The 144,179-nt window shown below is 41.9% G+C and overlaps 6 protein-coding genes across 7 annotated transcripts in view; 4 read left to right on the top strand and 2 right to left on the bottom strand.

Moving 5' to 3' along the window:
- Positions 1-12,723, bottom strand: part of LOC308294776 (semaphorin-7A) — a gene marked incomplete at both ends in the record, with an annotated part of 38,928 nt that extends 26,205 nt beyond the window's left edge. Inside the window, 3 exons of the mRNA XM_080737622.1 lie at positions 25-87; positions 4,028-4,167; positions 12,642-12,723. Coding sequence (XP_080593748.1) covers positions 25-87; positions 4,028-4,167; positions 12,642-12,723 — 285 coding nt within the window. The remainder of the gene's footprint in view (positions 1-24; positions 88-4,027; positions 4,168-12,641) is intronic.
- Positions 12,724-29,757: 17,034 nt separating this feature from the next.
- tspan13a (tetraspanin 13a) lies at positions 29,758-33,488 on the bottom strand. The gene is made up of 6 exons (XM_080720500.1): positions 33,392-33,488; positions 32,385-32,552; positions 31,169-31,249; positions 30,413-30,526; positions 30,187-30,303; positions 29,758-29,988 (listed from the first exon to the last, which is right to left on the bottom strand). Exons 1-6 carry the CDS (start codon positions 33,452-33,454, stop codon positions 29,914-29,916), a joined length of 618 nt encoding a protein of 205 aa, XP_080576626.1. The 5' UTR covers positions 33,455-33,488; the 3' UTR covers positions 29,758-29,913.
- Positions 33,489-34,543: 1,055 nt separating this feature from the next.
- ankmy2a (ankyrin repeat and MYND domain containing 2a) lies at positions 34,544-46,284 on the top strand. Its single transcript, XM_080745816.1, has 10 exons — positions 34,544-34,715; positions 35,483-35,547; positions 36,825-36,963; positions 37,698-37,796; positions 38,992-39,152; positions 41,974-42,188; positions 42,744-42,879; positions 43,038-43,166; positions 43,512-43,641; positions 44,927-46,284. Exons 1-10 carry the CDS (start codon positions 34,649-34,651, stop codon positions 45,064-45,066), a joined length of 1,281 nt encoding a protein of 426 aa, XP_080601942.1. The 5' UTR covers positions 34,544-34,648; the 3' UTR covers positions 45,067-46,284.
- Positions 46,285-50,821: 4,537 nt separating this feature from the next.
- On the top strand, positions 50,822-53,381 carry sostdc1a (sclerostin domain containing 1a; the record flags this gene model as incomplete). The annotated part of the gene is made up of 2 exons (XM_080751932.1): positions 50,822-51,029; positions 52,926-53,381. The coding sequence occupies 2 exons, from the start codon at positions 50,822-50,824 to the stop codon at positions 53,369-53,371; spliced, it is 654 nt and encodes a 217-aa protein (XP_080608058.1). The 3' UTR covers positions 53,372-53,381.
- A 7,064-nt stretch (positions 53,382-60,445) lies between these two features.
- On the top strand, positions 60,446-62,660 carry LOC308304389 (uncharacterized protein). Of its 2 annotated transcripts, XM_080748976.1 has the most exons (9): positions 60,446-60,665; positions 60,852-60,923; positions 61,176-61,232; positions 61,381-61,451; positions 61,575-61,652; positions 61,766-61,845; positions 61,997-62,083; positions 62,191-62,268; positions 62,500-62,660. In XM_080748976.1, the coding sequence occupies exons 6-9, from the start codon at positions 61,807-61,809 to the stop codon at positions 62,602-62,604; spliced, it is 309 nt and encodes a 102-aa protein (XP_080605102.1). In that variant the 5' UTR covers positions 60,446-60,665; positions 60,852-60,923; positions 61,176-61,232; positions 61,381-61,451; positions 61,575-61,652; positions 61,766-61,806; the 3' UTR covers positions 62,605-62,660. The 2 variants fall into 2 exon arrangements, with proteins under 2 accessions (XP_080605102.1, XP_080605103.1); XM_080748977.1 differs by lacking the exon at positions 60,446-60,665 and having other exon boundaries at positions 60,703-60,923.
- Positions 62,661-68,917: 6,257 nt separating this feature from the next.
- crppa (CDP-L-ribitol pyrophosphorylase A) lies at positions 68,918-120,373 on the top strand. The gene is made up of 10 exons (XM_080746338.1): positions 68,918-69,157; positions 70,124-70,400; positions 73,283-73,432; positions 75,589-75,693; positions 75,963-76,008; positions 77,529-77,626; positions 82,518-82,595; positions 82,753-82,845; positions 87,347-87,478; positions 119,228-120,373. Exons 1-10 carry the CDS (start codon positions 68,925-68,927, stop codon positions 119,330-119,332), a joined length of 1,317 nt encoding a protein of 438 aa, XP_080602464.1. The 5' UTR covers positions 68,918-68,924; the 3' UTR covers positions 119,333-120,373.
- Positions 120,374-144,179: the final 23,806 nt, after the last annotated feature.

Genomic DNA, 144,179 nt, shown 5'->3' with positions numbered 1-144,179 from the left:
CAGTCTGAAAAGTGGATCATCTACCTTAGGCGGTGCAGCCTTGGCCATGCAAGTCGCCTTTGCAGTCTCATCAGCTACCACAGGGATCTGTGGGTGGAATGACACATTTGTTATTGTGTACTGTTCAGTCAAAGACTTTCATCGAGTTTCAACATTTGCTCCTCGGAGCACAGGTCTCCACTAAGACAGCTTATTGTGGGCCAGCAAAATTGAAAGAATTCAAGGAAATCATTTTGATTGTATGACCTGAACTATGGTTCAAGAGCTATTATGCAAAAGAGTTAGGGTTAAGAGCCTCACACACTAAACGCGATGTTGGGTAGGATCAGATGTCGTGCCCGGGGGTTTATCGGTGTTCATTTCAAACGACAGCGATCCTCTGTCTTGCGATCGGGCCCGGTATATCCCGCTGTGCCAAGTGAAATATCTCAGACCATTACAAATGAGACCGACGTCTCGCGATTCTAGCCACCCACGATCTCGGGGGGGGGTGGTGCCATGAGAGACGCGACTAGATGAAAATTCCGCCCCCTCAAGAGGGATAAAATCAAGAGTGTTTTTCTCTCTCTCTCTTTCTTCACTCACTTTTATTTTTTCTGGCAGTTGATTGAATAAAGAAACAAGGCTCCAGCCTCCACGGATTGAGAAAGTGGCAGCGGTTCTCAAACTATGTGTCCCGACCCAACGTGGGGTCGCGGATGGTGCCATGGGCTCGCACATTGCCGACCAATAGAATAAAAAATAAAGAATGAATAGGTCTATAACCAAGAAACGCTAAAAGTGAAGTCGTTGCGACCAGCGTGAAGCCAACGGACACGTTACCAGCCTACATATAGACCTACTGTGTAGGCTATAACGTGTATTTGCCCCTTTGCTTTTTTTTCCTTTTCTTTGTTTGCGCAGCCTCTTAAAGAGTTTTTTTTTTATATTTAATGGGCCCAACCACCCTATTCTACCACCCTATTCTATCACCTCTCAAAAAAGCCTTTCCCCACACGTGGGGATATATAATATCGTTATTATATTTATATAAGATAGGCTAATATATTTGGCTTGGTCGGAGTCACAACGGTGAGGTTTGGTCTGACATTTAATTACCTTGAGTGCTGCATCTGTGATGTGATGTAGTCCACATTTTGAAGAATTAATCCGGTTTTAGGTGATATACAATACCCTGACAGTGTAATGGAACTAAATGAACCATACATGTCCATTTTCCTTTTTGGACAGTTGGTTGAAGGCTTGGATGAGGCGGTGGACCGACAGAGTTCAAGTTTATTAATCTCTCTCTCTTTTTTTTACTTGGCCTTTGAGCACGGAGAAAGGCTCACCTGAAAGCATTCTCAATGATTTATTTGAAACAGGCGTTTCAAATGGTGATTAATATTATCTTTTATAAATATAAAAAATATATTATATATAGCCTATATGGGGAAAGGCTTTCGTGAGGCGATAGAATGCACTGCCTTGTCGCCAAATGACTGCGCAGAAGAAGAAAAAAGAACGCTATAGGCTATAACGTTTTTGAACAAGTGATTACAACATTTTAGGGAGAGAGTAGGCTAAAGTAAAAAGTAAGTAGGCTAATAATAATAATAAAAGTGTAGGCTGTGACAGAATAGCCTACACTCTGCGCAGCCTAAAAAGGGAGGAGCTGGCATGATATAATCTGAAGCAATCCCGTGAGCTCATTCGGACGACAATAACTGTAAAGGATTCCTACCCGATGACCCGACAATATCAAGCTTTTTTGATATTATCGTGAGTGCTCCCGACGAGTCCCGAGGTCATAAAAAATCTAATTAACATAATCCGATCGTGTCGGGGTACTGTTCAAGCCCAAAACCGATTCCGGGGCCGACCAAACGATTTTCCCGGGGGGTCCTCCCGAAATCTTGTCGGGGATCCTCGGCCCCGGGTTCGGCTCATTGTGAACGGGCCCTTAGGGCTCCTCCTTGGCCTCCAGGGAGTATGCGGCCGGAAATTAGCTGTTCACAGGCAGACGGACGGATGGATGGACACACGGACGGAGAGGGGTGAAAACATCTCTCCAGCCTTCGGCCACCCAGTCTGGCATAGACAATGAACCACTAGATTGAGGGCATATGTGGTAGCTTGTTAGCTAAAGAGATTGGAGGTTGACTGGGTTTGGGGTACAGCCTGACTGCTGTGCCCGACTGAACTACTGACACCTGAGGAAAACCTGTTAGGTTTAAACACGTCTGTTGCTCCTTTGCTCCATGGAGAGGTAAAAACAGAACTATGTGAAACGTAGCCTGTGTGCTGGCTGTTTTCTCAGTTTTATGATATTGTTGAGCCTTGCACCTTGAGACTGTTGTTTAATCCGGAGTGTTGCGGGCATTCTGCATTGCAGTGCTTTCTCTCTGGCTGAACTATCACAATGATTTCTTTTTGACAATAGAAAATAACATTGTAATGCTTAAATATTAAATATGTCACTGAATCACTAATAATATAAAGGTAGTGGCTTTGGCAGCATCATACCCACAGCTAGTGTTGGTGAGTGGAGCAAACCTGTTTTTATCAAAGGCCCCTTACAGGACTGTCTGTGCAATTGATTTTAGCATGGGTATCCTGTCCTTTATGGGAATCACACACCTAAAAAAACAAATACCCTGCTGTAACAGTGGCTTCTTCTACCCTGCACTACACTGCCACAACTGCTTGCCAATTACTTGCAACACAATAGTGAATGTTAATCCTGCGGCAATTACAGAAAATAGAACACAGTAAGATGGAATACCATATTTACAATAGATTTACAATCTGTTTGGCTAGTCGAGGTTGACACTGGGCCACACACTATTCTAACAGTATTATCTTGAGACCATATTGACATTATTAGCTTGGGTTATTATCTTCTACCTCTCCATGGACAGAGCTGCGCGTGGCTTCATTCAATTATGTAAGCATTGTCCTAATATCTTCCACAGTGCCCCCTCCTCCCTGTCAGCCGCTGACTTACAGTAGATCAACACCGGGCGAGACATTTCACCTCTGGCCCACTCCCCTAACCAACAACTACCCTGGCCCTATGTTTGGTTACTTTGTCATCCTTGTCTCCGAGGCAGGATACAAACTTTTCTTTGCTGCAGTGTCTGGTAATTCCTCAGGCACTGCATGGGGCGGCACTGCATGGGGCGACAGTGGCAGTGTTACTGTCGAGGTTGGTGCCTTGCACACATTACCCCTGTTCTTGCCTCACTGCACTGGCTGCCAGTGACGTTCAGAATGTATTCACTGAACGGACTTGCACCTGTTTACATTTCTGACCTCATTTCTGACCTCTTGACTCCTTAGCCCCCCCCCCCCCTCCCCCCCCCCCGTAATCTTAGATCAGCGGACAAACGTTTACTCCAGCCTCCCAGGACTTGCAACGAAAAGGTATAGAGCATTCCCTGCCATTCCACTGAGAAATTAGACAGAATACTTCAGTGTCCAAGTCTTTTAATAACAAATTATTACACTATGGCTTTTGGCTAGAAGGAATGGACAGATATAGTGTTTGCTTTCACTCTTAATTTGTCTTAATATTTTTGCATTGTCCCTTTGTTTTTAATTCCTTTATTGAATTGCCTTTTTTGCGTTTTTTTGAGTTTTGGGTTTTCACCAGACAGAAACTATATTTACTGTTCCCCCAAATCGTTCAGCCACTTTGAGAATTTCACCAGTCCATTACACTTTTGGAATAGAACAGGACCCCCAAACGATGTTACATGATTACCTGCCATATGGGTCAACAGAGTGGACATACTGACGCCAGACAGAGCCAGACAGTTGGAACCTCTCCTCTCCCTCCTTGTTATTCTTAGTGGTGAGGTGGCCTGACTGGTTAGAGTAATTGTCTCGTAACCAGAAGGTCATGTGGTTGGATGGTCTCCATAACAACCGTGTGACCCGTCACTGTGTCCTTGACCAACATACCGGCTCCCCTCCTAGCCGTTCGCTCGCTGCCTGCTTAGATAGAAGAGAGACTACATACACGTGTAGACAGATGTAAGTGTACCTGCTGGTCGCGGACCCTTCTGTCGGTGAACGTCAACACGTAGATCACTGCCTGCCCCCCCACGTAGATGGTGTTGGTACCCTCCGGGTGGTACATGCTTATGTAGTTCTCAGGTTTCAGGAAGTGGAACCTGGGTGGCTCTGTGGGTCACACCAAAAATGCTGTATTAACATACCAGTATACAACAGCATGAAACTTTTTTTTTTCAAGATTTGTTTTTTGGGCTTTTTTATGATTTATTTGATAGGATATCCACGAGTTTCCTACGCCCCATAGTGCATTGCGCAAACGTCTGCATCGATCTTCCGCCGCCGATTTACAAGCTCACAACGGGTTGGATCTGCGACGCGACGTGAGCTTGTATGTCTGCTGTTAAACCCGGAAGTTTGGTCCTGATAGTCTCCAGTAAACTCCCGCGGAAACTTGTGGATAGTAGACTGACAGGAAATGAGGAGAGAGATGGGGAGTGGCAAAGGTCATCCGTATCGAGAATCGAACCGGCGACGCCAACAGGCATCATAGCCTAGTATGTGGTATGCGCCAGGACCACTAGGCCAGTGGGTGCCCCAGCATGAAACATTTTTAATCAATTTAATTTAGTTGAATTGGATTGGATTGAATTGAATTAAAAGAATTGTGAAAATAAAATAACAAATATCCCTGTGAGCTAATACAATAACAGTTGGGTGTGATTTCCATTCCAGGATGGGCAGGGTCATTGGGACATCATGCAATGACGTCAAACATTTGAAGTCTGGTCACATCTGGTCCCCTGACGTCACTATAGGACCTATGGCGGTTAGAGAGGCGAGTACTCAGGGACGTGCAGAGAATGCTAGAGAGGCAGGGGCTGACATTTCTAAAAGAGCCTTTTGGTGGAAATATCGAAAATACCTGAACTCCAAGCTCACAACGCGCCGCAGCGCAACGCGTTGTGAGCTTGGAGGTCGGATATTTTCGGTGCTTGATACACACTGAACTAAGCATAATCAATTTAATAGTGGAGAGTACAGCATGAATTTCTACACAGAGAGGGCAATTCTTTCAATATAAGATGCTTCATTCAAGTTCAGGAGAGTTTGGACAAGGCAATTCTCTTGAATGCTGCCTTCAGGTATGGCATGGAAAGAGGGCATTTGCATTTCTTTCACCATAGTAAAAACTGCATTTATGGTCTGGACTGAGAGGGCACTTTTTACAGATGGATAAATTAAAGGGCAGGGGCTCAAGCCCCGTTTGATGTCTATGTGTGCACGTGCCTGCGAGTACTTACTTTACACATACTTTGTTTTGCTTAGGGGACAGGTGGAAACATCAGTAAAATAAATCATTTGGTTAAGGGTTGGGTAGTGAAATGACTGAATTAGCTTGAACTGAACTGAACTGTAAGCATTAGATTTCTTCAAATCATCAGTCTATTCGTCTTTATGCCGTCATGTTAAATTTAGAAAGGGTTCAAAGTATTCTAAGATGAAAGGTGTATGTAGGTGTGCAGGTCTACACAGTAAAACTGCCAGTGTTAATTTAAGTCTGATTTAACTCTAAATCAGACTTAAATGAAAACTAAATGGTCCCATACAGGTCCATTTGTTTCCACTACACTGCTGAGTTCAACTAACGCTCAAGGATTTTAATGTGTATAATGAGTTATTTTAGGTAAGAGGGGTTATTTATAGTATTCTTGTTGTTGTATTATAATCATAATGTCACAAATTGGACAGCCTGCAGTGGCTGATGTGTCCAATTCAAAGTGTTACTGAGTAATTAAAACACTGAACCCCTGTTTGCTGTTGCACCACTTGTGCATAGTAAAATCCTCAGTGTTAATTTAAGTCAGAGTGTAAATTTAACCTGGAGGCCAGGGGTCCATACATGGACAAATATTTCATAAAGGAAAAGCTGTGTAGTGAAAGAGAAAACGACCCGACTCCGGATAAGCGGTTGAAGATGGATGGATGGACATGCTTGCAATGCGCCGCAAAGCAACTAGATCTGCTATTTTCTCTAGTTTGGGTCCCGGCAAACGTTACATTTCTGAGGTGGTTCACCAGACCTACCATCAGCTCCCAGTAATTACTACACGTCTTAAAGGGCCACTTTTCCGCTTTTGCACCCAAACCCTATTTTCATTAAGTTGAGGACATAATAAACATGTTGGAGTGTGTTTTGTGTTCATTCTGTGTTTTGATATTTCGAACATGATTTTGGCGACGGTGACATCAACATACAAAATGTCAGTTCTTTTTGGACTACACAGCCATGTTTCCTGTAGTTCCAGTCAGACCTTCTCCTTCCTTAAATTGTGTCAACCAATACCTCCACACTGACTTTAGAACCATAACCTTAGAAGATATTTAAACACCATCTAACAACATTAATATTTGCAGACACAATACAAATGACCATTTACCTAATCCAGGTTAAAACGAAAGAAATTCAAAACAAAAGCCAAACTAACATTAACCAAACAAAAACTCCAGCCACACCCCTCTCTCTTTCCTGATCAGTCTCACTAGGTGTTTGACAGACTTAGCAAGGTGATTGACATCAGCTGGAGGGGAAGGTCTGACTGCAACTACAGGAGGAAACATTTGTAGACCATTTTAGTCCAGGAAGAATTGACATTCTGTACAATGAAAGATATCACAGTCGCTAAAATCATGTTCGAAATATCAAACAAAACACAAAACACACTCCTCCATCATGTTTATTATGTCTCAACCATGCCTAGAATTTCGTTGTTTTAGGGGCACGGCCAATTGGCCTATGTTGTTGTCAATTTTGGGAGGGCACAAAGGCCAAATGCTAAGGCAGGAAGGCCATCAAATAAAACAAGGTTTAGTCCATTGAAATAATTCATTGAATTTAAGCGTTAAGGATGATTTTGAAATGTAGACTATCTGCAGTGAAATCTCAGCCCTGCACAAATCAAACATACTGCATTGGTCATGGGTCATCAACCCCTGGGCTTGTGATGGACATTTTCCTCAAAATATATTTTTGCCACGGACATACAAAAGGAGTGGTCAACAATATTACCATGAATAAAATACTAAATGTATACCAGTCCAGTAGACATGATGGAGAACACATGCTGTGTTTTTAAAGAGGGAGAGTGGTTAGTCATCCCATTGAACTTTAATTAATTTTCTTCAGTAGGAAAGCTGAGACGGAAGGTATAGATGGAGCAATTTATAATCCATTTTCAAAAATTGCTTTAAAAGTCAAATGTATTATTGTTATTATTTCCATGGCCATCTCTGAACCTTTTACTACTTTCTTACCTTCTTCACTTTCAAATTTTTCCAAAGTGATGGCTTTGAACTTTTCAAATCACTATAAAGGCAATTAGAGAAGAATTGTCATATTGACATCATCCATATTCATTTGCTTAAAAATCCTGTGCTCTTTATTAGAGTGTTGATGTCAAAGGGCATTTGAGAAACGCAGCGACGATCATTTCCGGCTGCCGTTGTCATCTGCCGTAGCCATACAAAGCTTAAATTGGCTATTGACAAGAAAGGAACAGAGGAGAAAGTGGTACAGTCAGCTGGGGCATTAAGGCCACTGTGGCCTCAGGTCATGCCATTTTTTGGAGGGGCACAAGGCCAAACTGAGGGGCAACAACGGCCATGGCCTTCATGGCCTCCCTGAAATTCCTGCCCTGGTCTCAACGGTACAAAATCATCAACGTTGCCCTCTTCAACCCCCTGTGCCACTTAAACACTGAAATGGCTTGATGCCGGAGATCAAACCCAAAACCTTGTGGCTCATATGTGAGTCTTCTACTGACTGAGCTACTCAGACACATGAATAATTGTACTTTATTGTAATATATACTGTAATGTGTATATATCTACAGTACATACTGTATGTATATATAACTACAGTATACACCTATAGCCTATACAGTACTTACTATTATGTAAAATACTGTACTCAGAACTATTTGCCCACTCATGTGCTATGAAATAAGTAAAACGTTCCTGAAAGCCACTGGGCTTGTTTTTCAGTTGTTTTTTTTTCCAGTCGAACATAAATGTAAAGTTAAACCTTCCTATCTAAAAGCAAGTCAAATACTATTTTCATCTGCATCAAATCTTTCCCTTGAAAGTCACTTTTAATGATCATGAGTTCAAGGTCCTCCAATAAATATTTGCCAAGAAATTCTGTCTAAGTCATGTTTTCAAAAGAGCTTTTTCACTGATGTTCTCACAGGCAAGGGTTTGATCTGTACTCCCCCCTATAACTTTCAAAACCACACGTGCACACACACACAAACACACACACATACTGGTTTTTATGATTTGTGGGGACCACAATGATGAAAAGGGTGGTCCCCACATGTGATGATTTTAATCATCTCATGTGGGGACCACCCTTTCTAAATGTTATACAGCTATGAAAAAACATCAGGTATAACAACTATGGCTGTGTTAGCTTATACACGACTTCAAATATCAGAATTGATGAAGTTATTCCCCATGACGTGACTGTGTATACAGATTTTGGTCCCCACAAAACATATAAAGCTACTGAGCACACACACGCACACACACACACACACACACACACCATGACCAAAAAACGTGACTTATGGGCCAATGCTAAAAACTTCACAGGCACATCAGAGCAGCTCCTGTGTTGGTTTTTAACTCATTGAGTGCCTATCCCGAATATGTTCGGGATATATTATCGCATACCAGAGTGCCTATCCCGAACATGTTCGGGATATAAAAAAAAAAAAAAAAAGAAATTGAAAAAAAAAAATTTTTAAATTTTTTTTTTGGACCCCATCAAATCTAGTGAACATGATTTCAATCGCGATTTTGCATGTTCCACCCCCATACAACCCCATCTAACATACAGGGCAGCCATGTTTGTTTACATAACATGTAAAACATAATGGCGATTATCTCAAGAATGCCTGAACGGATTTCCAATCGGATTTTTTTGTTTGAAAGCTGTGAACAAACTGCACAAATCCACTTCAATGCAATCCAGGATTGCATTGGATTTTTTAGAGCTCATTCTTCTCTGTTTTTTTCCCATGCATGAGGTGTGCAAGGTTTAATCATGGCTAAGTTGACGAAAATAAGGCTTCTAAAATGCTTGGTAACCAATAGCTAACTTCAAGCTAACTTCATCCTCTTCCTGTACATGCACAAAGGAAAGTGTTCAGGCAAGTCATGGCTGCAGGGCTTCTGCATATACCAGCATATCTCTATGGGATTTTCTATGGCCACTGGGCGCCCTCTAGTGGTGAACGGGGTGGCACTCAAAGAGTTAACAGTTTCCCTCATGGGGACCTGATTTTTGGTCCCCATACCGTACCTGGTCCCCATGACGTGACTGTGTATACAGATTTTGGTCCCCACAAACATACAAAAACCAGTGCACACACACACACACACACACACACACACACACACACACACACACACAGTGTCACGCAGTGTCACGCACGCACGTACGCACAGTGCGAATGTTTTCCTCTCTGCCTTGTCCACCAGCAAACACATACAGAGGGAAAATAGTTTGCCAAGTTGCAATGTAACAGTAACAGGCACAGCTCTGAGAACACATCATTTCTATTCCCTTTCAACTTTTGCTTTGGCAATATTTTAAGTATGCTTTCTTATGCCAATACAACCCTTTGAACTGAATTGAGATTGTTTGTGTGTGTGTGTGTGTGTGTGTGTGTGTGTGTGTGTGTGTGTGTGTGTGTGTGTGTGTGTGTGTGTGTGTGTGTGTGTGTGTGTGTGTGTGTGTGTGTGTGTGTGAGAGAGAGAGAGAGAGAGAGAGAGAGAGAGAGAGAGAGAGAGAGTGCTGTCCATGGTGCTGAAACAGGCTCCTCTGACGCTTGACTAAATTATGCTTCAGCCTAAACCGAGGAGCCGTTTTATCGATTTTCTTTCTCCTTTTACTGTATCCTTTGAAGCACTGAGGGTCTTAATATTGTGGTGACATCGCCTTTACACATTGTCTGTGGCCATTGCTTAACATCGGGTTTAATAAGACGGGCACGTAATAAGGCCATCTGGACCATTTTGTGTTGCTCATCTTTTGCCAGGAGAACGAGTGTTGCGTCGCCTCATATTAACTGGATCTACATGCCTGGCTCTATGGATTGTGAATACATTATAGAGCAGTGTGTGTGTGCGACGTAGTGCTGGCGTGAGGGGAATAGTTAATTGCGAGTCATCTTGGTAGACTACTGCCTGGAATTTTCCATTCATTGGATGTGTTTGCAGTAAAACCCTCTACCAGACTTACTAAACTAGACCTCAATCTGTCTACATCAAATCTCTCTGATTGATTGATTGATTAATTGATTGATTGATTGCTTGATTGAATAGTTTATTAGAAGTTTGCATATAGAAAAAGGGACAGGACAGTAGGCCTAGCCTACAGTTCACTGATACAAGGTCAACTAAAAGGATAAACACCGCAAGAAAGCTTTTGGGCTTGTTTAAATTAGGGTCCCTTTTTTCAACTCATACACTCATACAACATTAAATGACACAAACAAAATGTCATCATAAGACAGCCGGAAAACAGAATAAAAAATAAATGGTATTTACAGTAAAAGGTTCAGGGGGAGTTAAGGATAGGCTTTGTCCTATTTAACAGTTTTGAGTTGAAGCCACCTGTAAGTAGCTTCGGAAACCCAGCCTTTATTTGGCGATCGGTAGAAAAATAAAGCCTGGGCGATTGCGTTAAAATCACTGTTGTAGGAAGTGTAGATTTTCCCTAACCAATCAGAGTGGAGGCGTCGCACCGAATATGTTGACGTCATGACGCAGCAGCGTTCTCTGAGCTGAGCAGAGGGGGGTGGGGGGAGGAGAACACATGCTATTGGCCGGAGACTACCGGTGAGAATCGCCGGGTTGTGTATCCCCGCCCATCTGCCAGCATAGACTGTCCGCGTTACGCGAGACTACCTGTAAGTGACTTTTCAGTGATTTTAAAGGAGGGTAGGGGTTTACACTCCATTAAGGCCTTCGGTAGGGCATTCCACATTTTTGCAGCATAGCAGGAGAACGAACTTAACCACTTGTTTGTGCCAAATTTGGGTTGGATGTGATTTGTGGAGCTGCCTCTGGTGTTGTAATTGTGTAGCCTACTGCCAAAACAAAGTAGGCATATATGCTAGCCAATCTACAAGCTGTGAGCTTATAGATCTGCTATTTCTGGCTAAAGCCTCAGAGCCCTCAGACAGACTCTAGCTACAATTCAATTAGGCATTTCGCCTCTCTCTCTCTCTCTCTCTCTCTCTCTCTCTCTCTCTCTGTGTGTGTGTGTGTGTGTGTGTGTGTGTGTGTGTGTGTGTGTGTGTGTGTGTGTGTGTGTGTGTGTGTGTGTGTGTGTGTGTGTGTGTGTGTGTGTGTGTCAGTGTTTGTGTCATTATGTGTGTGTGTGTGTGTGTGTGTGTGTGTGTGTGTGTGTGTGTGTGTGTAGCGCGCGCGTGCGCGCGTGTAAATGGTCGCTGGCTGCTGCAGCTACCATTATCAACCCCCGCACCTGCATTGCACTGCAGCGCTGCAGCACGGAGCTACAGTAATGTCGACCTCTAAAAAGACATTTTTCACCACATGATACTTGTCATAGTGGCGGTGGACTCAGTGATGATGCCTCATGCACCCGATGGCTGCGTTTTTTACAACCAACCGACGAACGGGAGTCAGATGACAGATGTGAACATTTTAAGGCGTCCTAATTGGTAAACAGCCAGTGCAGTCTCAATGACGTAACCCGCGAATGTTGCTACGCAATATTATGCGTATGAGCGAGCGATTCATGAGTTATGAAAGTAAATCACGATTATATATAGACCACAACATTTTGCTAAATGTTCTGATGACGAGTTGCTGTATGTATGGCTAAGTAGGAGATCAAAATTAAATAGCCAGTTTATTGCTTGCATATAAAGTGGCAGTCAATAACCGTCCGTACAAAGCTGTTTCTTAATCAATCATCATGCAAAAGACTGGACATGTGTACCGGGCCTAGATGGAGGAAGGGGGGGGGGGGGGGGGGGGGGGGTAATTTACTACTTATCTTGGTCGGCGGGGGAGGGGTTAAGGTCTATCAATCGAATGGAAGCATCATGGTTTTAGCCTCGCAATTTGCCATTCCAAAGAAAATGTGCCCTTAAACGCAAGGATATTGTCGTCTGGCTGTGCATTTTGATGCAATTCTTTCAATATTAGGCTACTGGCCAATAATTGGGTGCATCACTTCAAGATTAAACTAGGCTACCAATCATTCATTCATTCATTCATTCATTCATTCATTCAATCATTCAATTCAATTACATTCAAATGAGATTTATTGTCATGAGAAAACATACGTTTACTTTACATTGCCAAAGCAAGTGTCAAAATTGAATAAAGGGGAACAGTTGTTCATTCATTCATCCATCCATGAATTCGTTAATTCACTCATCCATCCGTCAATCACATCACCGATCACACTCACACCATTTTGCCTTCAACAATAAAACGTGCAGACGCGGCTCGAGTCGTGATGACACACGCACACAAACACACAGCATAACATAATTGTTCCGACTAATATTGAAACCAGATTGAAAACACATAGGTCTGCCTACCGTGCACGACAAATTTCAGCCGAGGTGACTTTACAGCGCAAACAGCCACAGCAAAAAGCGACACCAGGATGAAATGTTTCATCTTTGAGGGGTAGAGACAGTCCACCTAAAATGATAATAACCTAACTAACAACAATAATAGGTTCTCCAAAAAGCCTTCCTTCTCTAGTTGACTTGCCACCTATTATTTGGTCCCAGTCAGTGGAGTGGAAGCAGAATGTTGTCCGTGTGCCTTCCTTCAGACCGCTTTGGTTTGGAGGAGAAGTCGGGGTATCAAGCAGAGACAGGCAGTGGTGGAAAGTAATTAAGTAGATTTACTCAAGTACTGTACTTAAGTACAATTATGAGGTATTTGTACTTGTCTTGAGCATTTCCAATTTCCAATTTTACTTCTAGGCGACTCCACTACTACATCTCGGATCCAAATATTGTTTACTCCACTACATTTATTAATTTTAGTAGTTTGTAGATTTTATTATTACAAAACCTACATAAACACCTCAGCCCTATTTATTTTTGGCCATTTGAAAACGAATTGTGAGCTTGTAGATCTGCTATTTTCAAAAGATTTTTATACACTTGAAAACATGTGAAATGGGACATCTGCAGAATGAGTAGGTTACATTTACTTTTGGTAATTTGAGTACATTTTTAATACAGATACTTTTGTACTTTTATATTTTGAATTACAGACTTTTACTTGTAACAGAGTATTTCTACATTTCAGTAGGGCCTACTGATATTTTTACTTATGTAAAAAAATGAAGTATAGGTACTTTTTCCACCACTGCAAGCAGAGACAGCCAGGCAAGCTCCACCTCAAAAACAAAGGGAACTGGGAGCAGAGAAATATAATAGGATGGAAGAGGGAGACAAGCCAAAACAGAGAAAATACTTTTTGGATGGAACCAGAACGTGCTGCTGGAAGTGGAACATGTACGCACAGTAATATTGTGCGTCAGTAGACAGTATAGGCTACTGTACCTGTTGCAGATCAGAACAGAGGAGGAATCATCACCCATTTATTTTCATGAATGGCTGCATGCTTTCTTTTTTAATTTAATTCTCTTTATTATGTTCCAAATAATCAACCAAATTGTTATGTTCAAGCTCTAGTTTGGTGATTAAAACCCTGCTGAAAATACACCAATAGACCATTTAAATGACCTATTTACTGTAAATATTTTTTATTTTTTTTTCTGATCTATGATGTTTTTTTCTTGCATATCTGATAGCTCTGTGTATATTTTATCTGTCATTTAATATCTCTGTGAATTGAGTATACAAAAGAACCCCAATGTAAAAGTAATTTCACCAAACAGCTATCCCAATCAACTTGTATTCCTGTAGTAAATCAATAACTAACCAGTCAATAACCACTCCAGTGAGATGAGTCAGCAATGTGTTTCTGCTGTATAATGAATCTGGTGTAGTTAAAATGCCTCATTTTAAATGATAGCCATACTTTTGTAAACACGAACTCTAGATAGGCCTACATAAATTAGATACACAAATGACTGAAGAGCAAATTGTACAAATCCATGTTGGTTCATGAGGTTTCAATTATAGGTTCCCAGGGGCAAGAGGATTCCTACAGTATATAACATTAAATAGAGAGGTCTAGTTTAGGGCTCTCTGCAAGGGCAGTACAGTGGGCAATATACAGTCAAAGTTACAATGTATAATGCACATATAAACTGAGTTTATATTTGAACTCAGTTTATATGTGCATTATACATTGTATAATGCACTACTATTTATATCGTTTTGAGGAAAATGCTGCTTTTTGTCCCAAAGCTACAGCAAAAGATTGCTGCTATTTGTTTCAAAATGCTCTATATGCCCTGCATGTAACGATGAAATGTGACTGTTTACACAATGCTGTAGCTGTACCCCCTCCAACTGTATATACGTTCCTCCTTTTCAACTGTTTTTATTATATCTTCACACTTTGGCAATGTAAATGTATGTTTTCTCATGCCAATAAAGATCCTTTGAATTGAATTGAATTTGCGACCGTAGGTTGTTTACTATTAGAACCGTCACAGCTTGTCCGTGTCTGCCCGGACGGGTAACGCCTGACACATCACAGTGACATCACAGGTGACATCACAGTGATGTCAGATACTCAGAACAGGGATCTCCATATATGGGCATAAACTGATGACATCACAGTGATGTCAGATACTCAGAGCAGAGATCTCCATATATCGCCATAAAAGGGATTCTGTTAGGGATCTCCATATATGGGCATAAAAGGGATTCTGTTAGGGATCTCCATATATGGGAATAAAAGGGATTGTATCCCAGATGATGCCCTGTTAGGAGAACCACACTAACAGAATCCATATGGCCAAGACAGATGGGGCGACCTCGCCATGCTTTTCGCCCTTAGGCGTCTTACTGCTGGTAGGTTATGTGAAACGGCACATCATGTCTCCGTCTGGACGTGTACGCTTTTTTATGGTCTATGGGTTTGCTGCTCTGACATCACGCTGACATCACTGTGATGTCAGGGGAACCACAATCCCAGAATCCGTTTTATGCCCACATATGGAGATCCCTGATGAATGGAGATCCCTGTTTGTAGAACCAGCCACAAAGATATGGGCTGTCTTGGCCATCTGTGTTGACCATATAGGCCTATGGATTCTGTTAGTGTGGTATGTGGCCGATGTGGAGGTCAGATGGCCATTTGTCGCCCTTAGGCGTCTACTGGTTATTAATCAATCCACCTGACTGTCAAATGTAGATTGTATGTTTCTGCAGACCAGCAGGCAGGCCTATAACCTACAGTGTGCATGGACAACAGCTAAGGGCTGCCAACCCTCCAGTGTCTACTGGAGTGAAGGAGATGAGGTCGAACCTCATCTCCTTCACTCCTGGATTGTAATTTTTCCTGGATTTCTCCTGGATTTGGTATCAAACTAGCCACATTCACCAGAACACATGAATGACATATGTTCAAAGATTTGGACGACCCCCGGACCCCCCACTTGGGGGTGTGGACAGATAAGTATTGATAAGATGGGTCTTAAATTGCTTCAGTCATCATCAAATCAATTTCTGTACAACTTTTTGCGTTTTAATAGCTTAACTTGTACCCATCATTTTTCAATGCTAGTAAAGCATAGTAAAATCAAGCCTGAAAAGTATCAAACAAACACACACATTTCAACATCAGAACACAGGAAATTACATCTACTCTGTCTGTTGTATAATATTGGATTTCCTGGATAATATCCAGGAAATCCAATTTCCTGGATTCTGACAGGCAGCCCTAAATATTGCCGAATGTCAACATTTTGTCCAAGCCAATCCAGTAAAATCGGCGCAAAAGATGATTGCATGTGATATAGCAACTATGTAGGTATAGCCTACTTTCAGATACTTAGTGCAAATTAGAATATGCTTTCTAATGATGATGATGATTGAGAAAGAAGACCTCTTTTAGGTCTTCTTTCTAAAAGGTTTTAGCACCCCTTGGTGGTCAATACTAGAATTGACACCCATGAGAACACTGGAAATAAGCCTTAAACTAGAAGCAGTGCTCTTCCAAGCACAGGTCTCCGCCAGGTCAGGTAGGTTTATTGTGACCTCCTGGTGGCGCTATAATAGGTCAATGTGAAAAGGGTGCCGTGTCTTCTTCTGCCTTTCACGGCAATCGGACGCTGCATGCATGTGTTTTGCAAAAATCAACCAAATGGTGGCGCTATATCGGGCCAATGTGAAAAGGGTGGCTTGACCTAGTGGAAATGTGCATGCAAAATTTCACGGAAATCGATTCGCAAGCTGCTTGAGGCATTTTGTTCAAAATGGAACAATGCTGCAAACTTTGGAAGCCAATGTTAGCCAATTAAGATTGAATATCGGACAGAGTCACATGACTAGAGATACTGTGTACCGATTTGCGTGATTTTTGAGTAATATCAAAACATTTGTTGTACATAGGTCTGGTCTGCCTCCTGGTGGCGCTATAAAATGTAGATGTGAATAATGCAGGGAAGGTTCTTCCTTGGCCTCTAGGGAGTGTGACAGGGGCGAAATCATGGTCTCGGCCATGCCTTTCAGCCTGGCGGAGACAATGATGACATCAAATGTATTTATTTGAACATTTTAGGCTTTTTTTTCATGTTACCTGACCTCAATTACACAAAAGAAAACCTTTCAACTGTTATGATTTGTAAAAACACCATGTCTAATTGCTTTAATCTTAATTTACGAATGTTTGTAAGGAATTCCTGTTTTGTTTGGGGAGGGTTCTGTCAGCATCCTTGTGTTAGCTGGGTTTGTAGGGGTCGATCAGGCTTTGGAGGTATGGAGATGCCATACCTTTGACTGCTTTGAAGGCCAGCATCACTAGGTTTTTGTATTCTGTGCGGGCAGCAACCGGGAGACAGTGGATGGAGAGGAGAAGGGGGGAGACGTGAGAATTTCTCTCACATTTTTGGAGAAAATGTGAGAATCTCCTCACTGGCCGGGATATGACTGATGTCTGGATGAGAAGCTGGGCTGACTCCTGGGTCTGATTCTAATTTCTACAGATGTTATAGTGTGTGAACCTACAGGACCGTCTGATGCAATGTGTGCCTTGAATGAGAGCTGGCTGTCCAGGACCACACCAAGGTTCTTAGCAGTTGGAACCAAAGTTACCAATGCGTTGTCTATGGAAATAGTGAGACATGGGGCAAGACTTAGCTGGGAAGAAGAGAAGCTCCGTCTTGTCTGGGTTCAGCTTGAGGTGGTAGGCTGTCATCCACTGTGAGATGTCAGCCAGACATGCAGCAATGCTTTCTTCCACCTGGGTAGCAGAGGGGGGGGGGGCATAGCAGTGATAGGATAGATCGTGAGCGATAGCATGACATTACATGACAGCACCAAGGGATTTCATGTACAGGGAGAAAAGGAGGGGACTAAGTACAGATCCCTGGGGGACTCTGGTTAGGAGGGTGCCAACAGACGTCAATGAAAAATGCTGGCTGGAAACAACTACTGTATTATTGACTGTTGGGTAAATAACAGGTAATAATGAAGCACTTAAAATCACTGCATGACGTCAACCACAGGACATTAAAGAGAGATACCAGTTTAATCAATGATAAAGTCATTCTCTTTCAGGGACAACAAAGTCAAAGCACCTGCAAATTCACGTCACAGAATGACGCCTAGAGTTTGGACAGCTGATGATATCAAATCATGCATAAATAAATCATACAATGAAAGTCCAGCCATAATTGCAACATCACTATGTGCTATGGCTCTGCATGTGCACAACTGTAGTTCCAGTTTTCTGAAGGTGGTAACCATTACCTTATCAAATAGTTTGATTATCAGTAGGCCTACAGCAGTTCTCTCATTTTCTTTTCTTTACATATCTACTGCATAGTACTGTGTTCTATTTGTCTGTCATTCAATGTTATATGAGATACTTTAATGGTTTCCTGTGGAAATAAGCTCATGCCTCATTCACACTACAGATATATAGTTGAACGTTTTGCTTGGTAATTCAATGTAATCTCAATGGAAACCATGGCTTTAAAGGCTGGATTCCAAGGACAGCCGACACGCCCAGCCTTTAAAGCTGGTTTCCATTGAGATTACATTGAATTACCAAGCAAAACGTTCAACTATATATCTGTAGTGTGAATGAGGCATTAGTCTTTTCATGGATCTCCTTTTAGTAGACCGTGTACCAGTGAACTGTACCGTCATGAAACTGTACCTTTTCCTATGCAAACTTCTAATAAAGTCTTCAATCAATCAAAGTCAAAAAGCTATGCCAAACGGATAACACAAAAACACCAGGGGGCTTGTTTCCGTTGTGGTCCATTGTACTCAATTCAGAAACATGACATCATATGACATATAATACATACAATATATTACATATCAATAGCAACCCCAATAGCAGCAAAATACTGTAGGCTATATATTTAGGCCTATAGAAAAAAGAGGAATGGGTGAAGTCCAATTAATTTGAGGATATCCATGTTTTTAGGTCAGTTTTACAAGTGGATGGGGAATCGGTTTAATGGCTGTTGTTTGGAGGTTTTTTTTGGAGGCAATACAGAATGCATTTTTTCCCCATTCATGAACTTCAAAACTCAAGAATGGACAGGATTCGATTTTTAGAGATTACTTACTTTTGCAATGTTTCTGAACTTCAAAAGTTGTTTTTATTTCCCATATTCTCCCCAATTAAGTCATTGGCAATTCTTCATTCTTCAATGTAGTCCCCACCATTACCAACTGGTGTAGACCACCACGTGTCCCTATACAAACTGGTGGAGTTTCATCAGAGCCTAACGCACATGCTCTCTTAACCTGATACCCTCCCTGCTGAACAAGTGCCTCAATCAACCAGCAGGAGTCGCTACTATACTAGTGTATAAGATAATCCAAAAGATCTTCCAGATCTTACCCAAATCTGCTGTAGGCCTACATAGCCAACTATTCTACCTACAGTACCTACCCTATATCTATCTAGTATGTCCATTTTAAACATTTGCTTGAACTTATTCCATGTCGCACTTTGTTTCAATTCATCTCTGCATTTGTTTCATAGAATAACCCCTTTAACAGAAATACAGTGCTATTTTGCATAACGGCTGATCAAACATATACAGACCCCTCTCAAATAATGACTCTCTCTCGCTTGGAACATTTTTTGGATGTTGTGCGGTAATATTTTAAGTTTTCTGCTTTTTACATTATTTGAGCTGTTTTAAGGTCAACCCGATCTTTGAATGTTAGTGTTTTTAGTTTAAAAAAGAGTTGGTTAGTTGGTGTTGGTAATAGTTAGTTTAATTTAGGCCTAATTCAGGCCTAAATCCCATGTAAGTCTGGCTCGGAGGCAGACTTATATTTGAATATTTTGACCTGATTCTTCTAAATCCTTGTTTTTTGAAAAACCTATTCTATGTCAGTGGTTCTCAAACTTTTTCATGTCAAGGACCCCTAAAATGATATGTATTTGGCCACGGACCCCCCATCTCAAAATATTTCGTTCCAGGCACCCCCAGAAGCAGAATTCTATTTACAAATGCTCGCTTTAAAAATACATATATTCAAAGATTTGCACACATTTTCACAACTTTTCAAAAATAGCAGATCCACAAGCTTGCAGCACGGCACTCTGTGGCATGCAGTGAGCTTGTATATCTGCTATTTTGTAATAGTTTAAAGCATAAAATAATGGTTTATTTAAATATGTTTTTGCCTGAAACACTGATTGTGCTTTGAATTAAGGGATTCCCATAGCACCACAGCAAAGTAAGAAGACAGACCTTCTGGAGTTCTTGGACACTCTGCACAACAGAGGGAAATTTGAGAAATTCATTGCATAATAAATGCTGTTTTAGTTGATTACATTTCAAATAAAGAAATTCTGACAGCCATCCTGTCGCTGTGATTCAAATGAACCACACCCAGATGGCTTGCATGTCAAATTCTACCAACACCAACTCCTTGACTATCTTCAAATATTTTTCAACAAGCTCCTCAATACCAAGGCAGTCACTTCCAATTTCAGTGAATCATTCATTATTGATTCTTCTGCATCTGTTGAGCACAGTTACTGCAAAGGTCTGCTACAGCAAGAACAGGTGTTACTGTGACTATGAGATTTTGACATGGATTCTTGCTGAGAGATTGAACAGTGTTATAGATTATCTTCAAAACCCAGGCCAACTGCACATCATCATATTCAAGCTTGCATTGAAGCTTTTGAGAAAGAAAAAGTCAGCAAAAGTCCTACTCTAGCAATTAGACTGAAATTAAATCCAGGGACACTGAATTGGGCATATTTGTTACAGAGGCTGTAGTCTGGTAGGATTCACCTTGAAACATGGGCTGCATATTGTTGTAGTGTTTTTGGTTGGTTTCTTTTCTGAATGTTTTGAAGGTTTGCACAGGGCTCTAGGTCCGGGTACTAACGTATAATTTGTTTTTCTCTTCAAAATAAAACTCGAAAAAGGCCAAATTCCCATGTTTTACTTTTAAACCTAAAATGAAAAACAGAAAACAGGACCATAGACCGTTTTTCTAAATGTCTGTAAACATTGGAAATCAGGTGGAACAAAGTTGAAAAACGCTCTGTTTTCCTTTAATGCCATTTGTGTTTTCTTAATTTCCCTTCAAAAACAGAAAACAGAAAACAGAACACTGACCCCCGTGTTCCGTTGTTCTATTATCCATCTGCACTCAAAGTCAAGTGCAACTGTTGCGAACTATGGAGCAACTGTTACGAACTATGGAACAACTGCAACAGACGGCTTGTTCCATAGTTCGCTTTGATTCACCGTCATTGTCAATGAAACCAACCAAAAGGACGTGGCGGAGGACCTTCAAAATAAAAGTCCCGGGGCGCCAGCTGAGCTACCAGTCCAAGCGCCAACGATCTTTGCTGCGTGTCTCTCTCCCATTTTCTGTCAGTCTACTCTCCTATCAATAAAGCTATAAAAGCCCCCAAATAAAATAAAAATAAAAGTCACGTGTTTGAGGATTTTACTGTCAGGATACTTTGCCAATTAATTGGTTGCCTGTAGCTTCAGATGAAGCAAAAGTGTTTGATATTAATTAATAATTAGGTGGGGAATTGTAGGCTTAACCTATTGCATTATGCCAGTGGTTCTCAACCTGTGGGTCGGGACCCCCCAAATTATTTTGGGGGGTCCCCAGATGATTAACCTAATGTGCAACATTGTTTTTCTCTCTCAACAAACCAACATAAAGTTTAAGTGTAAAGCGGGTTTATAAAGTGACAAATTAAGGACTTTCTAATACCTCTAAAATGACAAATTAAACATTGGCCAAACTGTGAAATATAAAAAAAATAGAAATTGTGAATATAGCCGATTTACATGCTCACTGAGCATGTAGATCTGCTATTTTCACAATAGAACTGTGTTATACAAAATGTAATGCTTCAACTCTTAGTGCTCGTCAGGGTGGGGGGGTCCCCAGTTAAAATATGATTATTTTGGGGGTCGCGGCCTGAAAAGGTTGACTGAGAACCACTGCATTATGCAATATACTTATAGGCTTACCACTCCCCTTTTAATTACTCTCCTTTTTGGGTAGGTAGGTCATTATGCAATTTCAATTTACTTTGACATACCTACCCAAAGACATCTATTAAAAGTCAGCAGCAAAGGCCCCCATAACCCACCTTAAAGGTCATCTTTGGCATCTTTATATATAGGCTATAAGACGCCCTAAGGGCGAAAAGCGCCCTGGCCCTAAAGGGTGAGCTCACACAGGACGGAATTTGCACAGCACAGAATTCATTTGCAAGTGTTATTCGAGTTGCGGTTCGTTGTTCAAGTTGGACAAAATGTGGACAAAATATTTTCCCGAATATGGATATGACTGACGTCCATATGGGCCAAGCTATGGGGTCGCAGTTACTTGCACTCCTATACTATCCAAACCTCCACCGGCTGTCAGTCCGTCAGTCACACGTCACACTTTTGCCCTGCTCATATCTCCGCAACCGTTGCCCCGATCCATGCCAAATTTTGCACACACACTCCTTACCTGCCAAACTACAACCTCCAAGGACCCCCGGAGCTCCAGGGACCCCCAGGTCCCTCGGGGACCCCCAGGTGTAAAAAATGACCAAATGTGCAAAAATGACCAAATGACCACCCCAACGGGGCTGCTCACGGGGAATTCCCGGGGACCACCGACTCCTGGTGCTCCAGAACGGATGCAAAAGTGGTGACGCCCCCAGTGGAGGACCCCCTCCACTGCAGCTCCATCAAATGCCGTAACTCGGGCTAGGAGCGTCCGGGAGAGCCGGGGCCGGTACCTATTCGTCCGCCAAGGCGGCGCGGAGACCCCACCCCTCATTTCTCACATGACCCTCTTCTAGCGCCACCATGAGGCCGATTCTTGCAAAACACATTTTTGGACACTGCTCCTACAATTTTTTTTTTTCATTTCAACAACTTGGATCTGTCCCATATTGCGCCACCTTCAGGCCGATTTTTAAAACACATTTTTGGCCACTGCTCCTACAATTTTTTTCCTAAAATCACGCAAATCGGTACACAGTATGTCTACACTCATCTCATCAACATGGCTCTGTCCCATTTAGCGCCACCTGCAGGCCGATTTTTAAAAGACATTTTGGACACTGCTCCTACAGAATTTGCCCTAAAGTCACGCAAATCACACAGTATCTCTACAGTCATGTAATCAAAATGCATCTGTCCCATCTAACGCCACCATCAGGAAGATTTTGGAAAAACACATTTTTGCCCTATTTGTGGAGATAAGCGACCAACGGTCGCTTATCTCCCGATTAGGGAGTCTTACTGGTATATTTATGACATCAGGGATCTCCATATGGGCAGGTCAGCTATAGACATTGAGGCATTTGTAAATGAATTCTGTCTTGGCCATATATGGAGCGTCCATATATGGACATTGCCAAATATGGGTCAACAATGTGATGTCACAACAGGTCAGCTATAGACATCGAGGCGTTAAGCTGCCTTGGTCAATGAGTCAAGAATGTGATGTCACAACAGGTCGGATATAGACATTGACGTGTTACCTACCTACTTACCCACTGACGGTCAAGGTTCTGACGGGTTTCATAGTAAATGCTCCGTACGGTCGCAATTATAATCACGCTTAAGCGTCATTCCCACTGGGCACATAACTATAAAGATAACTATAACTATATTTCACCATTGTATATATATATATATATATATATATATATATATATATATATATATATAGACCTATATATATATATATATATATATATTATTTTTTTACATAGTTGGTGATAACACTGCCATATATCCACTTGGCTTTTTATAGTTATATACTTATAGTGCTACTGCTCAGTGTGAATGGCCCTTTATAGGCCTACCTTTAAATTACATTTAAAATCTATACCTCTACCGTTAAATGTGAAGTCATTGATCAATGCTTCACAATGTTTTTCTGCTTTCATGATGTTTGGAAAAGTCCTATGTATAAGTGTAAAACATTTATCATGTGACACAATGAACATGATTAACTTCTACAGAATATTTGAAACGTTTGAATGTAGTACCAGGTTGTCCAGGTGCCCACCTCTCCAACTGCCCACATGTCCCTAGTACCCAGTTGTACAGGTGCCCACCTCTCCAACTTCCCACATGTCCCTATCCAGTTGTCCAGGTGTCCACCTCTCCAAGTTCCCACATGTCCCTAGTACCAGGTTGTCCAGGTGCCCACATCTCCAAGTTCCCACATGTCCCTAGTAACAGGTTGTCCAGGTGCCCACATCTCCAAGTGCCCACGTGTCCCTAGTACCAGGTTGTCCAGGTGCCCACATCTCCAAGTGCCCAAATGTCCCTAGTTCCTAGATGTCCAGGTTCCCACCTCTCCAAGTGTGTGGTGTCTGTCTGTCTGTCTGTCTGTCTGTCTGTCTGTCTGTCTGTCTGTCTGTCTCTGTCTGTCTGTATGTCTGTCCCCTATCCATCCATCCACCCACCCATCGTGTGTGTGCGTGTGTGCGTGTGCGTGTGTGCGTGCGTGCGCAGCTTAACGCTGCAATGTATATAGCTGACCTGCTGTGACATCACATTGTTGACCCATATTATGGAAGCTCCATATATGACCAAGACAGAATTCATTTACAAATGCCTCAATGTCTATAGCTGACCTGCCCATGGAGATCCCTGATATATGGACATGCCTGATATATGGTCAGTCATATCCATATTTGGGAAAATATTTTGTCCACATTTTGTCCAACTTAAACAACCAACCGCAACTCGAATCACACTTGCAAATGAATTCCGTCCTGTGCAACCTCACCCTTAGGGCGAGGGCGCTTTTCGCCCTTAGGGTGTCTTATATGGCCTATATAAACATGCCAAATACATAGCCGCGGGAACTAATTTGAGGCAGGAGGGGCTCGCGCGCGTGCGTGATCCGATCCAAATTGCGGTTATTTGCGGATTTTAATTGTGTTTTATAACCTTTTTTGCAGGTTTTATTCAGGTTTCCGCGGTTTATTTTTTAGCTAAATGTAACACAATTGGTAACTGCACACTAAACTTCCCCTTTGCCTCTCCAAACGGGCTGTGGACAGTGCGGAGACATATAAAAAAATGCGCACACAGTGGCCATATGCCACTGATCTGATTGCAGCCAGCAGGATATTATTAGATGCTATATTGTCCGCCGCATCGGTCCAGACCCCAGTGTTAGGAAACAGCTGGTCAACTTCTGGTACACCATAGCCATTAGCCACTAGCTAGCCCAAACATTAGCCTAGCCAGGCAGCACAGCAGCATAACATAGCATTCATCATTACAAGTCTTTAGCCACGACTCACCAGTGAGGACGCCAGGGCTAGCAGAGGGCGATGTGTAATGCCTTCATAGCCTAGGTTGTGTTGTCTTGGTGTTCTGTATATTCCTTTTATGCCCGTATTGTTATAATTCACCCGATACGTCCATGACGCATATGTTACGCACGGAGAGACAGACGCTTAGACAAGTTAAAAGGGAAGTCCTTTGAAAGCCATTTCCTGTCTAAACAGTGCCCAGAAGCACATTTCAAAACAAGAGCCTTTCTTTTTTTTTTTGTCTATACAATCGATCATTCAACACATGTTTATTTTGAAATTGTACTGGAAATAGAAGTAGCCAATAGCTCCTACTTCACGCCACTGATGTCAGAGCCTCTACTTGCCGATCGGCAATATTTTTCCCCCAACCCCCCTTTAGGGGGTGCGGTGGGGGGTGCGGTGGGACGTGGGGGAGGGGGTGCGGCCGCACCCCCAGCACCCCTACTTCCCTCGGCACTGGCCAAATATGACCTTTAAGGTGGGTTATGGGAGCCTTTGCTGCTGACTTTTACTAGATGTCTTTGGGTAGGTACAGTATGTCATGAGTAAATTGCATATGACCTACCTACCCAAAAAGGAGAGCAATTAAAAGGGGAAAGGTAGGCCTATATTGCATAATTAAGTGGTTCTCAACATTTTCAGGCCACGACCCACAAAATAATCATATTTTAACTGGGGACCCAACCACCCTGACCAGCACTAAGAGTTGATTTTGTATAACACAGTTCTATTGTGAAAATAGCAGATCTACATGCTCAGTGAGCATGTAAATCGGCTATATTCACAATTTCTATTTTTTTAAAATATTTAACAGTTTGGCCAATGTTTAATTTGTCATTTTAGATGTATTAGAAAGTCCTTAATTTGTCACTTTATAAACCCGCTTTACACTTAAACTTTATGTTGGTTTGTTGAGAGAGAAAAAAATGTTGCACATTAGGTTAATCATCTGGGGATCCCCCCAAAATAATTTGGGGACCCCCCTGGGGGTCCCGACCCACAGGTTGAGAACCACTGGCATAATGCAATAGGTTAAGCCCACAATTCACCTAATTATTAATTAATATCAAACACTTTTTCTTCATCTGAAGCTACAGGAAACCAATTAATTGGCAAATTATCCTGACAGAAAATGGGAGAGAGACACGCAGCAAAGGTCGTTGGCGCTTGGACTGGTAGCTCAGCTGGCGCCCCGGGACTTTTATTTTGAAGGTCCTCCGCCACGTCCTTTTGGTTGGTTTCATTGACAATGACGGTGAATCAAAGCGAACTATGGAACAAGCCGTCTGTTGCACTTGACTTTGAGTGCAGATGGATAATAGAACAACGGAACACGGGGGTCAGTGTTCTGTTTTCTGTTTTCTGTTTTTGAAGGGAAATTAAGAAAACACAAATGGCATTAAAAGAAAACAGAGCGTTTTTCAACTTTGTTCCACCTGATTTCCAATGTTTACAGACATTTAGAAAAACGGTCTATGGTCCTGTTTTCTGTTTTTCATTTTAGGTTTAAAAGTAAAACATGGGAATTTGGCCTTTTTCGAGTTTTATTTTGAAGAGAAAAACAAATGATACGTTAGTACCCGGACCGGCTCTACTTCCTGTATTGTCCCAGCTCAGATTCTGAGCCAACTTCCTGCCCCAGGAATATCATAGTTTTGGCCCAGAGGTTCTTCTCGCCCCCCTAGTGGCGAAAAAAAGAACCTCTTGGAACTCAGATTGCAGAGGCTGCAGTATGATACCAGAAGGATTTCAAACTGTTCTCGAGCTATTAATGATCATATAATGACTCTACTTTTAGTACAGAGCTGCCAGCATTCCCTCATTCAAACCATTAATAGAGAGGAGACAGTTCAAAGTGGTGATAAGGTTAGGGACAGTGATAGGATGAGAGCATTGATGGACTCTAATAAGGCCGTGTTTTTCATTCCAAATCAATGCCAAACTGTAGAGGCCTTTGAGGAAGCGCTTGTGAGCTTTTTGGCCAATTCTGGCCTTGTGGTTGATCACAGATGTTCTGAAATCCTCTTTGCTGGGTTTTCAGGATTCTCTATTCAAAGATGTTGAAGCAATTCAAAGATGTCTCAGATGGATTTTGGTGCCATGGTAAATGTATAGGCCAGAGCAGGGGTTCTTAGATCAGAAACCCACCTAATACTCGATTTATAGTGCAATTTCAAAGTTGAAATAAAAAATAAAGCATACATTGGTTTGGTAGCCTTGAAATAGGATTATTTATAAGGAAATACATTTACAATGCTGTGTGATCCCTGCTGATTCTGTGTCTTATCAATGTAGTTTAAAGGCTACGGAAAGGTGTTTCTGCTTGCTTACATGTTCATGTCAGGATGAAACATGTTGGCTAAAGTAGAATACATTCTGTTCCAACAACCGAACATTATAATACCAGATGCTTGTATTTGGAAACTAATTGCTGACTAAATCTCAAAATGTCTACCCTGCTATTGTCCACCCTGTCAGCCACTTATTGACAGGGAGGATTCACGCACGCACGCATGCACGCACGCACACACACACACACGTAAATAGAACAACTTACTCTTATTGTGGATTAATGCCTTAGCATTAACATAATTGAATGAATGTTATACATTTTTCAATTTTATTACCCATCTCACGATCCCTGAACACACACAAGTTCAGGGTTGGGATATAACAGAATAGACCTGGCTATTACATTTACTTATCACAATGTTGCTAATTAAAGTGGTTACACCTACATGTGAATTCTAAAAGGCACAAAAATTGATTTGATCAAAAATTATATTTCCATGGTCTCTAGGCCTATCGCATTTTTCATATTGCTGGTTGGTGTCATCCATTGGCTGGTGCAGGCTTGTGTTAGCAGAGAAGAAAGAGATTTCAAAACTTCTGCAGTGCTTTATTTTACAGAAAAGAATTAACATGATACATGCCACGCCTTCATGGCACTATATTAACTAATCAAACATGAGCAGAACAGAAAACTGACTACATAAACTGAAACAATTCATTACTGATGAGTCCTCTGTGTTGTACATATACCAGATCATCACTGTGTACTATAGAGGGGGAAGCACCACCTTGTGGTGCCATTTGGAATTTCAGTAATACCATGTTTTTATACCAAACTGATTGCTGTTTTTATGTAAAAAGGTCAGTACCTTCAAGGCTGTTCGATATCTAATGTTAATGGCTACTTCGATGAAAGCATTCATTTGTATATACATCTTTAAATGTAAAATATAATGTTAAAGATACTAAACATACCTCTCCCCCTGAATGAAATAATCTCAAATTATTTTAAATATAAAACAACCAATAAGTTAGGCACTGTCAAGAACACTTGGCATAGATTTCATTTAAAAATAATAGTAGGGATATATATTAATTTACAAACATTTGTTTGTGCCACATGACAGACACAAGTTAAGTAATGTCAATAAAAAACACATTTTAATGAATTAACATTGCTTAAAGGGATATTTCAATTTCAAATAAAAAACATCTTAATATAAAAAAATATATATGAAAAAAGTAATGGGAAAATCACAGCCCCCTCACGCATTAGGACATTCTAATGTGTGAGGGGACCGTGATTTTTCCATTACATTTTCATAATTTTGTTATATATATTTTTAATGTTTATTTCATTTGGAAGTGAAATATCCCTTTAAACACAGTGTTCCAGACTCAACAATGTCTTGAATATGCCTTGATAAACAGGTAAGACCATCACCAGAGTCATTAGCTATTCAGGAATTTAAACAAGCGTAGTTCCTGGTTGCCATCCGTTCTGGGTAAAAGGAATGCAAGTCTTGCGTGGCAGTGCCACAAAACAACTCACATTACTTGCCACGGTGGCACTGACTGACTGGGTCCTGAGTCAAAACACTGCTCTGTAATGGTTCTGAACCATAAAGCTACAGCTGATATTTGGAGATGTCAGACGTCTGCCACAACTAGTACACTCTTGAAAGTCCATGGTTGAGAACAAAGAAAAGTTATCAGACTTAAGCAGTCTTAACCCTTTCCTAGTTTTTAGACATACAGCATTAATGAAGCCATTAGCCAATTAAAATTTGTCTGATGCTGTATGAATCAACAACTACTGCTTGTTTTTTTTATACGGTCCAATTCTTTAAAGGGATGTTTTTTCTATTGAATACTTACCCAATGGATACTTGAATATGGATACTATTATTTTGTTTTTGTCGCATTCCTAAAATGATAATTTGGTGATCAGCAGTAGTTCCCTATGGAGACACAAAGAGCCTGATTTGCTATGGAGACACAAATAGTCTCCTCAAATTATTGGCTTTGAATGCGACAAAAAGAAAAGTCTCCATGGGGTGAGTAATCGATAGAAAAAGTCATTTTGGGGGTGAACTATCCCTTTAAGTGACTGAGTTTCTACTACTGTATTGAACTCTACACAGTAATATCCTGAGTTACTCTGAAACATTAACACCGAATATATTTACAGGGGAAATACAATGTTGAGTTAAAAGCAGTGGAAGCTGGGTTTGCATCTCTGTGACAGCCATTGCACTTTAAACAAAAGACACCACTGAGTGGTTACGAAATGCATGCACAGCCTTAAACAGTCCAAAGCTAATCCTGAAACATGATCTTCTCTGCACTCTATTTGCACAAGGTGTGTGTGTGTGTGTGTGTGTGTGTGTGTGTGTGTTTGCATACAGGCATTCTCAACGTCTGTCGCTTTGAGTCAGATTAGGATTTAAAGTGGTAGTTGTCCAATTTGGGAGAGGCCGTTCCAAATTAATCCCAAATGACTTAACTGATAAGCAATTAGCAGCACTAAGTCTAATATTTAAAAAGTGTATGATTCAGAGAGTACAAAAATATCAATTACACAGAAATGCAAGATTTGGTTTATTAAGACCTTAAATGTCACAGAAAGGCCTCAGGGCTCGAACGAGGATCCTTCATATTTCTGTATCTGTGAGTTAGCCAAACTCCCAGCATCTGAAACAATGTGTAGAGAATCCTTATGTTAAGAGTGTATGGAAATAACTCTGTATAGTAGCACAAAAGAAATGACAAAACTGCTAATGCTAATCAACACCTATTTGATCAACAGCTTACATGAGCACACCACAGCCCCCACCAGGAATGTTTTGCACCAAAACCCAGTTTGCTTTGTCAACATGGCAGTTTACTCACCTCTGTAAAGCTAAAGAAGAGTCCAACTCCGCCCACAAACTGCAAAACCGCCCCAGCATACTTCTCGATGGTTACTGAACAGGTGGCACAAGGGTGCTGGCTGTCATGGAAACAAGTCTACAGAAGGAAATGAAGGTAGAAATGCAGCCATTGTAAGCATCTATGTGTTACTTGAGGTCAAGTTTCTGCTAATGACACACAAACAAATGATCCATTGGGAACTTACAGCAGCACATGTGCCATTAACGTCCACATGAGTATAGCCACAGCAGTTAAGCGTCTTCTCCACATCTCTCTGGGTGTTCAATGATCTGTTCCATCCACTCTCCAAGAGGCGGTCCTATGGGTGAACAAAAATCAGAGAGGAGAGACCAAATAATTAATTTTTAATAATGTTAATAATAATTAAAAACGTAAGAACTCATTTAAAAGGGCTACTTCACAGATTTCTTTAACCTGAATCCTATCTTTCCCATTGTGAGGAAGTGAAAAGTTAGAAATCGCGGTGTCTTGAAAAACTTGCGTATGCAACACATACTCTCCGCCGGATGATTTTTGACATAGTTTTACCTGAGCCTTGAAGGTGATCTCCCAAGAGACACTGGGAAATTGTTTTCAGTCAGAAGTTACAGAACAGGATTGAGGTTAAAAATCAACCAAGTAGCCCTCTACGTGCATATCTCCTAAGTGTAAAACATCTGTTGTCAATCTCTTCTGGAAAGCATAGAAATTCATTTTTTCAATATCCCAAACCTTTCTTCAGTTTATGATCACAGATGTAGACTATATACACATATATCTGGGTTTAAACAAACAGAAACAAAATGTATTTAACACAGCTGAATATTCACAGCCCATCTGCGCACATACTACATCTAAATCTGTGTATCCAAACATTCTTTGGAAGGCTACCAATAAAATGGTGGAAGACAATAAAACAGTATTTAATAGTTATATTTTCATATTGATTGAGAACACATACCTGTTGCTCTTTATTGATAGTCAGACACGCACAGGACACAGAGAACTGCACTACAAACACCATGAACAGGACAATCATGTACTAGGCTCAGTTAAGGACAATAAAAAGAATAATAGAGTACAAGATTCAGAAGGTGAGAGCCATGATGGCACCCTATCAAATATCAAGATTCCTGTTGTTCTGCATTACATCCAAATGATGATGTAACAGTCACAGAACATAATAAGACATAGGCATTCAAGCCAAGGAGAGGACTAGAGCAGAATTTTATTTTGTACTAAGGACATGACAATTAAGCCCTAGAATTTCTGCAATTAAAATGTCTTAAAACCTGACCTGCTGAATAAAATTACATTTTAATATCTAGTTTATATAATAACTATTAGACACCACCTTATGTGTTAGAAGTGTCAAGTGACATTCTGTTTTGGAACAATATGACTGATAGATGAGCTGAGATCTCGTTAACTGCAGGTCTGTGCAAAGGAGGTGACCAGCTAAATGTCAAAATGTTCAGACACTGACTTGGATAAAGGAAAAGGAGAAAGACAAAACATGTCCTTGCTACTGAGCTCACGAGACTCAGTCACCTGACCATCTTCTGATCCATTATTATGTTTGACTGTCCAATGAAAATGCATAACCATTCTGTTCCTCAAACTATATTAGTGAAATGAATTATGCATTGTATAGAGAAATGATTATTGAACACTGGACATTTTTGTATTCTGACTTTTGATTTAATATACAGTAAGAGAAAACGGAGATACACTTGTGTGGAATCTTTCTTGTGTGGATTAATTCATCTTTGGGAAAACTGTATTTATTCTTGTCTTAATTACCGGTACATGCCAAAGGTAAAATACCTATCAAAGTGGTTAGTGGTTTAGATAGCATGTTATGTAGACAGATGCCAGATCATTGTTGACCTGGCATCCTATTATAGTGTGTATTGTTCAGTACAGATTATTGACTTCTTCGGATGTTCTACTGTTAGACTGATGATCCTAGATGACTATTTATATGCATTTGATGTGTCGTTCTTGCTTACTGTAAATTGCTCTGGATTAAGTGTCTGCTAAATGCCTCAATTGTAAAACTACACGACTAGTCTCTTGCAAAAGAATGAACAAAAGCACATAATGACTTGCTGCTTAATTAATGTGCTCCTACAACTACACACACAACCGTCTAAGGCAAATAAGATGAAGGATACAAAAAAGAGAAAGACTTGGTGGTGATTCAGAGCTCCACAGAGGCCCACGAAGGCGACCAAAAACAGGAAGGCGCCCACACCCAGAACCCCTGCCACCACCCTGATGCTGGACACCAGGCCGAACCATTTCCCCCACGCCGCCACTCCCATCAACAGCAGGCTCACCACCTGAGACCAAAACAACATGGGCGATGAAAGAAATCTGTTAAAACCATTTAAAAAGTAAAGAAAAACACTAGACAAAATAGACAATTTATTCCAAAACACCATATGGCTTGCAGTAGGCACGTGCAGTCATACGGTTTGACACATTTACTTTGCTGGTTATATTTAATCTAATAAAATACACACCTGCCGTATTATTCATTAACCCCAATGCCTGAGCATCCTGATCACAGATCCTAGTATGCAGTGGTGTAAAGTAGTACATTTACTTAAAGGAGTACTTCACCACTTTTCAACCTATCTTCATATAATTGGTCCTCACAAAAAAAATAGCTTTTCTTTTCTTTTTTCCTCATTGGAGGGTTGTGGGCAAAGTCCTCCTCTAAGTACAATTTGAGGTTTTTGTATGTGTTTTGTACGAGTATTTACAGTTTTCAGTACTTTTACTTCTACTCCACTACATCTGAGAGGCAAATATTATACTTTAAATCCTAAAATTAAAAGAAACTTCAGTTACTCGTTACTTTGCAGATAAAACATACATTAACCACTTATTTGAAAATAGACGATCTTGTGAGCTTGTAGATCTGCTATTGTCAAACATTCGTTAGTAAGACCTACTTTTGGTGCTTTAAGTACTTTTTGATGCCAATACTTTTGTACTTTTTTTTACTCAAGTACATTTTGAATTCCAGACTTTTACTTGTAACAGAGTATTTCTACATTGCAGTATTGATACTTTTACTAAAGAATAAAATTTAGTACTTTTCCCACCACTGCTTCAGGCCGTCTAGAAGTTAACAGTATATAAATATGGGTAACAAAATGGATAGTTTACTTACAACATACAATATGTTGAGAGCACACAGAGAATTCCTGGTGCAAGTGTATCCACCACAAACCATGGTCGCTCGTTGGGAAGCCCGCTTATCTCCAGCTGCTAACACACTCCTCAACACGTACACTACACTATCAGACTGAAGCACATTGTGCGATGCATGCAACAGGTGGATACAATCCATGGGGCATTGCCGTAGGCGATGCTGCACGCTGATTGGACAGTTACACCAAAGGTGTCGCTTACGTCTTGGTACACTGTTTCTCAAGGTCTGGTCCAGGGGCCACCTGGGGTCCAATTAGAAGGGTCAGTAAGTAACCTGAGAGGGTATATGTGTTCATTTAATTGTAATTTGTCGTTTTTGTACATGCTTTAGTTCGAGTAAAAATAACAAATAAAAATAAATATTCAATCAATCAATTAGACTGCGCGTTTTTAATCCTTTTTTTTTTAAATAAAGACAATAACAGGACAAAATGCTAGAACAATGGAAAAACGAAATATTGGACAAATTAAAGAAAGAAAGAAGAAAATGATAAGATTAAGGTTATATAAACGTTAGGTTTAGGCAAATACCTTATTCTTCACATATTCTTATGGTTTTCATAGCTTTAGTGTTTGTACAACGTTTTAAGTTGTCTAAAGAATGACAATAATAAGCCTTTAAAAACGGTGCGCAGGTACAACTAATAGCAGGCTGTGGAAAAGCCTGGTTTCTGTAACTACTCAGTGCTCTGATCCGGTCAAGCGCCCGCCTACCGTATCCGGTAGTTCTGCACACACACATGCATGAAAGCATCGTTTCCGTATCCGCTCCAGACCCAGGCCGGATCAGCAACACGCAAAGAGAAAAAAACAACTGAAACTGAACTTTCTGGACTTCCGTGGAACGAACTAAACTTAAAAATGAGAGGGGGGGGGGTCTGTTAATATAGTGATAGAGTTTGAAATAGTGCTTAGCTGTATTATTTTGGAATGTATCATATCTATATTTTTATATAGATTTTAAAGATTAACATTTTAAGATGAGTCCTGGTTGATGACCGAGATGTTTGAAGTCACTGGGATAGGTTGTCACCCCTTTAAATGATGGTACGGACCAAACCAATGCCTGCTGTGCGCTGTGCCTCGAACATGAGCTTCCACCACAGCCACCACAGCACACACACACAACAAAACACATTTTACGTTTAATTTGGAGTGCTTTATTTTATTTCGCGCTGTTATAGTCTCCTAGGCTGTACGTATAGTTATAAGCAGCATGTCTGCTCCAAAGAAGGGAGACTTATCCGCCTCCGAAAAGGAATTGTTTCAGGTCATTACTGCAGGTAAGCCTCTTTTGCTAATGCTAGTGGCATTGCATGAGTGCATGCCATCTGCATGGCTGCATAAATCTAATAAGAATTAGAAAACTACAAACCCATCTGTGACCTCCCCCCATTCACTGTCTGTGGTTTTCAACCCTTTTCATGTCAAGGTCCATTATTTATTCGGCATTTGAGCCACGGACCACCGTTTAATGAGATTAAGCCTCTCAGACCCACAACTTTGTCAGTGGACAGTGGGAGAGACGACAGGCAAAACATAACAATTACAGCTCTTCTACATTCTCTAGTTGTGTAGACTTGTAAATTGAGTAATGCAGATGTTTAACAATAATGTAACTCTTGAGAGCATACAATACAATGAATCCAAAAGCGTCCATTTGGTTACCAACTCTCCATCATTTAGATTGGGAGTCTTGGGACCATCTGCCTCTCAAGGAACCACTGATCTAAATAATAAGAATCTATATAGCTATAGTCCCATCTGTGACCTCCCCATTCACTGTCTTGGTGATTAATAACAGGACCGGGCCAAATTCTAGCCTTGGGTCTAGACTCTAGAATAAGAGACTACCATGGATGTAATTGATTGATTTTGACATTTGCATGATATGATACACTCCTTCCAAGGCTAGCTACTGTAAATGCCAAAATTGAACAACAAGTGTATATTTCAATATCTCTCATTGACTGTGCTTCTTTGGTAAGCATGCACCACTGGCATATTGATTTCAAATGCATGCAACAATAATTCATATTGTTTGTTTCAGGTAATGTTCAAGAGGCCTCAAGACTCCTGGGCTGTAAAGATGTCAGAGTCAACTGCTTGGATGAGGTAAAAACAAAAGCTCATCTAGACCACTGTTTTCCAAACACTGGGTCGGAACCCATTTGTGGGTCGCGGACACATTTTTATGGGTCCCTTAATTTGATGTTTCCTACATTTTGTTTTTAATTATTATTTCAAAACATTTCCAAAAAAAGCTAAATCTGTCATGATTAAGAAAATGTCAATGATTTTTCTAAGTCATTTCATGAATAAATGAAATAAAAAATCGAAGAAATTCCATATATTAAAAAACAAATGTTTAAGAAGTAGTGATCAGCAGATCATGCAGATCATGTAGATCTGCTATTTTCCAGGCAAACGTCTCATTTCTCTTTTGGGTCATAGTCTAAAAAGATTGGGAACCACTGATCTAGACAGTGTCTATTATAGTATAGACATTTAGGCTAATGTCAGTTTGCGCAATGTAATCTTGGAATACATATTACTCCCTTTGTTCCTCAGTATTTCCCACACTTGGGTAGCCCGCCTGACTCTTATTCTTGCGTGCATTTAATACAGTCTAGTGATGTTGTTGCAATGTTTTTATTATGATGATGGCAAGCAACGGCTTTGTGTGACAAAAAGGGGGTAGCCAAGAGACAGAAGGGCTTTAGAGGTGGTCCTTATGAGTTGGGTCTCTCTGTTAGTCTAATAATGCCTGTCAAAATCAGATGTTAACTGACTCATCTAAGTTTCTTATCCTGCAGCATAATTCTGTAGAAACCTTAGTCTACTCTTAATTGATTTGATTTATTGATTTGCACAACAGGAATCATATACGGTAACAGTATACATATTACATAGTAGTAGTACACTACTTCTTTCCTAGCAAGGAAAAGAAACCCTAGGAGGGTTTATCCAATGAAATGGCTAATCCCAATACTTCAAGATGGCTAATTTCCATAAAGCCAACCCTATTGAAAAGCAGTGTTGCATCTGATAGACAGACAGAACTTTTTTATTGACGTGGGGAAATTAATATCTTATCATAGCAACAACATGAAACACAGAATATGTAGAGGTAAGAGTCGAATAATGGTACAATGAAAAAAGTAGACTTGAGTCTGAACCTAGTCATCTGCACTTGGTCTGACTGAGTTGACCTCTTTCACTAGTCTGACATTTCTCATTATTTACTAGTTTGGATGCATGTTCCATTTTCCATATATAACTTCCATCAAGCATAATACATTCTAATGTCTACTTTTGTGAGCCTGTGCATGTTACATGCAAATGGTGTTAATGTGCACAGTTTAATGACAGCTATTGGGTCTCCTCCGCAGAATGGAATGACGCCTCTCATGCATGCTGCCTATAAGGGAAAGGCAGACATGTGTAAACTGCTCCTGCAACATGGAGGTGACGTGAACTGTAATGAACATGAGCATGGGTACACAGCGCTGATGTTCGCTGGCCTATCAGGTACTGTTGTTGTTGAGAGGGATATAGTTAGTCTCTTAATGGACGACTTCCCCCATTTTCAACCTGTCTTCATAGAATTCGTCCTCACTAATCGACTAATGCTCTGATAAATGGTACTCACTCTGTGTCTCAGAGGAGGGCTATGGACAGTTTAGAAACCCGCCTACCAGTGACCTCATCAATGGGGAATCCAAGCCAATAGAAAGTGCAGGCTTTATTTTCCTAGAAAGTTAGCATGCTATAATGGAAGCCATTGTTCTCAAATGAATACAAAAAATAAATCTTGTTTGAATAAAAAAAACCTGCCTAACGATGATGTCACTGGTAGGTGGTTACTAAATTATCTTTGTGGGGTTCTCTTACCTAATTGGATGAAATGTGTATTCCACCTGAACAATTATTATCTATTTACTATAGAGATGGGGAGAACCCATTTACTGAACAAAATGTAGATTCTTAACAACAAAAAACAATGTTTAAGAAAGATCACTTTTAAATACTACAGTATGTTGAACAGTTGCTTTAAAAATGCTATAGAGTTTGATACATGTGTGTATTAGAATGTACTTAATGCTTTGAAATGTAGTCACCTTTTTTGTAAGAGTAAGCATAACTGATATTTTAGTTATTTTGGGTGTTTTTGGAATAAATAGCCTAACTTATTTTACCCGTTAAGAGAGCCAATAGATTGGGTCAGGGTGTGCGTGTTGTTACCTGCCCTTCTGTGCCTGCAGGGAAAACTGACATCACATGGATGATGTTGGATGCGGGGGCAGAGACAGACGTTGTGAACTCGGTCGGGAGGACTGCTGCTCAGATGGCTGCTTTTGTAGGTATGTCACTCTGAACAGTATTGCGCGGCGCACACACAAGCAAAGGTGTGTAGGGCGGTGGGTGGACCAAACCCTGTTTGTAGCTAGGCCTGTCAAAATTATTACATAATCGCAATTATTTTGTCATAATCATCATAATCGTTTCCATGTTGAAGATGTTTCATTTATTTTCAAGCGTTTTCAAAAATAGCAGATCTACAAGCTCACAACGGATCGCGATGCAACGCATTGTGAGCTTGTAGATCGCCTATTTCCACTATCAATGTTGTCAAATATTTCAGTCATTTCTTTGTATGTTTAGGTTATGTGTCATATCTGCCATGTGCAACTTCAAAGCCGAAAAGCCAAACAGAAATGTATTGTCAACGACGGCCCTATTTGTAGCCCTAAATGGGAATGCTGCTCATTTTTAACATTACACTATGACAAAATGTCATTAATATACCTTTTGACATGATGTGGGGAAATAGGATAAAAGGTCCCCTAGAACTGGTGAATACATTTCTGGGGTCATGTGATCAGTGATGTATGGTCAATGAACTCTCTGGCCTGCCCTCTAGTCAGCCTCGCCCTCATACACTTCAATGGGGAATTTCACTTCAAGTTGAAATGGCATGTCTTGAATATAAAATGAACAGTTGTTAGAGCATTTTCAGCTAAATTAGTTATACTATGTACAAGTGTCCTGTGAAACAGAATATATATCCATTCATATTCCATTATATACACTACCCAAATTTACTTGCCTAGTGATTAGTCATTCCTTGGTGTGGAATCTGTGGATATACGGAACGTGGAAATCCGTTGGCGACGTAGAAATTTCCGGTTACTACGCTTTTAGCTTAACTTCTTTAGCGCAAAGAAGGCTTTCTCCTGGAGTTATTACAGCCAGTGTATACACAACAAAGGCATCGTGGTATGAATAAATAAAAATAGCTGCAAAAGAATATAATCTAGTTAGTCTGTTGATCACTAGAATCTAATCTATTAATGAGAAGATAACGTACGCTTCTAGCATAGCAAGCTTCTAGAATATCCTTAGTTACGTACCTACGTTACGTAGCTGCGTGGTAGTTACGCAGCTACGTAATGTAAGTATATAATGGCCGTTCCTTATTCAGTACTCCAATGTAGAATAAGAGTAGAATGGAATTGCACCTAGTTTTATGCATCAGTCTATCTACTCTCTCCTCAGGGCAGCACGATTGTGTTACCGTGATCAACAACTTCTTCTCCCGGGCGAGACTAGACTATTACACCAAGCGCCAGGGGCTGGAGAAAGAGCCCAAGCTGCCTTCCAAGCTGTCTGGGCCCCTCCACAAGATCATCATGAGCACCAACCTCAACCCTGTCAAGGTAAGACCAGTCTTCCATCTAGGCTGCATGCTTCTCCGGGGTGGTTCACGCACAAGAAAATAGCCGCAGCGCAATAAACAACAGTTATTGGTATTATATGTTGAGTACTATGCCATAAACCAACATGTCATATTGTTAATATTTTGTAGTATCAGGACATATTACTTTTGCTCTTTAAGTAGGCAAAAAAAACTAGAACTACCACTAGACACGTGTTACGGGCTGCCCATGCCCTATACACGTTCATCTGGGACACTGCATACGCACGCACGCACGCACGCAAAAAAAAACCTATTTGGGGGTTCCCGCCCAAATAGGTTAAATGCCCGGGATCCAAATCAATTTTGTGTTTTGAACTTTCAGACCACTATCCACCTGTCAGACTACTATCCACCTGGGTCTCAGAGCTATTTTTTCCATTGAAAATACCGTAATGTCTCAATAGTATCGTGGTGTTCCAAAAATAAACAAACAAGCCCAGTGATTTACTCCTATGGATAATATGAAACATCAACTGACATACAAATTTAGCCAAAGTAAAAATATATTAAATAACATTTTCTCAGAACACAGACGTTATCATATGTAACTCAATATCATACGAGTAACACGACAGATACCTGACAGAATTGGGCTGATTTTGTTTTTAGTAACACCGTTCTTATGACACGATGCTAAGATAACCCTATGGTATTTTCAATGGAAAAATACTTCCGTGATCCGGGGGATAATGGACTGACGTCAGGGCTTTGATACTCTATTATAGGGGCTGCCCCGTGACAACATGTTTCTCCTTTTCTTCCTCATGCCTTTTGATACTTCTTTTTGCTGCTCTGCATCCAACCGCTAAATATTTCCTCCTCAGGAACATCCTCCTCTCTGTCCTTCATGACCCACCCACATTCTCCACCACTTTGCCACCTTCTTCTCTTGCTGTTGTCCTTGTGTTGTGTTACATGCCGTGATGCTCTATAATGTTGTCAGACTGTTTCTGTAGTGGGTTCTTTGTCGGTGCAGATCAGCCAATGGTCTTTCTTGTGCAATGAGAGATGTACTGTTTGAGTTGGCAAACCATGGTGGACAGAATAGGCTATATCATCTGTTTCAAAATTGTACATAGTAGTTACTGTACATATAGTGTTTTTATAACTGCGATATTATTGAATGTTATTATGTTATTATTGTTTTTGCTTTTTGCTTGCTATTTATTATGTCCATGAATTAAATACAGAGGGCTTTCAACGTAAAAAAAAAAGACTGTAAAAAATCTCATTTGAGATGTTCCTTTTAGGCAGGGTGTTTAACTGTACTTGTAGTGTACTACATTTCAATTGTTTTTACTATACTTGTACTCCATCTTTGTCTAATAAAATAATCAATCAATCACTTGACAATAACCTATGCATTGGGCTAGCTAATGTTAGTTGGCTAGCTTGTTATCTACAGTGCACACTGGCTGCAAGCAGGTCCACGGTAGAAAGAGGAAATGAGGAAACGTGCTCCTTGGTCACAAAAAAAACCCCCAAAAAAACAACAACATGCTTTTAGATCTAGAAAGACTAAAGAGTGCAGTTCTGTCTAAAGGAATATTCCACCGCACGTCATGCTGAAATCGGGCTGATCCGGTTTGTCTCAGGAGCGGTCACACGTACTGTAGTTTAACCCATTTAGAACGGGTACACATTTTGTGTATCATTATTTTATGCTTTAACTATTGAAAAATAGCAGATATACAAGCTCACAGCGCGGCACCGAGTGCCGCGCTGCGAGCTCGTAGATCTGCTATTTTTGAAAAGTCGTGAAGATTAGAATTTTGACCCGATTCTATAAGTGTCTTTTGAATCCTTCTAATTCTAGGCCTAAATGGGTTAATAAAGAAGGCGCTGGAGCAACTGGTATGATTTGAGCCTTTTACTTTCATAACTGAGTGCAAAGCAACAAAAAAAGTCTGTTTCAAATTCAAAGTAGGGTTAGGTCAGGTCTTTTGATAAAGATGTAATTTGATAAAGATGATTTTATTTTATTTGCAGTTTGCACCCTGTTATTAAAATAAAAGGCTCCAATCATCCGTGTTGCTCCAGCGCCGCCTTTATTCTGTGCAATTCTGACATTGCAGTATCTGGCTCTGCAAGAATCCCCGACTCACCATAGTCGCCAAACACGTTTATTAGCATTTTACTAGAACCTGACTGATGTATCCTCCAGGTAATATACAGTACAGGTATATCATATACTATATGTTTTACGGCATGGCTCTGTAGGAGGCTAGCCATCTAGAAGAGGGTCTGTCTGTGTGTATGTCTGTCTGGACTGGATCTATTCTCGCAAACTGCTGGACCGATCACATCAGTGCCAAAACATTTGTGCAATTCCACAGTAAAAAAAAAAAAAAAAAGTCTTTTGCTTTTTTTTAGCCTTTATTGATAGTATAATGACAGGAAATGGGGAGAGAGAGAGAGAGATGGGAAGTAACACAGCAATGATGGCCGGGATCGGCGACTCGAACCCGTGACATGCTGTCAGGCTGCATAGGTGCCTGGACCGCTAGGCCAGCGGTCCGGGCCCTTATTTTTAACGTTAACTTAGTTTTTAACTGGGACTCGGATCTGGGTGAAACCATACTCCAATTTGGAGAATTTGGGTATGGGGAAATTTGTTTAAGATCTGGGTACACACACAGGCAGACAGAGAGAGGCTACTTCATTAACTTGACATAGTCCATAATAATGTTGCATATTCAATATATATTGGTGAGGATATAGCATTTACTGTTATTTGGCGTTTTTGTTGATACTGGCTCTGGTCTCCTCCTCCAACCCAGATGGTGTTGCTAGTGAAGGAGAACCCACTGCTGGCAGAGGTGGAGGCTCTGGAGAAGTGTCGGCGAGTGATGGAGCTCATCTGTGAGAAGTGTGTCAAACAGCAGGACATGAACGAGGTGCTGGCCTTGAAGATGCACTTCATCAGTTGTGTGCTGGGCAAATGTGCCTCCTTCCTCAAGGACCGTGAAGACAAGCTGGATGGCCTCATCAAGAGGTAGAACATGAGTGTTTGACGACAGAATGTCGTGTTGTGTATTCCTTATCAAAGAACCACCACCGGTCCAATTGTAAACCGATTACTCGCTACGATCATATTTTCTTTCACCTAGAACAGAAATTTGGCAACCGGTCGGTCGGTAGAGAAGGGCTTGTTTTAAACAAGAACGTGATCTGGCTTTAGATTACAAGATAAATACATTTTTCTGAATTTCATAACATTGGCCTGTATGCAAAACCGGATTTCCTGATTGAGTTGTCTCCCGTTGCATTATGGGAATTTGAGTTGTCGCGGGTGCCGCAGACCGCAAGCTACGGTTTATCAAACCTTTATCAACATGTCAATCTCGTCGACGGCACTCTGCAACATCAAAGAGTTTGACGAGGCGCCTTGTTGTCGGCAGTTAATCAAGAACTCGAACTGGGAACCTTCCACTCTACCTCCCGAGCCACTGCCGCCCCTTCTACACAGATAATTGTAATTATTATTCTTTTTTTGTCAGCACAACACAAGATCATTCTAAATGCAGCCTTCTTATTTCTTACGTCACAGTTTGTTGAAGGGCCGGGAGAGTGACGGCTTCCCAGTGTTTCAGGAGAAGTTTGTCAGAGAGTGCATCCGCAAATTCCCCTACTCTGATGCCACTCTACTGCAGCAGCTGGTGCGGAGTATTGCCCCTGTGGAGATTGTGAGTATTTTATTTTTATTATTATTATTATTTTTTTTTTCCCGTTTAATTACTATTCGGTTCCTTGATTTATTTCTTCTGTAACACACATAGGTGTTGCATTAGTGCAAACGTGTAATTTACTGGTTAAGACCCAGCTGATGTTTCTGTCCTTGTAGGGCAACGACCCCACAGCTATCTCAGTCCTGACGCAGGCTATCACAGGCCAGGTGGGCTTCATGGACTCCGAGTTCTGCACTTCGTGTGGTGAGAAGGGGGCTGAGAAGAGATGCTCCGTGTGTAAAATGGTATGTCTCAAACATGTACTACTGTAGCAATGCCATGTCTGCTCTCATACATTACAAACGTACACAACTAACGTCAGAGGCGAAACGCTATTGGAGCACTCCATGGAATGCACATATTGGACACCCTTTTTTCTGAGTCATTTGAAAAAAAGAACAGAATCCAACAGAGTTTTTACTTGTATCCAAGACTCTTTACTGAGAAAGGTCTAGTGACAAAATGCTGCGCCTCTTAAAATATCTTGATTTATACGTGGATGTGCAGCAGTGTGACGCGGCAAAGATATAATCTCATAACACGTGGCACGTGCAACTAACACTGTCTTTTTGTTTGTCTCCACTCTCCAGGTGATCTACTGTGACCAATCTTGCCAGAAAATGCACTGGTTCACCCATAAGAAGGTCTGCAAGGCGCTCCTGGAGCAGAGACTGAAGCAAGAGGCAGAATCGGCAAAGCTCCGAGAACAACTCAGCAAAGGTATTGTGACCGTAGGTCGCATTTTGTATGAAAACCTGCAGATCATGTCCATCCATCCGTGCATCACGGCTCGTGTCACGCTCCATATATGGCCAAGATCCCTGATGTCATCAATATTAAGCCTATATCTGGGAATGCCCATATATGTTCTGTGCGTCTCTGTTGTTTCAGTTCCCTTAGGGCAGGGGTTCCCAAACCTTTTTGTCTCGGGGCACCCCATAAATATTTCTTTTTAATCCGAGGCACCCCTACATTATCATTTTCACTACCAGCACCTTATATTTACAGCATACCATCGTTGTCGGGTGGAAACAAAACCGTTCGTTTTGTATTTATCATCTATAAAATGTACTAAATTAGTGAAAACAGCAGATCTACAAGCACACAACGCCTCGCATCGCGAGGCGTTGTGTGCTTGTAGATTGGCTGTTTTCACTAGTTTTGTGCGACAGTCTTGTATGATGAAGCAGGGCTTTACTTTACCAAAAGACGTACACATTTGAAACTTGGAGATACAAGGTTTCTGCCCGACAGTGACGATATTTTAGTGATTATGTTGCGAGGAAAACGTTGAGATAACAGCCATTTTGGTTAGAACTGACTGAAAATAACTTTGTACTTCAAGTTTAAAATGACAAATATTTTTTCAAGTGTTCCAAATAAATTCCAAATATTATCAAATGATCTCGCGGCACCCCTGGACTGCCGTCGCGGCACCCCAGGGTGCCCCGTCACCCACTTTGAAAACCCCTGCCTTAGGGTGTCTTACGGGTACTGTTTATTAGGTCTATAGTTGACAGAAGCTGAGCTATGTGGTCATAACTGGGTATTTGGTAGTTATTCATATTCTGATCATCATATCATTGAACCACATCTAAATTTCTGTTTTGTATATTTACCATCCATGTTAACTTGATTTTACAGACAGTCAAATCTGTAAGATATGGGGTGGATGCAGGCCCTTGAAAATGTATTCCATTTAACTTCAAGTCACTCAATTGGCTCAAATACAAACCTTTGATTTGCTTTTATTATTCACTTGTCATTATCAAGTTCTTTAGCATCAAAGGTTAATTTGATCGCCTGTAAAAAACCCAAGCTTACCTAAAGTAAACTCCTTTTATACATATCTGTCATCATGTGAATAATGGCGAGCATTGCTGCCCGTCTTTGGGAGGAAACGAAAGGGTATTGACCTTCCTCAGGTTATTTGAGGAAGGTCTTGATCATGGCTGTTCTGTTCATTTATTTGTATGCGTGTTTATTCACTCATTTGTTCATTCAGAAGAAAGCCAAGCGGTGCAAGGGGCCACAGAATCCATCCAGAACTTATCGGTGGATCCCCAAATCAAGGATTCCTCTGACCTCCAGACCCCCGCAGAGGAGACCCCCAGCCCTGCTGCCATCCCAGCCTCTGACAACTGAGGAGCAGAGTGCATGCAAACGCATGAGAAAAGGGAACAACACTGTGGCCAATTCCCAACTTTCTTTCCTTCAAAGTTGTATAGAAGCCAACTGTCCATGAGACTAAAACCCTCACTGTGTGACACAGTGTAAAGGGTGAAAGGAAAACGCCCTCTCCTGGAATAGTCCAGTGAGAAATGGGCTGGCAGACTTATTGATATGTCCTGACATTGCCACCAAAGTAAAATGAAACAAAATCACTAATGCACAGAGTTAAGGGTTTGAACCTTATGTCAACTTGTATTTTTTAAATATATACATATATGTACTGTATATATATATATTTCATAATATATTATGTTTTTTGTTTTGTACGTGAAAGATCTGTAGACCAATTGTGTGATTGTGTGTATGTATTTTTGAAAGTATTTGGAAGAATTTCAGGGGACGTGATCTGATGAAGTATAGTAATATTTACTTCTGCACATCCTTGAAATGTTATTCTGCCTTAAATAACCCAACCGTTGTGTAGTAGTTTGTAAAGAAGCTATGTGTAAATGTGCAGTTGTATATACTGTATAGCAGGGTTCCCTAATTAGTTTTCCCCAAGGGCCGAATTATGTCTAGTGTACCAAGCCGAGGGCCACAACATTGCGGGAGGCGGCGGCATCAGCTGGCACAGACACACACAAACCTTCCCTCTGCAGTGCTCTAAAGGTGACTGGAGTCTATCTCATTTCTCTCCAAAAGCCCTTGAATATGATTGAAAATGATTAAGGATTACTGTGATTATGGTAAGCTTACGTTTCATATCGCACTGACCATACCTGTAACTTTCACTAGTCACTGCACTGTTTTTTGGACGGGTTGGTGGACCGCCTATTGGGGAACCCTGCTGTATAGGTTTGCTTTGCCATTTAATTATCAACACATTTATGTTATGTTATGACAGCAACCTCGTATTTAGAATGTGAATGTCTGAAAGGGCCTGGTGTGAATGGGCAGAGACTTTTTGAGGTGTAATAATCAATAGCTGAGGATGAGTTCTGGCACAACTTGGCACACAAGTTGCATGGAATTAGTTCTTGGCAGTATTGGTATAACTTAATTTGTAAGATCAGAACCGACACGTTTAAGCATGTGGCCTTCACCATTCTGATCTTCTCGATAAAAGGTGAAGTAACCAACCCTTCACCTTAGATTGTATTTAGGTTTCCAGCTATGTTACAGAGCTTGTGGTTTCAGTACAATTAAATAAAGGCCAACCTCAATATTAGATAATTTCTGTCTGATTAATAGTTAACACTGTGGCAATCAAATTGGGACACATTTATTTAGACAGACAGACATTGTATAGCTACTGATAAATACGTAACAATGTGATGTAAATAGAAATACAATGGACTTATCAATGATGCTATTTTCATCCACAGTCCCCCCCCCCCCCCCAAAAACAAAACAAAACAAAAACAAAAAAAAAACAATACTGTACAGTACATTACACAAGGTAAACAAAGTATAGCATACCTATATAAGACCAAAACACATTTTGACTTAACACTATATAGATCAATCTCAGAAAATTAGAATATTTTCTAAAAGTAAATATTCGGGTGCTATGGCATCTGCAATGCTTTTTTACTAAATATTGTGCAGTAAGTGCAGTATTCCTTTCAAGTAACCCCAGGATATAGTCAGATAAAGTGCAGGATTTATTATAAATGGACGCAAGATTGCAAGTTAGGTTATCATTCTCACAATGAGAACTCCTAAGACTTTTCTTCATAATACACACATTCTTCTCATTGACCTTTGTCAGGACATTAGGGGTGTTAATTAGACATTTTAAAGGGAAATGCAAAGGAGAGTGGGTGACTGAACACCTGAAAGTGTGTTGTCATGGTGCAGGCATCCTGTGGCAGAGTGGTTGGTTGCTGCTTCCGTTCACTGCTAGGAAGAATGTCACAGTGTCAGGTTTGAATCAATGACATGACAAGCTTGATTGGTTTAATTTATCAATACACTGCCCAGCGGTTTAGCCTATGGACATTATTTGACTCACTGTCACTGATGTGAGTCAAGCAGCATCATAAATCATCAACAATATAATATGTATCCACAAGGGGGCATACTTTCACTAGAATTGATGGCTAAACATGTATAAGTGCTGTGATGACTTATTATGCTGCTGTTGAGTTGCACATTCTGTCAATATACCTTTCAAAAAAAGAAATGTTCAAATCGTATTTCATCATATTGTAGGTCACAGTCATACTGCGGTTCTGCTCTAATGCATTTGCAGGCAATTTAGATTTTTAATTTAACAATAATGGAATGTGCTTTTTTTTTTATAAAATAGGCCTATTTATAAGTTACAGGTGAATTGAACCCAGAGGAGCAGCCACCATGAGAGAGACATGACCTGCATATAGTACATCCATCCATTGTCTGCATCACACACTGGCTCTTTTCCAGACTCGGTGCAACCATGACCTTTCTTTCTTGGCTTTGTTCCAGGTGTTATGCATTCCTCTTGTGTCCCTCTAGTATCCCCTTGCCCCACCCCTCCACTACAGCATGTGGGTACTTCCTGAGAATGTGTACACACTCCTGCCATGCTGCTTGTCAATATGCTATTAACTCATGACCCCTTCGTTTCCCATAGGGGTTGGACTCGACTCCTGTGTGACTCTGCCCCTCAGTTTGTGTGACAAGAGGAACCAGATCAGCTCTCTTTTTCTTTTCATAATAGGAGCACAACAGTGAGCCGTCTCATGTTTACTATTCTGCTTTCATTTATGAGGAAACTCAAGGTGTCAGTGTGTTAATAGTCTTCTTGGAAGTATTGACTCTTTTTCTATTGTTTGCTTCCCTTTCATTTTGTTTTCTTTCATTTTCTTTTCATTTCCTTTCTTTGTGTTTTGTGTTGAAACCGGAGGGGAATGATTATTTTCCTGAATAGCTACCTAGGAAAAACAATGAATCCTGCTGTCTCAAAGGATAACGATAAAAGATGATATCTATTATTATCTTAATTAATATTAATTGGACATTCTACACAGGAAATAGAAAGACACATCTTTACATTGTCACATGTATATCTGCCACTGAGAGAAAGAGAGAGGGACCACAGTTCAAATGTGCTCATTATGATAATAGCACTGTGGGAGGCGTGCTCCCCATATCATATTTCATTCACATGTTCAACAATTAGTGTCTATGTATGACGCCTCTTTTCAAATCAGTAAGACAAGCCTGGGTTGAATGTTACCCACAAAAGTAATTATATATCTCCTTATTTTGCACAGAAGACACACAAAGACTCCAGTTAGTCTAGGCACATTTTAGACAGACATTTTAGACAGAGACAGAGATTGAGAGGTATGGGGGGAGAGAGAGAGAATGATAGAGAAAGACAGCAAATTATACACAAACTATCACCTTTCAGTGGTTGAATTCGGCAAGCAGATGGAAAAGGCAAGTCAGAACGTGGGGAATAGCAAATGAGAAAACAAACAGGTCTGTTCTGAGGGCCAATTACACATTGTGAGGAATATGCTGTACACTAATGTAGGCATATAGGCTGGCATAATGACCAAATTGGGGAGTAAAAAGATGCCCAAAAATATATTTAAAAAAAGAGAAAAATGACGGTATCATCTCTAGAAAAGATTTGGATATTTGCAGCTTTTTATTTGCTTCATGTGTTGATTCAAGTATTGTGATGTGGATTTGACTGGGGTAAGTAAGTAGAACATGATGCTTAGAGAAGCTGGGTTTAAAAATAAATATTTTTTCTGCAGGGACATGGCCTAATTTATACTTCATGTTATTTTCGGTGGTGAGTGACAATGACAACATTGTGCAACAACGTCCAAAAATTAAGCTTAGGGCATAACTCCCAACTGCTGATGTTCAGTCGTGAATGTGTGTTAACTGGAATGGATAACCATGACGCTGGACATTGAAAAAAATAAAAGATTGGAAGAAAGAAAAAGATAGATGGATGACCAGATAACCTCTCTGTGATAAACCCTCCAAATGTGGACACCAGATGAACTGATCCGCTGCTGCTGTCGGAAGTCTCCAGAGCTCCATGATCCTGACCTGCATGGGGAGAGAACGAAACAAGATGGACAACACAGATCAAAAAGCACAAAAGACAGTAACCACTTGAACCCCAGCATCCATATTCAGGGGGGAACTTTAGCCAAAAAAAGCTGTGAGCTTGTATAGGCCTAGATCTTTTTTTTTTTTTTTTTTTTTAAGATTTGGGGTAGAATGAAAAAAAAATGGTCCAAGTACAGAGCTGGCTAGGGTCCATTTTACTGTGTCTAGACTAGAGCAGGGGTCTTCAACGTTTTCAGGCCAAGGACCCCTTAGCTGAGAGAGAGATGAAGCAGGGACCCCCAGATTCCATATAGTTTCATCGTTTGACAGCACAATCATCAGTGTATTTTGGATTCATGTCAATTTGTGTTTTCAGATATTTAACCACTTGAACCATCAATATAGTAAACTTGACCTTTCACTCTGTACTTAGTCTGCTCTTTTCCCCCTCTACACCTCTTTGCCGAATATAGCCAATCTACAAGCTCACAACGCCTCGCAGCGCGAGGTGTTGTGAGCTTGTAGATCTGCTATTTTTGGCTAAAGTTCTCAGAATATGGATGTTAGGGTTCAAGTGTGGTTAATATAAAAAAGGAGAAAAAAAGGTTTCTATCACACAAAAAATGTAAGGACCCCCTGTAGTAACTCTGAGGACCCCCTAGGGGTCCCGGACCCCCTGTTGAAGACCCCTGGTCTAGAGGGTTTAAAGTGGTTAACTCTGCTCACCATGGAATGTGATCCCATGCAGAGGTCCTCCACCTGAACACCTTTCATTCATATCGAGAACAGCAGGAGTCACTAAAAGCCAATTTTTATTACAGAGCAATCATATAGGCCTATTCTCTTAAAACATGGTGATCAGAGCAATCACATTATGATCATGCTCAGCCTGAAAAGAATGCAGCTTTTACATAATTTAATAATGTATTATTCTCTAAACAAAAATAACAGGACTCCGGTTTATCACATCTGAACTAACTCATATGATTGTGTTGTCTGGATTTAGATATGTTTTCTTATTTTATGTATTTCTTTTTTATTATTCTGGACAATTGCCTATATGTAGCCTACATTGCATTTCTATTCACCAACATTTCTATGGAGTCTATTTTCTGTTTACAACTGCTGCTCCATTTTGCACCTGAATCCCAAGGTTTTGCAACCTTTCATTTCTTCATCCAGATAATAGTAGGCCTATAGACCTATAGGCTACTACATAATCCTTGGGAAAATAATAATAATAATACCATACATTTAAAATACATAGGTCTTCTAATTATCTAGGTCTAATCTAATCTCATCCCAAATATGGCTATATAGATGCAAATTAAGTGTCATTCTCACTTGAAGGTGTCATTAATCAAGACACTCGATCCCATCAGTGAGTGATCGACCCACTCCAGACATCAGAAGAGGATGAGGATGGTTTGCAGAGTTCAAGTCGTGGGCGGGATATCCAGCCAGTAAAACGGCCAGCCACCAACCAACCAGTGCCTCTGCAGCACTGGGTGCACCTGAGCAGCTTGCCAGAGCGAGAGGCGGACTTGCTATATAAGCAACAGGCAAAGATTACATCCATGCAGTTCAGTTTCGCACACGACATCGGTGTACAGTTACCTGCAAGATAACCCGGACGTCGCGCCCAATATCCTCAGAAGAACCGATCATGCACTTGAACGCGTTCGAGTCCTGCAATTTCTTATTTGTGTTTTCCATTCTTCTGAGGAGTTGCCAAGCCTTCAAGAACGATGCTACGGAGATCCTCTACGCACACGTGAGCGCACCGGTGCAGGATGCTCCCACTGCGAGCAACGTTTCACTGAACCGTGCAAGGAACGGTGGGAGAGGAGTCGGCAACACGCACGACAGAGCTGGTGAGTGCGCGCAACATCATCCCATTCATGTTTAAACATAAGGAGTAGTTCACCCCCATTGATTACATACTCACCCCATGGAGATTTTAGTTCAATAATATTTTTTTGTTTATGACGCATTTACTAAGACAATCATTTGATTAGGCTATATTAAATTTACCCCCATTGATTCCGGATGGAGACAAAAATGCATTTGCGTCTATCACCTAAAATTTAGATGATAGACCAAATTATGATTTAGATTCTAAATCATCATTTTGAGGGTGAACTGCTGTTGTAATGTGGGCTATAGTAGCATAATACTCCATCACATGAAGGTGTCCCTTGCCAAAAAGAATTGCGAGACATAGGCGTTGATTGGTAAGCGACACTGTCGTACGGAGTAGGCTAGTTGGCTCTGCTGTGATTGGCAGTACAGGATGGCCAGTGATGCAGATGCTGATTGTCTGATGGGTATTTTAGAATGAGTGTAAAGTTTAAACACCATACACATCCAAAGGACTTAGACTATTTTAAAACAAAATTAGGCAAATGCTCCAAACATTTGAAATGTAGGTCTAATTGTAACACAGGAGGAGCTAGCTAGCTGCCGATTTTGGGTGAATTCATTACTTTTGTTCATGAAATTGTTAAACCATCAAAAGGCCATTAAGCTACATGGCCACAGTCAAGTGAGATGAGGTGCAAGCTTGATCCACACAGATGTGTAATGCACACCTTCCTGGCAGGCTTCCATAGGGCGGTAGGGATGGATGAGCAGGGCCAGGGGTGTTAAGGGGGGGGGGGGGGGGGGGGGGGGGTTGGACTGAGTTAGTAGGGCCCAAGGTGGAGGGGCCTTAATTATTTTATACTTTAGATATTGAAAAATAGCAGATATACAAGCTCACGCCGCACTGCAAGCTTTGTAGATCTGCTATTTTTGAAAATTTGTGAAAATATGTGCAAATCTATGAATATATGTATTTTTTAAGCAAACATTTGTAACTCAAATTTTGCTTCTGGGGGGTCCCTGGAACTAAATATTTTGAGATGGGGGTCCGTGGCCAAATACATATCATTTTGGGGGTCCTTGACATGAAAATGTTTGAGCAACACTGACATAGAAACATAGGTTTTTCAAAAAAGACTTGCACAGATTTTCACAACTTTTCAAAAATAGCAGATCTACCTGCTCGCAGCGCGGCACCGCAAGCTTCTAGATCTGCTATTTTTCAATAGTTAAAGTACCCAGGGCCCAGACACCCCTGTGGATGAGAGTCTCAGGGAGGCAAAAGGCAGTGAGGAGCGCTCATGTGTCAGTGCAGTAAATTGAGGTGTGCTCCATGCACAACAAGCATGCGATTGTGGTGCTGTTTGACTTGAGCTCTCTAAGTTGGAATGAGTATATGAAGGAAAGAAAAGAGAGCTTCTTCCCTCAGTTCCCTGCCACGTTCATTCATCAAACACTGTCATGGGAGGGGGGGGGGGGGGGGGGGGCATTGTCACCAAAGTGTATGGCACAGTGTGAATGGACCCAGTTTTGGATTACAGTGCTAGGAGGGGGTGAGATTTGTAGCCTGCAGCGGAACAATGCTGACAGTATTACCGGTTGCTCAGAGATAATCCTAGAAAGCCCTGCTCCATTGACAAAGTTTGGAATGCCAAAGGCTTTCCTCTCGTGCAGAGGAAATACACAATTTCCTCAACACGTTGAGTTGTATAGTAGGTTTACTAAAGTGTGCCAGAAACTTCAAAAAGGAGTCATCAGGATTTAGACAAGTTGTGCAATATGTATAAATAAATGCTATTACTGCCTATACAGTCAAACTGAAAAAAGGCCAAGCATAAATGTGCCATGAGGTATATTGTCAAGATACATTGCTTTAGTTTCTCATCATTCCCAATGTGTTCTTCCAGCAGAGCGGGGGCAAATCGGATGCAGAGAACTGAGGTCCACCAAGTACATCTCTGACGGCCAGTGCACCAGCATCAACCCCATAAAGGAGCTAGTGTGTGCTGGGGAGTGCCTCCCTGCTCAGATGCTTCCTAACTGGATCGGTGGTGGCTACGGGAGAAAGTTCTGGAGTCGACGGAACAGCCAGGACTGGCGGTGTGTCAACGACAAGACACGCACCCAGCGCATCCAGCTCCAGTGCCAGGATGGCAGCACGAGAACGTACAAAATCACTGTGGTTACTTCCTGCAAGTGCAAGAGATACTCAAGACAGCATAATGAATCGGGCAACAAGTTTGAGGAATCGGTCCTGTCCCAGCCCCAGATTCTCCACAGGCACAAGTCTAAAAGCAAGAAAAGGCTGGGAAAAAACAGGCTTAATGAGAACTGGCATGAGGCTGAACCCTGAGATCTTGAGGACAAGGAGTCAATGTCAGAATTATTTTAATTACCATGCACAGTGGCTGCACAGGAATTATCATTCTTGGCGACATTGGTGCTGAGACATTACTGAGAACTTGCAGATACTGCAGTCACATATAGTACCCGAGCGACTATAGTTGTGGATTATCTCTCAAATTGACTGGAACTTGATTCACGGGAAGCTTGTGCCTTGCTACAGTGGAGAAGCCAAAAGGACATTATGAGGACTTTTCCTACTGTTGTAGTTCACACTGCTTATATAAGATATAATGGCTTAAGTTGTGCTGTGTCAAAAACAATGAAGTTATAGTTTTTCATACAAATATCAAGCCACCCCTACTAGTTCAATATGTAGCCAATGTATTCATATTTCATAACTTCCTTAACTTCAATATACAGACTGTAATTTATAGCTTCTTGTATAGGCATACATGGCATGAAAAGTAACACCTAAAACACCAGAAATATGTAAATACCTGTATATATCCTACCAAATTGTTACTTGTCTTATTATGAAGTATGATTATGTGCATAAGATTTTACTATATAAGATGTATGATGTAATATATTTCTTATGGCAACATTTTATAAGCTGTGTTGTATGTTTAGATGTCAACATAATGGCACAAACAAAGTGCTTTCACAAAAAGCTTTCTCACTCAATGTTGTAATGTATTCATATGAAATAAAATCATCTTCTTACATATATTGTTGATAGTGGCTGTCACTGACTTTATCACTGAGGCATAGACACGGATTGAAACAAATTGTCATACATATATAGGCCTATATTTGAAAATGTGTTTCAATCAGTGTCTATGTCTGTCTATGTCCAGGGGTTAAAGTTTTCAGTCCTGGGGACTGATTTCACTCTTGAGGATTCCATAGGGGCTATTTCTGAGATCAGTACAAAAAAAAGTGATCTCCAAACTAAAAAGCAGTTATAATTTAAAGATAAGAGTATTTGAATTCGCCAGACTAGCATAGAATACAACTGAACTTCAGAAGATACTCCTATAAAATGAAGCATGGATTGGCACACACACATTCAGTGAAGGCAGTTCAGAACTTCAGGGAAACACCTCAAATATTGGTGTGCGCTGCGCGAGCCATGCTAAGATCACATATTGGGACATGGTCTGAAAATAAACATTTTTTTTTGGCTTTAACCCCTGTTCTATGCCTCAGTCCGTGTTTTTTGCTGAACCACCGCCACCCCCTTGTGTGGTGCTGAGAGAGAATGAGTTAGCCATCTCGTGGCCTGTTGCTGGTGCTCCAGGTAGTCCATGACCCGAGAGATAGACTTCTGTCCTGTCTCCTGTGGTGCCAACCGAACTAGTGAGGTTCATGAAGTTCAAGAACTTTTTCAGCATTTCTGTGAAATGGAGAAATCTCCTTTAGGCAGGTGCTCTCTCACAGTAGCCTAGTGACATTGATCTGGCCACCTTGACAGAGGCAACCCAACAGTATAGCGGTGTAGGAGGCCACAATGCTGTCTTCATGTATATATATATATATATATATATATATATACATGAAGACAGCATTGTGGCCTCCTACACCGCTATACTGTTGGGTTGCCTCTGTCAAGGTGGCCAGATCAATATATATATAATATACACATTATGTGTAATTATACATAATACGTATAGCACCTGACAAAGCTCACAGTGAAACACGTTGTGATATGAATACATTATTCAGTAAAGTTCAGCTGTCAATCTCCCTGAAGTAAGTATGTGTATATATATATATATATATATATATATATATATATACATATATATATATATATATATATATATATATATATATATATATATATATATATATATATACAGGGGTGTTGCACCAAATTCTGGGCCCTGGGTACAAGGATTCACTGCGGGCCCCTGTGCTTTAACTATTGAAAAATAGCAGATATACAAGCTCACAGCGCGGCACCGAGTGCAGCGCTGCGAGCTTGTAGATCTGCTATTTTTGAAAAAGTTCCAGGGACCCACCCAGAAGCAAAATTTGAGTTACAAATGTTTGCTTAAAAAATACATATATTCAAAGATTTGCACACATTTTCACGACTTTTCAAAAATTGCAGATCTACAAGCTCGCAGCGCGGCACTCGGTGCCGCGCTGTGAGCTTGTATATCTGCTATTTTTCAATAGCTAAAGTATAAAATAACTAAGGCCCCTCCACCACCTTGGGCCCTAGTAACTCAGTCCCACTTTCCTACCCCTAGTGACGCCCCTGTATATATATATATGTATATGCCTCAGGGCGACATGCAACCTCGCCCTTCATCTGGCCAGTGATGTTTATCGGACCAGTTACCCATATATGGAGACCCCTGCATGATAGTAAACAATATTATGTGAAAATATGCCCATTACATGGGTATTACCAAATATAGGCATTCCCAGATATGTCCTTAATATTGATGACATTGGGACAGGGATCTCCATATATGGGCATAAAAAGTAAGTTAATGGGGCTTTTAAGCCGTGACATCATTTTGTAGTCAGACCTCCAAGTAGATTTATTATCAATATCTGTCCCTCGCTATTTCAACAGATCCGAGACAAAAATAACGACTAAAGTATAATTCTACCACTTTCATTTCAACTACAAAGAGAAGAAAAATTTGTAAATAGTAAAAATAGTAAAAAGATTCACAGGCGCTGGGGCCTTTTGCCCCCAAAAGTTCTCCTCTGCCTACAAAATGATGTCAGACTTAACAGCCCCATTAGTAAAGCAAAGCAGGGCCTTGGCGAGTTAGGGCCTGGGTTTGGTGCCTGGGGATCTCCATATATGGGCATAAGGGGGTACCCTAACAGGGAATCATCTGGGAATGCCCATACTATACATGGACATTTTATTTATTTTATCCTTTATTAATATATCCATATACATATATGGACTTAATATTAACGTTTTCGGGTTTCGAGTAAAGCAGTCTTTTGGGCCAGTTAGGGCCTGGGATTGATGACATCAGAAATCTCCATATATGGGCATAAAAGGGATTTTTTTCCTGGGAATGCCCATAGGCCTATATGGACTTTATATTTTATTTTATCTGAGTGGTTCCCATGACATCACAACATACAATATATGTTATGCACATACATGGATTGGAGGTCCCTACCTGAACCAGCCACACAGATATGGGCTAGCCTCGCGTAGCCAGTAGGGTGACCATCAGATCCAAACTGTTCATTTGAGGGACAGAAGTACCACATGTGTGGGACAATGTGGGATGGGCGCCGGGCGGGGGGTTAATAGCAAATTATTACTTAAGTTGCTAATAAATGCTTTGATGTCATATTCGACCATAGCCCTAATACTGCCTATTCATTTGTTATTTACCCCCCTATAGGGGATATATTTCTCATGTTATTTTAATAAGCCTTAAAAACATATCTTACAGGGAAAAGAGACAATGAGAGAGATTTACATTACAATGGAATACTCTGCCCTATAATATATTCCAGTAGTCCAGTGTGGTCCAGTCTAGCTTGCTGTGAGCTCATGTTAAAGAGCTTCAGCAACAATCAGCGCACCTATACCAACACCTGCCAGTCACAATGTGGGACAGAGTCTCAATTTGGGGGACGCCTGAAAAGTCATGGAAATGTGGGACTGTTATGGGGTTATTATTAGGCCAATACTAATTCGTATTCGTACTTTGCCTTTTTTTTACTCGTAAACATTTTTACCAAAAAAACTATACGTAAACAAATTAATTGGAAAAAAATATCCGTAAAAAAAAAAAAAGTATGAATGTTTTTGGGGAAGCTGCAGTGATTATAATGCCAAAACAAAAAAACAAGACAAAATACGAATATTTTCTTACTGATTTACGAGTGGTTTTGTTGGTTACTTCATCACGAATGCTTTCGTCATCTCACGCACACGAATCTGTATCACGCGCACACGAATGCATGCCTGGAATCAAACGGCCAATAATCACGTGATCAGCAGAGAGCCAATGGAGTGCGGCCTTTCCCACTAGCCAATCATAATTCTCCATTCTTGGCAGCGGTTGCCATGTCTGGTAAAAGTGAGTAATCTCTGCTTTCTGTTGTTTGTTCCTCACATAATATGCCCTATATAAAACCTATATCCACACGATATTTGTTTTTAAACTATTGACTAAATTGACTAATCAATCATTTTTATACATTAAATAAAATAGAAATGCATATATTATTAATACACACGATAAAAGCACTGATAAAGGTAATAGCCTAATGTATTTTATTATTCTGTCATTTAATGTTGTAGGAATTGATAGATAGGCTACCCCAGTGTAAAAAAACACCCCAACATCTTTTTTATTTCTCTTTTTAGTTGACCTTGTATCACTGAACTGTAGCTGTCTTGTACTTTTCTTTTTAATACTTTTAGTATAGTATTCAAGCAGAAGGGGGAAGGGGCGGGCGCGCAGAGGCGTTTTGTGTACTTCCGGTTCGTCCACAGACAGTGTTGTGTTGTTGTCGTCTTCGTTAGATAAAAATGCTTTCTTTTCACTTTTTTCTACTTTTATCACTTGTCAAAATACGTTTTATTTGGATGCTTCATCTTTTTACCGTTCATTTTTTTTGTTAGTGTTGTCATCGGTTTTTATTTATAAAAGGGAAACGTATGTAACTATGCTACAGTCTTCACAGCAGAGCCGACAGACAGAGAAAGGTAAGATAACGTCGCTATTATTATCATAAAATACAGCAATCTATCTATTAAAACGTTTGTTAAATGTGCTTAGCAGTAGTGTCTTTTAGGGTTTAGTCCGGGGTCTTTATTTGATGTAAAGAAAGTTTAATATTAACGCTAGCCTCATTAGCATCTTAGCTCCGTCTATAATAGGCTACTACATCATTACGGGTCCATAAAGGGTCCATTTGGTTCCATCTGGACACAAACGTACCATTACATTAAGCTGCCAGCACAACAACTTCTATAGAGTGTCAATGGAACCAAATGGACCCTTAACGGGTCCATAAAGGGTCCATTTGGTTCCATCTGGACAAAAACGTACCATTACGTGTGGTAAAAGTACTCAATATTTACTTTAAGTACAAATATCAATAATGTAATGTAGAAATACTCTTTTACAAGTAAAAGTCTGGAATTCAAAATGTACTTGATAAAATGGCTAAAGTGTTGGCATCAAAATGTACTTAAAGTGCCAAAAGTAAAAGTACTCTATGCAGAATGTTATGGGGTTATTATTAGGCCAATACTAATTCGTATTCGTACTTTGCCTTTTTTTTACTCGTAAACATTTTTACCAAAAAAACTATACGTAAACAAATTAATTGGAAAAAAATATCCGTAAAAAAAAAAAAAGTATGAATGTTTTTGGGGAAGCTGCAGTGATTATAATGCCAAAACAAAAAAACAAGACAAAATACGAATATTTTCTTACTGATTTACGAGTGGTTTTGTTGGTTACTTCATCACGAATGCTTTCGTCATCTCACGCACACGAATCTGTATCACGCGCACACGAATGCATGCCTGGAATCAAACGGCCAATAATCACGTGATCAGCAGAGAGCCAATGGAGTGCGGCCTTTCCCACTAGCCAATCATAATTCTCCATTCTTGGCAGCGGTTGCCATGTCTGGTAAAAGTGAGTAATCTCTGCTTTCTGTTGTTTGTTCCTCACATAATATGCCCTATATAAAACCTATATCCACACGATATTTGTTTTTAAACTATTGACTAAATTGACTAATCAATCATTTTTATACATTAAATAAAATAGAAATGCATATATTATTAATACACACGATAAAAGCACTGATAAAGGTAATAGCCTAATGTATTTTATTATTCTGTCATTTAATGTTGTAGGAATTGATAGATAGGCTACCCCAGTGTAAAAAAACACCCCAACATCTTTTTTATTTCTCTTTTTAGTTGACCTTGTATCACTGAACTGTAGCTGTCTTGTACTTTTCTTTTTAATACTTTTAGTATAGTATTCAAGCAGAAGGGGGAAGGGGCGGGCGCGCAGAGGCGTTTTGTGTACTTCCGGTTCGTCCACAGACAGTGTTGTGTTGTTGTCGTCTTCGTTAGATAAAAATGCTTTCTTTTCACTTTTTTCTACTTTTATCACTTGTCAAAATACGTTTTATTTGGATGCTTCATCTTTTTACCGTTCATTTTTTTTGTTAGTGTTGTCATCGGTTTTTATTTATAAAAGGGAAACGTATGTAACTATGCTACAGTCTTCACAGCAGAGCCGACAGACAGAGAAAGGTAAGATAACGTCGCTATTATTATCATAAAATACAGCAATCTATCTATTAAAACGTTTGTTAAATGTGCTTAGCAGTAGTGTCTTTTAGGGTTTAGTCCGGGGTCTTTATTTGATGTAAAGAAAGTTTAATATTAACGCTAGCCTCATTAGCATCTTAGCTCCGTCTATAATAGGCTACTACATCATTACGGGTCCATAAAGGGTCCATTTGGTTCCATCTGGACACAAACGTACCATTACATTAAGCTGCCAGCACAACAACTTCTATAGAGTGTCAATGGAACCAAATGGACCCTTAACGGGTCCATAAAGGGTCCATTTGGTTCCATCTGGACAAAAACGTACCATTACGTGTGGTAAAAGTACTCAATATTTACTTTAAGTACAAATATCAATAATGTAATGTAGAAATACTCTTTTACAAGTAAAAGTCTGGAATTCAAAATGTACTTGATAAAATGGCTAAAGTGTTGGCATCAAAATGTACTTAAAGTGCCAAAAGTAAAAGTACTCTATGCAGAATGTCCCATTTCAAATATTTTGAAAATGGCAGATCTACATGCTCACAATGAGTCGCACTGTGAGCTTGCATTGGAGTAAATGTACTCCAAAGGCACTCAGCTTGTTGTGTATTAAAGTACAATAATTTTGATCTGTGATATAGAGGAGTACAAGTATTGGAAATTGGAAATAATTCAGCTTGTAGTGGAGTAAAAGTAAAATATTTGGATCTGAGATATAGTGGATTAAAAGTATTGGAAATTGATAATACTCTAGTCAAGTACAAATACCTCAATATTGTACTCAAGTACAGTACTTAAGAAAATGTACTTAATTTCTTTACACCATTGTGTTACCCTTGATTTTAACCCTGTATTCTCCTTTTATTTTCAGTATAACATTTCAGGATGATGTATTCTATGGAGGAGCTGTGTGCTTTGGTTAGCGTCAAGTATGTCAGGGGCAGACATGACGAGGCAGAGACTGTACTAGAGAGCAGTGAAAGCAGCGAAGAAGGTTTGTGGGATAAAAAAAAATAGAAAGAAAAATAGGAATAAGTCAGCTCAGTTTAATGATGTGTGTAGTGATTCTGGCTGTGGTGCAACTTGTGTGATTAATTTGGAAATCAAAGTGTTTTAATCATGAATTACAATAATTAGCTGCTGTATTCAGTGTTCTAATGATAATCTGTATCTTTCCAAGATGCACTTGATTGTGACCAAGTTGATGCTGCCAGTGCTGGGTCAGCTGTTTTGATTCAATCTGGGAGTGAAGGTATGTGGTGTGGTGTGTTATGAATTATAGTGCATAGAAACACATACCGGTATGTGTGGTTTTGTATTGTACCTGCTGTCCTAGTTACAAATCCCTAAACATGCACTAAGTACCCATTTTGAATTGTTGCTGTACTAGTTTCAAACATAGTATTATTACCTTAACACAAATTGTTAATCAGTATCTGCTGTAGTATCACAATCTTAAAAAGTAGCCATTTCATTAATTTGTGTGACCTTTTTCCCCTTTCAGCAGGAGAAGCAGCAGGAGAAGCAGTTGTGGAGGACTCATCAATTGAGGAGATTGAAGGTTTGTCTTTGTCGCACGCACACACACCCACTGAGAGAGAAGTAAGGTTTGTGGTAAAACAGATTAAGGGCAAAGGATGCAACATCTTGGCAATGTAATTTCTACTTTGCATTCACTGTACATTGTGTTCCTCTTATGTTTTTACCAGAGGGTTTGATTCATCATGGAACCTTAAATTAGAGTTGGATAATCCTGGTGCTGCTGAATCTGGATATGAAGGTAATATTAATAGCTGTATAGAGTCTTTCATACAAAAACATGACGCACACATGTGACACTTTGCATTATTGTCAATGCTGCATGTTTTCTATTTGACATTCAGTCTCTTCTCTTTTTCTGCAGCAGAAGTTGTTGCGCCTCACTCAAATGAGGGAGGCGAAGAAGGAATTGAGGATGACTACTTAAGTGGGGAAGAAGAAGGTTGGTGTAAAACTAACAAGTGCCAGGGAACCAAGGCTATTGGCCAGAGCAAAGCCTGACACTGAATTGCAGGTGTGTTAACATTGCATTCATTTTGTTTCTTTCTTTCCCAGATCCACTCGACCACTAACCCTAACATCTAAACGTGACCAACATGGTGATTCTTCTGGTGCTGCTGAATCTGGATATGAAGGTATTATTATTAATAATCACTGTAATAAACACAAATAGTGACTGCTGAATGTTGCATTTTCATTTTTTTCCTTCAGAATCATACTGTACATGACCAGAAAGCGCCTCACACTTAATGTGAGAACATCTCATATTTCTTTTCTGTTCTTTAGGTGCAGACAGAGTTGAGCCGGACTCAAATGTGGAGGATGAAGATTCTGAAGGAGTTGAGGATGACGACACAAGTGGGGACGAAGAAGGTTTGTGTACAACCAGGCTTAAGTCAGCCAGAGCAAAGAATGCAAAGTCCTAGCAACACTGAATTATGTCAACGTGTGCATTCTGTTTGTTCCTCTTTCTTTCCCAGATCCGCTTGATCGAAACTGGACACCTGAACGTGACCAACATGGTGATTCTCCTGGTGAATCGGAATCTGGAAATGAAGGTGTTGTTGTCATTATTAATATGGACACATTGATGCACATGTGTGTAATGTAGTATCTTGCATGGTGCATGTTTGCTATTTAACTCTTTTCTTTCAACTACACATCCATACAGTACACATGTACATACCCACACAGATGTGCACGCAAGGGGCTGCACAGATACACACAGAGAGACTCGCACACTAATGGTCTGAATGACAAATCTTCTCTCTTTTTGTGACACAATATAGGACTTGAGGTGGAAGAAGACTCCTCAGGTGTTGATGCTGGTCTCTGTAGGAAGAGGAGAAATCCAGAGGGCTGGAAGAACAACATCCAGAAGAGGCGTAGAATGATAGGCCAGTCATATCTGGCCTAGGAAGAATAGAGAGTCAGTGTTAAAGGAGGGAAGAAAAATGTGTGTGTCATGTCAGTCTGCAGCCGGCCACAGGTCCAGTAAACTGCACTGCAGAGAAGTGGAAGAGTCGAAGCGAGAAGAGATCTTCAAGTACTTCTGGGAGAAATTAGACTGAGAGAGGAGAGGAAGATTTATGTTGCATCATTGGTAGAGGTGAGCAGTGTAAAGCGACGGAGGACAGGAGCAGAGAAATCCAGGAGGTCGGCATCCATTTTCTGTCACCTTGTCGTAGATGGCAGGAGACTCGGAGTGTGCCAACGCATGTTCCTGTCAACCCTAGGCTTGAAGCAGTGGTCTTTTTTGAAGTGGGTAGGAAGAAGAGGGAAAAGCCCTACTGAGGAAGATAAGCAGAAGCGGGTGAGGGTAAGGAAAGAGGAGTCTGACTTCTTGAAGACCTTCCTTCTGGACCTTCCAAAAGTTCCCTCGCACTACTGCCGGTCCTCGTCCTCTAAGATGTTAGCCTGCTTCCAGACCAGAGACCCCGCCCACTCTCAGAGTGGACTCTTTCTCTGGTCTGGAGCTGAGTACAGGAATCACTTTTTATTTTCGGCTGCTCCAATGAGCGCGGGGGGTGGGGGGTGGGTCTAACGAATATCCAATCCGCGCAGCAGTTGAAATGATTCAAACGAAGTTCACACACAGGCAGGCTGAGGAAGGCACACACACACACACGCACGCGCTGAGTTCACCAAGCTGTTTATGTTGATTACATGTTTCTGGTTGCAGTTCTGTCACTGGCACAGACAGAGACACACACACAATCACACACACACAGTCCGCGACCGTGCGTCGCGTCCACCGTGCGTGTCGATCACTCGCGCGCGCTCGCAAAAAAGTCCCTCCCTGTAAATCGCTTAGAATAGAGCACAGTTTCAGACTAAAGCGTGAGCTGAGTCTGAGATCAGGCTACTAAGATGTACCTGGAGCCTGTGTTCAAGTCCATCAATCACCTCCATGCAGAGTATATCCGTTCCAGTGCAGACCATGGCATCCAGGCGCTGTCAAGGCAAGTGTTCACCAGAATGTTTAATGTTTGAATTACTCTCTTTTTCACCCGAAGAAAGACCAGTGTGATACCTGCTGTGCGTTCAAGGCTGGGAACATTGAGGCTGCCACATGGAAGGAGCACTGCAACAAAAAGGACACTGCACAAGCCATGAAGCAGAAGGACAAAGACGAGGCAGGTGAGAAGACCTTGGTGACATGCATGGATCTTCAGGGGCTCCTGCTCTGCTCCAAGCTACAGGCCTCATCCCTCTATTTCAAGACCAAGCTCTGTGTCCATAACTTTACCATGTATGACATGACTTCACATGATGCATCAAATTACTTATGGCACGAGGGTGAAGCTGGTCTCTCTGCCAACGAGTTTGCTTCGTGCATCGTGCACTTCCTCGAAGAACATCCCTCTTATGATGAGTACATCCTGTGCACAGTGTGATTGAGAGAAGACTGAGGAACAGAGACATCTGCGTTCCAGCTGAGTATGTCGTTGCCATCCGGGAAGCCCGTACCAATCCCAGGCCATACCAAGTGAAGTATGTAGACCACACTTTCTTCAAAAACTTCAGCCAGGTGAACCTCTGCAAAGCCATCCGCCCGGGAAAGGTCACTGGGGATCCCACCGTGCATGACCTCTGAGCAATCAGGTATTTGAATACATAATAATGACATGGCTGCGGAAACCAAAACAAACATTATTTAATGAGTATTAAAACCTGACTTTTCTCCCCTGTCACTGTCCTTGTATTCATCCTAGGTACAACGTTGATGGCAGTATGGAGTACAAGATCGACCACTCAGACGCCTGGAAGCCCTACGAGTCCCCATCACTGAGGAAGAAGAGCAACATCACAGTGTCCCCACTCTACACCTGCCGCCGCACCATTAAAGCGATGAACTTCAAACATCTGCAAGAAATGAAGCAGGTGTTGCCCAGTGATTTCCATGGCTTCTACAACGCCCTCCGCCATGAGCACGAGGAGTGATGGTTTCTCTGTTTTTCTCTCTCTCCGTCTGACATCACCACATAGAATCGCAAACTTGACTGAATGGACACCTTTACAAGATTTCATATTTAGATTGTAATTAGAGAAAAGACAAGATGAGTGTTAAAATGTGTTAATTTTCTTCTATAATTTTAGCAATTTTGATTACATTGCTTTCAGTGCTTGGGGACATGTGTACAATGGCTAAATATGTATTTTTAGATACAATAAGTCCATTCAAAAAGAGGCACCACAATCTTTCATGGGCAGATGTTACTTATGGGGGCTAGTAGTGTCACTGTAAATTGTAATAAAATAAATTGCCAGCTTATTGTGTCTAAAAGGACACATTTAGGCACTTGCACACATGCACTGAAATAAAGTATTTAAAATCGCTAAAACAATAGAACTAAATGAAAACATTTAACTCTCCCATCTTTGCTTTTCCCTAATTACAATCTAAAATTATGAAACCTTGTATGATATTCTTGCTCTGGGGTGGCATCGTTACCAAAGTTCCTAATTCCCACTGGGTTCATGTTCCTCCCTGCCTGGACAGGTGTTATGTCGACAAGTGTTCTGCTCAAAGTGTCGTCCTCCCTCGTACAGTCTTCACTACCTGGAATCCAGCACACAGTGGTTAATGTGTGTCATGTGTGCTCTGTTACTGTTTAAAAATAGTTTAGGGCAGTGCAATGTTTCTTTATTTGCTTATTTGTATTCTTATTTATTTGCCCATTTCTAATATAATTACAGCAGAATGCACTTTTGAGATGTTGAAATTTGACACCACAGTAGGGACATCTATCTTCATTGTTGAGGTCAACTTAGCCAATGAGTCTAGCCTTAGTAGGTTGAAGAGCGTTGTAGAGCTGAACAGACACTTAACCTATGGTCCTTCCATTTTCAGTTCTATGTAATGCCCTTTCCAGGCACTGTATTACTGTTACAACCAGGCCTGGAATTTCATCGTTTTAGGGGCAAGGCCACTTGGCCTTTAGTGTAGTCCATTTTTTGAGGGTCCAAAAGCCAAATGCCGGGGCAGGAAGGCCATCAAATAAAACAACAATTTTAGTCCATTTAAATAATGAATTTAATTTAAATGTTACATTTAATATGTAGAATATCTGCTGTGAAATAAATAAATGGGTATTTACAATCTGATGCTCAGCCTCAGCCCTGTACAAATCAAAGATACTGGATTGGTTTATAAATGGGAACTCAATACTACACTGTTGTCTACATGACAAGAAAGACACTGGTGTCACATGTTAGCAAGACAGAGACAGAGGAGAAAGTGGTACAGTCAGCTGGGGCATTAAGGCCACTGTGGCCTCAGGGCATGCCATATTTTGGAGGGGCACAAGGCCAAACTGAGGGGCAACGACAGCCATGGCCTTCATGGCCTCCCTGAAATTCCTGCCCTGGTTACAACACCTACATTAGAAATACTGAAACCCTCCTCCAAACATCCTTTACATCTCTAAACAATCACATCGATAATTTTGTACAATTAATTCTGCAAGTTCTATTATAATTAGTTTTCATGTAGAAAGAAACTAACAAATAAGATTCAGCAATTGAACACATCATTGAAACGGGGTCTCGGCAGGAAAATCTGTTTGATTAACCTGGTTGCCACACACTGTGGAGCCACTGTCTAATAAAATATAATTCTGTGCATTTGTATTTGACTATTGTAGCATTTTTTCCTTCCAGCCTAAAGTTGATCTTGGTCATCACTGTCTGCTAACATCAATGTGAAATAACCTATTGTACATGAACACTTATTTAGCTTGGTTATAACATCAGAGGGTCTGCTGGTAAGTAAATAAATTACATTAGGAATTGATTGCATTCTTTATTAGCAAAATGTTCATTAATCCAGGTTGTACAGTCAAAGTTGTACTGTAATCTGTTATGAAACACTGTTCATCATAGTAACTAGTTTGTTTTGGCCAAATGGTCTGTTTTTGTAATCATCCATTTCACATTTCATGGATGCTATGTACATTAAATGACAGAATAATAAAATACATTAGGCTATTGTGCACATTGTATCATCAATCATAAGAAAAAAATAAGAAACAATAAATATTGTATTTACAGTAAAAAGGTCAGGGCCGGAGGTAAGGTTAATTGTCTAGTTTTGATTTGCAGCATCTGTAAGTGACCTATCAGTGCTTTTATTGTGTGTATTAATAATATATGCATTTCTATTTTATTTAATGTATAAAAATGATTGATTAGTCAATTTAGTCAATAGTTTAAAAACAAATATCGTGTGGATATAGGTTTTATATAGGGCATATTATGTGAGGAACAAACAACAGAAAGCAGAGATTACTCACTTTTACCAGACATGGCAACCGCTGCCAAGAATGGAGAATTATGATTGGCTAGTGGGAAAGGCCGCACTCCATTGGCTCTCTGCTGATCACGTGATTATTGGCCGTTTGATTCCAGGCATGCATTCGTGTGCGCGTGATACAGATTCGTGTGCGTGAGATGACGAAAGCATTCGTGATGAAGTAACCAACAAAACCACTCGTAAATCAGTAAGAAAATATTCGTATTTTGTCTTGTTTTTTTGTTTTGGCATTATAATCACTGCAGCTTCCCCAAAAACATTCATACTTTTTTTTTTTTTACGGATATTTTTTTCCAATTAATTTGTTTACGTATAGTTTTTTTGGTAAAAATGTTTACGAGTAAAAAAAAGGCAAAGTACGAATACGAATTAGTATTGGCCTAATAATAACCCCATAGACTGTCCCTCGCAAAGGGGGACATCTGCCTATCATCTGCGAAGAGAAAATGCTGGATATGGGCCATGTCTTGGCCATCTGGCCAGTGATTGCGACCGTAGGTCGCAGTTACTTATACTATCCAAACCTCCACAGGCTGTCCGTGAGTGAGTCAGTCAGTCAGTCAGTCAGTCAGTCCGTCAGTCACACGTCACACGTCACACTCTTGCCCTGCTCATATCTCCGCAACCGTTGCCCCGATCCATGCCAAATTTTGCACACACACTCCTTACCTGCCAAACTACAACCTCCAAGGACCCCCGGAGCTCCAGGGACCCCCAGGTCCCTGGGGGACCCCCAGATGTAAAAAATGACCAAATGTGCTAAACTGACCAAATGACCACCCCAACGGGCCTGCTCACGGGGAATTCCCGGGGACCACCGACTCCTGGTGCTCCAGAACGGATGCCAAAGTGGTGGCGCCCCCAGTGGAGGACCCCCTCCCCTACACTGCAGCTCACATAAAATGCCGTAACTCCGGCTAGGAGCGACGGGGACAGCCGGGGCCGGTACCTATTCGTCCGCCTTGGCGGCGCGGAGACCCCACCCCTCATTTCTCACATGGCCCTCTTCTAGCGCCACCATGAGGCCGATTCTTGCAAAACACATTTTTGGACACTGCTCCTAAAATGTTTGCCCTAAAATCACGCAAATCGGTACACAGTATGTCTACACTGATCCCATCAACATGAATCTGTCCCATATAGCGCCACCTCCAGGCCGATTTTTAAAAAGACATTTTTGGACACTGCTCCTACAGATTTTGCCCTAAAATCACGAAAATCACTACACAGTATGTCTACACTCATGTCATCAACATGGATCAGGAAGATTTTGGAAAAACTAATTTTTGCCCTATTTGTGGAGATAAGTGACCTACGGTCGCTTATCTCCCGATTAGGGAGTCTTACTGGTATAGAATATCGATGACATCAGGGATCTTCATATATGGGCATAAAAGGGATTCTGGGGAATACCCATATAGGGACTTTTACATAGGTGATGTCACCTGTGATAACAGTGATATCACCTGTGAGGTCACAGTGATGTGTCAAGGGAACCAACCCATAGACTGTAAACGTGTAGCCTACGTACGTACACACACACACACACACACACACACACACACACACACACGGTGTGTGTGTGTGTGTGTGTGTGTGTGTGTGTGTGTTTCTCATGGTAAACTGCGACCTCCGGTCGCACTAATATGGAAATATTAAATAACATGAGAAAGGAGAGGACTGTGAGACAGACAGACAGACAGTCACAGAAAGAGTTCCTCTGATCGCGCGAGAAGCCTTACCACGTGTAGCGGCTGTTGACATGCATTATCCTGTTGGACTCCGCCCAGTCCAGATCTCAGCGACAGCTCTGAATGTCTGAAACCTCTGTGTCTGTGCCCTGGTCTGTGTGCACTAGTTTCAAGCGAACGAACGAATGAATGAATGAATGGATTGACCATGCACGAAGATAGCGGTGACATTGTTGATAGGCCTGAGAAGCCAGGGCTTTTCTCGGGCAATGCGGCCGGGTTGTGCAGCCGTAAGGTGGGGGAATGCTGCGTAGATTTCTCGGTCGCTGTGGTGCTCCCAGCCGGCGGCAGCGGGGAGAGAACGGGGCTAGCGACTCCAAAACAGTTCTGCACGCTTCTCAATAGGCCGCTTATCAGCTACACTATTCAAGCCTTCGAAAGGTAGGCTGGCATAGTGTCATTCGTCAAATAACTGCATTATAACCGTCATTAACCGTGTAAACATATCACTCATCAACAAGACGGTTAGCTAGGTGTCTTGTACAGTATTGATGAAATTCACTATCAAATACCATTCACAAATCACAACATTTCCCCGGCCTATTGTTGCTAGCTCAGTGGTTCTCAAACTTGTCAAGGACTTATTAACCCGCGGACCTCAATTTGAAAAGATATGCCAGGGCAGGGACCCCCATAAGAGAAGATTTTTACGGCTCTAGCAGAGTAGCAGTGATTCTCAACCATTTTAATTTAGGACTCCCAGTTGCTTACGGACCCCCATTTAATGGCATTTCTTTCTCTATGACCCCCATTAATATTGTAAAATCAAAGTTAATATTATAATTCCATTTGATTCCTAACTATCATTTATCTGGGGACCCCCTGGAACTCAGTCAATGACCCCTGGGGGTCCCTGGCCAGACCCCACTTTGAGAACCAGTGGAACCATTCTGGTGGCATCCCACCAGACCAAACAAACAGTTGTCAGCTTTGCCCACCTACTGACTTGAGTTGAAAGTGATCTTCTTTAGGCATTTTCATGTTAGATTCTCTATATGATGTTAACTCAGTTATGTATGTCACATCCTCCTAAGAATAGTATGACTACTACTTTATTTGATTGATTGAATACTTATTAGTCGGAATTTAATGTAAACTATATATATATATATATATATATATATATATATATATATATATATATATATATATATATATATATATATATATATGGTTTCTTTGGTATCAGAGTTCTTTAGAAAGACATTGACATACCCTGTTTATCTAGATGGGTTTACTAAACAGGTGGGTCTGAATAAGCCTACTATTTGCCCACTCATTGCACCACTGGAATTATCACATTATTACACCGCTGAGGTTGTTGAATGCACTGTGTCTGTCTGACAGGGTGTCGTGGATCAAAAGCATTGTTGTAGTGGTTGCCAAAGAAAGCATGGATCTGATGATGGACATCGCACAGCGCTTTCAGCACAGGAAGATCAGAGTTGTGCAAGGCGGCTCTACTCGCCACAGGTCCATATTCAGTGGTATCCATGCCCTCAGTGAGGGCGAGAATGGAATGGCTCCTCTCAATCCAAAGGTGGTCATCATTCATGATGCTGTACGGCCATTTGTGGAGGAGGACTTTCTCTACAAGATAGCCATGGCTGCCAAAGAACAAGGGGTGGGTATAATCTGCATGTGTTTGCTTTTTTAAGTCCTTTTTAACTTGTGTCTCCCTGGGCCCCTGAGAGACACAAGTTAAGTCAGGGCAATGTTATATGAGATACATAAAGTGGTTCCTGTGTAGATAAGCCGAAAAGCTATTCTGTTAAAGCTCATCACAAGATGAGCTGCTGTACGCACTACGCAGACAGCCCATAACTTTCATCTTATTTGGAAAAAAAACAAGCATTCTCATTTTATAGTTGTGTAAGGTAAATAGAAACATGTTTTCTCTAAACAGGTTATTTGATTAACAAAATGAATTAGATAAATTTCTTGGTGATCAATAAATATTTTGATTATGTCTATTGATGACTAAACCACACACTCTCTCAAGACATATTCTCGTAACGGCAGATGCTGTCAGCGGACTCAGCACCACTGCCCGTAAACATGAAGCAATGTTATTGTTAATAGGAATAAACACACAGGAGGTTGAATATGAAAGTCAGACAACCTCATATCAGCAGGCTTTCTGCACTATCTGTGGAAAGCCTGGTTTCTATTCAAAATAAAACAATTGTTTCCTCTTTAGGTAGTTGTTGAGTTATTTTCCAAGTACATTTGCAAATACCTGGAATTTAACCAGTGAGATCCAGTCTAGAGTCTGCCTACTCCAAAAAATCTGATTCTGCTTTATGCTGCATTGTTATAGTTCCCCCAAATGCAGACTCAAGTAGCCTAGTTTTAGCCTGGCATTGATTGACAGCCAGACAGTCTGGCCAATGCCAGGCTAGCTTAGTCTCACTTATTGTCTCAATAATAATGAGACATGGACATAACAAAAACGTATTCCAAGAAGTACTTGAAGAAACCTGCCGGATTCATGAGATTACATCTTGGTCAGAACATTAACACTGTGGCACAACTGGAATTGTGTTTTATTATTATTATTATTAAGTGTGCAGGCTCTGGACCGGATATGCAAAATGTCAAAAGCGAATCAGTCCCAGTCTAGTCAGACAATAGACAATGTTCCTTGCGGCTCTGATAAAGTATCTTTATATTGGCTGTTGTATCTGAGTGACATATACATTGCTCCCAAAGGTTGCTTTTAATCCATGGAAGATAGATGGAAGGCATTTGGGAAGCGGCCTTCATATAGCTGCCCTGAAGAAAAGAGACACAGATTAGTTTCCAAAATGATTCATAGGCTGAACCTCACTAAAAGACGTGAGAAAACATTGAATGCATGGCTAGCCTAGAAGGTTGCGAGTAAAACCATGGCTCTTTGACAAGCGGCAAACATTTATGGTGTGTCTCTGAGGCCCTCCCTATGTGTGCGCAGGGGCGTCACAGGGGGCGGAAGTGGTACTGAGTTACTAGGGCCCAAGGTGGAGGGGCCTGGAATTATTTTATACTTTAGCAAGTGCAGCGCTGCGAGCTTGTAGATCTGCTATTTTTGGAAAGTTGAGAAAATTTGTGCAAATCTTTGAATATAATTTGTTTTTTAAGCGAACATTTGTAACTAAAATTTAGCTTCTGGGTGGTCCCTGGAATAAATATTTTGAGATGGGGGTTCCGTGTTTTGGGGGTCCTTCACATGAAAAGGTTTGAGCACCACTGATGTAGAAACATAGGTTTTTCAAAAAAACTTAGAAGGATTTAGAAGACATATATAGAATCAGGTCAAAAACATTCAAAGCCATTTTTCAAAAATAGCAGATCTACAAGCTTGCAGCACAGCACTCGGTAGTTAAAGCACAAAATAATGCGTTCCCAGTCTAAATGGGTTAAACCCCCTCCCCCTATGAAGAACATTCATGGGGGGCCCGCAGTGAATCCTTGTACCCAGGGCCCAGAATTTGGTGCGACACCCCTGTGTGTGCGTCTGTGTGTGTGATGTGTAACAAACTCGCAGCGCCGCGTCTGGTCTTCATTATCTTGCCAGTATTCCCCATCCATGATAGAATGGCCTTCTCCACCAAAGAGCAGCAGATTAATTTAGATTTTTAACAACGCAGTATAACATGCAGAGCACAGTGTTTGCTTTCTTTTCATTTTGTGAGCCACTTTGCCCACACCACCTCACTGGCTGTGTTTACGTTTGGCCCTGAAGAAGATGGCCTCTCTAGTCATGTGCCATGGTCACTCAGATGGAAATATTATTACACAAATATTTGCGACCGTTATGTCGCAGTTTAGTATCAAAACCTCCACCGTCCGTCCGTCCGTCGGTCACACGTCACACGTCACACCTTTGTTTGTGTACGGTCTGATGTCATACTGATGTCAGCAGTGTGATGTCATACTGATGTCAGCAGCTATGTCTCTATATATGGAGTTATATGTTGTTCGTGTCCAAATATGGGGCTTGTGAGGTCAGACTTAGTGAGATTCGTCAGTTATCTCCATATATGGAGGGAGAACCAGCTTATGAGCCGATGAGTTGAGAGTCGAGAGTCGAGATCCTGCTTGCATCTAATCTGTCGGTAGATAATGCCGGTCTTATATAAGGGTCATTTGTGTACGGTGTGATGTCATACTGATGTCAGCAGTGTGATGTCATACTGATGTCAGCAGCTATGTCTCTATATATGGAGTTATATGTTGTTCGTGTCCAAATATGGGGCTTGTGAGGTCAGACTTAGTGAGATTCGTCGGTTATATTTGTGGAGCTTATCTCCCGATTAGGGAGTCTTACTGGTTGTATGTTGAGAATTTCCAAGCTTTGTTGGTTAAAAATGGAGTTCATGTTAAATTGTTAGGATTAGGAACAATTTGATGATCGAGGGCCATCTATCAACCTGGCTGTATTGGTATCTCACTCCATCCTCCATCAGTAACAGTTTTGGAAGGCAGAAAATGACTATACCTTTAATTCCTCCTTATTTTCACAAGGCAGCGGGAGCTATCCGACCTCTTGTGTCAACCGTGATAGCCTCTACATCGGAGGGCTACCTGGACCACTCTCTGGAGAGAGGGAAGTACCGGGCCAGTGAGATGCCCCAAGGATTCCTATATGACATAATCTATCAGGCCTATCAAAGGGTACAGTATACTCCTCTTAAAAAAAGCTAGAACACCCAAGAGGGCTTTTCTTTGTTCTTTGAGTTTATTATTATGGCTGACTTGACTGTCATATGCATAAGTAAAGAATGTCCTCAAGCGTGTTTTAATGTTTCTAATGCTTGTGTTCTGTCTGAAAATGTTTCTTGGCGTCAAGAATAAAAAGTATTGACGCAGCCACATTGATGGCTTACCAGATTCTTGGTTACCACAAGCGTAGCACATAAACTAATGTGGGAAATACCAACACAGTTGTCTTTCACTAATTATATAGCTTGGATAATTAAGCTTAGTACGTATTCACTTGGTGGTGTTTTAACCTCCCCTCGTGTAAATTTGTATTCTTTTATTTCTTAAGCCTACACTTTTAAAAGCTATTTTGGCAGACGTGATGCATGGAATCCGCCACGTTGCCATTTTGGAATATTGGCGGTGCTATGCGAAGAGGCTTCCCAAATATTTTGGACAACATTACTCTTTAAAGATGTTTAATGGTGGAGCTGTTTATTGAACATTTGGTTCCTAAAGTTGATACCGCAACATTGATACCCATGCCAGCAAAGTGATCTTCACTTACTGACAGGGAGAAAGAAAACAGAGTACCCAATACTACAGCATGTACAAATCGTGCACCATTCCTGCGGGTTTGTAGTGCTAACGCTCGGTGTCAAATAATTACTTTAAAAGGTCTCTCCAATCGTATGAAATGACAGATGGATTGAGATTTATGCTTGGAAAATAATAGTGCAGCACACTGTCCCTATGACAAAGGACTCTATGGTTCTCATACATCACATCAGGCTTTACAGTTCTTCATTGTTCAGCAGATGTGCCAGAACCTGCAGGGTTTCACGCTGAAGAGTTTGCGGTATGGGTGCTATCATTTTCACCATGCCTCGATTATGTCTGGGAAAAAATGACACATTAATATACTTTGGCACACTGTAGCAAGTTGGTCTGCTGAACAAAAGCGAGCAAAGTCTTAACTCTGTAAAGAACATGGACCGTACAGTGAAATAGAGACAATTTAACGTGGATACCTGGACAATTGAAAACCATCTCTCTATTGCTGCAAACTAAATTGATTCTTATCTTATCTCAATGCCGGACGATGTCACTTGAATCCTTCGGAATCTTGCCATATTTATTTTTCAAATACTTAAGTGCTTTACTGTTTCAACCTTGACTCAAAGATGGTGACATCGATGCAAGTGTTTTTGAAGGACACAGGAAGCCTTGAGCTAAGAGCTCAATGCCTCCCAATTGGAGCCGCCTTTGTCTGCAGTTATTTTTATTCTTGGAACATGCTGATTTCAGATTACTTAGGAGCCATGTTGGTTTTGGCACGGGCATTTTCAGAAAACGAGCTCAAATTCATTCTGTGGTCGGTGTCAAGGCAAGTCAAGTTACAAAAATGAAGACAAATTTGTGGAGATGTTTCGGTAAGCGGTGGTGTGAGAAAGGGAGGCGTAGGGGGCACTGAGAACATGCCCCCTCCTCCCCATTACTTCTCCCCTCTTCAGTCTGTCAAAAATGGGGAAAGTGTAAGGTGTCTGTCAGGTTAGCACTGTAGGACATGTCCATGAAAAATCTGCAGAGCTGCACCTATATGCAGTTTGACATCCATTGAGTCTGGTTAGAACTTAGGGCTGAAAAGACAAAGGAGAAGACACTTAATCCAGTCCCAGTGAGCGCTTTTGTATGAGGAGAAAATACTTAAGGTTAAATTACCACAGGAGGAAGACCATATATCTCCCATAATTCCTCTTGCTCATTTCATGGTTCCTGAGAAAATAAAATACCCCCACTCTTTTATAGCCCAATAAAATATTACCCTATATCTAATCCTTCAGGTAGCGTGATTTGCCTTTGTAGTTCTGACTATCTTAAACCCTATGAGCTCATCGCCTCAATCCAAACGTCCGTGTGATCTTTAAATAGGGGCAATCTGACTCCAGACAAGTTTTCCTGCATCTCCCGGGTGAAAACCCTCTTAATAAACCGTTGTCACATTCAGCGGTTTTCTCGCCTAATACCATTTTATTTGTCCTTTCCAATACAACATTTACGAAACTACAGAACGTGGATGTGGTTCTTATTGTCAACTTTTGTCAATGTCTCTTGTCTCTGTCCTTTAGTGCAATGAATCAGACTTTGAGTTTGGCACTGAGTGCCTCCATCTGGCTTTGCAATACTGTGGCACCAATGCCAAGCTCATCGAGGGCCCGGCAGCACTATGGAAGGTGAGCGAGCCTGGGGCCCAGGTTTGGGGACAGGGTATCTGGTGACATTGTCCTAACACAGCTGTATTAGTGGTTTATCATATAGGGACAAAGAAAGCTCACATGTCAAAGGTTAAGATTGGCAGCTGAAGAGCACAAACCCATATGTTTAAAGTTGTATCAAGACTTACTTTTTTATTATTAGTTTTGAAAGCACATGTATTGCAGTGTTCTGTACGCTGTGTCCAAACTAGGAATGTAATGTTAAACCAAGCTGATTTGTCCTCTAGGTGACCTACAAACGAGATCTGGCTGCTGCAGAGTCCATTATCAAAGGTATGTTCCTTTATACATTTACCATTACATCACACTACAGGGTCTATACAGTATATAGTTGCAGACCTGAAGTACATGACTACATGAATGAAGGCTGGTGCGTCTCAGACAGGTTAAATGGTCAGAAATGAGCAATGTGAGAATCTTTAGACATTTTTTTTGTCTCTTTTGAGACACTCTGGGGTTAGAATTGGGTTGAATAGACTACAGTGAAGCAGTAGATGATCTGATCATTGTATTCCAAGGAAGCCTGCTTTGTAGTATTGTTTAAGTTGGTTAGAATGAGATGGGCGTACGCAGTCTATGAATGCTACTTTGAACAAGTCAGGACAAGACAGACTGCACAGTTAGAGAAATGCACATAAACACAGTCCTGTATTTTACCTCCGTGAGCACCTGGACCCAAAATTACCTACTTGATGATGACATGAAGTGCACAATGATTATGCCCAGAGTTTGTTTGGTGAATGAATTCATTGTCTGTCCTGAATAAATGGCAAAGATATTCTTGTCATTTAATGTGAGAGAATCTGCATTCATTCATTCATTAGGACAATATCATTCATGAGAAGCAGCGATGTGTGTTTACAAATAGTCTATAATATTTGTGTGTGTATATATATATATATACTGTATACACACACACACACACACACACACACACACACACACACACACACACACACACACACACACACACACACACAGAGATATGAGAGAGTCTAAAGAAAGCATCCAAAGAATTGTCGAAGTAATTCCATACACAATTGAGTAATGTATGTTCAAAGATAAAAGCCTTTTACCTGGGCACTTCAAAGTAAGACTTCCTCAGAGTCAGAGATTCTGTCTAAATGTCAGTCAGTCACCCCTGCAAGAAACGTACAGACTTAATGAGCGCTTTGTTGTCTTACTTTGGGTTGCCTGTCTGAAGTGACACGGTAGAAAGTTTTTACTTAATATACTGTCCTTTACTGTTGAGCACCTAAAGCCCTTTCATTCGGAACTTGGCCAAAGTGCTTTGGGTTTCACTAGGTACTATGGGCCCTATTTTTGTCCATAGCTTACCCCTTATTCCTAAACTCTTTCTTACTATTTTTAAAAACATTTTAAATACCGGTAGTTCAAATAGCTTATCTACAAGCTCTCAACGTGTCCATGTAGATCGGCTATTTGAAGTTTTTCAAAATTGTAAAAAAGGCTAGGGATAAGGGGTAATGGATGAAAATATAGGTCTATATGTTCAAACATCCTGTATTTCATTCACCAGTTTATATAGTATAGTGGAAAAACATGTTAAACCTATATTTTTCCAGTATGGGGTATACGTGTTTGCACACCCACGCGCATGCATTTTTAATATCAGTCTTTTGATTTGCACAAATTAATCAAAGTTAAGTCCCAATGGATAATTGCTTTATTTAATTTTTTAATTCTTCGTTTTTGATATGAATAATTTACATGGCTTCCTAATGGCATGCTAATGGTTTGCAGCCAACCGTTCATCTGTTTCTTTCCTTCAGAGTCTCTGTCCCGGTTGGCCTGTGTTATCACAGGTGGGTCCGCACAGGCTACAACACTGGCCAATGCACTGCACAAGACTTTGGGAACTTTGGACATGGTAGGCTGCATGACGACTACAGTGATTGTGATGATGACCGTGATCATGTTATGTCGATTATATTGATGATAATGATGATGACATGATTGCTAAAAGCTTCATGAGTTCACCATATGTGCACTACATCTCCTTCATCCCCCTGTCTTCGATTCTCTACCTCCGATCTCCCGCAGCGAAATACTCTGTGTTGATTTAACTCTTGAGAGTGTAAAAATGGACCCATAAGGGTCTCAGAGTTGAATTAACTTTGAGGATTTTCACTGTGCATGTGCAGTGTGCACGCCACTTGGGTGGCCTGGTGGTGAGACTTGCTATCTGCGGTCAGACCTCTAATGGAGCCTGTCTGGGACATCCATGCACTCTTCCTTCTCTTAGCCTCGATCCTCCTACTTCTCCATCTCCTCCCTTGCTTCTTCCACTCCCCCTCAACCTTCACCTCTCACTCCCCTGCATGAGGGAAAGCAGATGGCACTCATCTGTGCTGTGCCATGGGAATTCCGTTGATTAATTGAGTGTTTAGTGATGACTGTCCCCCACCCAAACCCCAAACCTCTCCTCCACAGCCCAGTCGGAGATGATGAGCTCCCATTTTCCCATACTGTCCAACATAATCTACACCTATGGACAACAAGTCCTCTTGTTATAGAACATTTTAACATACGTAATATTTCAACAAGACGTACAGGATGTAGAATAATCCATGTTATTTAACATCCTGTGGCGTCTCCCATGTTGCATTCCGTTGACCTGCTTCACTCTGATTCAAGTAGTAAATGGTCTACTTTTTTTTTCTTCTTTTTAGATATTCTTTTTTGCCTTTATTAATAGTATAGTAGGTAGACAGGAAAGGGGGAGAGAGATGCAGCAAAGGCGTCGGGATCCGGATTCGAACCAGCGACGCACAGTCGGGAATCAAAGCCCAAAGTACGTGGTATGCGCCTGAACCACTAGGTCAGTGGGCGCCCCAATAGTGCCTTTATACAAAGAGTTTTACAATGTGCCGCCGCTCTACTTTTAACTCCTGAGCCACTGTCCGATACAAACTTTCAAGGATGACCTTAGGCTCTCATATCAGCTCCATGTGGCGTTGTGGGTACCAAGATGTTTTTCCTAATGTAATCCTAGCGTAAACATACTCCCCGGGTGTAGCAGTTGACAGAGGGTGGGGCGAGGGCGGGGAAAAGGATGCCGCATGACGTTGTTTCCATGTTCCGCTACGAACCAAACATCTCATCCTCCTTTCAACCCGCTCCAAGTCCTTCATCAGCGGGTGTGATACATGGGGATTTTGCTGTCTCAATGCTGGACTGGGCCCCAGAGACGGATTGGTGTCCGTTGGCGGCCTCCTTGGAGCGGCTGATTGGAACCATTCCCGCCCTGCGCTCAGGTGGCTGTCGGCCGTGTTTTCCGGTGTGCACGTGTCTGGGCCCAGTTACATCCTTTTCAGGGGTTTGGGGAAGCGGCAGGAAGGGAGGAGAGATGAAAGGCGAGTGGAAGAAGCGGAAGATGAGGAATTAGCTTTGTCCCTGTGCCATTAAATGAATCCAATACAGGAGGGATAAGCGAGGTAGGGCTGCCCGAGCTGGGTGGAATGGTTTGAATACGGTGTTGTGTGTATGCAGGTGGAGGATTTGGCTGTGTGTGTGTGTGCGCGCGCGTGCGTGTGTGTGTATATATAAATATTAGGAGATTGTTTCAGCAGGATGTGACCTGAGAATGGGAAATTTAAGCAACAAAACAAGGTTTTGCCTTTTAGGGCTGCAAACATAAATGAAAATATATCAAACCACAATAATGAACACAAGAGGCATTACGTTAGCTTTGTTTTTCAATTTGCTGATGCAACAAGGTCTCATGTTTTTCTTCAAGATCCCCTGGTCTGCAAATTAAAAAAAGAAAAAAAAAAGAAAAAGATAACTGAGCCCAACCGCATCAATTGTTTCAAACAGTTTACTGAGAAAGATATAATGTGGAAAATTCCTGTTGATATTATTTTCGTTGCGTTGTCCCAAAAAAATAATTACAATGTGATTACTTTACTTACTTTGGCCACATCAAGTCCTAACGTCTGTGGGCTGTTTTTAAGTTCAGCATTGAGGTCTGGGTGTTTAAGCAGAAGAGTTTGTCAGTGATAGGCATGTTTTCACAATTTGACACTATCCTACTCTTACTTTGGCCCAGTGACAGTGATGCATCCTGGCTGCAGTGCGTTTTGAACAAAGGCAAAGCTTGGGATGAGTGCATGCTTTATGAGCACATAAAGACATGCACTGAGGAAGGGAGGGTTTGATAACGACTGGCCAAATAACCTCCTCTTCAAGCCCTGCCTTATCACTAATCCTTTGAGCTTGATATATGATAGCAATCACATATTATGTCCAGATGAAAGGGAATCCTCAAACACATGTATCTAGTTACAGAGTTTTTTTTAACGATTAACCTCAGCCTATAAGAGGATCTGTCATTTGGACAGCCGGCGAGACGTATTGTTGAATGGCAACCAGGCCAGGAAGCCGATGTTTTCGTCCAACAGCCGCAGTGGCTGATCTTCCAGATTCCACGACCCGCCACAGCGTCTAGTAGAGTAGATGAACGTAACTGTCACTCAACATTTAGCAGCGTTTGGCTGGTATTTGGTGTTTGTTTACCACACCGATGGCAGCACAATCCCATGGATGAACTAGTCCAGTGGTGCTCAACGTGGCGCCAGCAAAATGAGTTAATATAGCATATTAGCATCAAAATCAGTTCACTTGACATGAAAATGTTTGAGAGCCACTGAACTAGTCCGTCTACTAAGATATTGAATCTCGTACAGAGTTGCACATGATTTAACACATGATATTTTTGTTTGAATCTGACCCATGGCTGTCACATACCATCACCTCTCTTTGCTGTCCTTTTTCACCCTATCTCCTGTGTCTAATCTAATGAAGCAAAAACATAATCAAATTTGAAATATTTCTTCTTCTTATTTCAATAACAATGTATTTTTTAACCCCACAGTTCTGCATTAGAACTACTCCAGGTCATACGTGGCGTACTGAGATATAATCTCTGCCTTTTTCTGAAAGCTAAACACATTAAAATTCATAATAGTATGATTTTATCACAGCGCTGAATACTGAAAGATTGTTTCTTTTCTGTTCCGAGAGCCAGTCGGTCCTTGAGTTTCTATGTCGTCTTGGCTCCCCAGGCCGTACCTAAATTTAAATAAACAGTCCCACTCTGGGATTTCATGCCCAACCTGGTTTAGATCACGTCAACATTTTTAAATCTTGTAAATCGACATTTTGGACAGAAATGTTTTTCTCTCTTGAAGCCATAGGCATTTATCTTTCAGGAACAATTAACCCCCCACACACATGTGTTTTCCATAACCATTCCATATTTCCAATTTCCTTTGTTATTTTAATGGCTAAAACAAACTGTATGTAAATGTCAAACTCAGACGGTAGATGTTTGTTTCTATGTTTATGTCCCGTGTGTGTGAAATGTTAGTGCTGGGGAGTAATTACAGGCAAAACAACAAAGACAGACATGGAATGGACATGGCGTGCTATCCAGTTGCCTGGCGTTACGTGTATGCCAGGGCACAATCTGAATGGAAGAATTACGAGTTAAAGTGTCCTCATCTTGGAAGCAAATAAAGCTTTTACAATCTTTGGCCGCATGTTGATCTTTGACTCAATTTGCAGTATAATGAAATTTAACTTGGCTTTCTGTTCCCAGCTTCTGCATACTTTTTTGCCAGCTCAGAAGTATAAAGATTTCACATAAGATGGTCATTTTTTTCCTAACAACCCCAGTCCTCTCCTCCCCTGCTATGAGCCTCTTGATATGTATTTCGATTTCCCTCTAATCAGAAATTGATTTATGACGGGAAAGCAGGTGGGTCTGCTTCTGAGCTAAATGATTGAATACGTGAGAGAAACAAAATGCAGAAGGCCGTTGACCCTCAAGCCCAGGAGTCATACAACTCCACATAAAGCGTTGAACACACCAGAGGACTGTGAAAGAACACATTTAAAGACTGACTTTCACAGATTACAGTTGTTGACAAGCACACTCCATCATAGAGGTGCACACAACTTGCTCAGCAAGCGAGGATAGGCCATCACAAACTACAGGATCACATCCAGATCTGTCCTTATTCCAGTTGTAAAATGCAGTCGTGTCAGCTCCAACTGGTCCAAGGCTCCAATGGAAGGCTACAGATCTGAATCCTAAACGGCTGCACACTACAAGATACTGTGTGCCAACTGTCCATGGAGATCTGCCCTATTTTGTGCAATCTTGAATATCATGCCCTGGAGAAGGCAGTTTGCTGCTGAAACGTTGGTTTCCATGTACTCTGCTCCTAAAATAAATATTGGCACTTTGGCTACAGTGTGTGCGGCCGCTTCTTTGTCTTTTAAAATACTAATATTGAGATTATTCTGCCGTCAGCCGGCACCACTACAAGTACCCGGTGTGCGTAGTATCCTCCTGCACTATCTTGAATATATCAGTCATCATGGCTCAGGGTTATAATATGATTAAATCCTCATGTGTCCTCATAGCATGAGATCATTTAGGCAGAGGCTGCACACTGGCTCATGCTCCCAAAGTTAAGTTAATGTATTTCCACCAAGGTGACGTTTTGAGCATCTTAGCTCTTCCTCCGAGCTAAGACGCAATGATCCAGAGGACTCATCTATTTTAATGGGTTCTGTCCAGCACCTGCGATTTTTACGTATTCAGATTAACTTTATTGCATAGATGACTGATGGCTGGCTACATGAAGTCTGTTGATCTACAGGATTTCATTTTCTTTACACGAGACGATGTGACCTGCAGAATACGTGCTAAGAAAGTCCTGTTTTTAACCTATGAATGCTCCACCTTACAGGACGTGGATGTTATCCCGGACATGACAGGAGAGAACATCAATCATCTGTCAAACCAGTGGAACTTCATTCAGATTTCTGTGAGTTTTGAATTCAAGGACACATTTCCCAGAAGTTACATGATGTTTTCCTCAAGATCTGTACATTAAGTATGTAGACATTTGTAGTGTAGGCCTTTTTTGTCCCTAGTATTTTTTATTTTATAGCATACACCTCCCACTCTTTTGATCTATGCAGGTGAGCTGTCATTCAATATCTCTGGTGGGGGCCGTAGTGAGATCTTTGGAGGAGATGAATCAAGCCCTCCTCTACCCAGTGGTTGTCATTTGGGTGAGTTCACACAATGCGTGTATTTAAAGGGATATTTCACTTTCAAAAAAACTTTTGCTTGATTCAATATTTAGATATTTTATGTAAATGTTATCAGGCCTTCCTCCTGCAGGGCCCCTCCCCATACACACCCATTGTACTTTCAAACTCCATTTTAACCATGATGAATGACTCATACTACCCTCCTAATATGTGTGCAGGCCGTGTTTTTTCGATAACTTTTTTCATTTATTTTTACTAACTTTTTATTGTATTAATTATTTTCCATTTTCCCAAAGAATTATTAAAAATAAATGAAAAAGGTTATCAAAAAGGCACGGCCTGCTCACGTATTAGGAGGTTAGTGGGCCTGATAACATTTACATTAAATATCTAAATATTGAATCAAGCAAATTAAAAACTGTTCATGGTGTTCTTAAAAGCCTGATTAGACAATAAAATGATCCAACGTTTTTTTTTTTTTTTTTTTTTTTTTTTTAAGTGAAATATCCCTTTAATCGAATAATTGAAAAGCACTTAACTTTTTATATCAATGAATCGATGTGATAAAATTCTAATAGATGTTTTGTAATCTACAAAATCTGAATGTCCCTACTTTATACTTTGATGTAGAACGGTACCGTGCAAAATAGCTAATCCACAAGCTCACAACGAATCTCTACGCATTGTGATGTTGTAGTTATGTCACATTGGAACTGAAATTAAATACTTATAGAAAAGTTCCAGGGTGTTACGATAATGTCAGTCTGGGAAGGCCACTCTCGGTAGTGTCTCCAATTAATTCTAATCACAGTTTGATCACTGTAAATACCATGTTGCATGACTCCAACTCTGCCTTTAGTTAGCTGTGCTAGCTTTTCATTCAAGCCCTGAACCCACACGTGCACTCTCAGATTCAGAACAGTCCGTCAGAGAAAGTCCTCTCTATCCTGTTGGCATAAAAATATTTACAGTACATATCAGTGGTTCTCAATGTGGAGTCGGGTATCCAAGCGAAATAATTGATTTTCACCGCCATTATTGCATGTACAAGTAAATACAACTAGCGAACGTAATTACTATTTTGATTAGAGTTGTACTGTTATCTCTATACCTACGGTACACAGACAGTAAAGGAATTATGCACTAAATCAGTGGTTCTCAACCTTTTCAGGCCGCGACCCCCAAAATAATCATATTTTAACTGGGGACCCCCCCACCCTGAAGAGCACTAAGAGTTGAGGCATTACATTTTGTATAACATGGTTCTGTTGTGAATATAGCTGCTTGCTCACAACGCTGTAAGCATGTAGATCTGCTATTTTCACAATTTCTACCTCTAATATTTGACAATTTGGCCAATGTTTAATTTGTCATTTTAGAAGTATTAAAAAGTCCTCAAATTGTCACTTTAGAAATGAGCAGATACCCTCTATACACTTAAACTTTATGTTGGTTTGTTTACTGTTGAGAGAGAAAACAGTGTTGCACATTAAGTTAATCATCCGGGGACCCCCAAAAAGTAATTTGGCGACCCCCCTGGGGGTCCCGACCCACAGGTTGAGAACCCCTGCACTAAATGACAGACCATATCAGACCAAATTATGTCAATGAAAAGTGTTCTCTCAGAATGTGATCACAAAGATCACATGGTGGTCATTCCGAAACAGGAAACGGCCTTCCGCAAACCGTTGCCACACAATTGGAAGCACACATTGTCTAGAATGTAGCATTACAATTTCCATTCACTGGAAAAAACGGCACTAATTAGAAACACTATTTAGAAAGATTGTCCACTGACATTTTGTCTCATTCCACCATCTCTCTATTTTGTGAACCATTTCAGCAGTTGGACCCCATACAATTCCTGTTACCCCATACAATACCTGTTTATATATAAATAACCTTATTTACTCAGTCAGGCAATGTGTAAACAATACAAAAAAAAAAACGTATATATTTATTTAAGATTCAAAGCTGAAAGAGCATTTTCAAGGAGGTTTTATTAAAATAAAGTTGAAGGAACACCATAGCACAGACATATCAGCTTTTTTCCCTCTATGCCAGAAGATAAACAGTATTTTCCAAAAATTGCCAATATACATGATTGTAGATCTGTAGATTTTCACCAAATGATTGCCCCAGAATAGGGACGGGTTTGTGCCGCTAAGACACCGTTGAGCATATCTCACTATCATTTCCCACACTTTGAATGAACTTTTCTTTGCATGTTTATGAATACAGACATCTGGCACAAGACAGATCCAGTTTCCTTGAGGTACATGCACTACACGGTCAGTCAACCTTTATTTTCCGCTCGTAAAAACGTCACCTATAGTCCACCTCGGGTCCCTTGAGGAGCTTATAGTCGCTACTTAGAAACCCTATGCCTCCCAGGGGACCACCACAGCTCAGCCGCACTAGAGCCTAAACTATGCTTTGTCGTACGTCGCTTGCCAAAAGCAAGATTTTCAAGCAAAAATATTATAAAAGCAACGAAAGCAACGTATTTGCTGAGCCACACGGCAACATGGAGCGTGCAGAAGGACAATTAAAACAACCTGATTAACCACATGCATCCCTATTTTGGTGAGAACATTCTATTTTCCTCATAAGAGATATGGTGGTGTAGAGAAAAACGGAGCAGACGTACAGTACAGTCAAGTATATAATTCGTTTTATTTTTTATTTTGTGTCTTTTGGGGGCTTTTTAAGGCCTTTGTTGACAGTTACAGTGTAGAGCGACTGGAAACACAGTGAGAGAGCAGGGGAGTGACATGCAGCAAATGGTCTGGCTGGCCAGGAATCAAACCCATGTGGTGTGCGGCGTAATCATTCAGGTATCGGGGGTCGCCCCAAGAGGGGTTTAAGTGGTTAAATCAAACCAAAAGAAACATTTTCATAGCACCAATATTTACATTTGAATATGACCGTGTCACATACGGTACTTTGTGACTGCCAAAATGATGCTGGGCAATAGGCAAAATAAGCCTTGTAATCGCAGGAAAATGTCATGCAGCATTACTAGATAAAACCCCTGACTTGATTTGTTTTAGCTACGCTAGATTTTCATTAAAGCTCATAACACACACACACACACACACACACACACACACACACACACACACACACACACACACACACACACACAGGCTGGGGCTGAGGGTTCAGGCCACATTTGGAAAGGATTGACTCTCTGCCACATGAGAACAAAAGCATGTGTTGCATGTCTTGATTTCTCACAACTCTCACAGTAAGACTTCTTCAACAGGTTGAGGGACTAAGCTATCAGTACAAGCTAGGGAGGCGTGAGAATGAGCAGACGTGAAACATCAGGAAATCCCTGAATTTTCACGGTGAAATTAAATGTATTGGGTGGCGTCAGAGATCCCATTTGATTATTTATCATATATATGGTTAAAATCCCCAGTGTTATTTTATGTATTTGCACCTCTCACAGTTTGCAAACATACTCTCAGAGTTAAATTAACACTGAGAATTGTACTGTGCACCGCAGGCTGAGTCAGCATTCTGGTCTATGGTCTCACGGGGATAATCAGTAGGAAGATTTTAGAGAAGGTGTTAAGAGTAGGTGACTTTCTCCTGAGGTCAGACAAGCAGGGTTATGGCTGACAGGCCACCAGTGTAAATCTCAGACTGACTGGGGAAATCACGCGGCGCTGCAGCGAAAGTGAAGGAGAAACCGTATCCCTGAGCCCTCACTTATTAACTACCATCCGGGCGGCCTTGAGAAAACACTTAACCTCAAACCGTTCAGTAGATCAGATCAGCGGTTAACAGTAGAAGGCATTGGTTCCACTGGGAAGCTTTGGTCTGGATATGTTTATGTCTATATAAAGTGAAGTAGTTTGTTGCTGTAAAACAAGACGGGGTCTAATAACTGTGTGGATCCCATGTGGATCTTGAACTTCATGTGGCCAGCCTGTCATCAGTCATCAGTGACATATCTATGAAGTACAGACTCCATATTTGGACGGGGTTTCAGTCCCATCCAATCACCGTTGACGTTCAGTCGAGATAAGCGACACCTGATGTACCGTAATGAATAATGCATCTTCGTGTTGTTAAGCCAGTGAGATCAAATAATTGCACTGAATTAATCATTCTAAGACACTATTATGTAAAGTTGTAGAGTTTAGCAGTGGATACTGTGAATCCTGGCACAGTAATGTGAGTCACTGGGCCCTCTTTTTAATTCAGAAATATCTACAAAAATAAACCCCAGAGGCCTTGAAAAAGTACATCTGAATGAGTGCAATTACAAACATTTACCAGGACTGTGCATCAGCCAAACGATGTTTACCCTCACAGAGCGACTCCCTAAATCTTCTCCGATTAGCACCTTAAATAAACAGGCCTATTGAGTTGCAACAATTTTAAGCAGCCACTTGAACAATGAGCAGCAATTACTCCAAAAGGGCATAATCATTCTCATTGTAAGAGATCCCCATTATTGGCGAGCGTCATCTGATTGGGTGTGCGGGGCCGGGTGTTTTGATAGGTGCTTTTGGATAATTCTGATGAGTCGTCAGTCAGCGAAAGGACAGTAGAGCCAGCAGAGATCATGGAACTGGCCTCAGCAGCCAAGATCCAAAACATTCTCCTCTATGGTATCCAGCTTCATCACTCAAAGGTAAGCCCCTCCCTGTCTTGTTTTGCCAATATATTGCTTAAACGAATTTGATGTTTCCCTGGAATGTATGTTTGATACAAGCCAAACAAAACAGAACGGGAAATGTCTTTTAAGTCTCGAGTGCCAAAGCTTGTCACATATTTTGGCTTCAGGCAAGGTTGTTGTCTTTTATCACCCGCGTGTGTGTGTGTGTGTGTGTGTGTGTGTGTGTGTGTGTGTGTGTGTGTGCGTGTGTGTGCGTGTGTGTGTGTGTGTGTGTGTGTGTGTGTGTGTGTGTGTGTGTGTGTGTGTGCGTTTGCATGTGCGTGTGCGTGTTGCATGTGAGTGTGTGTGCACGAGTGTGTCGCTCGCGCACATGAATGTTTGCCATGTGATGAGGTTGTCAAAGTTTCAACTTTTAAGTCTTCTATTATTGTGTTTCTCGCTATTGTTTAAAATTAATAAAGGGTCAATGAATAATGGTCACTAGAATTGAATTAGTTTAAAAAGCCATTTTATTCCACTCCCACACATTGTTTCAACTTTCAAGTGTAGGCCCAAACCACATGGATGGTTAAGTTTGTGTCATGGGAACCTTCTGCAGGGTGTTTGAGGCCAGCCTGCCAAGTCTATGCTGGACTTGTCAAGGATGATGTGCATGACCTGAAATCCATAACTGAATGCTCAGTAATTACTGGATTATATAAGGTGGAATAATTCATCATGCGCAATAGAAGATGTCTGGATGCATGCTATTATTAAAGCAGTCAAATCACTGATTTCTCGGGCCAGTGCACTGTTGAGGAAAGATGAATGTTTGTTGTTGGTGTAAGTAAGTCATCACTCATGATTTATTTTGATGACTCTCTGGAACATTGTGACAAAGGAATGTCCCTGGCTGTCCATCCCATCAATTCACAAATAAGTTAATAATACTCTGCCAAATGCAACGAAAGGGTTCTATACAGTACAATCCTCTGTTTTAATGGACCCTTAGCTGTGAGGGACCACTTGGGTACAGTTGTACACTCTCTGGGGTGATTTCACAAAGAATTGATAACGGCCGCTGATAGCACCATAAAGGCCTGTCTACTCTATACTTCGACTGAAATGTTTGGTGAGTTGTGTTTTCCGACGTGCACATTTCCAAACTCTCATTCGGTCTAATGCTTTTCAGAAGTCTAGAGGGACATAATTTTATGGTCGAAAAGGACCTTTTGACCGAAATCTTTGGTTTCGGTCGAAGTATGGACAGCCCTTTAATTCACTCTTTGTCAAGTCCCACCACATGTCGCTTTGTTACTAGGTGGGACAATAAAGCCAGGGAAGACTATTTTGTGAATAAGGGGTCAAACTAGGGTTTATTGTCATACCTCCAGACAAGGTCCCCCTATGGGATAACCAGCGCCATCTGGCGCTGCAACAGAGTAAAACTCATAAGCTCCCGTACGAGAAATATCATTTGTCGGTAGGGCTGTCAATCACAAACGAGGGCGCCGCCCCCGAGTGTATAAAAGCCCTGCGGGCTATCATAACTTCCTCTTCCGCACCTCTGCTTACCTGCAACTAGTGTCGCGAACTCAGCCATATAAGTATAATTTTCTGTAAAGTTTAGCCTACAGTAAGCGTTGACTAGGAAGTCGGCCACTGGCCTTTATAGATTATTCTCCTGTACGTTTCTATTTCTATTCTTCCTAACAGTTCGGTCTTTTTCTTCACTTTCGCTTTGAGTCTTTACTTCTTCTCTGTACGTTCTGCCACGTGTCTCCCTGCCTTAGCTTAGCTTCGCTTAGCTTCGGTTAGCTCACGATGGCAGCTCGTCGACCTACAGTTAGCAGCCTGCTAGCTAGGGTACCGAAGAAGTGCGGCCTTCCCAGCTGCAAAGGCCTCATCGCCAATGAAGATACACATCCGTTCTGCATTGTCTGCATGGGGGTAGGACACGCCTTGGCCTCTCTGTCCCCTCCGGCCCCGGCCACGGGGGTGAACTGTGCTGAATGCCTCCAGTACGATGTTCCAGCCCTCGAGGCACGATGCGAGATCGCTGCCGCAGGCTACGGCCTTCACTCCACGGTCTCCGCCGGAACCCTCCCAGACACCTCTCCTCGTGTGCCGGACAGCGCTGTACGCCACAGCGCTGCTTCTCGCCACGTGGTTAGGCCTCCAGCGGCCTCGCCCTCAGCTAGCTTCGGTAGCCCCGTTGCTAGCGGGTCTGCGGCCCCTGTTTCCACTGCTGTTTCTCCGACGGGCTCGACTGGTGCCGTGCCCAAGAAGAGAACATGCAAGACCGCCCACGTTGTTTCTCCGCCAGCTGCAACTTGGACCGTCCCCCCCAAGGAATTCCACCCTCTAGTCGTCGGTGACATTCCTCTCTCCTTCTCCGTCCCCCAGCTACGGGCTATGCGGCCACCTAGCCCCGTCTCCTGGCATGCTAGCGACGGAGACGAACCGGAGCTAGAGGACTGCGACATGGAGGAGTTGGACACGGAGGGTGAGTACTCGGAGGAGGACGAGTCCTCTTTCCCCTCCGGACAGGGCGGAGGCGCGGCCAGGGTGGTTCCTCATGCCGAGGCTTCCATCTCCGCCGCGTCCTCCCAAGCCCCTTCTGCCTCTCTCCCCCCTTCCATGCCGGCTGGGGCGAGAGGGGCAGCGGCGCAAGACCCAGACTCCATCCCCATGGACGAGCTCTCGGTGCTGGAACGCGCCACCATCCGTTGTGGCCTGGAGCTGCCACTCGGAGATGCGCCACTCGGACCACGGGCTAGGATTCCTCTCCTTGGCCAGGATTTGGAGTCCTCTCCCCCGCGTCGGATGGAAAAGCTACCACTAGTCCCAGGCTTTGCAGAGGCCCTGCATTCAACCTGGACTACACACAAGGACCCCCCCAAGCTCCCCTTCCTGGTCGATTACCGCGACTCAGAGAAGGCGGGAATCCCCTTGTGCCCTCCCATGGACAAGCTGATGGCCCAGTCCCTGGTAGGGAGCCTCAAGCCTAGCCATGAGCGGACCGGTCCTGGAGGCCGGCCTCCCCTCAATCTGGCCGTGGGTAAGAAGCCTCCTGGGTTTGCCATAGCCTTTGATGACAAGCAGTCTTCAAGGGTGAGGAACTCTTACAGATCGTCCGCGCTGGCAGCCAGGACGATGAACGCCACCCAGCTGCTGCTTTTCTCCACCAGGCGCCTCCTCAGCGAGATGCGGGAGGTGCCTGACGTGTTGGTGGAGGAAATGGACAAGTCGCTGCGCATGCTGATGGACCTGAATGTCCACGCGATCGAGTGGCTTGGACATGGCATGGATTATTGCATCCAGGCGGAACGTGCCAGGTGGCTAGACAAGGTAAAGTGTCCTGGCAGTTCCGGAGAGGAGACCGAGAAGGTCCTGCAAGACCTCCCCGGCCACCCTACCTCCCTCATGGGCGGTGGACTGGAGCTTCTCCGCCAGGAGGTGGCGGATAAGAAGATCACTCTGGAGCTCCTGGGAGCCACGACGGACCCCCAGGTACCCAGAAAGGAAAAGAGACAGGGATGGAGCAAGGCCCCTGGTCAGGCTGACAGGGGGCGCTCTACCTCCAAACAGGGGAAACAGCACAATCCCCCTAGGACCCCCTCTTCTTCCTCCGCGGGACCCCCTCACACTGCAGTGGGGGCTCAAGCCCGCTCTCAATCCCGCCACCCTCCCAGGCACGGGATACCGGCCAGCTCCCACAAAGCCCGTGGGAAGCCGCCGCGAAAGTGACACTGGACTCTGGCGGGGTCCCCCTGAAATTTCAGGGGACCCCCCCTTGCAAGCGCAGACGTTTGGACAATACAAACAATTTTTCTCATGCCAAGAAATTAATGTTTATTCCTCCTCTGTGCTCTCCTCCAGTGCCTGTAATAAAAAGTGTGTTGATGAAACAATGCCTGTTTATTTCAAACCCACCTGCTTTACTACAGACGACCCCATTTTGCATGAATTTAACCAGTGTAGAGAAGTCCAGGCTGGAATTTCTTTCCACTCAGAAAATATCGCTTCCTCCAGTCATGCAGACAGGTTACAAGCAGAATATTTCTCTTTGCAAAATGTTCCCAGACAAGCTAATTCCTATTCACAGTGGTATAGTCTCTCTAGTGTGCAATACCCCTCTGTCTCCACCGAGCGGCACTGTTATGCCGACTCTAGTTCAGGACATGAGTTTGGTCTTAGCGTCAGGGAAGAAGCCAACACATATCACCCAGGGTCGGCCTCGTCTTCCCGCAAGGAAGCATATAAAGGCCTTAGCACAGGTTATAAACGTAAATACAATTCCCCGAGCCGGGGATTATGTTACTTATGCGATGAACCCTGTCCCCCGGGCTCCACGTTGTGTGTCGCATGTATTATTAACAAGCGAGGCTTCTTGGAGGTCACGTGTTCGTCTCCCACCGGATACGGAAATAAGCGTACCGGAAACGGAAACGCTCTTTCCGCCGGTGACTCCGCGCCTTCCGGCCCGGCGTCTAGCGGATACGGATACGTGCCCGGATATGGAACCTTTCCCTCCCGGCCCAGTAGTTCCGCTCAGGCGGTACAACCCCAAGGCTTCTCCGTTGCTCAGCAACACGTTAGCACAGTGTGCAGAGCAATGGAAACGTTGCAATCCGAATCACTGGGTGTTTCGGACGGTGACGCGGGGTTACAGACTACAGTTCGCGAAAAAACCCTCCCTATCCAGCAAGGTTATTTATACTCGAGCCCGCGGCTTGAAGGCCGATGCCTTGAGGGAGGAGATAAGCTCACTATTGCGCAAGGGCGCTATAGTGGAGTTATCACGCGACCAGAGCCGTTTAGGCTTCTGGAGCCGTTATTTTCTGGTTCAGAAAAAAGGAGGGGGGTTGCGTCCGATTATGGACTTACGTGCTCTGAACAAGCACTTGAAAAAGTTCAAATTCAGGATGCTGACGTCAGAGTCTCTGATGAAATCAGTGAGACAGGGGGATTTCCACTGTTCAGTGGATCTGAAGGACGCTTATCAGCACATCCTCATTTATCCCCCACACAGGAAGTTCCTGCGGTTCGCCTTCGAGGGGCGCCTGTACGAGTACACGGTCCTCCCTTTCGGTCTTTCTCTGAGCCCTCGGGTTTTCGTGAAAGTGACCGAGGCAGCCATTGCTCCACTGAGGCATCAGGGAGTCAGGCTGGCGAACTACATAGACGATTGGATGATTTCCGCCGCCTCCTGCTCAGAAGCGGCGCGCCATACCAATCTGGTGTTGTCACACCTGAAGGCCTTGGGTTTCAACGTCAACTTTGGCAAAAGCATGTTGTTACCCTCCCAGCAGATTTCCTTTATAGGAATATCTCTGGACTCGGCCACCATGTCCGCTCGCCTCTCCCCGGAGAGGGTGGACAGGTTTCTGGCTTGTCTCGGCTCCTTCCGACTGAACCAGGTGGTCAGGTACAAGGAGTGCATGAAGTTGACTGGGCTGATGGCTTCAGCAGTGCAACTTCTGCGTCTGGGCAGGTTTCATATGAGACCTTTCCAGCGGTGGTCACTGGCGCTCAGGATTCCTTCCCTGCAAGGGTACAGGAAGGTGACAGTCAGCCAGGTCTGCATGGACGCTCTGGTCCCATGGAGGGACCAGGCGTTGTTGACAAGTGGGGTCTCCATGGGCGAAGTGGTGTCACGCAAGGTGATCACCACAGACGCCAGCCGCTCGGGGTGGGGCGCCACCCACGAGGGGCGCTCAGCCAGGGGTCTTTGGACCCAGGCCATGTTGGAGTACCACATCAACTATCTGGAATTAATGGCGATCTACTTGGCGCTCAAGCATTTCGAACCATTTCTCCGGGGTTGCCATGTCCTGGTCAGGACGGACAACACGGCGGCCCTGTATTATCTCAACAAACAGGGCGGCCTCTCCTCGCGTACGCTGGATCAGCTGGCGCGCGAGATGACCCTCTGGTGCTTGCCTCGGTTGAGGTCCATCAGAGCCTCCCATGTCCCGGGTCTTCAGAACGGCGGCGCCGATCTGTTGTCCAGGGGGGAGCCTCGTTACGAGGATTGGTCTCTCCACCCTGCGGTGGTGAGGCAGATTTTCTCCAGGTTCGGTCGACCGCGAGTCGATCTCTTTGCCTCCCAGGAGAACGCGAAGTGTCCCCTTTACTTTTCAGTGAGGGGACCTTCTCCTCTGGGGATGGACGCGTTTGCTTACGAATGGCCACAAGGTCTTCTCTACGCGTTTCCACCCCTGGAACTGATTCTTCCCACTCTGGAGAGGATCAGATGTTCCAACCAGGAGGTTCTTCTGGTGACACCATCCAGGGGAGTGTGGAGGTCTCTGATCACCCCACTGCTCTCTCAACCCCCTTGGCGGCTTCCCTTGCTCAGGGATCTGCTGCGCCAGGCAGGGGACGAGATCTTCCATCCAGACCCACGGGGCCTAGACCTGTGGGTTTGGCCCGTGAGAGGGAGAACCTGCTTGCAGCAGGCTTCTCACCGATGGTTGTAGCCACTATTCAGAGTGCTAGAGCCCCCTCTACTAGGGCTGTGTATGATGGAAGGTGGAATGCCTTTTTGGACTGGTGTGAGCTACAGGAGCCACCTGTGGTGGCTCATATAGCTTCGGCCCAGAAGGTGTTAGATTTCCTGCAGGACCGCCTGGACCTTGGTCTGGCGTTCTCTACACTGAGGGGTTATTTAGCGGCTATTGATGCCTGCCACCTGGGGGTGGCAGGCAAAGGCCTTTCTAAAATCCCTGAGGTGGTCCAGTTCATGCATGGTGTGGACCATTTGAGACCTGTGACCAGAGCCTTGTTTCCTGTTTGGGATCTACAAGTGGTTCTTGAGGGCCTTTGCAAGGCACCCTTTGAACCGATTGGGAGGACCTCTTTGAAACATTTAAGTTTCAAAACAGCTCTTTTGCTTGCCTTGTCTACGGCTAAGCGTGTGAGCGACCTTCGTGCGCTCTCTGTGAGCCCTGATTGTATGAGGTTTCTCAATAATGACTCCAAGGTTCTTCTTAAACCTCATTTGAGTTTTATTCCTAAGAACCGAGTGGTCCCGAAGGAACCTGTTGTTTTGACGGCTTTCCATCCTCCTCCGTTTGCATCAGAGGAGGATAGGCGTCTTCATTGTCTTTGTCCAGTTAGGGCCCTGAAGGCCTACTGTGATAGGACGGTGGACAGCAGGTCTACTTCTCAGCTTTTCGTGGTCATGAATGCCCGTCAACGGAAAGCGGTGTCCAAACCCACTCTGTCGAGATGGCTTGTGGATGCTATTAGGTTGGCTTACACCCGGTCTGGGTCTGAAGTGCCGGAAGCACTTAAGGCCCACAGTACTAGGGGTGTGTCTACCTCTTGGGCTTTGTCCAAAGGTGTCTCCATTGAGGAGATTTGTGCAGCGGCGAATTGGTCTTCGCCGTCCACCTTTGCGACCTACTATCACCTGGACGTTGCGCCTTCTGCTATGGCGCATACGGTTCTGGGTGCTGCTGCCCTTCCTACTATGTAGTGGGGCGGCTCTCTCCCCTTCCTGAGATAGCATGCTGCTGTCTCTAGGATACGTGGGGGGACCCTGAGTTTTTCCCTTATATTATTGCAATTTTATAAGGTGGACCTGTGTCTGCCCTTAGTGCATAAGGCAGGCCTCGGTTTGTCAGGGTCTTTTTCTGTCTGAACACGCCCAGGCCCTGTGGGTCTGGGTCGGATCAGTCCTGAAAGGGGTCACGTCGGTTGACAGGACCTCCTTTCTGGATGTGGTCGGTGTGCACGACAGTCTTGTCGGTTCATGACTTCTCGGGGAGTATATGAGTCCCATAGGGGGACCTTGTCTGGAGGTATGACAATAAACGTATAGGTTCCGAACGGAACCATGTTTATTTAATACCGGAGGACAAGGTCCCCCGAATAAAGCCCCTCGGTTCGCTAGTTGCGGGAGCAGAGGTGCGGCTTTAGAGGAAGTTATGATAGCCCGCAGGGCTTTTATACACTCGGGGGCGGCGCCCTCGTTTGTGATTGACAGCCCTACCGACAAATGATATTTCTCGTACGGGAGCTTATGAGTTTTACTCTGTTGCAGCGCCAGATGGCGCTGGTTATCCCATAGGGGGACCTTGTCCTCCGGTATTAAATAAACATGGTTCCGTTCGGAACCTATACGTTTTTTAATTATTCTGAATCCATTGCAAGCATTTGTTTTGCATGAAAAACATTCCTAGGGCCAAAAACGGACCCCAAAAGACTGTGAAAATTGATGACTCATCACTAAACCATACTTTTGTTGGCCAAATTTGTTTAATAACCCTCCTAGATGACAAATCCATTGAGAAACGGACCTTTGCTCTCGTGGTCACGGAAGTGCCATAAACGACCCAGCTAGTATTTCTAGTCATGTGATCAAGACGGATCTGTCTGATATTTCATATTCCATCCTGATTGGCTAAGATTGGCCTCCAAACTTCCCAGGATTGGTCCGTTTTGAACAAAATGGCTCAAATCATGAACGCAGCTTGTGCTTTCTGTGAAAGCGCAAGCCCCACTAGTCGAGGAACAAATTCCACCCTTTTCACATTGGCCTGTTATAGCGCCACCATCAGGTCGACTTTTGAAAAACTATTTTTTGGAACAAAATCAGCGTCCGTGACACATTTGCCTACTATAATGCCACCAGGAGGCCAGAATAACCTTCCTGACCTGGTGGAGACCTGTGCTCTGAAGGTCACTGCTTCTAGTTTTATTTGGGACCCCCCAAAACCCCCTCAAGGACTCCACTGGCTTAACTATGTTACTCATCACGTTTTGTGTGTTGTGAGTGTGACTGACTACTATGACAGCATTTGTGCATTTTATTGATGAACAGAAATGATCTGGTCTGCACAAAGTCGCATTTGAACAATCTGGCCCATGACCTCAAATTAGTTTCACACCCCTGTACTGAAGGGTCAAAATATCTGCTCACAAGCGCGCCTGGCATGACGATACCTTCGCCTGGATAAAATCACTGCTGCCATTATCACTGGAAAGTCTGGGCATAAAGCTCCCAACTGTCTGAAGACACTAATAATTTTCACTCTTAACTGCATGTGATTCTTAGCACTGGTGATTGTAACTTTCCTGCAATAAGGCTCATTTGCATGGAAAGAGGCCAACATGGAGCATAATCCTGAGTGAGGCGGGTTCAATGCAAGTCTGCACGTCACTCCCCTGCTCTCTGTCCACATTTCCTTTCCTTATTGTATCTATCTGAATAAGGCATTAAAAGAAAAAAGAAATGGGACAAATGTTATCCATTTTACCCTGAGTACGTCCGATTGCACTGAAGCCACGATACACCTTTTGCTTGGCAGTACAGTTAGGGGTGCATTTCATCCTTTGCGGTTGCTTTGTGCTCTATACCTGTCATCCCTATTTTGGGCAATTTATTCTAGGCGAAAATAGATTTTCTCAGAAATAGCAAACATCTTGGCAGCTTGTCGATCATATTTTTGCTATTTTTGAGATGGGGCTCAAGTGGTCAAATCAACACCTGGTTGGTTTGATATAGAGGCCCGTCTGCCAACCTTTATAGCACCTTTTCCCAAACACTGCGTCGGGACCCATTTGTGGGTCGCGGAATTTTTTTTTTGGGTCCCTTTATTTTTATTTCTTACATTTTGTTTTTATTATTTCAAAACATTTTCAAACTGACTGCCTCTTACCCGAATAGTTACTAGTTCATCCCTTTAAACTTTCAATGTCTGTAAATGGAGCCAAACATTATTTTCACAAAGAGTTCCTCTTTGGGATGGAGGACACAGTCATCATTAGTTAATCAAGTATTAGTTAACTCATCCAGTGCCCGGAATCTCCACTAGAGGGCGCCCAGTGGCCAGAGAATCCACCATAGACATACGCTGTATATGCACAAGCCGTGCGCAGCCATGACGTGCCTGAACACTTTCCTTTGTGTCATGAACAGGAACAGGATGAAGTTAGCTTGAAGTTAGCTATTGGCTACCACTCATTTTAGAAGCCCAATTTTCGGCGATTTAGCCATGATTAAACCTTGCGGCCCTCATAGAACAGAGAAAATGAGCTCCAAAGATCCTGGATTGCATTGGAGTGGACGGCAAATATTGGTGGCGCGCCGCTCTCGCCGGCCGATGTAAACAAATCGCGGCCGGCGGCCGGCTCGAAAATTTTGCCCGTTGCTTCGGTAAGGCCTCTGGGTGTTTAAATAATTTTATATAAAATGCCGAACTTGTTCGGGATCCGCACCCCGGACGATAAAAAGGCCGAAATAAAGCCAAACTAGTTCGGGATCGGCGCAAAAAGAGTTAAGCAATCATGCAATAAAATGTGGGGACTCCTGTGGCTTTGTCTTGAAAAGAAAATCATGAACTGAAGACAGATTCTCAATCATAACAGTGGTCAGTGGACTTGGACGTGATGTCAACATGTCATCTGATTTAAAACGAAGTACGTCATATTGTCGATGGTCAGGCATGCAAGACACCGCTGGTTCGCATGTGAGTCTGATTGTGCTGACGATCGGATGTTGGTCTTAGTCTTCAATACTGAGCATGCCAGAGCTTTCCTCTGAATTATGGAGACTAATGTTGTTAATTAGTCATCTTACGAGAGAAAAGGGGAAGGAGTGGACAGAGATTATATGTGTTTCAGCATGATAAAATGCTTATCGTTATGAGATAGTGGAACAGCAGAATAAGGCCTCGCATAAATCACTCTGTTAGGTTTTGTTATAATGAGGATAATTCTTCCCAGATGGCTTCTCTCATACAGTACATGTCAAGATTGTTGCCAACACTTCCTTTGTCAAGCTATATATATATATATATATATATATATATATATATATATATATATATACAGTGTATATATATATATATATATATATATATATATATATAATATATATATATATATATATATATATATATATATATATATATATATATATATATATATATTATCACGCACAACATGGAAAGGAGAAAGACATTATAACTAAACAAAAAAAAGACTAAGAACAGTCTCAGCTCTGCAACAGGCAATACCTCTTTATCTGTCTTCTCTCAACAAGGTATTACTCCTTTAATAGATGGGTCCTAATAAGATACTTTGATAATGTTTAATAATCAGTTAGCCCATAGGAGATTAATACTTGGTCCACAAAATGTACAATTTAATGACATAATTTAAAAACATAACATATCAAAACTCATTTTAGGAAAGTAACCTAGTTATTCAAAAGGCAATTCATATAGAATGTACCATTTTAAGGCTGCACCATTTTGGCTCCTTTGATAATCAAAATTATGTTTCTTATTTTCAATGAATTGTGCAGTACCAGCTCATTGACAAAAAAATCCACCCAGGCAACTCTACCATACCCATCCCCCGGGAACGATTTTCCACAAGTTACTATCGAAGTGTCTAACCGGTAGTACATAAGGCTACACAACGTTATGATAGGCTGGGCAACATGTATCCTTATCTGTACTTCTGGTTAGACAACAGTTGTTTCAGTTGCTTTATCATAAGCCAGTGGCACTGTCCTGTGCTGTTTCGGCAGTTCCAGTTTTAAACGGAGGAGCACAAGTAGGCTATCGCAAAGGGAAATGGGTGACACACAATTGGTTTTCCTTAAATTAAGAATTCTATGTTTTTCCATTACAGGGGATGTGTAAGGTTGGCTGAATGGTTATGGCACAACAACTGAAAATTGTCCTCCTTAATGTCAGACGAGCCCTAAGAAAATAGACTTTGATTAGTCTTTAATAGTTTATCCCACTGGAGATTAATACGATGGAGATAAAACTTGGAACGAAGTTACCTTTTCATAAGCCAGTGGCACCCTCCTTTACGGTTTTGCAGAGGAGAAACAGGTGACAAACACATGGTTTTCACGAGAAATGTAAATGTATAATACAACTACTATCCCTATGTCTTATTTTAAAAATACATTAATTCTAATGTACAATATGACCTACAGTACCATTATCAAACAGAAGTAATGACAACAATGTGAAGTAATGCTATGCTAACTAGGCCTGTCATGATCATGACATTTTAGTTGATGTTTAATTGTCATACAAATAATTGCAATTAATGACTTAAAGGAGTAGTTCACCCCAAAATTACGTTTTTTTCTATTGATTACTCTAGACACAAATGTGATAACAATAAATGTACCCCCATTCTTTCCGGATGGGGGTAAATTTACTCGAATCAAATTTTGTCTTAGGAATGTGACAAAAAACAAAAAATATTATTGAACTCTACTCTCCATGGCTTGACTTATCAATAGAAAAAAAGTCATTTTGGGGGTGAACTACTCCTTTAAGTTTGATTTTGGCAGGAGATAACAAAAATGACATAGGGCAGCTTTCACAAATAACTTAAATATGCAAAGCCTAGGCTATTACTGAAATATACAAAGAGATCACTAATAATGACCCGTACAAATAGTCAAGATGAATAATGTACTATGAACAAGACAGGCAACATAGTTGTTCATAATTTTATCCAGGTACTGTATTGCAACGCATTGTGTGAACTTGTTGATCAGCAATCTCTGAAAAATATCCAACATTTTGTTGTTGTTATTCATTTCTCCCAGCTGTTCTTACAGATGAATGGGAACAATTTCAACGATTTTGCAACATAATTGCTGTAAGCTCAGATAATTGTGATCAGGTGATTTTGTAATAATTGTGACAGACCTAAATGCAAACAATACAACTCGGACATCTCCAAGCTGGCTTCATTTAATTATTAAAGAATGTGTCTGTGCGGCGTGTGTGTGTGTGTGTGTGTGTGTGTGTGTGTGTGTGTGTGTGTGTGTGTGTGTGTGTGTCTGTGCGGCGTGTGTGTGTGTGTGTGTGTGTGTGTGTGTGTGTGTGTGTGTGCGTGTGCGCGCGCGTGCGTGTATGTGAGTGCATTTCTATACGACTAGGCCTGTCACAATTATTACATAATCATCTAATCGCAATTATTTGACATAATCGCGATTATTTAGTCATAATCGTTTCCATCTTGAGAAATGTTAGCGTCTATTTCTACTATAAATGTTATTTTTTAAGTATAAAGTCAAGTCCGTCCATCCATCCATCCATCCATCTTCAACCGCTTATCCGGAATCGGGTCGCGGGGGTAACAGTTCCAACTGAGACCTCCAGATTTCCTTATCCCGAGCAACTTCCTCCACTCCCTCAGGGAGTATACCGAGGCGTTCCCAAGCCAGTTTGGAGATATAATCCCTCCATCTGGTCTTTGGTCTGCCACAGGGTCTCCTCCCAGTAGGACGTGCATCGAGGACCTTCCTAGGAAGGCGCTCGGGAGGCATCCGTACTAGATGCCCGAACCACCTAAGCTGACTCCTTTCCAAGTGTAGGAGCAGCGGAAGTCAAGTCATTTCTTTGTATATTTAGTGTCATATCTGCCATGTGCAACTGCAAAGCCTACACACGCCAAACAGAAATGTAATTGTCAGCGACAAAAACACAATTAAATCGATAATCGCAATTATTTGAGTGACAATTAATCGTCATGTAAAATGTAAAAATCGTGACAACCCTATATAGGGCACAGGCTGTAACGTCCATGACAGGATGGTATTTTTTGTAACTTGATTAGTAGTAGGTAGACTGATGCATTGTGGTTGCACAGTGGTCAGAAACTCTGGCTTATATTTTCTGTTCCCTCAAAACAAAAACAAAATTCTTCTGGGTTGATGTCTCAAAACATCTCATAATTCCCCAAGGAGCCATGCACAGACATACAAATATTTTTCTTATAATGCCGTGCATTGTTTTCTGTTAACAAGGAGTTTCACTGTGGTCCATCGTTTGTATAAATGTTTTTGTTCAGGCCTTCTTCAGTTTGTTTAAGCTTAAACAATCTGGCCATTGTGGCCACTGTTTCATTGATTTGTAAAGCTTTATGTGACACTAATGCACATTCAAGATGAAATGAACGTATGGAACATGAAAGTTTGAGAGCATCCATGATGATCTTATGGGAATTTGAGTACATCATTTTCTTAAGCGCTGTCATCACTAATGCATTAGAGATCTCTATTGAATGTAAAAAAAAAATGAACAGACATTGTGTAAATCCAGTCTGACAAACCACTTTCTATGGAGCAGTTCCAGTCTGCACATCTTGATGACATCACCAGCCATCTTTGTCTCTTTGGTTTAAGGAGAGTTTTTCACATTCCATAACTGACTGAAGTCACAGAAACATCACATAGAATCCCAAAGCCTTATTTTAGGAATTTTTATAAGACTCAAATTTGGGCTGAGTTTTATATTTTCGACATTCAGGTGGTGATTTTCATCAAGAGCAATAAGTGCAATACATTTAAAATTGGCAGTTGATAATATGTGTTGACATGTTAAATGTAGCTTTGAACAGATTGTTCACACCTGCCTGCCTCATCTGTTGATGTATGACATTAGCAGGGCTATAGAGAATTAATGTACCTCCACTTGACAAGTCTCAGCCAATCAGAATGTCACATGATTTGCGCCAGGTGGTCCATTATTTTGTGTGTGTGTGTGCGTGTGTGCGCGGCACTGCGCGCACACGCTTGTGGAGCAGTTTTACTAATACTCTGATACAGTGCTCTTGGGTGTAGAGTGTCGGTTCCGAGATTGAGAGGTCAGGTCGGTGGTCGCTGGCCAAGTCATACCAAAGACTACACAAAATGCCAAAATGGTACCCAATGCCTCCCTGCTTGGCAGCCGGCATCAAGAATTGAAAACAAAATGTAGGAAACCAAAAAAGACGGTACGCAACATTAATGCGGAAAAGTCAATGAAGTCGCTTGTTGTTCCCCCAGCCATTCCCACCTGAGCGTATCCTGAGCGCTCTTGATGGACGTTTCATGAGGGCAGACGCTTTTTCTAAAAAAATGATTTCACTGCATACTGTACCATGTATACCCCCGTATCAGGTAGAAAACACCACTGCTCCTGACCAAGGGTTCACTGTTCGTTCGCTGGAAATGAAGCCACTTCCGGATTCTCTTTGAATCTACTGTTCCTATTAGTCAGGGACCCACAGGCCCAAAAGCTCCACTCCATAACCTTGCAGGACATTATATCCTATAGCCTGGAGGGACAACATAATTGTTGTTGATGGATTAGAAAAATGTTGGTGGTGTGCCTTGTACGACTTGCAGCATGCACAAAAATCTTGGACCTGATTGCTGATTGGTTGCGAGAACACAGACACACACAAAGGGTGAAAGCATAATCTCTGCCCTAGCCTTCAGCCTGGCCTAGATAACAATTTCCAATAGTATTTTCTTTTCTTTCATTTATTTTTATCTTTGCCAGTCACGGAAAGCAGTTTTTTAGTTTTGTTTTAAAAACACTGTCATGTGATAAGGATCAGTATACAAAGTCCTGCACATACCATCTCGAGTACCATAATAGGAACAACCTCGTCTCTTGTAGTGAACTTATTTGATTTTTCCATTGACATCTGTGAGTGTAACTTTTGCCAAGATCAAATTCCTCGTCCTCAGGATACTCACCTATACTCTGCAACTGAAGTTTTTCCACTATGGATAATCAAGAAACATGGCTTCCAAGAGTCTGTGATGACATGGATGGTAAAAAAAATCATTATGATGTCTGCCTTTGCTCTCCAGTCACTTTTGTTAAGATAACTTGACAGTACAATGTGATGTGTATATTCACAGTGAAAGCTTTGTTATTGCAAAGACTTTGACTGACTGGGGCTCTTATCAGGACTGAAATAATCTTGGAGCAAGTGCAAGTACTTCTACCATTACTATAGGAAACGTATTTTCACTACAGGAAACATATTTTTACTACAAGAAAATTATTATTATCATTGTTATTATTATTTTATTGCCAATGTATGTAATGCTCAATGAACATTAAATAGGAAACAAACAATAATTGCATTCAAATTTCATTCAGAATAAAATAATGAATCTTATCACATGTTGAGATTATTTCATTCATGTGTGGGGGAAAACATTTGACGGGGTCCTCTGGGAAATCTGTGCACTAAGCATCTGTTCACAGGCTAGCTAACAACAACATTAGCAGCTACGCTACACTGGCTGGGCTAGTCCCAGTTGTCCGGTGTCCCAGTTGTCCGGTGTCCCAGTTGGGCGAAATGTGTGAAAACTGTAAAGCAAGCGATCTTCATCCCATTCATGCGTTTATCGTGCGCTTGCCCAGGCCTTACGGCCTGGGCATAAATATAATGATTGCATTCACCACGGCTTCGTAACTCGCGTGGCGCTCCCCTGGCCCGCTCTTCGCGGGCACTCGCGCCTGCGGTGCTCGGGCGCGAAGAGCAGGACCAAGGTCCGCTGGCCTTCGCGCCGCTTGCAATGTCGTGGACAATAATTACAGTCTGTTCGCCCAACTGGGACACCGGACAACTGGGATTTTCCCCACTGGCTAGCTAGGTCTGGGAGGAATAATGTTGTCATATGTTAATAATATTTAATTCATGTGTGTAGGGAAAACCTACTGCCTCTCGGTGCCAAACACGGGTGCGGAGGCCTTGCACATGCCTCAGTGTTTCCTAGTTTATTGACCCTGATGGAGGCGTGCCGTCTCAGGCAACCTTGAGCCCCGCGAGACGCCGCCGAGCGAGCGGTAGCGAGCGTAGCATGATCCGACTCAGCGCTATCCAAGTTAGATACACAAGGGGACAGAATAGTAAATATTTCCATCCGCGAGATTTCAACACTTTAAAGCTAATGATGGCTAACCACAGCTAAAAGCTAGGTAGACGTAACACACAGTGAGACTGGATTTGTCGCCATCTAGTGTTGATTACACAGAATGACACAGGTGTTTCAATTACACAGAATAAGCAACACCAGTCACTATCTCCAGCACTTGAGATTGGCTGCGCTGCAGGACTCATTCAATATGCGAAAACATACGATAATATTTGGGAGTGTAATTATAACACGTCTCATTAAAAACAATATATATTTTATGATTAAATAAATAATATTATATTATAATTATTATTATATTATAATAATATACACTGTATGAAAGCCGGGCACATGACACTACAGCATTTTACGTTGTTATGTAATAAACACACCAACCCTATGGACAAAACGAACCAATACGAGGTTTAAACACGATACACGTTTTGGTAAAGACACCAAAACGAGAACGGGAACCTGTTCCCGTTTAATCATAGCCTAAGTCTAATTGTCCAAAGTGAGTCCACAGTTTTTAGAATATTTCTTTAGAATTGATTGAACACTTTTATCAACAGTTTGCAAAGAGTACAGTGGTACAATTATACAATGATAAAAAGGACTCAAAATGCACTGAGGGCTTGTTTCCATTGTGGTCCTATGTATTCAATTCATCAAGACACAGTGATAACATGTTTTAAGTGTGAGGTAACTAGAGCAATTAAAAAACACTAACTCTCATTCCTCTCTAAATGATTTCAAATTCTGTTCATCTGGTTCTGGTCAAGTGTACAACCATGAGAGAGGACCTAAAAGAACAACATGGGTGATCATAGAATCACTTCCATTATGCATCTGATCACACTAGTGGAGTAGAAGACCCGCCCAGTGCTGTTGAAACTATTCATTCTATGGAATGCTGTGTTAATTCTGTGCAACGTGAAGACAGAATTAGGCTAAACGTGTCACAGATACAAAGGATGGTTTGAAGGCTAAAATCTTGATATGTATTTTACATCCACTTTGGAAATCCACGGTATACATATGTATACATGTTATTTCAAGAGATGCTTAATGGAATTAAAAAAAATCTACATCAAAGGTTTTATGCACATATGAAATTGTGTCATCTGGAGTGAAGTAAGGAAAATGGTCCACCTCATTGATCTTTAGCAATTCCTTGTTGGACTAAAAAGTTGTTCTTCTCAAATGAGCCATGACTGCGGTTTCACATAATTCACAGCAACACCCATCAACAGTTGAGGTGCCGCACACACAGCTTGAGTGTTTACTTAAGTTACAGAGACAGAGCAGAGTAAATTGCAGTCACGGACAATGAGCGGCAGCCTTTTGTGAGACGAATGCAAGTGATCAAGGATCATGCATTTTCCAAACGTTTTATTCTTTCATGCCGAAGATGCCCAACTGACTGAAAACCACACACCCAGTGTGTGCAATGTCAGCAGAGGTTTGTTTGGTGATGATGAGAGAGCCGGTGTGGACAATGTTCTCATATAAGTAGCCGACATGACCCGTGTGAGCGCGGTGTTGGTATTCACTATCAATGGCTTGTGCTGCGATAGGAAGTGTCACCGGATCCCCCACCTTCCCCCACGGTACCCTTGCATATCGCTCTGGCGACTTGTCAGCCAGTGAAAGGAGGGTTGTCACTGTGATATATGGGTGTTGTAATCCCTGCAGTGAGAGCCCTGATGTTTACCCAACCCTGTGTTTCCTCCTGCTTAAAGAGCCCAGACCAGGAATTCTACACCTGAGAAGAGATTAGCCAGTCGGGAAGAAAAGAGAGACAGAGAGCGAGAGAGAGAGAGAGAGAGAGAGAAAGAGAGAAGAGGGAGGGAGAAAAGGAGAGGGCTCTATAGGCCTATTCTCTTCTACCTGTTTAGATCTAGCTCCAAATGGCAGACAGGTGTAACCGTACACGGCCTCGTGAAGCTCTTGCTGTGACACCCATCGAGATGCACCCTGGCTGAGGTGGAGGGAGATCAGAGCTGACTGCCGTCTGTGGTTTAAGCACACTCCAAACTTTTCCCAAACTAACGATTGCCCTCCACTGAGTCCCTGGTATTAGTTTCTGTGATGTGATGATTGGAGTACTATGTTGACAGGCCAACTTGTAGATATGACGCATTATCTCCGCCTAATAGAAAGTGAACACTTATTTTGCTCATAGGTTGTGATTGCTACAAATGCAACTCCTCTGATTAAATGATATTCCCCCTGTCCTGTCCAATTCACGGTTCTCGCTACATTTGAATAGGGACTACTTTGACATTGTGGGGCCACTGCTTGGAAATACGTAATTGTTGAATAAACTGAAGATAAGCAAATAAAATCATAGCAAAAAGAACCCTAATGACATCGGACGTGGTATCGGCCTATCTTGACTAGATCCACTGCACTTTAAGATTTACGATACCCAATATCCACCCTCCACAATTCACACATTATATTCCCGTTATCTGCCTAATGATTCCTCTTTGTTCTCAAATTATTGTCTTTAAACTTTTATTATTTAAGATTATGCTGGGTATGAGGTAACCGCGGGGTTCCCTTGGTGGAGCCTTGACATCTCCATACAGACAGAAGCCCAGGAATTGGCCTCCCTCCTTAGTGATGTATTTGTAGGGTGTTAAGGTCAGAGCCTTGGGAGAGACTCGCACTGCCACAACATGTGCAGGATATCAAGCTTGATCTTACGCGCCTAGAGTGGGCCAGATGTGTGTCGGTATGTGTGAAACTCAACCGCTGGAGCTTGGCTCTGAGACTTTACGCATTCCAAAAGCAGTGTGTTTACTCAGCTTTGATTTCTTAGATTAAAAAGACCAGCGAGAACGCTCATCGGGCTGATATGACTTGACTCCAGGCCCTTACACTCAATTGGAAAATGACATACGGAGAGGCAACTTGTTACAAACAAGAGGATGTACTCGTATGGATGCTTAATGTGATCCAGATCCGCGCAATTAGTTTGTAAACACTCAATCACACAAAATAACGTCAAAGCGCATGTATGCGTATGTGTGTTTGTTTTACCACTTGGATTTGAGTTGTCTGTGACCACCCACAGTAGTCGTGGTTTGAGTTTCCACCTCTTGAGCTATGTTGTGGGGAGCGCAGCTCTGCGGGGATTACTCTTTTAGTTTACAAGCTTCATCAAGGACTGTTTTTGTAGTGTTCACCTTTCAGCTCTGCCGGTGCTTTCATTTGCAGGGGACCTCTCTGTACACATGCTTGTCTTAGGGTTGTGGGTAATCCCTGTGGAATGGCACACCATGCCATGCATAATACCAGAGTGGGAAATCAACACAAGCTTGTTTGGTGATCCTGTTCGGTAAAAAAAAAAAAGAAAGAAAAGTTGCTTATAACATGTGCCAACATAAAGTAAAAGATAAATAAATAAAAAGGTTCCCCTCCCTTGAAAGTGCATGCAGTGATTAGAAGATTAGAATGTCATAAACAACCAGGTTTCAGTGTACCGTGTGATTCCTTGACTTAAAACCGGTCCTGCAGTTCATGTTCTTCAAATGAATCGCACACTTTCTGGTCGTGTTATCACGAAGAAAGCGCCACGTGAAAATGATTTCCGCAGCAGCTCCTCCATAAATCCTCTCCTATTCTCACACTACATCCGTCGGGCCACACGGCCGGCATACTCCTTTAATGTTTAGTCTGCCGCGAGTCGTTATTTTGACAGCAGCATTAAAAAAAAACACAGTGTTTCACCCTGTGTTTGTATGTTTGGCTCAACGGGAGACATGCCTGTGATTGCGCTCTCCTGCTTGCGTTAAGAATGGAAGTGAGGGTAGTAATCCATGACCGGGAGGATGTTGTGCAGTTCAGATCCAGGGTGTGTCACGTCCAAGGGTGTCGCACCAAATTCTGGGCCCTGGGTACAAGGATTCACTGCGGGCCCCCCGTGAATGTTCTTCATAGGGGGACAGGGAACGCATTATTACGCATTATTTTGTGCTATAACTCTTGAAAATTCGCAGCTATACAAGCTCACAGCGAGCTTGTAGATCTGCTATTTTTGAAAAAACTTGAAAATGTGTGCAAGTCCTTGAATATTTCAAATCCTTCTATCTTTCTATTTTTCTATCCTGTCTTTATGTCACTGGTGCTCAAACATTTTCTTTTTTTTCTAATATTTTTATCCCACGTTTTTTGAAACCCATCTTCTCACACAGTGCCAACTACCAAACCTGTAGTCCTGGTTTCCGCTCTCCCCCTGCCACGCCAGGGGAATTGGGAAGCACCTGGCTGGCTAGGGGGAGGTAGTATAGAAACCAGGACTACTGCATGTTTTTGTGAGGGCATGTACCCTAGGAGACAAGGGGAGAACATGCAAACTCCCCACAGAAAGGCCCTATCGCCATCCCCACCTAGGGTCTTGGCGCTGATGATGCGGAGGGAGGAACACGCCCCCAGCGCCCACAGCTTCCCCCGGCGGGAATCGAACCCAGGACCTTCTAGCTGCGAGGCGAAGCGCTAACCACTACGCCACCGCTAACCACTACACCACCGTGCCCCATTCCATGCTCAAACATTTTCATGTGAAGGAACCCCAAAATTATATGTATTTGGCCACGGACCCCCATCTCAAAATATTTAGCTCCAGGGACCCCCCAGTAGCAAAATTTGAGTTACAAATGTTCGCTTAAAAAAATACATATATTCAAAGATTTGCACACATTTTCACGGCTTTAAAAAAATAGCAGATCTACAAGCTCGCAGTGCGGCACTCGGTGCCGCGCTGTGAGCTTGTATATCTGCTATTTTTCAATAGCTAAAGTATAAAATAATTAAGGCCCCTCCACCTTGGGCCCTAGTAACTCAGTCCCACTTTTCCCCGCCCTTGTGACGCCCCTGGTCACGGCTGGTGGGTCTCTCTGTGGGAATATCCCTGTACCTGCACCCACTGCACCTGACCTCAGAGGCCCTGTGGTACAGAGTCAGACTGTACTTTGTTTACCTGATTAATGAAGTGATGTAGTGAAGGGATAAGCGAGGAAGTACTTATTTTTGTGCATGTGTGTGTGTGGGGGGTATGTGTACGTATGTATAGTACGCGTGGATGTGGGGCTACAGTATACCGGTATTCATGTGAGAAAAAAAAAATCCATCCCACGCCTTAACGCCTTCATAACTCCATAACCGAAGCTCCATTGTTCTGGTTAGTGTTTAGAGATATGTCTGTCGGTGGGACCAATTCAAACAAGGCCATCACTCACCAGAGCTAATTGAGATTTCGTACTGAAAGGATCTAGTGGAAATACAGGCTCCCTCTATTTTCTTTTCCCATTGTTTTGCCTACAGTATTTCTTAGTGTCCCATTCTTACAAAGGTTTGCCTTTACTAAAGTAAAGAGGCGAGACAGAAAAGACAAGTCACACATTATGCTTTAACCAACAAACTTTATTTTGTTGGTCCAGGAGAAGCCCCTAGACAGGATATTTTGGAAAGTTGTGTTGAAAGCTTTTCTCAACGTACCGTGACCGGATTATGTGGCAGTAGTTTGTGTCGATGGGGTCTGAAAAGCACTTATCAATACGTGTGTGTGTCTGTTTTTCCACGTCTGGAAAGTCTGAGAGGAGTCACAGTTTTGCACTACAGCGGGGTGGGATTGTAAAGCACCAAATACGTTTTCATTTTTCCTACATTTACAATCCTTTTCAAATGAAGTGAGACAGATCGGGAATGACAAGGATATCTAAACCGTTAATACCCGAAAAATACCTAAAAATGTCTTCTACGTCCTAATGATTTTCAGAAAGATTTAGGTTTCTTTATCTGTGGTGCTCAACGTTTTTAATGTCAAGGACCCTTAGAAGTATTTGACCGCAGACCCTCATCTCAAAATATCTTGTTCCAGGGACCCCCCAGAGGCGAAGATTTGACTTAAAAATGTTCGCTTTAAAATAATATATATTAAAAGATTTTTCAAAAAATAGCAGATCTACAAGCTCATAGCCCGGCACAGACAAGCTTGTATATCTGCTATTTTTTAGTAGCCAAGTATAAAAAATAATGGTCAAGATGCGTTCCCGGACTTGATGGGCTAAAATACAGACATTCAGGCAGCGACACTGAATACTTCCACACTAGTCAATAAAAAATGATTCCCTCAAGACACTTCTTCCAAAAGACGTAGGAAATACGGGGTTTTGTCGCTGTCATCTCATCGTCAATTTTCACTTTCTTATGCTACACTCTCACACAGGATCCATCCTTGTATTAGTTTTTATTTATTGCTGGGGTTTTACTTATAAGCTCAAAGGTATGCTCTGGAGAAGGCAATTTAGTCTAAAAGCTTCGTAATATGAACGTGAAAATGGCGTCTTCCTACAGTATGTGCAAGTGTTCTTGTTGTTCTCATGCAATAATCTCCACTTCTACCTTTTACAAATTCTCTAAATACTAAACCCCTCTGCAGGGGTTGACACTAAGGTCTAAGTGGCACTTGCCTGTTAGGCAAGTACAGGTCATGCCCAAAGGGCATGTTTACTTGCCGAAAAGTAAATTGTGATTGGTGAAATATGAATTACCATTCTTTTTTTTACTTTCAAAAAACTTTTTTTTATCGTCTAATCAGGCTTTTGTGAACACCCTGGACAGATTTTAATTTGCTTGATTCAGTATTATTTAGATATTTGATGTAAATGTTATCAAGCCCTCCCTGCCCAGGTCCCCTCCCCATACACACCCATTGTAACTTCAAACTCCATTTCTGGTGATGACTCATACTACCCTACTAATATGTGAGCTGGCCGTGTTTTTGATTTTTGATTTTTGATTTATTTGTAATAACTCTTTGGGAAAATGGATTAAAAATAAATGAAAAACGTTATTAAAAAACACGGCCAGCATGAGTCACCAGAAACAATAATGGGTGTTTTTAATGAATCTATCATGGTTAAAATTAAGTTTGAAGTTACAATGGGTGCGTATGGGGAGGAGCCCTGGGCCTGATAACATTTTCATCAAATATCTAAATACTGAATCAAGCAAATTAAAATCTGTCCAGGGTGTTCACAAAAGCCTGATTAGACGATAAAATGACCTTTTGAAAGTGAAATATCCATTTAACTTGCAAATTCTGAGCCAAATATCCCAATAGCTATACAATATGACTTATTTTAAATATCACAGACATCTTTTGTGTTTATAGCGAACTAAAGACGCACGTGCATGTCGGGCAATCTCCACCTGCCCTAACGTTTTATTTACTTGCCATGGGCAAATTCTGCAGAATTTGCAGAATGTTTGCACCAGAACGGGGTTTGGTCAGGTGAGCACTAGCTCTTTGGTTCAAGTCTCTGACCTTCTTATGATTTATTCAGTTCTGCTTGATGTGGACCCCACCCCACCCACCCCCGCTCAACCAGCTGTTTGCCCAGTCCTTTGGAAGAGGTGTTGACGAAAAATGTTGATTACCTTTTTTCACTGACGAAACTGTCATCTCCATATTTGGGAAATAAAGTCAATGGGGAAAATTAACTCACGAATAAATGTATATAAATTAAACTATACAACTTATCTCTTAGAAAAATGCACCCCTGCATGTCCCAATGAAGCCGGTCGATCGGTTTATAAGCCAGTCGATAGTTTTGAAGCCGGTCGATATGGCCCAAGCGTGTGCCACCAAAACTGTGGGAGGAGTAGCGCGGAAAAATAACCTTTATCTGACGTGGATGAAAAGAATAAAGACTGCAGGGGCAACCACACTAACTATGCTGCGATGACTAAAACTAAGACTAAATATAGTGACAATTTTGTCAACAAATAAAAACTAGACTAAAAAAGAGATCCAGTAGAACTGAAAGAAAAGTCATTTTCTGTTTGGTTGTGCTCTGAAAATAGCCGAGCTACAAGATCGTCTATTTTCAGCACGAAACCAAGTGTAAAGTCAGGCATTACGATGCCATCAAGGCCTGCCAAAATACCTTTTTAATTGACCAAATCAATTGTAAATGTAGTCGACTAAAACCAGAGTAATACTAAAACATTTTAGATGACACAGATATAACCAAAGCGAGATGGAATTTCATTCAAAAGACCATGACTAAAACTAAATCAAAATTTGCCGTCAAAATCAACACCGCTCCATAGGACGCCAGAGTGGTGTTAGGTTTAGGCACTCAAACCAGGCCCTTGGACCGGCCAGTAATTGGACCTGCTACCCCCTTCTCTCTCCTCAGTTAAGCCCCCCAGCTACTGCCTGTCTACATCCAGACACTACGGGAGCGAGGGCGGCGGGACCACAATACCCACTCTGGGACACGGCTGTCAGAAACCCTGAAATACGATCCTCTCTCAAACCAAAGCACAGCGTGTTTTTAAGGCCTATTGTGGCACTGGGATGTGTTGCACAGGTCATCTGGGGAGAGCTCTCTGAAAAAATTGCTTCACTGTTTTTCAAGGGTAGCCGAATCAATAAAAGTGAGAAGTTGCGTAAAGGTCATTTTAGGTGGTGGTGGTGGTCTCTCTCTCGTCTACAGTATAATGGAGAATGCTGTATGACATGTCATGCCAGTAATGATACTGCCCTCAAGTGGTGTATGCTATGCGGCCATCACTGGTAGTACGCTCATGTCCCAAACATTTGTCATAGGGATAAAATACAATGACAATAAGCCATTTGGATGACGAAAGGAGGTGATAAAATTCTCTAACGTTCTTGGCCACTTGGGATATGGTAGCTGGTGTGATTCTAACAACTCTTTCCAGTGCTCATGGCGTGGGCACGAGGCCAAGCTTTTCCACGAGTTGTTTTTCGCTCAGGAACCCGGTGCCCTTGGCGCTTTATGAAGGGAACAGAAGTGGAAGCCCTCAGTAGCAGCAGTCCTCGGGGCCTCTGGATCCAGGGAGAATGACAGAGGCGTGCAAATTGTCACTGTTAAAACTCCTAATTGCCTGAATTCTCCTGCTTCAAAGCAGGCCCTTCTTGTGTGGCAGTGGAGTTGGTACAAGCTGCTTTTAGATGGAAAGGTTGATTGCATCTGTGGCATTTAAGAGTAGATTTAGTTTGGGGATGGCTTATTGTGTGGTCTGCTGATGCTTTATTCCTCGCTACCCTCTCCCTCTGTGTTTCAAAGACCTGTCGCCTTACAGCTTGTCAAAATCCTCCCTTCAAAAAGTAAGCAAAAATAGAACCTAATGACTGAAGTTCCATTCCGTAAACTTAAAGTGATAGTTCACCTATTTTTGACATGAAGCTGTGTGAAATACTTGCCATTAAAATAGTGGTTACAAATGTATTAATCCATTACCAGAGTCCCGTGGTCAGAGTTCTGGTCAGTTTTAGATGAATATAAAGTAGTTCCGGTGATTTGGCAGGGGCTCAAGACCCAATCATTAAAAATAGATGAATCCACAAAACTAGCGTCATTTGTATTGTTGACCTATTTCTACCAAATAGACCAACTTTCGTTCAACTTTGACCCCTCTGTCACATGGTACTATTTTTTGTGTCCAGTATCACTACGCCGCTGCAACGTATTTCCCCAAAACAAGGTGCTTTGCAGTCAGCTGATCAGAACGAAACATCGCTCTATATGGTAGAAATATGCCAACAATACAAATGACGCTAGTTTTGTGGATTAATCTATTTTCAATGATTGGGTCTCGCCAAATGGCCCCCACCCCATTGGAACTACTTAATATTCAGCTAAAACTGACCAGAACTCTGACCACGGGACTCTGGTAATCAATTAATACATGTTTAACCACTGTTTTAATGGCAAGTATTTCACACAGCTTTATGTCAAAAATAGGTGAACTATCACTTTAAGGCAGAAGTTTGGAATAACAAGCCTGTGAGCAGTGGCTGCGTATGCGTGCGTGCGTGCGTGCGTGTGTGCGTGTGTGTGCGACTGCATGCATGTGGAAGTGATTGAGCGCATATTCCTTTGAGTGATTTTATGATATTATGATTGTTTATGTATTGTGTTAGTTCTACGTCAATGCAAGATATTAGATAATTTACTTAAAGGACCACATACATACCCAGTGCGCTCAAACTGCTGTAGGATTTCCGACCAATGGTATTTGTCCCTTTTATACAGTTCATACATTGTTGTTGCTGACAGATCCCGTATTTGAAAAGTGAAATTAGTCAAGACAGACCATGTAAATGCCATATAGGCGACCGAGCCATCGAATGTGTTGGTAATCGATGTAGCAGAGGCTTATTCTGTCAGAGGAAAAAAGTGTAATATTTCAGAATGTAAATTGTGCTGCGCTCCCATTTTACTGTGGCATACATTACTGGTGACAGTCTTCCACTAATGTGAATAAATGATGATACGTTTGGCCGGGGAAATCCTTTAAGTGAGGATTTGTGGCAGTTCATCATTCTGATGCGGAAAGTGAGCTCCCCTCATGTCTAATAATGGCAAAATGAAACGGTGAGTGAATCTCGTAAAATTGACCCGTTTCCCCTCGCACCCTCCCGCTGAGTCAGAGTGCACTTAAAGCTTTTTTGGCACGGAGGAGATTTCCAGTGTTTTGGCACTCGTGTAGAGCGATTCCTCCTCGCCGTGGACAGGTGAACAATCACACAAATTCAGCTTTTCTCCTAAAACCTCAAATAATCGTTTTGTTTTTGTCCAGTTTTATCCAATGCCTGTCCACTGCTGGACACAGCTACGTTGGCACGTCTGTCTCAGTTGAGTTCTCCCTCACTGTTGTTTACACCGTTTAAGTCTCTTAACCACTGGAAAAGAGACAGACGGTGGAAAACCATCTTGGCCCTGGAGGACATCTTATAGACTTTGATGGAGCTCTTGAGACATGGAAATCCCTCCAGGATCAGATTCCTCCTCTTTCTTTGTGTGTGTGTGTGTGTGTGTGTGTGTGTGTGTGTGTGTGTGTGTGTGCGTGTGTGCGTGTGTGCGTGTGTGCGTGCGTGCGTGCGTGCGTGCGTGCGTGTACGCGCGCGTGTGGTGTGTGTGTGTCTTGATGCATTACTGTGGACTGCATTCATGTGCTCAAGCACACGCAAGTGTATGTGCAATATTTACGTCTACTCTGTACACATGCAGGAGTGATACGCTGTTGTTTGTGTATGATTGCATGCTTGCTGACATCATGCTTACGCGTGTGCCTGCGTGCGGGTCCAAGTGCTCTTGTGTGTGTCCCCACATGCCTTGCCTTCCCGTGCGTGTCTGCCCGCCCATGACAATGAGCCAGAGCACTCCTCATTATTAAACTGCTTTATGCTTCCTGGATGGTCCCCAGCTGAAAGGGGAGATGGGGGAATGGAGTGGAGTCGGTGTGCCACCTCTGCCAATGGCAGAGAGGCCCTGCGGTAGAGGCCGGGGTCGACGGAGACGTACCTGTCATGTCTGTCAAGAACATCCACTTAGCGGGCTGAATTGTGGCTCATGGCTGTGCAGCGATTATTGGGGTCCCTGTTTCCTCGCACTTGAGTGAGATAGATTTCAGCCTGAAAGCAGTTAGATATGCAAATGCACCGGGGTCCACGGCCTTTGTTGTTGCTTAAGTAATTCTATATCCTTTTGCCTTGTTTTTTTCTCTTCCTCGCCCACATTTGAAGACCTTGAGTGACAGTTGTGACTACTTAAAGCTGCGCTGAGAGTCAATAAACAGCTCAAATTGTATATGTGTTCCAGTGAGCAAGCAACTACTTGATTCAATAATATCGTTGTATGAAGTATGAACCACATTTCAAAGATCACACATCTGGAGTGGAAATAATTCACTTCATCTATGATTTAGACAAGCTTCAAACTTTGATCATCCTTGGTGATCTTGTGTTGGTTTGCCTTCCCTTTTTTTGTGATGAGAACACACACATGCACGCATGCATATTCTTTTTTCTTTTCTTTTTTTTGCTTCTTTTCCGTTCTACCCATAACAAAACAGACCTTTATGATAGAGTCATTAGCTGTGGGTTGATGGTTGATGGTTGTAGCTGTCTCCAATAAGCTCAAGGTTCTCATGACTTTCCCATGGTCCACATCAGTATTCAGTACGCCTGGGTGGTAATGGACTGTTGATCGTCTTAGTTGCGTTCATTATCCCCGCAGCGCATGTTGCATGTCTTGCATCCACACATGTAACATTTTAATACCCTCCGTGTGAAGACCTGATTGCCTTTAGATAACAGTCAATGGTATGCTTTGATCTGATTGCTTATGATGCACGCCGTGAAAAGAGGCATCCAGATTGACCAGAATGCTTTGATTCTTTGCTAAAAGAAAAGCTCTCGACTGTACCCCATCTCTTAAGAACCTATGTGTGTTCCTATAAAGGGGGGTGGGGGGTGTTTGCGATGTGCCATATTCTGCTGACTGCTTACAGATGTATTGGCCCATCACCTCATAGCCCAGTACCAGTAATTAAGCTAAAGAACAATGACTTGGGGGTACATCTAAAAGAAAAACAGAAAATACCACCCCCCCCCCCCCCCCCCTTCTTTTGGTTTGATTCTTCAAATGTCTGGCCACAGTTGAAAATCTAAAAACATATTAAAAAAGTACAGGAAATGCTGACACGGAACATTTCTGGAGTCCATTCAAAGCTATCATATTTTGATTCCATCATGGGCTTTCTTTTCTTTTTCTCTCCCTGTGTTGCTTTAATCAATGAGAGGCCGGAGTCACTGATCTGTCCTCCAGCGCGTTCGCCTCGGATCCCCTCTCGGTCGGTGTGGAAAATCCGTGTCATCCGACTCCGTCTCCACTGGTTCTGATTAGCGGAGGAGTACTGGATCGTGGGTCTCTAGCTCACATTAACCACGGTCGGGCCCCGATTCCACGCTGGTCGCTCTCACACCTCGTCTTTCTCATAATCCAACCAGTTGCCCGACTTGTCTGCTAGGAGTTTGCTGATAAAGTCTGGTTAGAGAACCCAAAAAGCTTGTGTCAAGAGGGTTTGGATTCCTTCTGTTGAGATGATATGGTCAGACCCGATCGTAATAGACCTTGCTTAAGTGTTGACACATGAGTGTAATGGCTGGGGTACGTGAAATGCAGAACTAACGGTATGCTAAACAGTTTGTTCCATTGCACAAACCAAAATCTCTTCCAGACATTTATTTTTTTCCTTTTTTTAAACTTGGATATGTATTTTTTCAATAATACAAGAGAATTTAATATTTGGAGTCATGAAACTCCCTTCTTTCCTTTCCTTTTCCATGCTTGTTTCAACATCAAAAGCTTTGTCAAAAGCCTTATTAAAATCTATTTATGAAAAAGACCAGGTAGAGCATAAAACATAAATCTATGTGCCGAACTCCTCTGGTGGTTAAAACAAAGTCTGCACCACAATGTCTTTGAAAGACGGAAAACGGGTCATTCTGAGGCCTCATCAAGCAACTAAATCAAAGTAAGGAGTCGTCATAGCCCAAGGAGTGAGCTTAGAGGAGTGAAAACCATTAAAAGAGTATTGTGCAGGCCGTCTTCTAAGGAGAATTAAAGCAAGGGAAAAAAGAGATACGGCTTAAAGAAATCACAAAAGCAAAACAACCACAACAGTAGAGTTTGCTTTTAAAAACCAAAGGGACTGAGCAAATGAGAAAGTGCATGGTCTCCTTTTAGGCTTTACGTGTGGTTTTTGCGTATATCTGTCTAATATCATGCACCATAAACTGCAAAGAATGCTGGGGCTTTTGTAGCTCGCAAGATTAACAGGACCTGCAATTCAGCAGCGGAGATAAGAAAAAAATCACACCCGTGTGAACTGAGCGGTAGTCGTGGGGGGGGGGGGGGGGGGGGTGCCTGTGTGTGGGGGGGTGTGGGGGGGGGAGGGGTGCCTGTGGGGGGGGGGGGGGGGGGGGTGCCTGTGTGTGTGGGGTGGGGGTGTGTGTGTGTGTGTGTATTGCAGTTGATGCTCAGGGCAGGCTAGACTCAACAGCACCTCTCTGGTCACCCAGGGTACTCAGGCTACACCAGAGGCTACATACAGACAGACAGACACACACACAGACACACACGGCCACGCTATGGAGACGGTGTGACCACCGCTCAAAAAACAAAGTGCTCCGGTTTAAATGCATTGTTGTTCCTCCACTTTCTAAAGGAATTGCTTCCGTCTGTCCATAGAACAACATTGTGAATTTGTGATTCTTCAGAGTGCATTGTGTTAAAAATGAGAGCTGCTGCAATTTCATAGGCAGAAATAATGATACAAAAACAACAAGGTTGCATGAGAGAATGTTTGAGTTGTAAAGCTGTAAGGCAGACTTATAGAGACCACAAACCCACTCATTAAACCCACTCAAGAAAGGCAAGACAGGGACATTGTGTGTGATGTCACCTTTGATACAATGTGAGCTTTCCTTTGTTAAATCAGGGGTTGACACTGTTAGGTCCCAGAGGCACTTGCCCGTCGGGCAAGTACAGGTCATGTTCTACCTGCCCAAAAGTCATGCCCACTTTCCTGTAAGGTAAATCGTTGATTATAAAATGATAGGTAAAGTTTTAATTACCATTCAATTTAACGCTTATTATTTAACTTTCTGGGGTTGTGCAATAAAAAATGTCATACCTAAATTTGTATGCCAAATAACTACAGTACATGGCTATGAATATGACTATGGGTTCACACTCATATTTTATATTTTTAAGTGTAGCAACAGTGAGAACAGCACATTATAGGTCAGCAGTGCTCTTATTTTACATTCCACAGACCAGAGGACAAAGTGCTCTGGCCACGTTCAGGTGTTTTAGACAGATATTTCGTGTTGTGTTTATAGACGTTTGCGTCCCCTCTCAAACTAGCACTTGCCCGGTTGGGAAACACGAAAGCAAATTCCACCTGCCCGAAAGTTTTATTTACCTGCCAGGGGCAGGTGGGCAACCCTTAGTGTCGAGGCCTTTGTAAATACTGATAGGTGTTGCGCCCGATTTGTACATTGGTGTCGCAAGCCGAAAATGGCTGATCTACAGGCTAAAATGTAGATCTAACTGCCACACGTACATTACACTGCACATATACTACGTACATGAGCATGTCACAAATAGTAAAACTTGAATTTGGTCTTTTTCTCCCCTTTCCTCTTGCTCTTTCTCTCCTGCCTTCTCTGTTCCGTTCTTCCTCCCCTCTCTCAGGAGGCTGATTGCTGGGAGCGCTCAGTGGGGAGGGTTACTGAAATCATATCGGCTTTGATCCGGGACAGGAGCTCTGCCCTGGTTGGACAGCTGCTACACGCATGAGGACAACCAGCAGCACACTGATGTCCACTCTGTCTGGACCATTCCTAGGGCTGGGCCACATGGACAAAATCAAATATCACTATATATTTTTTTACCAAATCAATATCGGTATTGTCGATAAATGTAATATTAGATTCTTTCTATACTATACAGTACTATACATTTCCTTTAAAACAAGTGAAAAGAAATCTCAAAAGCCTACAGCCTGTCCCATTGTGAGCTTGCACATCTGGTACTTTTGTTATTTGCGACACATTTGACAATGTTTGAATGCTTGAAAGTATAAAATAAGGCATAAGTGATTAAAACCAGGAAAGGCCAACACTTTTGAAATATCACAATATGATGACGACACGGAAAATCCCAGATTATATCTAATGTCAAATGCTCGTAGATAAAGGCTCTGGCAGGTTTTTGCTAGTGCTCTCTGGGCACCTTGGCACCACCACCACTTGGTTGGTAAGTTCTATTCAGTTGTCAAACCCAAATCGGTGTGAAGCCTGACATTTACAGTAATTGATTTATATTGGCCGGTGTTGGTGCCAACTGATGTCACTATCTGTTGAACTTCATAGAGGGTGACATCACCTGGCACTACCACCAGCCAATAGCAGGGCACCAGTTCAATACCCTGCTCTTCACAATGAGATGTCAGGCTTCATACAAATTAGTATTCTTATTCTTTAAAGCTTGTGCTTAGTATTGACTCTCTATACTAGGCTCAGTCTAGCTAGGCTCATTTTGTAGTTTGTTTTCCAGTTCAGGTTAAAAACTACAAAAGGGTTAAAAAAAAGTCTAAGGCTGGCCTTATTGTAAACCGTGATGTAAGCAATGCAGCCAGCTGCAGCTAATAAAATGAATAATGGGTTAGATTAGATTTAGGTGTGTGAACGTGCAAGCATTGACAATCCTATTGACTATTGCACATTGGCTCTTATCCCTCTTATCTGCAGTTTTTGACCTGAACATCCCAAAGAACTACAAAAGCAGCCTTGGGTTTCATGTAGCATTCATAATGAGGCATTATTGTTATTATCGGAGTACAAGAATAAGATAAGGTGTTGATGTCACTACATCTTCGTCAGGTGACACATCGTGACCTGACAGAAGATGTATTGAAATCAAAGGTCATATTATTCTTGCACACAGAAAAGGCTCTTAATTGTCTGAGATGCTCTAGTGCCATTTTTACGTTTTGCTTTGTGTTTACTGCTCCAGAAACCAGCCTGAACCTGGGCTGAGGCGTGGTGGAACCCCCCTTTGTTGCAGTATTGTTAATATTTCAACTTGACTGAATTCAAAACCAATTTTTAGTGTGTCTAGTTTGGAGTTTACAACACAGTGTGTATTAATGTGTTTTAATAGGCTTAGTAAATGTTGTGTTGTTGTCCCAAACTAGACCCAGTGAAATGCTGAAAATGTCACCTTCACTTGAAGAGTGATATTAGATCATCCGTTATGGTAATTTGTTCTGTAAACTACTCATTTTAAAGATCAGAAAAGAGACAATAAAGTTGTGTTTCTCCTCCTTTTATTGTGTGAATCATGTGTTTTATTAAATTTTTAAATAAATAAAAATAAAACTCATGCAGATCATTTAGGGCTCTTACAAAACTGTGCCCAGAGAAGGAGTGACAAAACAGATCCCCATAAAGCCAACGCTTCTCCTTTCTCCCTGCTTGCCCTGTGACTCTGTACTCTGTATGTACTGTACATAGTGTTTAACTCTGAGAGTATACACAGTGTGACTAAATGGACTTTTAAGTGGTTACATTTGTACACTCAGTTACAAATGGTTTAAATGAACACTGAGGATTCTGCTGTATATACTGTATATCCCAGGCTGAAAATGCCAATCACCTTTTGTAATAAAGGGCAAATTTCAGTGTTAAAAAAACCCCCATAAAACATCAGGCCCATATCTGAGACCTCACACATCACTGGAGTCTTCAATGAAGGTGCTTAGGATAAAAGACTCTCCTGTTTCCTCTTGTAAAGTTGGTCTAATATGAGAAGACCCTGAGGCATTTTCTGGCTGATGATGGGTGAAAGAGTACCCCAGGCCACTGGCCCTCAAACGTTTTTATTTCATAACTTCCATAACTCTCAGTTACAAGACCCATTATTATTATTATTATTACAAACCGGTCCATTTGGAACCTGCTCAAAGACCTCTGGGGGTCCCTGAACTCCACTGCCCTGGGCCAAGGGTACAAACACGCTTGTTCATCTATGACCCAGAAATATGAATCCATGTCACCCATTATCCTGCAGTATTTACTCATAAATATTTGCCAACAATCGTTTGAATGCAGACAGAAAACAGCCATGTTTTCAAACCTTAACCTGAGGCTAAAGAAAGAGATTTAACATATAATGAATCCCAACTATTATAGCTATAATTCCTGAAATTATAGTTTTTTCAATGCTTCATCTCTGGGTAGTAGTGGGGGAAAAGAGTTGTTAGGCTGGAAACGGGGAAATAAAAACCTATTTGCAAAGAAAATGCTGAATTTATTGATAAAAGGCATTAGCTTTTATATGCTCAAAAATATTAAATAAAAATAGTCATAGTTTTCTTCTCCGGTGACTTTTTTTCTTCCTGAAAACAGTTGTAATGTTTTTCAAGGAATCCGAAAGGCTGCTCTTAAAAGTACTTTAGAACAGCAAGTGTTACTATCTGCAAATTCAAATTCAGTTTAAATACATACAGCAGAAATGACAGAATGCTGCAGTTTAAAAGTGTGTGTGTGTGTGTGTGTCCTATATATATATATATATATATATATATATATATATAATTTTTTCTTACTTGACTCATGAAATGAAATGAATTGCATTGCCATTCTAATGCAACCCAATAGATACCTACTGTATATTGACCTGGTTTTGGGTCACGACCCACAAGTGTGTGCACCACTGCGTGTGTGTGTGTGTGTGTGTGTGTGTGTGTGTGTGTGTGTGTGTGTGTGTGTGTGTGTGTGTGTGTGTCAGTGTTGATTTTGACAGGAGTTATTTGATTTGGTTTTAGTCATGGTCTTTTGAATGAAATGTAATATTTTTGTCATCTGAAATGTTTTGTTTAGTTTTAGTCGGCTAAACATAAGATTTTAGTATACTACATCTACCGTTGATTCTGTCGACTAAAATGTATGTTGGCAGGCCTTGATGGTGTCGTGAATTCCTGATTTTATGCTTGGTTGCATGCTGAAAATGTTGTGAGGCTTATATGTTGACGAAATTGTCAATAGTCTTTGTCCTATAGTGTTAGTCATCATATCCTAGTTTTTATTTCGTTTTCGTCAGTGAAAAAGGTTTGTCATGAAAATTTTTCGTCATAGTTTTAGTCAACGAGTGCGTGTGCGTGCATGTTTGTGGTGGTTGTCCTCCGGATACGGTATATGTCACAGGGGGAGTGATGAAAAAGCCTCATACATCAAAGCATCTTTTTTAGTTGTTGATCACCAAACATTCCAGTGGTGGCGGCACACACACACACACACACACACACACACACACACACACACACACACACACACATCCTCTGTTGCTTTGTGTTCTCTTCTCTCACACTTCCAGGGCATCTCCAGTTTCCTGCATCTTAACATCCTCCTCAAAATGAGTGGAATTCCATGTGTTGATAGAGGCCTGCCTCCGGGGTGACTGACAACCTCTACTTTATTCCTGAGAGGGGATGAGAGGTGATTCTTTTAATAGATTCTTAAAATAGATTTGTGATCATTAAAGCGTACACTCCTTACCATGGCTTGTAGGGGTTAACAATGTTTGATTTTGACATTTTTTTATGTGCTGGAACCATTAACTACTTAAACTCTAGACTTAGTAAACTGGACCTGAGTTTGCTCTGTACTTGGACCATTTCTTCCCTGTCTCTACACCAAATCTTTTCGACACAAAAATTGTGTCGAAACATGACGCGTTGTGAGATTGTAGATCTACTATTGTTGGCTAATGTCCCCCCCAGAATATGGATGCTGGGGTTTGAGTTGTTCATTATATGATAGAAATCCCACTAAAAGTGAATTTTCCAAGGAGTCAGGTTATAATGTTATGTTGCTATGCAGGTGTATGGGGACACCTGCTGGACAGCAGGGCCACAACATCTCCTGCTTGGTTCGGTTGTATTAGCATTCTATCTCCAGTAGAGGGCTGTATTGAGCCTTCTCTGAGACAGCAAACTACACAAATTGCTTCCTCTATTTGGGGTGAACATGTTGACCTAAGATCCCAATACCACAGAACTGGAAGCTAGTGTCATTACAAATTGACTGAATAAAAAGGGGCATCTTCTTGACTTAGTATCTTGTGCCATTATGGTACATGAAATATATTTGTACCAACGTTCCTATAATAATGCCCCTAACTTTTGTGCCATTTTTGTGTTGCCAGTGTTCCTATCCTGTCCAAGACCCAGAGTGGAGTTGGTTTTCTTCTAACTTAACCTATTTAGGCCTAGGATTATTGACTGCTTTAACCATTGAAAAATAGCAGATCTACAAGCTTGCAGCGCGGCACTTTCTTTGCAAGTCTTTGAATATATCTATTTAAAAGCGAACATTTGTAACTCAAATATTTGCTTCATGGGGGGTCCCTGGAACAATATATTTTGAGATGGGGGTCCGTGGCTAAATACCTGTAATTTTGAGGGTCCTTGACATGAAAAGGTTTGAAAGCCACTGATTCAGAGGAAGGATTTAGAAGTCGGGTCAAAGATCGTGTCAAAGATATTCAAAGACTTGCACAATTTTTCACGATTTTTCAAAAATAGCAGATCTACAAGCTCGCTGTGAGCTTGTATATCTGCTATTTTTCAATAGTTAAAGCATAAAATAATGGTTAAAGTGGTTCAAATCTAACGCGACTCGGGCGCGTTCCACGTATTTGAGAGTTAAAACCACAGGCCAGGTTTGTTTAGCACCACCACTGGTACTGTGGTACTGAAGGTTGACAGGGAGAACCAACTGGGATACCACAGTATATGGATGTCTGCAGGTCTGCCATTCCCAGACTGCACGTCGTCACCCAGGCCAGTCAACCACAGCTCTGATTATGGCCTTGATGCTGTTTTGCCCCTGAGCCATGTAAGTAGGCCTAAGTGTGCCGCCCGTATATGTACTGCATGTGCACGTCCTCGTTTTGTGTGTATGCGATGTCTGCACAATGTCCGTGCACCCACAGAAAGGTCTATCTGCCTTATGCCCTAAACTTGGATCGCCACGTCTGGGTTCACTGGGGCCAAAGGGTCCCCAAGTTTCAAGCACAAAGGAAGGAATGCCTGCCAACAAACCCTAGCACACCAATAGACAGGCCACAAGAAACACTTCCTGGATACTTTAAAACAAACATAGAAAGGGGTCAGAAGAGCATACGAAGCACGCTGCACAGAATATATAATGACCAGCCCAGGATGCTGGATTCTGTATGAGTACCAAGTACAATAGTGTTAGACAAGAATGCAGGAGGGAAGGTGTTTAGGAATGTGACCTAATGAAGTCATTCTGAACCTGGAGAATCTGGAGTCCACATGAGTGTTATTGCAAAGGCTTCAAGGTGATGTTTATTGTTAGGTCTTGTGTACAGTTACATAAGAGTAACATGTATGTATTCTTTGTTTGGTAACATAGCAGCATTGGTAGTGCAGAATGATTATACGTTATACTATATTGTTATGGTTGCGTATATTCAACTTTTATATTTTACCATCACTATAGCAGGGGTCCCCAGATGATTAACATTAATGTGCAACATTTTTTCGTAACAGTAAACAAACCAACATAACGTTTAAGTGTATAGAGGGTATATGGATATGCACATTTCTAAAGTGACAATCTATGGACTTTTTAATACCTCCAAAATGACAAATGGCCAAATTGTCAAATATCAAATATTAGAAGCAGAAAATAGCTGAAATAGCCGATCTACATGCTCACAACGCCTCTGTGAGCATGTAGATCGCCTATTTTCTCAATAGAACTGTGTTGTATGTAATGTAAAATGTAATGCCTCAACTAAAACATAATTATTTTGTGGGTCGTGGCCTGAAAAGGTTGAGAACCACTGACTTAGAGTACTTATATATAATATATTATGATATTTGGTAGCCTAGATGTCTCCACTCGGCCTGATTTTGTTTTGTATTGGTTACAGCCGGTCTTGTTATGGTTCAGCTTATCCTTGAAGCAGCTACAGTATAACCGTGGTGGAAAAAGTATTTCATTCTTTACTTGAGTGAAAGTATCAATGTATATACAGCTGAAGTGGTTAATGTATGTTTCGTAATAATAATCAAAATCTACTAAAGTAACTAAAGTTTTGAAATAAACGTAGTGTAGTAAAATTACAATATTTGGATCCGAGATGTAGTGGAGTAGAAATAAAAGTATTGGAAATTGGGATTATTCAAGTACAAATAACTCAAAAGTGTACTTAAGTACAGCACTTAAGTAAATGTACTTAGTTGTTGTCTGAGCCCTGTGCTCCTTGGCAGACGATAAACGTTATTATCGTTTATCGTAATAAAAACACTCACAATAATCATATTGTGGAGATTTAATTCATCGTGAAATTGTCCTCCGTCATAGCCTGATTCCAGCCCATAGAACCGCCCACCCACTCTCTGAGTCTGAAATAAGGCTACCTCCGTCATGCACTGTCTTTTAGTTGCCGAGTACCACTGGTACCACGTAAACCCTCTATAATTGATAAAATGGACCGGTAAATAACATACTTGATAGAGTAATTTTTTTCTCACTCTACCAAATCTTTTTGCCAAAGAATAGCCGATCTACAAGCTCAAAACGCGTCGCAATGCGCTGTGAGCTTGTAGATCAGCTTTTTTTAGGCTAACGTTCCGCCCCAGGATAATGGTTGTTGGGGATATTTTGATTATCGCGATAATATCGTATATCGCAATATTTTTGGTCACAATAATCGTGACAGGAAATGTTCAAATCCTCCCATCCCTAACCACCAACCTGAGTGCTATTGTACTTCTCCCCATATCATGAACATTAGCACAACCATCACCATCTAGAAAATTGTCTCGACTCCTATTGTCTCATTATTCACTGATTGATCCAGAATTCCAGGACAGTAGTAATAATAAAATAATAAATTATCATTTTAAAAAGCAAATGTATATCAAAAAGAATAAAAAAGTATTACATTTTTAGGGGGCAACCACACTAAAGTACTTTTGTGATAGGCAATTGGCACTGGGTGAAAAATGGGTTGCAAAATCGTGGGATCAAAATCTAAGTTACAAAATATATATATATTGATGACTGACACAAATATTAGTGAATTCATTTTCCCTATTGTCAATGGTATTGACTTGAAAGGGGACCACAGCAACCACACTTGCAATTTCCAATTGCATCTTTCTAGTTGATAATGTGCTCTGGCTTATTGTGCATGAAGGTGTTTTGCATAAAGTTCTTACTCCTATGTTATCATAGGGGTTTGGGGGAGCAACATACTGTTATTGTCAATTTGTCATGTTAAGTGTGCCAATGACGGTTTTTGACGGTTTTTGTGTTTTTTGTATAGAAAAAAAAAAAATTTTTTTTTAAAAAGATGTCAAAATGACCTGAGATCAGAGAGATGCTTTTCTCTGTTTGTGTGTTCGGTCCCTCGTTTAGCTGATTGAGAAAATGTGTGTTCATGTGTGTTCATTCTAGTGGATGGACACTTTTTTCATTCAAACATTCAAAATTATAAAAAAAAAAACATTTTTTTTCATTGCATAGTAAAGAAAAACATACAAAATCGTGGCCCACCTACCTTGGAGCCATTTTGGCATTTGGCACAGAATGAGTTAATTAGGGCTGCTACTGTTACAGTAATTCACATCCTATATTGTTTGTATGTTTTTAAATACAGTAACAAAATACAGTAATAAATGGACTCTTGAGTCCAGGCTGCAACAGTTAATCGGAGTAAAAATAATCTTAATTTTTAATGTTGTTTATTATTATTATTATTGTTTATTGTGTCGGTTCAAAGATATATATCAATAGAAAGGTTTAAATGATATAAAAGAGATTATTCAGTTAACCAAAACGTAGTCGATAGAATAATCTCTAAGAAAACAATGTATAACTGCAGCCTTAATGTTAATGTCACATTAATGGCTTGTGGGTTTCACTTTGCCATTTTAAGTGAACTGTGTTTCTCCGTGGGCTATATCATCTTACTTCATTCCAAGCTCTGTCTTCTGGTAGCTGTTAAAGAGACTGTTGAGGAAGGTTTTATGCACCGCAATACATCTGCCTCCATGGCAGGAGTGAATGCCGTTACTGTACTTGTGATCGAAATTGGTTGAGATTTTATGGACACTAGTGTGGGAGCCGTCTGATCTGCTTGTCAGCCACGGAGGGTGACGGACAAGTCATCAATGAACTTTTCTCCCGTGTGGAGTAATCTGTTGATGTAGGCAGCGTTCCCACACCACACGGACGGAACCTGGCAGAATATCCCCTATTGCAGGGGTCTTCAACAGGGTGTCTGGGACCTCTAGGGGGTCCTCAGAGTTACTACAGGGGGTCCTCCAAATCTTTGTGTGATAGAAACTTTTTTCTCCTTTTATATTAACTACTTGAATCCTAGCGTCCATATTCTGAGAACTTTTGCCAAAAATAGCAGATCTACAAGCGCTCAACGCCTCACGCTGCAAGGCGTTGTGAGCTTGTAGATCGGCTATTTTCGGCAAAGACGTTTGGCGGAGAGGGGAAAAAGAGCAGACTAAGTACAGAGTGAAAGGTCAAGTTTATTACCGTAAGTATTGACGGTTGAAGTGATTAAATATCTAAAAACCCAAATTGACATGAATCCAAAATACACTGTTGATTGTGCTGTCAAACGATATGGAAAACTATATGGAATCTATGAAAAGGTTGTGGGGGTCCCTGCTTCATTTCTCTCTCAACTAAGGGGTCCTTGGCCTGAAAACGTTGAAGACCCCTGCTCTATTGTATTTTCTATTGTGTGGTCCCCCCCGCTAACCCACATGTTTCTCTCGTCCCCTAAACCTGACCACTTATGCTGGCCAAATGAATCCCACATTTTCTCCCCTCCTGTGCTGTCATTGGTGTGCACACATGAGGCTATCCTTATAAATGGGACACAGCAGGACGTGGGCTCTTGAGCTGACAGCCTGGCCTGAAACAGCTCGCTGGGAATGGAGCCTCCATCACTCAGTCAGTCAGTCAAGCAGCCATCCAGTCAGTCAGTCAGTCAGTCAGTCAGTCAGTGTGTGGCTTCACATGACATAATGCCTGGTGCTGGTTCAACCCAGTACCCATGGTGTCCAGAGTGAAGAGGGCCGGGGGCCCATAGTGGTGCCGTGGTGAGCCACAATTGTGCGGCGAGCAGCCCTCTGATGAGTGGCAAGTTCTGAAGAGTTGCCTTCGGTTACTGTGGCCGCATCACGTTTTCTTTCTCCCAGCAGAGTATTCATGAAGCTCTTTTAGCAAAGTAAGTGCGTTATAAATTGATGCGTCTCGTCCACATGCATTCATTTGGCGGAAGCATTTACGAGGACACATTCGACAGTGGGAAGGAGAGTTGAGCAAGAGGACTGGAAAGAAAATGACTTTAAATGTACTTCCAGAAAGCACTGTACACCTGTTCACCTGTACCAGGTTTGAACAGGTCAGTTTGAACCCCTGCTATGCATTGCAGTCAGTTTGAGTTAGTAATGTAGAAGCATGGATAAATCGAAGAGGAATCATTAAGTGTATAAATGCAAAGGGGGGTCCAGGTGGTGTTGGACTAAATCAGTCACCCACCACCACTTGGGGTTAGGATTCCTGGCGGCGATGCCTCCGGCTTGGCTGGGTGCACCGCTATAAACACATTGTTCGTGGGTGGGGAGCTGGTGGGACACTGTGTCCTTGTCGCTGCATCAATGATTCCGACTGATTGATCAGGGTGCCTGTTCAGCAGGGAACGGAGCTGGAGAAGATACTGTGAACCTCTGTGTTACACTCTCCTGGTGTAATTCACATAAAAAACTAGTGGCTGTCAACTCTGTGCATATCAGTGGAGGCATGTGGTTGTACAGTATACCAGGTACCACAGACAGTACACATGGGGGGTAATTGGCATCGGCGATTTTAGCGTCTTTTCCTGCAGGAGGGACAAGACTTGCTGTGAGAAGGAAAAAAACCACTATTTACATTAATGCCACCGCCACTGTATACTGTATGTATGCCAATATCAAATCAGTATGACTTTTGAACTACTTGTCCCCGTCTTTTTTACACACATACTACAAATCACTTTGACATTTATCATATCATTTTGTTATTTAGTCTAATGTAAAGAAAAAATAAATTACAAATGAACAAAAGGGCTGAGCGAGAGCTGCCGCCCACCTTCCCCCCTATGAAAAACTCCACTGCTAGTTGCATGCCAATGATTAAAATGGACAATCACAGTCCAGTTCAGTCATGCTTTTCATTGTTAGTAAAGTAAGTAGATGTGTAGTTGATGAGCGAAGTTGCTCTGTTTGGTTGGTTGATTGATTGATTGATTGAAGACTTTATTAGAAGATTGCATAGGAAAAGGTACAGTTTCATGACAGTACAGTTCACTCACTGCCACTGGTACAAGGTCAACTAAAAGGATACCTAAAAGAGAAAATTGGTGTTGTTTCAATTGGGGTCCTTTAACTCGTATAACATAGAATGACAGACAAATAAAACACACTATGCAGAAAATGTAAAAAAAGAAAACATTTGTCAAACAATGCAAAAATAAATGGTATTTACAATAGAAAGGTCAGGGGGAGGTAAAGATAGGCAGTAGCAGACATAGCTATAATGGCTTTTAAGTGCCGTTTTAAAGGAAGGTAGGGATTTACTCTCCTTTAAGGCCTTTGGTAGGGCGTTCAACATTTTTGCAGCATAGTAGGAGAACGGAATCTGACCCTTTTTTAGCCAAATCTGGGTTGGACTTGATCTGTGGAGCTGCCTCTGCTGTTGTAATTATGAACATCCTTGACGTTTTGGAAGTATTTTGTTAGGTACATGGGTATCTTAGTGTGTAGTGTAGCTTGTACACCAGGCCCATTGCAGTATGCTGTACTCTGTCAGCTGTATTATGTAAACATTAATACAGACATCATGCTGATAGTATTTTAACAGAGCAGGATTTCCCCCTTGAAACAGCAGTGAATTATGTTAAAGTGTTCCTAGTTCCTACTCAATCGGCTGTTGACCAGCTGTTAGACAACCAACCAGCAGTTCCAGCGTAGTCCCTCTGGGTTAATCAGCTGATGTGTCACAGGGACAGCCCCTTCCTGGTAATGGGAACGGAAACCATAAAGGGCGTGCATTGCAACACCTGACTATTTCCTGATAAAATCTCAATGTGTGTGTGTGTGTGTGTGTGTGTGTGTGTGTGTGTGTGTGTGTGTGTGTGTGTGTGTGTGTGTGTGTGTGTGTGTGTGTGTTTTATGTTATATTGTTTTTCTTAACACTACATGGCTCAGTTCACACGGGTGTGATTTTTTTTTAAATGACATAGTTCAAAATCTTCAAATTTGAACTCACAACTCTAAGGTATATTAATAACATAGTTCAAAGTTGAAAATTAGTGGAATTCCCCTTTAAATCCCCCAAAAATAAATCATGAATTAAAAATATATTTTTTGTACATTTCTCTAAATAATTCCATAAATAAAAATCTAAAATTAAGAAATTCCATAAATTCAAAAACAAATGTTCTAAGAAGTTGTGAAAATAGCAGATCTACAAGCTCAGCTGTGAAAACGGGACTTTAGTTTGGGTCCCGGGCAAACATCTGGTTCCTCTTTTGGATCAAACCTTTTCATGTCAAGGACCCCCACATTGACACTTATTAGTCTGCAGAGCCCCATTTCAAAAGATATGCCAGGGACCCTCATAAGAGAAGATTTTTACGGCTCTAGGAGTGATTCTCAACCGTTTTAATTTCAAGGACCCCCAGTTTGACATGCATTAGGCTACGGACCCCCATGGCATTTCTATCTCTGAGACCGCAATTTATATTGTAAAATAGAGAGTCTCTGAGTTACATACCCAGGCCTTAAAGGAGTAGTTCATCCCCAAAATGACTTTTTTTCTATTGATTACTCATGCCATGGAGAGTAGAGTGCAATAATTTTTTTAGTTTTTTGTCACATTCCTAAGACAAAAATGTGATAACAATAAATGTACCCCCATCCGGAATCAATGGGGGTAAATTTGTCTTAGGAATGTTACAAAAACCAAAAAATATTATTTTTGAACTCTACTCTCCATGGCGTGACTAATCAATAGAAAAAAAGTCATCTTGGGGGTGAACTACTCCTTTAAGGGTTCATTTGGTTCCTATCTATGATTTAGCTGGGGACCCCCTGGAACTCTCTCAAGGACACCTGGGGTCCCCAAACCCCACTTTGAGAACCACTGCTGTAGGGTATGGGAACATAACAGTTAATATGTGAGTGACACTAAGATGGGTGTCTTCCCTGTGTATCTCTTTCTTTTATCTCTGACATCATGTTGAGGTTGGCGGAAGAACTGAGGTTATGAATTCACAAAATGTGGAAAAGCATATTCACACAAAAAATAAATTCACAAATTATGCGAAACATATTTGGTACGTCTTGATGCACTTGGCCTACTGGAGGCGTGTATATTAAGAGATTTGGCACTGATCAGTCCAGTGGTTTGTGAGCCACAGACAGAAGCAATCTAGTGGATTTTATGTGTTTTGAAAAAATAATATTGTGATACTCATTGTCATACGCATTTACAAACTTACGGGCATGTTGACTAGTGTAGTGATGGTCTGTTTCCTTTGGACAAATAACCATCTTTATAATGTTTCACATATCAAGTAAGGGCACAAAAGGGCATCACAAAAACAATGTTGGTGTAACAAAAATGTGCTGTTTTTTGTTTTGTTTTTGTTTTATATGCATACTGTACATGGCATGCATTATGAAGACCACAATGGGAACAAGCCCTGAGGGCTTTTTGTGTTATCCCTTTAACAAACATGTAAACCGTCTGTACAATCTGCAAACTGTTAATGAAGTAAAGTAAGATCCCATTTGAACACGAGTTTCACATTGACAATTCACTTAATCAAGCATTGCCTTGTTGTTCCGACTGTTTATTTGTCAGGCGGTTATTGCTTTGTTTTGATGGGCGAGTGCAGAGAGACCGGAAGTGAGGGTAGGGAGGGAAAGATGCACAACACATGGCTTGGGCTGGAATCGAACCGGAGATGTGGCAACCATATGGTTGGCGCACACTGACCGTTCACCCACCCATGCACAGCAGTTTGTTCATGGCTGGAGGTGTTGCTGTTTCATGAATTCATGCACTTAGTGCAGGGGTTTACCAAAACTAACCTTTTCATCCACGGCACCCCTGAATTATAATTTTTAGAATCTTACATCATATTGGAGAAAAGTCGGTTTCCATCAGAACTGACTGAAAATAACTTTATACTTGACGTTTAACCACTTGAACCCCAGCATATCCTTTGGACAGGGTTTTACCTAATGATCATTGATTATTTGTTTATTAACAGGAGTGTAAATTCTTTCCTAATTCTTTCAGTCCTCCTCAGTGGTGATAGATTGAAGGTCTTACCTACTCCCCCTCCAGCATGCTCTGATTGCTCTCCCCCAACACACAAACAGAAGGCCTCCCATATTTACGTATCCCATGTTGTGGAGTACAAATGACAACAAATATTGAACAACAACAATTCATTGATTTAATTCATCAATAAAAGTTCACAATTTGTGAGTCGTGAGAAAAATCTTAGTGAAGATGTGAACAAATTAGAAGACAATTCCAACAAAAATAATAGAAAATGTTATTGATCCTTAATGTTACCAGTACTGTGCTCTGAATCACTCGTTGTAGTACTGACATCAAATTTCACGTTAGATTTGTTGAGTTGGCGTATACACAATGTGTAATTATCTCCATAGTCTTTAAAATGATATGTTATCAAATACAAATAAATAAACAGAGTCAATGTTGGCTAAACCTCCCTGCAACGTTGATTCCTCTTCAAGATAATAGATACAAGCACTTGTCTGATGTCTCATTGGCTCATTCAGGCACACAGACACGTTTTCTTTTTTTTTTGCAGAAAAAACAGATGATTAATTATTTTTTTAAAGAAAACAATGATTCTCTATGACCTCATGCACACCGGCTCGTAATTTGCCATGCGGCAAGTGTGCGTCTTGTCGCATGCGGTAAAAACTCATTGACTCCTTTTATGACTCCTTTTCGGATCCGCAGTGTGGATTCCGCACAGCCTTGCACACCAAATCCAATGCGTTTTAATCATCCAGCAAACAAACAAAAAAAAAAGAAAGAAAACGCAATGGTTGAAAATCGCGCCTGTGTGCAAAGCCCTTAAGACTGAATTACCGATGCCTGGCATGTCTCACAGTTCACAGGTCTTTTACACCTTTTCAACAATGTGGTGGTAAGACCCAAATAAACAAACAATTGATGTCATTTATGGGAAAACTGTCTTTTTCCCGAACATTTCAACCACGTATCGTATACTGTTCATCTCCGTAAATATGTATCAAACTCATATCCGTAAACATCCGTATCCGTAAAATCTCAACCACGTATACATAAACGTAGACTCTACGTTTATGTATACGTGGTCAAAATTGTGTCTACAAATACTGACCTGCACTTCAGTCTTTGACTTGTCAAACTCAGCAGGAAACAAATATACTGTGGCACTAACATGGAAAACAATAAACAGACAATAAAGCATCTGGTTAGTTCCTGCCTTTGTAGAGCCTACATGGGGTTTGAAATCTCCTCAGTGTCTCTGGGTTCACCAGGCATTCCAACCTACTGAGGGGGAGCACACACTGGACGCGGGCGGCTGTGCATCGTCACGTCGCGGTATCAACGCATGTGAAGTGCCACGCGGTAACCCCAACTGGATGCGGTGCGCTGCCACACAGCACATCCATTTCCCCCAGTGGGGAGAACAATGGGAGAACATGTTCACCGTGCGGCAACGCTGGAAATATAGAACAGTGGCGTATCGGCACGGCAGACGAGGCGGCAGACCCGCGGCTGTGCTGGTCTGCACTCTGCCGGTGTGGGTTAGTTCATTGAAAATAATGGGCCGTATTTTTTGACGCGCCGCCTACGCGTCCAGTGTGTGTTCCCCTTAAATTGGAAATGTTCGCGGGTGGGACGCCAGATAGGAGACCTCTGTCACTGCTCTATAGTGACACCTACAGGTTGGTGAGCAGGGAGCGCAACTGAATAGCGTGGTCTTCTAAATCCTTCTTCTAAATCAGTGGTTCTCAAACTTTTTCATGTCAAGGACCCCCAAAATTACATGTATTTGGCCGCAGACCCAGGGACCCCCTAGAAGCAGAGATATGAAATATATATTCAATGATTTGCAAAAATGTTCAAGATTTATCTAAAATAGCAGATCTACAAGCTCGCAGCGCGGACACTTGGTGCCGCGTTGTGAGCTTGTAGGTCTGCTATATTTCAATAGTTAAAGCATAAAATAATTCCAGGTCTTAATGGGTTAAAAACATTAGTTGCTAGTTACTATGTAGATTTTGATTATTATAAAAAAAAACTAGGGCTGGGATGTGATTAAAATTTTTAATCTAATTAATTACAGGCTCTGTGATTAATTAATCTCATTTTAATCGCACATCGATATTTGACCTGAGAAGCATTTTCTTTCAAGTAAAACACATTTTGTGAGTTTTTTAAATCTAAATTTCGCATCCACTGGGCCAAGCAAAGCGCTCTGATCGGCTACTTCTCCCTTTGCGTTTGTTGTCTCTTCTTGGTTGGTGCATCGCTATGATCGGTATGCCCGAAACTGAAGGTTCTGTGGTGCAAAAACTAAGTGCGATTAAAATGCGTTATTTTTTTAATCGCGTACATTTTCTGTAATTAATTAATCGCATTTAATCAGTTAAAGTCCCAGCCTTAAAAAAACATGTATTAACTCTTTTACCGCTTCGAACGTTAACGCTCCTCCCAATTCTGAACGCGGCTCAAAGCCAATACGAACGCTCGTTCTTTTACCTTGTTTGATGACTGTAAGCTGATGAGGGGTTGTGCGGGTGTGTACAGTAAAAACATCTCCCGAAATGCTGCTTTCAAATCTCCACCACATGTAAACATCAATGATGTCCAATTCACTTCCTGGCTGTTCTCTGTGGACCTGATCTAGATTATGCATTTCTATGCTCTGAACGACGGAAAGAGGGGAGGGCCATTTCACATCCATTCTTTGCATAAGGCTGACCGCCAGCTTGGCTAAAGTACACATATAATAGGTCCAATGAAAAAAATAAAACGTTTGGAAATAATCAATAGATCTTTTTCTATAACATCGCAAAGGTAAGCTGCTTTTTGCTGGCACCAGCCCCAATAAATAAATAATAAATCTGTCAGTAAAACTGTTAACATATATAGTCCTATAGGCCTATATCATCCCTTTGAAAATAGCCTATCTGCTATTGTCCAAAGATTTTAATACGTTTTATACACTTGAAATCGTGTGAAACGGGCCATTCTGCATAATAAGTATAATACAGTTTTGATACTTAGACTTATTAAGTACAAAAAATGTAAAACTTTTTCCACCACTGACCTGTGCACACGGGTATAATTATGAGAGAAGACACAAGGACAAGACAATCAGTGCAGCACTTGAATGATAAACTTGGGGATCGTACTCAAATGCTGAGGAATGGCAGAGACAGAGTTTGAGATTGTGAAGACTGAGCTTCAGCTTCATTAGAGACATTGTTATACTACTCCCCCACACACACACACGCACGCGCGCGCACACACACACACACACACACACACACACACACACACACACACACACACACACACACACACACACACACACTCAGGGGTGTCACAAGGGGGGGTGAAGTGGGACTGAGTTACTAGGGCCCAAGGTGGAGGGGCCTTAATTATTTTATACTAAAGCTATTGAAAAATAGCAGATATACAAGCTCACAGCGCGGTTTTGAAAAGTGGTGAAAATGTGTGCAAATCTTTGAATATATGTATTTTTTAAGGGAACATCTGTAACTCAAATTTTGCTTCTGGGGGGTCCCTGGAACTAAATATCTTGAGATGGGGGTCCATGGCCAAATATACATATAATTTTGGGGGTCCTTGACGTGAAAGAATTTGAGCACCACTGACATAGAAACATAGGTTTTTCAAAAAAACCTTCAAAGACTTGCACACATTTTCACGTTTGTTAAAAAATAGCAGATCTACAAGCTTGCAGTGCGGCAAGCTTGTTTTCAATAGTTAAAGCACAAAATAACGCAGTGAATCCTTGTACCCAGGGCCCAAAATTTGGTGCGACACCCCTGCACGCACACACACACACACACACACACACACACACACACACACACACAGGCACACACACATTTACACGAACATCGAGTGTTACAAACCCTGTGTGCACATCACGTGCCAGTGATGTGTAATAGTGAATCTAGTAATGGTGTGAATTGGCCCAAAATAAGCCCAACCATTATCTGTAATTACCATGGTGGGTTGGTCCTATCGCTCATCAGCGCTGATTATTTGTGTTCGGACAGGCTCTGTGCTGTGGGAGCTTCATCTTAGGTGGGGAATGGAGAAAATGACTCATACTGTATGCTGTATTTGTGTGTGTGTGTGTGTGTGTGTGTGTGTGTGTGTGTGCACGTGCGTGCGCGTATACAGTATATCGTCGTTGTCGGGGTAAAAACCTTGTATGTCCAAAACCGTTCGTTTCGCATTTATAATTTTAATAATGATTTAAACTAGTGAAAACAGCCGATCTACAAGCACACAACGCCTCGCACCGTGAGGCGTTGTGTGCTAGATCTGCCGTTTTCACTACTTTTGTGTGACGGCCTTGTATGATGAAGCAGGGCTTTACTTCGCGAAAGAACGTACACATTTGAAACTTGGAGATACAAGTTTTCCACCCGACAACGACGATAGGCAAGTTCATTTGTATGCATACTATATCAAAAGATGCCACAGTGGGCTGCATAAATGATAGTACGTACAACCTGTGAGAACCAGATGACAGTGATCATAGAAAACCCTACAGTGATGAATCCTTGTAGAGTTGACAAAACGTATTTAGTCAATAATGTACATAATAATTATCTAAAGAAAATGCTTCACTGGAACGATAGATAGATTTGGATCATTCTAGCTAGAGACCTGAATATCGTAGGGATGGATGCTGTAGGAGGTGCTTTGGAGCCTTGTGTGCATGCATGCGTGCGTGTCAGTGTGTGTGAGAGAGAGAGAAAGGGGCTTTAGTTGGAAGCAGCTGTGGATTTGGCTGCAGCATGCCTTTAAGAGCTCCTTACTGACAGCCAGGGTTTCGATTTGTAAAAAGAAAAGAAAAGAAAAAAAACTGGGGGGTGGACATTGTCTTAACTTCTTAAGCCCTATATACTTCATCCTACGACAATAGCTAAAATAGCCCATCTACAAATTCTGACAGATTTTGACATATATGCAGAAAACAGGGACACCAGGGCTAATGGTGGTTGGCAATCATTTGTTCTTGCGCCAGCAGAGTGTGCAAGTACTGCGTTCGGTGATTTTGTATGTGGCGCGTCTGTTTGCTGCGTAGCCAATCAGGGACCAGCATTCTTGGTGACGTCACCAACCATCAACAGCCAATGAGGCACCAGCATTCTTGAACAACACGTGTTTACGTCATCCAATGTACTAGTGATGCATTTTGCATCATATGATGCAAAACACATCACTGATGATGCAAAATGCATCACTAGTCATGCTGAAATACTAAAATATCTAAAAACACAGATTGAACACAAAAAATAACTCAGGATTGTGTTGATCGTGTCCCAAACAACAATAAAATAAGATAAGGTTGTCCCAGAGGTGAAGTGGCCCTTTAAGTAAAAGTATCAATACTGCAATGTGGAAATACTCCGTATTTACAAGTAAAAGTCCAGAATTAAAGATTTACTTGAGTAAAAGTACAAAAGTATTGGTATCAAGATGCACTTAACAAGTACCAAAAGTAGAAAGTACTCATTATGCAGAATATCCCATTTCACAAGTTTTCAAGTGTGTAAAATGGATAACAATCTTTTGAAAATAGCGGCATCTACAAGCATCGCGACGCATGATTGTGAGCTCACAGCCTCACACATCGTCTATTTTCAAATGCATGAAATGTATTATATAGGGCTGAAGTGGTTATAATGTATGTTTTGTAATAATAATCAAAACCACTAAAGTAACCACTAAAGTTTTTCACATAATTGTAGTGGAGTAAAAGTACAATATTTGCTTCTGAGATGTGTTGTGGAGTAGAAGTAAAAGTACTGAAAACTGGAACACACACACACACACACACACACACACACACACACACACACACACACACACACACACACACACACACACACACATGAAGGCATGCAAACACAAGTACACACTTGTGTTTACTTTATACTTGACAAAAATATACTGCACAATGAATGATGACACACTAAATAATGACCCAAGTGCACTTAAGAGCAGTGCAGAAATAGAATGAAAGTACAACTCACACACACACACACACACACACACACACACACACACTCAAGATTTTCATGTTGCTATCTCAAGATTCTTGCTACACTCAAGATTTTCATGTTGCTATCTCTCCCTAGCATTTGCAAACGACGCACGTGTATGTGCATGCACGCACACGCACGCACGCACGCACGCACAAACACACACACACACACACACACACACACAGCAAGATGAACAACACACACTGCAGAGGAATTCCCCAGATGATCCCATTTATCCTCCATTCGGGACAACCTTCACGAGGCCTGAGCTATGGACCTGTGCTCCCACTGGACCAGCGTTGAAGGATTGTATCCATTTTCTCTTCAGCAAAACCTCAAACACAACAACAGTAAGTTAGTCATCACGGTCTGCCATAACATCTTGATTTGTGTCATAGATGGCGCAGTACGCACACACGCATTCACGCACGCTCGCACGCATGCAGGGGCGTCACAAGGGGTAGGAAAGTGGGACTGAGTTACCAGGGCCCAAGGTGGAGGGGCCCTAGTAACTTTAGCTATTGAAAAATAGCAGATATACAAGCTCACAGCGCGGCACCGAGTGCTGCGCTGCGAGCTTGTAGATCTGCTATTTTTGAAAAGTCGTGAAAATGTGTGCAAATCTTTGAATATGTATTTTTTAAGCGGATATTTGTAACTCAAATTTTGCTTCCAGGGGGGTCCCTGGAACTAAATATTTTTAGATGGGGGTCCGTGGCCAAATTCATATCATTTTGGGGGTCCTTCACATGAAAAGGTTTGAGCATCGACTGACATGGAAACATGGGTTTCTTGCACACTTTTTCCACAATTTTTCAAAAATAGCAGATCTACAAGCTTGCAGCGCGGCACTTGTATATCTACTATTTTTCAATAGTTAACATTCATGGGGGGCCCGCAGTGAATCCTTGTACCCAGGGCCCAGAATTTGGTGTGACGCCCCTGCACGCATGCACGCACGCACGCACACACACACACACACACACACACACACACACACACACACACACACACACAAGCCAGCTATTCCAGCACCACACTGTGCAGAGAGCATACCGTTGCAGTCGAGCAGAAACCTTGTACAGTATCTCCATATTTTAACTTTTTATGATTTCTTTTTTCTTTTTGTAAATGAATGCCCTGTTTCTTCATACTACAGCTCACAACACACACTCACAACGTGAGCTTGTAGATCTGCTATTTCTGTTAATGAAAGTGCAAGTGGTCAAGTCTGTCTGTGGATTTTATAGATATTTACCCAATGAAAAGCCTTAAAGGGATAGTTCACCCCAAAATAACTTTTGTTCTGTCGATTACTTGAATTCATGGATATATGTTGTTTTTGTCACATTCCCAAGTCAATCATTTGATGACCGGCAGTGGTTCCCTATATGGAGACACAAAGAGCCTGCTTTGTTCCCTATGGAGACACAAAGAGCCTGCTTTGTTCCCTATGGAGACACAAAGAGCCTGCTTTGTTCCCTATGGAGACACAAAGAGTCTCCTCAAATGATTGGCTTAGGAATGCAACAAAAACAAAAAATACCCATGAATTCAATTCTCCATGGGGGGAGTAATTTATAGAAAAAAGTCATTTTGGAGGTGAACTACTCTTTCAACAAGAGCTTATGACTAAATAATAACTACACTGAATCCATTAGAACGCGGGTTAATTTGTTTCCCATTTCCTGAAAAGTAACGCTCTTGGACATACAAGGTTTCCACCCGACAGCGCCGAACGATACCCTTGGAGGGCCGACTCATCCGTTGGACAAGAAGAAGTCTCCCTGGGTTTGGGAGATCAGCTGGATCTTTCTGAAATGATTTATGAGGCCAAATCACTCATAGCGCTCACTTCCTGTCAGTGAAATCTCCAGACGTCCTCCTCTGTTTTATACTGTCACGTCCCATCTAGATGGCTGGCTGTGGAATTTAGTGTGCGGCTGGATCAAGTCTTGTCCGCACATGTGTTTCACTGCGGGAAGTTCTGTGCCATCTGAACTCTTCATTTAGTCTTTAACCACGGCTTTTGCAAGGGTTTTTTATGTTGTATCGCCTGCCTCTCCAATTGCCTGCTGGTCATCTCTCTCCAGGCACGTGCACACATAGACATGAAAGGGGGCTTGAGCCCCTGCCCTTTTATCCGTCTGTAAAAAGTGCCCTCTCCAGACCATGAATGCAGTTTTCACTATGGTGAAAGAAATGCAAATGCCCTCTTTCCATGCCATACCTGAAGGCAGCATTCAAGAGAATTGCCTTGTTCAAACTCTCCTGAATTTGAACACATCATCTTATGTTGAAAGAATTAGATTAGATTAGATTAGATTAGATGTCTTTCTCTTTATTATCCACAAGGGAAATTTGTTTTGCTCGGGTCAATGCATATCAAGACAATACATTAATATACAAATACAATAAATAGCCCTCTCCGTGTAGAAATCCATGCCGTTACCCCACATCTCCAGTATTGCCTTCATTATGCTTAGTTTTGCGTGGTATCAAGTACTGAAAATAGCCGACCTCCAAGCTCACAACGCGTCGCAGCGCGACACGTTGTGAGCTTGGAGGTCGGCTATTTTCAATATTTTCACCAAAAGGCCCCTGCCTCTCTAGCATTCTCTGCACGTCCCTGTCTCTCTCTGTCTGTGACTTGAATTGGTTTGTACTGAAAGTATACGGCTTTCATGCTGCACACGACTGGTCAAACTCTTCAACCTCAAGTTTTGGCTTCCTCAGTTGGCCCGGGCTTCCCTTGATGAAGCCTTTCGTGATGCCACATTGATATTTTACTGCCTACTGGTCGGACAACAGAAGATCTTGTAATTTCACTTGCGCGAGAGTTTTGCAGTAAAAAAAATAAATAAATAAGGGAGTAGAACACAGAGAGTGGGAGTGAGGCCAGTAGTATTTCTGTGACTCCAGTATGCATCCTGAAAGAGCGGTCCCGCGTTCTCTTTACCAAATAGCAAATTAACTTGAGGCCTCTTGAGTGGTGCCATGCTCGGGTGAGATTTATTGATCTGTAACAGCCCCCGGGCTCCTAATTGGCTGTCTTGGAGCTGACCCGGCCCATGATGGTTCTCTCAGCTGCCACCGCCCTCAAAATGGCTGCCCGGCCACAGCGCTGCGGTGCGTTAGGTTTGCCCAGCACTTTTCATAGTGCTCGGGCCGTAAATCCTCTCCCTCTCTTTCCTACAATCTCCCTTGCCTCTTAACGTCTCCATTACCCAAGTCGTTTTGTCAGCACACCATTGGGCGTAACAGAATACCACGCTAACCGACATTTAGGTCATTTCCTCCTCTTATACGACCAGATATTACGGTGCCGCGAAGGTAGCCGGGGTTGCCAGATTGGAGTGCACGGGTTGCCAGATTGGGGACCCGGCTAATCTAATTAGAGAGTGAGGGAAAGAGGCCCACGAGGCCCAAGCAGGACTGTGGGGGCCACGTCGGTGGAGCCAGGAGTGGTTCCCCCCCCTTCTGAAAAAGGCTAAGCGCCGCAAAATACAATGTGGTAATGTCTGAGGACCTAATTCTTCCGGAGGAGGGAGAGAACAGGGCTCTGTCCTGCAGGCCGGCCACATCCCTTGCTCTGACTTCAGAGAGAGACGAGGGGGTTTGTGGGCAAGAAAGAGAGCCCGGGCATGATTTATGTCCTGCTGCGTAGACACAGAAATAAATCCAGCCGCGTCGTGCAGAGAGTGAAACTGGACATACATCCTGTAAAGCACATAGGATCAATTCCGAACAGGCTCTTTTGAAAAAAATATATAAAATAAAAAAAATCCTAACTGAGCTAAATTCTCCCTCCATGTCAAAGCCAGTGGTTTTGTTTTATGTCATCAAGCCCTTTTTATGATTAGTTCCCGTTCTTCAAAAAGGGTGTGTGTGTGTGTGTGTGTGTGTGTGTGTGTGTGTGTGTGTGTGTGTGTGTGTGTGTGTGTGTGTGTGTGTGCGTGCGTGCGTGCGTGCGTGCGTGCGTGCGTGCGTGCGTGCGTGCGTGCGTGCGTGCGTGCGTGCGTGCGATGGGGAGGTCTCTCTCTGTCTAAGTACTGTATATGATATATTAGTTTCTGTCTTTGGAGTTGAACCCCTGGGCTCTCTGAGTTGATAATGAGGTCTGCAGTCGTGAATGCTTTGATAGTAGTGTATGGGAGGCCTCATTAAATAAAAACACTACTAATTTGACGTTATTGCACTTATCACCCCACACCACACACAACGGATCTGTGTCTTAGCAGTTTGGTGTCTGCTGTTGAACACATTTGCACGCTTGCACACATGCACGCACTCGCACCACACTCACACACACACACACACGCGCATGCACGCATGCACGCTCGCACGCACGCACAGGCCTCCAGGTGGCCAAGAGCTGTGCATATATTTCACTCACTTCATGCTACGATCAATTTCACCTTGCATGCGTCCTGTTAAGTGTGCAACTTTTACAAGGGCTAGAGATCAGTTTCAGACCCCCCTGAGAAATCCCAACTTCTTTCCATCTCTACAGACTGAACCCCATGTTGACCAGTAAAACGATCAGTGGGTGTTTTTAGGTGTGACCTTTTGTACCCGCACTGGGAACGTGAATGTTCATACCCACAGAACTATCTACGTACCGTATGTAGCCTACTATTGTACCGCATGCCTCTTTCTTTATAAACCTACAATTATTAAATATAATAATGTATAATATTGTAAAAATTGAATTGTATTAAACCATTAAAACCTGGAAAGCATCAGTGTCATTTTAGATTTTTGCTATTATGTCAGAAAACTCTAAGGATTTACAAGAGTGGTTCTCAATCTCACAGTGTGTCACTTCATGCCGCGCTGCGAGCAGATGGGGGTCCGCAGCCAAATATATATTATTTTGGGGGGCTTCTTGGCACGAAAAAGTTTGAAAACTACTGATTTAGAGGGCCTAGGATCACACCTCGGCCTCACGTCTTAATGGGATCAACCAGACATACTTTAATCAGCTAATAAAAGCAGAGGAAACAGTGAGGAAAGAGCAGGTGAAGGTGCTACCTTGCTCTGTCCTCTCTGGGTTGACATGTCATTCTGACTGAGGCAGGCCCTCCCTCTTGTCTCGTTACCATTTCTCCTTGTTCGACTAATTGGGATTCGTTGTGATTAAAGCCGCCAGATGCTCTGGCGAGCATTGTAAAAAAAGAA

Source organism: Nannobrachium achirus, assembly GCF_963921795.1.
Source record: "Nannobrachium achirus genome assembly, chromosome: 2".
Taxonomy (NCBI): domain Eukaryota; kingdom Metazoa; phylum Chordata; class Actinopteri; order Myctophiformes; family Myctophidae; genus Nannobrachium; species Nannobrachium achirus.
The sequence above is the reverse complement of the archived record's forward strand: the minus strand, read 5'-3'. Positions and strand labels throughout refer to the sequence as shown.

Excerpts from the sequence above, each read along its gene's own strand:
- ankmy2a (XM_080745816.1), top strand. The coding sequence starts at position 34,649 with ATGTCTGCTCCAAAGAAGGGAGACTTATCCGCCTCCGAAAAGGAATTG. Across the intron at positions 36,964-37,697 it reads GATGTTCGCTGGCCTATCAG|GGAAAACTGACATCACATGG; the intron begins GTACTGTTGTTG and ends CTGTGCCTGCAG. Across the intron at positions 43,167-43,511 it reads GATGCTCCGTGTGTAAAATG|GTGATCTACTGTGACCAATC; the intron begins GTATGTCTCAAA and ends TCCACTCTCCAG.
- tspan13a (XM_080720500.1), bottom strand. The coding sequence starts at position 33,454 with ATGGTTTGTGGTGGATACACTTGCACCAGGAATTCTCTGTGTGCTCTC. Across the intron at positions 31,250-32,384 it reads ACCAAGTCTTTCTCTTTTTT|TACATGATTGTCCTGTTCAT; the intron begins GTATCCTTCATC and ends AACTGAGCCTAG. Across the intron at positions 30,527-31,168 it reads CTATCAATAAAGAGCAACAG|GACCGCCTCTTGGAGAGTGG; the intron begins GTATGTGTTCTC and ends GTTCACCCATAG.
- LOC308304389 (XM_080748976.1), top strand. The coding sequence starts at position 61,807 with ATGGTGATTCTTCTGGTGCTGCTGAATCTGGATATGAAG. Across the intron at positions 61,846-61,996 it reads TGCTGAATCTGGATATGAAG|GTGCAGACAGAGTTGAGCCG; the intron begins GTATTATTATTA and ends TCTGTTCTTTAG. Across the intron at positions 62,269-62,499 it reads ATCGGAATCTGGAAATGAAG|GACTTGAGGTGGAAGAAGAC; the intron begins GTGTTGTTGTCA and ends GACACAATATAG.
- crppa (XM_080746338.1), top strand. The coding sequence starts at position 68,925 with ATGCACGAAGATAGCGGTGACATTGTTGATAGGCCTGAGAAGCCAGGG. Across the intron at positions 70,401-73,282 it reads TGGCTGCCAAAGAACAAGGG|GCAGCGGGAGCTATCCGACC; the intron begins GTGGGTATAATC and ends TATTTTCACAAG. Across the intron at positions 75,694-75,962 it reads GCCCGGCAGCACTATGGAAG|GTGACCTACAAACGAGATCT; the intron begins GTGAGCGAGCCT and ends TTTGTCCTCTAG.